The 144,179-nt window shown below is 38.9% G+C and overlaps 2 protein-coding genes across 2 annotated transcripts in view; one reads left to right on the forward strand and one right to left on the reverse strand.

The window, feature by feature from the left end:
* Window positions 1–23,541: 23,541 nt before the first annotated feature.
* coq8b (coenzyme Q8B) lies at window positions 23,542–89,308 on the reverse strand. The gene is made up of 15 exons (XM_028796167.2): window positions 89,179–89,308; window positions 85,553–85,743; window positions 78,589–78,939; window positions 77,134–77,200; window positions 65,271–65,348; window positions 64,925–65,044; window positions 58,884–58,969; window positions 54,829–54,969; window positions 50,168–50,249; window positions 49,221–49,314; window positions 45,740–45,881; window positions 35,931–36,038; window positions 25,978–26,043; window positions 24,411–24,497; window positions 23,542–24,298 (listed from the first exon to the last, which is right to left on the reverse strand). Exons 2-15 carry the CDS (start codon window positions 85,736–85,738, stop codon window positions 24,011–24,013), a joined length of 1,896 nt encoding a protein of 631 aa, XP_028652000.1. The 5' UTR covers window positions 85,739–85,743; window positions 89,179–89,308; the 3' UTR covers window positions 23,542–24,010.
* Window positions 89,309–116,732: 27,424 nt separating this feature from the next.
* Window positions 116,733–144,179, forward strand: part of fbxo46 (F-box protein 46) — a 57,303-nt gene continuing 29,856 nt past the window's right edge. The window contains exon 1 of the mRNA XM_028796171.2: window positions 116,733–117,073. The gene's annotated coding sequence lies outside the window, so the exon portion shown is untranslated. The remainder of the gene's footprint in view (window positions 117,074–144,179) is intronic.

The following is a 144,179-nucleotide window of genomic DNA, read 5'->3' on the forward strand; positions in this document are numbered from 1 at the left end:
GATTGCAATTCAGATTGTGGATCGTGATTTTGTGTTAACAGGATCGTGATATGATTTTTTGGAAAGATCTCCCACCTCTAATTTGACTAATCAAGTTTTCAAATTTCTGTAGGATTCATTAACCCTTTGGTGAGCTACTTGGAAAGGGGTGGTGAGCTACTGGTAGCTCACCAGCGATGTGTTGAAGACCCCTGTTTTATATTATTTGAAACTGGAAAAAGTCTAATTCTCATTTAGAAAATCTGTTCAAAACATTTTCAAACCCTGGCAGGATCTAATTAATAATGTTTTAGAATTTATTTATTTTAAATTGAGGAAGCAGGTTCTCTAGCATCTTTTACTCCATTTATCTTTTTTTCATTTATCTATTTACTTATTTTTTACTAGCTTAAAGTTTTACACTGCTGGCCTAGCTCTCTTTCTCAGGGGTGGGGGTTGATTTGTTTCAAACCTATTTTTGTAAAACTTGAGTTGTGTATGGAATGTTATTTGATTTTAATAAAATCAAAATAAAAAAACAAAAGTATCTAGGAGCAAGAGCAGCTTAGTCATGAAGAGGTAGATGTACCACATAAATTCACAGAGCGGGGGCACCTACCACCGTTCCCAATTGCCTCTTGAAGTAACCTCAGCACAAGAACTGTGAATTGGGAGCTTCAAGAAAGCTGCACACAAGCCCAACATCACTGCACAATGGTAAGTGTTGTGATGTGAAATTTTGCATACAAGTTGATAAATATTTTGTACGTCTTTATTTGTAACTTCGGCAAAGCAATATAAAATATTAGTGTTACATTAGTGAGAAGCATGCATGTTTACACCCCTAGGACTAAATCAGGAAAGTGAATTTTACAACAGGGTTGGGGGAAGTGCCTCAAACCAGTTTGGCGAATATTTCTCTGCAGGACTCCCAGTCAACCCCCACAGGAAAGCCAGGCTGCCTAACTGCCAAGCTTTACCTTAACACCTGGTTTGGAGGGCAGGTGTGAAGGTGTTCTGTTCTCCCATTGGTCTGAAGTATGGCTGTTGGAACTGGCTTGTATCAGAAGTCTTTAAGTACCATGACACCCTATTGGCTGCAGAGGCGTGACCACAGGGGGCTGGGGTGGGCACTGCCCCCCCCAGAGACAAGCCGTGCCCCCTCCTGCGAAATGCTCTGTCCAATGAAAACTCTGGAGAAGAATAACATTTGATTTTCCAAAACTGAGTTGCTTTCCATTTGAATCTGCGGCGTATCCGTCAGTGTCTCCTCCACTAGACAGGCACCATGCTGCTCACAGTTCACTTCGCCGCACATTTTGCAGCACGTTTTGAACCTGTTGACCGCATTCTTTAATTAATACCAACATGGAGCACAGCGCACCCACGTCAGGAACTGGAACTCCAAAAGATGTAGATAAGCCTACACAATCCTCCAGCTCAGCACCTGTGTCGGGTACTCCAAACCTCTGCCTTCAACAAAATATACAGTCCGGTCTGCCCAACTTAAATATGGATAGCCCATCCCAGCCCATTTTAATTAATTATCTCAAGCGCGCATTCGGAAAGACACTCAGATGTTTTAGTGCAAGCTGGTATCAATCTCGACCATGGCTTGAATATTCTGTTGTCCGTGATGGCAGCTTTTGCTTTGCCTGCCACAAATGTAGCGTTTCCAATTCGGGCCGCGAGGACATATTCACTAAACACGACTACACTAACTGGAAAAAAGCTCTAGAAAAAGACGGTGGCGGCTTCCACAAACACACGTCTAGTATCCCGCCCGTCAGAGCCATGTCTGCATCACAGCACTCATCATTGGTGTGTCTTCAGCTGCATGTGAAAGCTCTTTCTCTACTTTGAACCGCATTCTCACTCCACTCCGCCGAACAATGCTGCATTCAAGGAAGAGAAATTTAGTCATTCTGGCACGAGAAAAACATCACAGAAAATCTAGACATGAATGAATTTATTTCAGAATTTGCCAAGAGTAAACGCAGACTGGTCCTGTAGATAACATCCAGGTTAAACACTGGAAGCTGCTGTCCTGCAGCCTCCCATGACTACAATAAGCCACATTTCTGTTCTTGCTCTCATATGTTGTATACATTTGACTTTATTGATATTTACCTTGTAGATGTAATTCTATATTTGTTCACAAAAAATAATAATACAAGCCTCTGTTAATTTTATTGAACAACAGGTTATGATTTATGCCACAATTTTTGCTTTTATATGTTATATAAAAACTATGTTGTTATTATTTGACCCCCCTACAAAAATGTAGATGGATGGATGGATATTTTTTGCCCCTCCAGACAAGACAAATGCCCACCCACACATGATGTTCTGGTCACACCTCTAATTGGCTGTAGGGGTTGGACAGAAAACCTATAAATTTGCTTGTTTTATTCTCTCTCTTACCAAACTGCTGAATGACCATCTCACACACCATGAACTGAAAAGGACAACACAATGAAGAGCACAGCTCGGCAGCCATATTGAGACAGGCATGCGGCCTGTTCTGAAAAAAGCTGACCACAAACGATGCCTTAACTAGAGACATTTTTAAGTAACTAACAAGTCTGTGTGCCGCCTGAAACTACACATCACCATTTATCAGGTTGTATGGTTGCCAATATTCAAATGTACTTTGCATATTGTTATTATTTATGAATACTATCAATAATACATTATTTAAATTGTAACTTAACTCCTGCTTGTCTTTTACTACACCTAATTGCCTGAGGTTATAAATGTAGAAGGGAAGGTGGGGAGAAGTTATATACTATAATACCTTATAAACAGTGGTATGTTTGGGAGATTTGAGGCATTCTGTCAAAGGCTACATATTAATAATACAAAAGGGGAAAGTATAATAAAATAAGACAAAACATAAAGCATCAGGGGCGGCATGGTGGCGCAGTGGTAGCGCTGCTGCCTCGCAGTTAGGAGACCCGGGTTCGCTTCCCAGGTCCTCCCTGCGTGGAGTTTGCATGTTTTCCCCGTGTCTGCGTGGGTTTCCTCCGGGCGCTCCTGTTTCCTCCCACAGTCCAAAGACATGCAGGTTAGGTGGACTGGCGATTCTAACTTGGCCCTAGTGTGTGCTTGGTGTGTGTTTGTGTGTGTGTCCTGTGGTGGGTTGGCACCCTGCCTGGGATTGGTTCCTGCCTTGTGCCCTGTGTTGGCTGGGATTGGCTCCAGCAGACCCCCGTGACCCTGTATTCGGATTCAGCAGGTTGGAAGATGGATGGATGGATAAAGCATCAGCTGGAGTGCGATAAAGTGGTGTAAATGTGTTCTCTGGAGTGATGAGCCATACTTCATTATCTGGCAGTCTGATGTTTGTATCTCTGGTGATGCCAGGAGAATACTACACTACCTCCCAGGCTGCATGTGCCTACTGTAATATATAGTAGAGGAGTGGCTCTCTTGTGCTAGGTCACTTGGCTCCAATGAGGTGTTCTCTTAATGCTACAGCATATAAACACATTTTTGACAATTGGTCACTTCTGGCTTTGTGCAATTTGTGGAAGACCCTTCTTTGACCTCACAATTGCTCCTTTGGCTAAATGGGCAGAAATTCCCACAGACCTACTCCCAGATCCTCCGGGAAACCTTCCCAGACGAGCGGAGACAAAGGAGAAGCCAGCTTCATATTGATTGGGCATAGTTTTGGAGTGGGATGTCAAGCAAGGTCATATGGTTGTGATAGTCAGGAGTCCACAAACTTTTGTCCATATAGTGTAATCCCATTAAATCCAAGCTTTTCCTAGATGGTCTTCCATCCAAGTACTGGCCAGGTCTCAGCAGGCTTAGCTTCAGGTGGATGACATGCTCTTGATGCGTAGGTGGAATGGCTTTTTCCAGGGTTCTGCTTCAAATCCTTGACTTTTGTGCATGACTTGCACTTTCAGGTGATACGACATCACCACCTGCACTTTTAAGCTTCTTGGACTGCAATTGGTTTTTTTGAACATTGTGTTTTAGCTGTTCAGTGATGTAAAATTGCTCTGGTCAACACTCATGCTTGTTCTGTGGAGAACTGGCACCTCCATTGTGGCAAACGGGCACGCCTGCTTGGCTGGAGGACCAGAGTCTGACTTCTGATCCGTGAAGCAGGCTTGTTTGGTAAAAGACAGAAGGCAATATTAGCCAATGCACGTGTATGTCATTTCATATGGGGAAAAAAAAAAAAAATACATTAACGAAAGGCGCTGTCAGTTGAGGATCTCCAGACCACAAAGATCTGAGGCGGTCTGATCATATTTGTCCTGTAATAACAAAATCTTTTATCTAGAATTAATTTTTAATTAGGAAAGGAACGGGAAGTCAGCTTCTCTCTTTTTATCTTTTGATGTCTGCCGTCTCCTAGGCTTCCTCAGTGTTTAAATTAAAGTCAACAGCATTTATTTATAAAGCACATTATTACACAAGTAGGGCAATTCAAAGTGAGGTGTTCGTTAGAATATTTGCTGAGGTATTCGGAAACAAAACCAAAAAGAAATTCAGGAACAGATCATGAAAACGTCACACGAGTATCAGATTCTCCACATTATGGCATAAAGCAGTAAAGTAGAAAGCTGCAGCTATTTTTCCTTCCTTAGCCATTTATTTTCAATACAAATATCTACATAATGTGGTGGTGGTGGCAGCGGCTCTGGAAATTAAAGATCTGCACTGGAATCTGGTAGGCTGCCAGTTCAAATCCCATTAATGACAGAAGGGATCCTACACTGCTGGGTCCTTAAGGAAGGCCCTTAACCTGAAAATTGCTCCGTACAATGGCTGACCCTGTGTTCTGACTGCACAAAAGGTCATGCGAAAAGACACTTTCACCTCGGGGATTAATAAAGTATGGCAAAAATACATTAACAGCAGCAGCATTAGAAAAAGTACACAAGGGCCTATAAAAAGTCTTCACTCTCTTGGACATTCTCCTTTTATTATATTATACAACACAGTGGATTTCATTTGGTTTTTTGACCAACTGTTGAGGACTCTTTAATGTCAAAGTGAAAACAAATCCCTGCACAGTGGTCTAAATTACAAAAATAAAACACAAACTATTGATCACATTAAGGACGAGGGGGAGTCAAGCTAAAGTTAGAAAATGGGATTTATTAGAAAATGGAACAAACCTTCACAAAACTGCTCAAGTCATTTCTCAATGTCATCTTCAGCCTTCTCAATGCACTTGCGCCACCTGCCTGGAAGTGCCAGCAGAATAAAAGGTTTTGTCTTGTCCTTGCCACCACTCGTGCACCGCTTTCTTCACATCATCATCTGTCTTGAATAGACGACCATCCAGATGTCTTTTTAGCATTATAAAAAGGTGGAAATCACACGGTGCCAAATCTGGTGAATAAGGACGATGTGGCAGTACCTCAAACTTCAGTTTTTCCAGACAAGCCTTAGCTGTGTGTGTGCGTCATTGCCTTGCAGCAAAAGGACTTCTTGAGACAGCAGTCCCCACCACATGGAATATCGAATAGCAGGCTTCACACTGGTCTCCAGCAAGTCACAGTAACTTGCACTAGTGACTGACTGTAGTACCCCTTGGCATGTAGTGTTCGACAAGAACTCGGGTGCACGAGTGGTTGTGAGGACAAGACAAAACCTTTTATTCTGCTGAAATCCAGGCAGGTGGCACAAGTGCACTGAGAAGAGGGGAGGCGACTTTGTGAAATGACATTAGTGGTTTTGTGAAGGTTTGTTCCATTTTCTAATAAATTTCATTTTCCAACTTTAGCTCGACTCCCCCTCGTAGTTACCCCATTCAAGTCAGAAGTTAGTAGATGCTCCTTTGGCAGGCATAACAGCTGTCTACCTGTGTGCCCACATCTCTTTCTCTCTATCAGCCCTGCCACTATTCCCCCTTCTTTGCTAAACTGCTCTGTTCTGTAAGGTGTCACAGTGGTTGCGAGTGGACAACCTTTAACAAGTCCAGCCACACATTCTCACTTGGACTGAGATTTTGTCTCCGACTGCCATACCAGGACATTCACAGTGCTGTTGTGAAGCCATTCTCCTATGGCCTTGGCTTTTTGTTTGGACTCATTGTCCTTTTAGGAAAGCAAATCTTCAGACAAGGTGCAGGTTTCTTGCAGACTCCATCAAGCTTTAATCGAGGACTTCTTTGCCACTCTCCCATAAAGCTATGACTGGTGAAGCACTCAAGCAACAGTTGTCATGGATGAGACTGGAGAGACTGCACAGACAAGTGTAGCTTGTGACTCCTTCATATATCTTAGAGGTCTCTAGGTGGCCTCCTTCACTGCTGTTCAACTCTTTGTGGATGGCCTGCTCTTGCAGATTTCAAGATCTGCCATACTCCTTCCATTTCTTCATGACTGATTTAACTGGATATTCAGTGACTTGGTGCATTTAGACTACAATTAGGTGAAACCCCACAGAGCAAATTTCCATTGAACTAGTAACCAGTATGTCTAAGCATTATCCTCTAATGAAGGCTCCTGGTAGGGGTTGAAAGCTCAGGAATAAAAACTACTTTGATACGCGATTAATTTTTTTCTCCCTTTGTGGATCTCCAGCTGCTAATATACAAACCGTATCACAGACCTTCACTTCCATATATTATATAATATCTTAATACATAATTCGCCTGCCTCCTCAGTCACTCACTCATATCTGTCCGAAGCCGAATGCGCAGTCGCCTTCTGCACAGCTGCCCGAAAAATCTTACGAGACCGACATCCAACCCTAACATCGCGGCAGGCGGCGGATTTACGGCCACAAAAATTCAAAGAGAAAGGCGACTTCAATTAAAGCTCTAGAGGCCTGAAAGGCGATTTCGACTACAGCACGAGGCCTAATTACGCATTCTGATTCAATTAAGCATTCATTCAATACACCTATATCAGGTTTGTGGTGCTTATACTTATTACTATTCCAAATTGTACTGGAACATTCATCATTCAATATTATAGTATAGGCCTGGAAAATTCATCAACTAACAGTACAAGCCTGTACAGTAATAAGTAAAGCGGACTACAATCATTACAAAACAACTTCTTCGTTACTTATCATTTGTTCTTTATACACTGCTGACACAAACTCGTGCCCATGTCATCTTACGTTGTCGAAACGGGCTCTTTGTCTAGTATAATATAATATAATAATATATATATATATATATATATATATATATATATATATATACACACATACATACATACATACATGTCTCATGGTTTGACATCTCAGGGCCACCAAATCCAGTTCACAATCAAAATACCTTAATGCAGAAGACAGAGTAAAATAATATAATCAGAACATGGAAATTAAAAAAAAATAAAACCTAAATAGTATTTAATGGAACTGAACTCCACTCCAAGGTTATTATAGTTTTGCCTTTTTATATTAGTTTTTATTTCTATATTTTTTCTGACCTTACTTGGAAATTGTTTAGTTTTAGTTTTCCTTCATCGTGTACTTTTAGTTTTTATTTTACAAAGACATTTCTATTTTTATATATATATATATATATATATATATATATATATATATATATATATATATATATATATATATATATATATATATATATATATATATATATATATATATATAGAGTTTCAGTTTTAGTAATTATAGTATGGTTAAATAGCTACTATGGAGTTTAGTTATTGTGTCACAATGAGACAGAACTGTACACTTAACGGGTTTGGATATAATATGAATTTAATGTAGTGGAAGCTTGATAAACTACACAACGGACTTTACTATTTGGTTTTGTTTTTGTCTGATAAAAATATGTGTAATCAAAACCAGGTACTGAATATGAACAATTTTACACAATTTTATAATTTTTTAAATATTTTCTGTGTCATTTGTGCTGAACAAATCTGCACTGACTGTTGGCACATTTTTTCTTTTCCTTTTATTGCCCAGAATGGGCCAATTTGTAATGAACTTTAGGTGAATTTTAAGGTGTGAGGGTTTTTTACTCTAAAGGTCTACAACACACAACATATCCTGTTCCAATGACAATGTGCTTATAATGAATGCCTTCAATATGTTATTCAAAAATCTCAAACACTGGGCTTTGTTATTTTCTACCAGCCATATTGATCTCGGGCACAAACAATTTATAGACAGAATTTTGCACCTGCAGGCCTGGAAAGATATAAAAAATAAGAAAAGAGATTCTACTGTGTTTTGACAGGCATGACCATGAAAATCATGGGGGTTAAGGAAGAACAAGGCTCTTAGGGTTGAATCAGTGAGCAGACCCCACCTAGCTGTATTGAGGGAAATAAAGAAAAACAGGCATGTAGTGTGAAGGTTAGGGGCATTGAGACTTGAATTGTCCATCATAAGAACAGTAAACCTCTCTCTCTCTCTCTCACACAGGCGGAAGCACGAGCGTAGCAGCGAGCGGAAGCACCGAGCAGAAGCACCGAGCAGCGGCGTCTCCCACAGGCACATAACCCTTCGCAAACACCCGAGCAAGTTCATCGGAAGTAAAGCCGGCAGCTGACTAGAAGAAATAGCCGGCAGTGAGAAACTTGAAGCCGACGGTCTCTGAAGCAGAAAGCACTTAAATAAACTACAGAAAACGGAGAAGATGACATCACCACTAAACGTAAGTTCCATCTGCGCTCTGCCCGTTGAGGGCACGTTTATATGTTGTGTGTCCTGCAGCATGTACAGTTCAGGTTTTCCGGCCGACATTGTAGACAGCTTCACCTGCCAAAAATGTTTAGTTAATTTAGAGTTGGTCGGGAAAATACGCGAATTGGAGGACCGCGTTAGGAATCTGATAGCGATTAGGCAAACCGAAAATTGGATCGACTCGGTTTGTTTAGACAATTCGGCTACTTCTGATTCGGCTTCAGTCTCTCCTGGCCCCACTGTAGTCAGTGCACGGCCAAAGTCAGCAGCAGCAATTCAGCCACAGGGCGAGTGGGTAACAGTAAGACGGGGGTCTAAGAATCCAAAATGTAGTCCCCCGGCACCCAGGTCACCAATTCGGACCCAGAACAGATTCTCAGCACTCCGCAGCGCGCCTGTGGAAACTGAGAATAAGAAAGTGCTCATAATTGGCGATTCCATAGTGCGGAATGTTAGAATTCCAAACTATGTTAAACCAGCAGTTCATGTTAAGTGCCTCGCAGGGGCCAAGATTTCTGGCATAGAGGCCGCATTGGACCGTGTCGCCGACGATGAAGTATCTACCTTATTGCTGCATGTCGGCACTAATGATATTTATTCACAGCAATCTGAGGTATTAAAGAGGAACTTCATCTCTCTTTGCATCAAAGCTAAAAGAAAATGTCGGAATTTAGTTGTATCTGGCCCCTTACCAAGATTATATAGAGGGGATGTGATTTATAGCAGATTGCATTCCCTTCACTGCTGGCTAGAAACCTGGTGTGCAAACAAAAGCATAGCGTTTGTGAACAATTGGGATGATTTTTGGGAAAGGCCTGGATTTTTCAGAAGAGATGGTCTTCATCCTAACTGGAGGGGATCTTATGTATTATCCCAAAATATGGCAGCAAAACTGCCTGGTTGACTGATTAGAGCACCATCCAGGCCGCAGTCATGTGATCTTAAATCACAGGCTGTTGTTTATCCCACCTGTTACTTTCCTGAAGCTGTTATCCATAATCCTTGTCTTGGGGCATCCAGTAAATTTAGTCTTGATACAAACCTTAAATTAATTGATAACCAAAAAATAAGGTGTATAATTAGACCAAGGGATAAAACCAGACCCTCCACCAGGGGCATCTGTAATAGAAATTTACTACAAATTAAAACAAAAAGTATATCACCAATTCAGAAAGAAGCATACAGTTTTAAATGCTGCTTATTGAACATTCGCTCTCTTGGCACTAAAGCTGTTTTGGTAAATGATATTATATTAAGTACAAAATCTGATCTGTGTCTTCTCACCGAAACCTGGCTTAGTAAATGTGACACTGTCTCCCTAGCTGAGGCGTCACCAGATGGCTACTCGTTCCTTCATAAGTCTAGAGATTCAGGTCGAGGAGGGGGCCTTGGAATAATTCATTGTAACAAAATGCAAATCACTTCTAAAAATTTAGGCAACTTTACATCCTTTGAAGCATTCATTTTAAATATTAAAACAGATTCCAACACAATTATAGTGCTAGTCTATAGACCACCAGGGCCGTATTCATTGTTCATGTCTGAATTTAGCAACCTTTTATCTGACTTGGCTATAAATTATGATCACGTAGTACTGATGGGGGATTTTAATGTACACATTGATGTGGAAACTGACACTTTTAGCAAATGTTTTACTTATTTGTTAAATTCAGTAGGATTTTGTCAGAATGTCAAAGGTCCAACTCATAATCATAACCACACATTAGATTTAATTATAACTTACAAAGTTGAAATTCAAAATTTAATTATTACTCCATTAAATGAAGTTATTTCTGATCACTACTTAATTACATTTGATTTGGTCCTGCCCTTGCGAACACACTCCCAGATTAAAACAAAGACAGTGCGGCATCTAGATTGTAATTCTGCTTCAAAATTTATAGATACTTTGAGTAAGTCGAGTGTAATTGTGGAAAACCATTTAGATCAGTTAACATCAAATGTAAACACGGAAAACAATTTAGATGAGCTAACATCACATTATAATGTGACCTTGAGAGATGCTCTGGACACAGTGGCTCCCCTTAAAACAAAAGTGATCAAAGCACATAGAAACTCTCTCTGGTTTAATGAAAACACTCGAGCTCTTAAATTAGAGTGTCGAAAACTGGAACGCAGATGGAGAACAACAAAGCTACAGGTCTTTCAAATTGCATGGACAGAGAGTGTTAATAAATATAAAAAAGCCCTCTTTAAAGCTCGGTCAGAATATTATTCTACATTAATAGATAGCAATAATAAAAATCCTCGGGCACTGTTTAGAACAGTGGCTAAATTAACAAATGGAAATTCAGATCAACAGTGCAAAATACCAACAGACATTAGCAGTACAGACTTTATTAACTTCTTCAATGAGAAAATTAAAAATATAAGATCCCAGATCTCTGCATCACAGTACAAACCAAATACTAGCTTAGCAGACCCTGTCTCACATTGCACTCAGCACTTTAGTAATTTTAATCCTGTAACTGAGCAGGAAGTCTTAAGTTTAATTTCTAAAATGAAGCCCACTACTTGTTCCCTAGATCCAGTGCCAACAAAACTAGTAAAAAGTGCAATGGATGTTCTTGCAGCGCCTATTCTAAACATTATCAATAGTTCATTATTGCATGGCACAGTACCTGATACACTAAAAGTGTCAGTCATTAAACCATTACTTAAAAAGTCAGACCTTGACCCACATATACTAAATAATTATAGGCCTATTTCAAATTTACCGTTTCTCTCTAAAATACTAGAAAAAGTAGTCGCCAGTCAGCTTCAGACACACCTTATGCATTACAATTTATTTGAGAAATTCCAGTCTGGTTTTCGCACTGGTCATAGTACAGAAACGGCACTAACACGGGTTGTAAATGACATTCTGATATCCTCTGATGAAGGAAACTCATCTGTAATTATGTTGTTGGACTTAAGTGCAGCATTTGACACCATCGACCATTCTATTTTACTGCACAGGCTAGAAAATGATGTTGGGCTTACAGGCACCGTGCTCGCTTGGTTTAGTTCTTACTTATCAAATCGATTCCAATATGTACAGAAATGTGCTGACAGTACTCCATCATTATACACAGAAGTTCAATATGGTGTCCCGCAGGGCTCAGTACTGGGACCTTTACTGTTTTCACTGTACATGCTTCCACTGGGATCTATCATTAGGAAACATAATGTTAATTTTCACTCGTATGCAGATGACACCCAGTTATACCTTTCATTTAAATCAAATGAAGTTTCTCCAATGTGGTCTTTAATTAGTTGTGTTAGTGAATTAAAGGAGTGGATGAATAAGAACTACTTGTCTTTAAATACAGATAAAACAGAGATGTTAATTGTTGGAGGGAATGATGCTGATCACAATAATATTTTGTCATCATTTAACTCAATGGGAATCCCAGTCAATTTTACTGAATCAGCCCGCAATCTAGGAGTTATCTTTGACTCTAGCATGTCATTTAAAGCGCATATTACAAAGTTGTCCAAAACATGTTTCTTCCATCTTAAAAATGTTAGGAAATTAAGGCGCTTTTTAAATAAACAGGATTCTGAGAAACTAATTCATGCATTTATCTCTAGTAGGATTGACTACTGCAATGCGGTGTTCACTGGATGTTCAAACTGTTCTTTATACAGCCTCCAGTTAATCCAAAATGCGGCTGCGAGAATTATTACAAGAACAAGAAAATACGAACACATAACTCCAGTTCTTAAATCCTTACACTGGCTCCCGGTTAAGTTCAGGGCAGATTTCAAAATCCTTCTTTTAACATATAAATCATTAAATGGTCGAGGTCCGGCTTACTTGTCTGAACTTATCATGACTTACAAACCAGAGCGCACATTAAGATCTCAAGATGCCGGTCTGCTTATGATTCCAAGGATTAATAAAATAACAGTGGGGGGTCGAGCTTTTAGTTACAGGGCCCCTAAACTGTGGAATGGTCTGCCTGCTACTATAAGAGATGCCCCTTCGGTCTCAGCTTTTAAATCCCGGCTGAAGACTCACTACTTCAGTTTAGCATATCCTGACTAGAGCTGCTGATTAACTGTACAGACTGCATCTCTGTTGTTAGTCATTAGCACTTAAACATAAGTAACATGAGTTATAATTGGATACTAACCCTCACTTATTCTGTTTTTCTTCTCGGTACTCAAATGTGGCACTTGGTGCCACGGCCCACCTGCCAAGTTGTTTTGCCTGCCTAAGGAAAAGTCATCCCAGATGGAGGATCGCAGGAATCGTGGGAGAGAGGGGTCCTTTCATCGGATTGGCTGGCCCAGCACTGTTTCAGCTGTGGAATGGCCAAATGGGGGAGGCAGCTTGAAGGATGAGGTCTCCAGGACTCTATACAAATACAAATCTTATTATGGGATATATCATCTACTGTTAAATTCTGCTCTGTACTTCAAAAATTTATATATATTTTTTTTTTATTTCTTACTATATTGAGAAATTGTTCTGTGTACTGTACTGTATTGTATTGACCCCCTTCTTTTGACACCCACTGCACGCCCAATCTACCTGGAAAGGGGTCTCTCTCTGAACTGCCTTTCCCAAGGTTTCTTCCATTTTTCCCTACTAGGTTTTTTTGGGAGTTTTTCCTTGTCTTCTTAGAGAGTCAAGGCTGGGGGGCTGTCAAGAGGCAGGGCCTGTTAAAGCCCATTGCGGCACTTCCTGTGTGATTTTGGGCTATACAAAAATAAACTGTATTGTATTGTATAAACTGTAAACCCTTAATGAGCAGAGCATGAGCAGGTAACAATAGTATGGACAGGCACAAAATGACAGACAGCATCTGAGATTAAGAACAATATACACATTGAACCTGTTTATCCAGAGCAGGATCACAGGAACCTGTAGCCTACCCCAGCAGGTTTGGATGCAAGGCAGGAAAAATCCCTGGTATCCAATATGTATGATATGGCTGATGTTAAGAACAAAAAGAATATGATATTTCTGATTTGAGAGAGAGAGAGAAACATTGAAAAAAAGGGGGACAGATATTTTAAAGCACAATTCTGCTACTGGATTATTTTCACAATATCAGGTATTTTGAGCTGTGAATCTGAACTAAAAAAAGATACACTAATAATAAATATAGAATAAATACAAAAACACATTAGTATGTTTAGCTTTTCACCACTTGGCAGACTCTCTTCCCCCACCTACCTGTAGTTCAGTAGAGACATTGCCAACTCAAGAATTTTACAAGGTGTGTGTCACTTTGTTGTTAAACAACATTTTTAAGGCAAAAGTGATTGGTCAGCAACAATATGCTGATCTTGTATGATGACCTAATTATTCTCTCGATCAGTGGCGTTTTATTTTTAAAAATCAGGAGTGGTCTCCCCTCGACTTTCTCGTGTACTCAGATATGGGGATGGATATTTGAGGAGTAAACCACAAGACGAGGATTATATTATGTACATTAAAAGAACCATCAACAACAAATCAAATTAATAATATATTGAACAATTATTATAAAAGTTAAATAAATCGGACTCTGCAGCTGCATGAATAAAAAGAGTATGTGTTCAGGAAAAATACCACTTCTGGTTAATGGATTTGGCCCAAAAGTTAACACTGATCTACAGTTTAGTGTAACAACCACATGCCAAATTTCATCCATCTATCTAGTTGCGTTTTTGTGATATTGTGTTTATACACACACACACACACACAGACATAATTCCAAAAATTGGTATTTTCGGACTTGGGGAGTTCTAAAACATTGATTCATCAAAATCTTGAGATCAATTTTTTTCATGATTAGTTTACTTTCTCTATACTTTGTATGCGAAGTGGCAGGTGAATTACTGTCAACAAAAAGCAGGCACCTGAGAAATAAACTGAAACATTACTCACTCCTGATTTTTCTGTCCATATGGTAATGTTTTTCTTGACCAGCACATTCCGATTTCAGGCATTTGAATTACATCTTGACATACAAGTGCAAAGAAAGGCACGTTAATTTGCTTTCTGTTTCACAGGTTTTACATGCATATTCAGCTTGCTCTGTAACCGCAAATGTTGTGTGAACATCCACCCTCTGTCACCAGCCGCCATTCACTGGATAAATACGTGCAGGTGGCTCGTGGTGGATGACTTTCAGTTTTAGAGTTAAAGGTTATAAACTAACAGCAAGAAAATTAATTCAAAAACGAAAATATTAATTTCCTAAACATAATTTTAGTTATTTTATTTCAGTTAGTCTTTCCAGCTACTTTAATAGTTTAGTTTTAGTTTTTCATTTCAGTTTTGTTAATTATTTTATTTCAGTTTACAAAAATGTTTTTTTAATAATAATAGTTTCAGTTTTGATTTTAGTTTTTGTTAACTATAATAACTTTGCTCCACTCGGAGTAGAAAAATGCAGGCTGGTGGTGGGCGGTCCTTCAGTGGTTACATCATGGAGTACCCACCTTCTGAGACTCCACCCACAAAGTACTAGGCATATAATTAAATGCATTCACCTATTACAGATATATTATAGTTAAAATAACTAATATGGCTTTGTCCCCTCCTTCCTCTCCTATTTATGTTATCCACTCTTTCTTGTTTCTGTTGCACACCAGATGAAGGCTTACAGTTGAAATGTGTCTTTAACCTTTTTTCCCTTTCATTGTGAAAATAACCTTTACATTTTGTTTTTCATATGCGCATACTGTTTATGAGTGGAGTGAAATTCTTTCCTGTATTTTCAAGCAGACTCTCACCATGCTGGACTAAAACACAGAACTGAATTTAACTGCATAGAAAAAACAAATCAGCTTACCTTTTTGCTCCTTGTTGATGAATCCCTGTGGAAAAATCCTTAAAACAATTCAATGTAGTTAGCATATATATATACGCATATTGGAAAAGTCTGCTTAAAAAGACCAAAGCCAACACAGATCAAGTGCAGCTTCTTGTCACTTTTAGTAAGATCTTGTACACAGTTATTATTCACTGAAAAGCAAACATCTTCACGTGCTAGGATAAGCTCCTGCTGCCCTCCATGTTTTGGATAAAGGCACATTTTTCCTTAATTTACCCCTCTATTCCAGTTTAAAATTACAAAATCACACAATCCGGACATCATGACTAAAGTGCACATTGCAGACATTCATACATTTTGGTCACACTATGTAGAAATGCACTTCTTAATTTTCACTGATGTCCTCAAGTATGTGATAAACTATTAAGATGAAAGAATTCTGCTGGATCTACTTTATTGATTCCTTTGAAGAATCCCCACAAAGACTTCTCTGCTCGACAATAAACAGGTTTTATTCTCTGAGTCTGTCAGAGTAGGACATGTTCCTCAGTCCCATGATGCCCTTGGTTGTTCTGCTCTGCACAGCTTCAAGTGCTGCTATGTCTTTTTTTTTTTATTTTTTTGTAGTGTGGCAACTAGAATTGCACACAATACTCCAAATGTGGTCTCACTAGTGCGTTAAATAATCTGGGCATTATGTCCCTTGATTTTCTGTGTATGTACTTCTACAGTTTATTTTTACAGATTTTCTAATATAACCTAACATTGTATATGCCTTTTTATTCACTTTGTACATTGTTCAGTTATAAAATGTGTCAACATAAACCCCACAATTCTTTTCAGATGTTACTTCTTGTGCCTCCCATCTTGTACTTATACTCAACACTCCTTTTGCCCACGTGTAGCACTTTTCTACATTCTGTATTTAAAATCCTGCCCAGGAAAAGAAACAAAACACAGATAAGAGAGATCAAGCAGCCGATTATAGGAATGTGATGACCACATCCAGGACCTGATAAGGGGAAGGTAACACTGAAGCCAGTAGGTCATTACCAAAAGTCTCCAACATTGGATATATTTTCGCAGGGCCTCATGTATTTCAGAAAAGACCTTTGAAACAGGACTGTTCTCAGGTGAGCTCCTCTGATTAAATATAAGGACATTTAAGGCAAATGAACTGGATTGTGGCTTTCAGGGCAAGAGGAAAAATTAGGTAGGCACAAATTTAAAGAGACTATTTGTATAATAACTGATGTGATGAATGTTATAATATAAATGAGCTGGCATACTTGGATGTGTGATGTATTTAATGGACCAATCATAGCTGAGTGGGCTTTCAATAATACAAGTTATTTTGAACACTTACATATTCAGATCAGTAAAGTGCACCACACTGCATAAAGATATTTAGGAATTAGTTACAAACAAAAATATTAATCAATACAGACAACAATAGAAAGAAAGCAAAAACCAAATCAATAATATTAACATAATAATGAACAGAAAACAAGAAAAAGAAAAACATACTTAGGGCAGGGATGTAACATAACAGCTGGTCCATCCAAGGACAATTCCTCTGTTGACTATAAAGAAATCCACTTTGACGAATAAGAGGTGCCATTAAGACAACAGGGATTGAAATTCCAGAGCGTTCTATGATCAAGTCTATTAATGATTTAGAAAATGTCAGGGACACCTGCAGACGACATACTGCAGTATAATTTTTAATGGACCACAATACATAAATAATATTTCAAAATGTGGAAAAAGCACATTCTGCAGTAGCTTAGCTGTACATAAATAACTCATAGCATCTCTTGGTTAAGATGCACCATCTTCCTTCATTGGCTTTAATACCCTTTATGAATTATTGATGTCCATATCAATAAAGACACCCGCAGATATATTACACAGATACACCTGCAAGCAGATTATCTTCAAAACAGGAAACCCACACAGCTAGAGGTAGATCTATCAAAGAAAAGAGAGGAGAGAAGAAAGTTGTCGCTATTCCAGGTTTAACAGACTTATTCAAACAAGCTTAGGAGGAGTAGGTAGATGTATTGACAAGGTGCAAACTGCTTAGGCCAAGATTCTCATGAGGGCATTTTAACGGAAATGATCTGAACCCAAGAAAATCCAAGAACAATCTAATAAATGGAGACTGCTATTTTCTATGTGGTGTAATTGCAGGCCCTACTTTTATCAATCAAACTTGATATTTTTCTTCCTCTATGTTCCAAAAAGGCATATGATGGAAAACTAAACTGAGAAATGTCATATTCAGACATCAATCAACATTATGAATTTGTTATTACTTAGCTTATTTATCGGAATACATATTGATTTTTTTCCTTTTGTGTTTAAATGGGATGGAGCAATTAGCCTGCAAGGTTAGTGAGGGGTCTTATTTGGCACAGACTTTCACCTGTGAGGATTTGAAACCAAGGACAACCACTAAAAATGAGCTGTAGCCACTAAGACAATCTTCTTAAGGCCAAGGACAAAGCTTTTGGGATTCATTTTAGCAATATGGAGTTGTTATGCTAAAAATACTAGCAATAGAATTTATCACGAAGACATGAAGTCAAAGGAGCAAAAAAAGGGTCAAACTGGAAAAAGCAAAAATCTTGAGACAAAAATCCAAGTTAAAAAAAGAAATGCACAAGTCAAACGCACAGTGATCAATATTTTTTTAGCAAAAATATGAGCAAACTCAGATAAAAGACGTGACCTTACTGGACAACTTTGATCCCCATGGGGGCCATGACCTCCAAGTGCTACTTTAACAACCAATGAACAAGATGGTGCCAATCGCCATCAAACAAAATGGTGTCGCCAATGGTAAAATTAAAATAATAAAAACAAAAAGTTTCAAATGAAAAAATTAATAACCATAATCTACAACGAACCCAAACCCCCCCCAACAAAGTCCTAGATCCATTAATTTGAGCCAGGGGCGGGGAGAAAAACTAAGTAGTTTAATATAACAGGAGTGGCCTTTTAATTCTAATCTGAATTAGGTCCAATGTGAATAGAAAAAAAACTGGCATGGAAGGAACTGGTTTTAGATAATGGGAAATCCACTGGCAATGGGAGTGCAAGTACATCTCCTCGCCATTTAGGAAAGTCGGACACTTAAGGCCAGAGAGGGTGGGAAAACCTAGATATGCTGTGGCTGCACCCAATGCAACTTTCGTGAGACCTTGAATGAGTTGTGCAAGATCAGCAGACCCAAGTTTTTAAGATGCAGCAAGTTCTCCCTATCCTGAAAGCAGAGACAACATTTTCCTCTTCAACGGTGAGGCCTTGGAAGAGTGGAAGGCCAATACTTCCCCTCTAAGGTAGGCAGCACACTACATTGCACGACTTCAAGATAGAGAACATAGCGCACTTAAGGACTGCAGTTGCTGTATCTTGCTGCTTTGAAGACGTCAGATAACATGACTAGGGAGTATATAGAATGACAACTCACACGACTGTCAGACAGCCTTGCATCAAACTGAAAAAGCAGGTTTCCAAAAAGCACACCTCAAAGACGAAAGTTTAAAAACTACAACAAAAATGAAGAGGAAAATTGTAAAATTTCTGACCCAAAACAAGTTCCTTTATATTTAAAGGTTTCTTAAGTATGATTTAAAATGATAACAAAAAAGAAAGGCAAGGCAATGCAAAAAGGAGAAGAAACCAAATCCCAATCACAACCAAAAGATGGCACCTTAATGCGAATACTGGGTTAAAAACTAAAGAATCTGAACAAGTACAAAAGCATTCTTTCACACTACTTCTCCGAGACTGAGTCACGCAGGCAACCGTCTTAGCAGTGAGGCCCATACGTCCTTTCCCCAGCCACACTTGTCGACTCATCCTGTGGGATTTCAAGGTGTTTCAAGGCCATCTGGGAAGTATAATCATCGCAGCCAGCCCAAGGTGTCCCAACAGCTGGTCGTGCCCCCAAAACCTTGGCAGAGAGGCATTCGGAAGACATCTGGTTCAGATGCCTGAGCACCTCAATCGATGTGGAGGATCAACGGCTCTACTCCTAACTTTTCCTAGATGTCTGTGCTTCACACCCTGTCTCGAAGGGACAGCCCATCAGAGAAAGCTTGTTTCAGCCACCTGGACCCATGATCTTGTCCTTTCAGTCATTACCCAAAGCTCATGACCATAGGTGAGGGTAGGGATGTAGACCAACTCATAAACCGAGGGCTTTTCTTCATGGCTCAGTTCCTTCTTTATCACTATGAATTAGTATAGCCACTGCAAAACTGTGCTCACTGCCCCAATCCGCCTGTTGATCTCTCCATCCCCCTACCCCTTACTCATGAACCCAGAGAGACTTGAGACAGTAAGTCACCTCCTACTCAGACAGAACATTCCATCCTTTTCATATCGCCACTTCATACTCATTCACAAACCATTACTATGTGTGCCAGAGTTCACATCCCAAAAAAGCAAATCATAACGTCACCCTTCCCCTTCCCAGCTGTGCCTTGACAGCTTCTTCATGTAAATCACAAAAAGGTCAGGAGACAAAAGCACAGTCCTAGCACAGTCCCACACTCACTGAGAATGGTGCTGATATTTCTTTGAGTATGTGGATCGCTACCATTATACAGGGAACAAGTAGCTTTTATTACGGGCCCTGGAACTCTGTACTCTTCCAAAAAAACAAAATGAGTACAAAAACAAAGCAAATGAAAAACAAACCACAATTCATACAATTAAGATTGTATTCTTTCATTTTTTGTGCATTTTACCAAAGTGATCATGGTCTTTCAACGAATCCATTTCTGAACTTTATTTTTCTTTACCCAAAGTACTTATTAAAAAGTTTTAAATTTTTTGTGTTATCTTTTTTTTTGTGACATTAGGTGCATAATTTGGTGGATTTGCATGATTCGTTGCCTAAGTATCATTTCCCACAATTCACAATGACGTCATTGACACAACTATTCAAAGATTTGCCTTTTCAGTTCTAATTTATCTGCAATGGGATAAAAGTCTGAACTCGTCATTTTTTTTTTTTTTTTTTTTAATTTTCTGCCTTTATAAGAACTCTTTCTTTCAAAGTTTTGATTTTGCCCTTTTTGTTTTAATCAAAGATATGATTACCTTCTGGTTAACTAACGTTTCGCTTCTCTATCTATGGTTATTGTTCTGCTCCTTTTCAAAAAATTTTTGTCCATCTTAGGCAGAACACTTATTATGGTAAAGCTGAAGAACACACCAAACCTCTGGCTTAGGTACCGCTGGGGCCAGTACACCACACATAATTAAAGGGACTTGCCTCCTTAAAGTCCACATACAGAAGGCTGGGCACATCACGCACAAAACTACATAGAAATAAAACAACAATTAACAAAATACAACGACAAACCAAAATCAAAAACAGAAATAACAAATAAAAAAATAAATAATAATAAATATTTAAACAACAACAAAAAGACATAAACAGAAACAAAACAACAAAAAGAAAAACTTGAGCCAGGGCAGCCCTAAGCCAGTGATTATCAAGTGTAGATTTGGAGGACTTAGTGCTTGCAGGCTATCATCACAAATAATTTCTTTTTAATTAGATTACCATTTTAATTAGGCAAGCTGTTTGTTTTCTTAATTTTACTTAATGAAGTAAATCGCAAATTCATTTTTTATCTTTCTTTTTAATATTGTTCATTTTTAAGATAGCTCTTTATGAAATTATTCACCAATAAGCATACAAGTGAGTAACACCAAAGTACAGTAATCCCCTGCCTATCGCGGAAGTTACATTCCAGACCCATCAGCAATAGGCGAAAATCTGCGATACAGAAACACCATATAAATAAACTTTTTTTTTTTTTTTTTAATAGTTTAAGCCTTAAAACACCCCCCCCCCCACATGCTTTAAACACATGTAAACTTATTAAAACAAACTTTGTAAACACATAAGATATGTGGATGTCGTGCAAAGGATATGAGTAACATCTCTGTATTAAAATAAAAAAAAAAAATCTTGGCAGAAAGACGAGGCGTGATCTTCTCAGAAGACAATTTGACATCCCACGAGAGACATTTTAACGTCACGCAAGACAAGGCACTGAGACAGAAGGACAGCTGCTGTACAGGCTTTTAAATGATTGACGTGCAGAGCGACAAGCAGAACAGGCATCATGGCAGAAGCAGCACAAAGCCAGTAGCTGACCCGTCCACTTCTCCTTAGCGTGCGTTCAGCTCCCCCCCTTCACAACGCGAGCGGGAGAGACGCGAAGTGGCAGGTGCATAGCGCGTCTCCGGGGCGGGGGGTATGGTTGAGCGAAGCGATTGAAACCAGATCATCTTGGAGAGACACTTTGATGACACGCAAGACTAGACATTACAAACTTAGGAAGGAAAACCCATGAGACGATGACTTTTGCACGTCACACCCTTACACACAATTTAAAACAAGTTCACGGACATCTAACCGAGCAGTTGTTGGAATGCTTTTGGCAGACAAATTTCAGGTGCCCCCAGCTCTTAAAACAACAACAAGCAGAACATGCAGCTTGCCAGCAGCAGCTGCAGCAAGCCAGCAGATGATCCGAGCACTTCTTCTTAGCGTGCGTTCAGCCCTCACACCACCCTACCCCCTCTTTAGAACGCTAGTGGCAGAGGCGTGAAGTGGCTTGAGGACAGCTGTACAGGCTTTTAAGTGATTGACGCAAAGCGCGACAAGCACAATATACAGCTGGCCAGCAGCAGCAGCAAGACAGCAGCTGAACCGATCGCATCTCTTTACCGTGTGTTCAGACCCCCCCTTCACAACACGAGCAGCGCTATAAGTCCCACGAGAAAGAGATTTAACCACGCCCGGGGCAGGAAATAAAGGACAAATATTGTTTTTATAAAAGTTTTAAAGTAAAAATGAAAATAATGCATATGTAACAATTCCCATGAAAATAACAATGTCTTTAAATTGTTTATCCGGTAAACCAAACCCGGGGTGGGTGGGCGAGCGAAGCGAGCAAGGGGCGGAGCCCCCTAATAATAATAATAATTAATAAATCTGCGATGTAGCAGGGGCGCAATAGCTGAACCGCGACATAGCAGGGGATCACTGTAGTTGATATTCTTTACCATTGTGCTTTTGGGCACCAGTGTGTGCTCTGCTCAAATTTGAAACTGGTTGGGATGAAAACCCAAAGCCACAGTGGGACCACTGGACTGAAACTGCAGGTCATTGGACTAAGCTATACAACATTAAAATAACCCAAATTACAGCACACATGTCAAATTAAGTATTACACTGTACGTCAGGTAAAATGTCCTCGTTTGGAATATGTACATACATCAAATAAAACTATAGGAGGTTGTGAGCAACTCACACTCAGGTCCCTAAAGAGAGGAGGGAGGCAGAAGGACAAATGAGGTATACTCCCCCTTCTTCCTTCAGGCTGTCCTCAAGATGGGAGTAATCAGTTTTGAATTCAATTTATTTTTGTACAGAGCTCCTCACTGAAAGCAGGCATATAATACTGTGCGAAGTTCTCATGTAAAATGCAAATATAAATTTTGCAAATTACTAATTACATAATGGATATACATCGACAGATTTGATTAAACACACAAGGAAAAAATAATGTCAGACCGACATAAATGGAAACCAACAATACCTTTCCCATTAATTAATTAATGAAGTATAACCAGTTGACAGTGGAGCAGCATCTTGGCAGGCAGTGGAACAGGCTGTGACAATGCTTTGTTGATGCCCTCCTTCTTACCCCAAGATGGACCCGGGCAAGCCAAAGAGCACCCTGCAAGCACCTCAAGAGGTGCCAAGCCACCTGGTTAACCTTGCGTGCATTTCTGCCAGTAAATAGTCAATAAAAGTAACTGGGGGTACAAAAGGCTGCTCATCATCAGTTTCCAGATGACGTCTCTTAAGCCATTTGGTAAACTTTAAATATGTGTGTGCGTGTTGACAGATGAGAACCATTTTTGCTAAGCCATTCTACAAGTCACCACGTGATTTAACCCACCTCACAAAATGAGTCGGTTATAAGTCCAAGTTAAGCTACTTCTAACCCAGGAGGGCAATTTCACATTATATGGTCTTTCATACAATTTTTATGAGGAAGCCACAAGCGATTATAAAATCTGGAAGAAAAGGAAAGACTGTATTGACTCATTTTCTAATTCTAGTTTAAATTTTTTTTTTTTAATTCATTTAAACAAATTATATACAGTATCTCATAAAAACAACCATTATACTGTACATTTATTCTCAAAACAAAGAACAATTTTCAATATAATGCCTTCAAAATGTGTTGATATTTCAAAAGGGAAATCTCTTATTAAACAATTCCGAAAATTTGAAGATCGAAATTCACAAAAAACAACAAATGGATTTCTTCATCTTCTTTCCTAACTGTGCCCTGAACTGAAAACTGTAAAATACTTGTCGCTAAAAATGGCAACATTCCCAGAGAAAGCCCTCTTTCATCTTAAATTGTTAATTTAATGGAATCTCCAAGTTGAATGGCTTGTATCTCAGACAGTGACATATGGCGGGTCAGAATACTTCGAACAAAAGCACCCTGTCTTTATGTGAACTTACAGCCGTTACTACTGGCTGAGCTGATGGTGGTGTGCAGTCCTCACTGTGTGACTACTCCATTGCTATAGTACTTCTCATAAGAAGCCTGAAACATCTCTTTGCAGGGAATGAGTGCTTTAAGCTTGGAGCAAATGAGGAAGGACCCAGCCATTTTGCGATGAAGAGAGTATGTCTCCTCAGGGGGAGGGGTGAGCCTGTGTTTAAGCATGATGGGGATCAAATTATGAATGCGACGGGTTGTGTTCTGTGCACCAAAGTCGAAGGGGTTAAGGGAAGCAAAGGCTTCTCCTAAAATCATTACAGCATCAATATGGGCTTCTTCAAACACCTTTAGAGAGAGAGAAAGAAAAAAAAAACACAATAAAGCTAACAAAATGAGTAGGACAGTACACAGGTTTGTTCAAATAACCTGAATTTTTTTTGGCTAGGCCTTTACCCACCTTTGTCTCGTACCCAGTGAGAAACTTGAGGTCCCGAGATTTCTGTAAAACCTTCGTCCTGTCTCCATTTGATGCAGCCTTAACGACCTGGAAACAACACAAAAGGGTTTGGCAAAATATTCTGTAAAGCAAAGGTCAGCTTCTACTGCTAGTCTAAGGTTATATTTTAGACTTTAACGGAGCTCTCTTATTTCAATTGTAAAAAACGGAATATGTAACAATCAAGTAATGTGGGCCAGATTATGCCTGTGAAAACAAATCGCATTGTCAGCGATACAAAAGTATCCGGTAATTATCAGAAATCCCCACCCATACTCGGGTGAATTTGGAAACATCACATCCATTAAGCAACACAGGCCACTTGAGAGTATAAGGGGACCACTCCGCACAAAGAAACTCTCGGTATTCCAAAGAAACACTTCTTCGTTCTTTGTATTTGTTCCGTTTCGCAGGGTCTGCTTTTCAAGCATGTCACTCTCCACTTACTCTGGCTGAGAGCATCTTCAAGGGTGGTGTTCCCATATCTTTATTTAGATGATAGATTTTGTTCTTTCATGTGGTTATTTCCCTCTTGGCCTAAGGCAGAAGGCCATCTTTGCCACTGTTTGGTAGTTGCTCTGGAACATGTGCCCGTAGTATCAGGGATGGCCTTCACACATTTTTCTCTGTAATTGTGCTACTCTCATGACCCTCCATACCTCTTTATTACTTACGTGGTCAAGCAGTCAGACAAAGAGCCCAGTGGACCACCTACATTTCTATAACATGGGATACTTGTTTGTGTTGTACAGTCACTAGTCTGTTGATTGTCTTGTAGATTTTCACCTTGAGGTATCTTGACATCTTGCTGTCACAGAGAACTCCAGTTACCTGGCACCATTTGAGCCGTTCTGCACTAACCTGTGCTCAATCATCAGGAAAGGTGTCACTGCTGAATAGGAAGAGTGACTTTGTGAGACTTTCTTGAGGTCTTGTCTATCAACTTGTATGGTGCCATTCATCTGCATGCCACATTCCATTGATGTTTAGCAAAAGTTCATTCTCATCTGTGTCTTCCATTGTTGCGGGTAGAATTTGAAGTCCTGGCATGATTCCTTGGCATGCAGATCATCATTAGCATACAGTAGTGTCCAGGGAAGTGGCATTTAGATGTCCATGGTGGCCGTGTCCATGCAGAAAGTAAAGAATAAAGGGGAAATGCTTATCCTCAATGTAACCCAACTTGGATATTGAACTGCAGCAAGATGCCAATGGTTTATTGTGCGATGCTTCTGGAATTGTCAGACAACTTGGACCAGTGCATGCAAGGTTTGAAGAATGTCATAGGATTGATGGGCTTACCAAATATGTTTGTGGGGACCTTACCAAATGTAAAATGCTAATGCAAATAAACACTGAAGTCCATCAATTCCACCCTACTCTCCTACACCATTATTCAGAAACATGTGTAAAGAAACAATGAATTTCAAAGCAAAATGTTCATGCAGACACATACGTCTGTAATATCTGTCCATAATAAATGCATCCACACAAAAAAAAGGGTTTATTGTCTGAAGCAAACTTTTACCTCAATATAATCATCTGTAAAGTCTTTTCTGTACTCCCGACTGGCTCCAAAATCTAGCAGAGCAACCTGCAAAAGCAAAATGAAGTATTTACAATACAAAACTCACCAATTTTCATGTTCATGCTGAAGCCGAACTGAAACTCATCCACACAGCTGCAGGATATGGCAGAAAGCAGGCTGAATGGGATGCTAGCCAGCTTTAGAGATCACATACATATTCACCCAAGGGAAATTCAGAGTAACAGCACATTTGGTAACAAGTTTGTGATCTTTGGGAGAAAACTGAAATTAGTCCAAACTAGAAATTAACCTGATGGCCAAGCCCTGTGACACAAACTCTAGCAGATGTACTACCGGGTGCCACACATCTGATGAAATTCAAATTTCCAAATGACAAGATACTTTAACTGTCTAAGTTTTATCAGCTAACAAGAAAAAAACACGTTTTTTTACACTAAAGAGATTTTATGCATACAATTTAACCTTTACATCATTCTTAAATGTAGAAATAAGGTTTATAAAAATATTTTAAATATATTATTTTGAAGAAGAAACAATGTTTTTAAATGTTGAATGAAGTACTTAAAGCAAACAAAAGAAAAAAAAATTCAAATATGGATGAACCAAGGGAATATTTAACAAAACTCCATTCATAGGGTGATTAATATACTGTATGAGCCTGGATTTTGGTGCTGAATTTTAAACCTGCAGTTAACCAATTCTGATTATCTGAAGAAAAATAATCCCCTATTGTACAGTCGCACACCAAAGATTAATTCAGAGATATCCTACAAAACTGTATCTGACAATAATTAAACAGTAGCAGACAAACAGTACATATAAAAGATGAATTCTCCATGTGGTGTGATGTCATCAGTGGAGTCCCTCGGGGGTCTGTCCTTGGACTGTCACTTTTTGTAACTTAGACTTCAGTATACTTAGTAAACTTGTAGAATTCACGGAAAATACTAAAATTGGAGAAATGGAAGACACTGAAGAGGCAGCATAAATAATTCAAAAATCTTCAGAACTGTGCGAACATTTTGAAAATGAAGTTTTCTACATTAATGTATAAAGTGCTACACATTGGCAAAAGGAACATGCATTGAAGGATTTAGGGGTTTACGTTGACATATCTGGTACCCTGTCCTGGGACTGTTCATGCCTTGTGTCAGATCTAGGGTTCAGGTCCCCTGTAAACCTGCGTAGAATAAAGCAGATATGGAAGATGAATAGATGGTTGGATGGATGTTGACTCATCATTTTCATAATATAAAGCAATGTGCAGAGGCTATTAAAAAGGGCAAATAAAATGTAAGACTGAATCTGGAGTATTGCGTGTAGATCTGGTCACCAAGCTATAAGATAGCCACGGCAGTACTTGAAGCTGTACAGAGGAGAGCAACCAAGTGCATCCCAGGACTTAAGTACATGTGCTACTCAGAAATAAAATAAACCTGTTTAGGCTCAAGCAGAGGAGACCGCTTGGAAACCAAATCCAGGTCTTCAAAATACTTAAAGGCATTACAAAACTAGAACCAGCAGAATTCTTTTAATTTAAGGTTAAACCACATGCTCAAAGACATCAGTGGAAATCAAGAGGGAAGCCAGGAAGCACTTCTTTACGCAAAGAGTTGTTAGAATCTGGAACAAACTTCAAAATCATGTAGGCTGAGAGCCTTTAAAGAAGATGAGATATTGGAACAGCTTAGCTATCAGCTAAGCAAACAAGCTTGACGGACTGAATGGTCTCCTTTCACTTGCCAATTTTTTCCCATTATCACAAAAACAGAGTGAGTAAATACATAAGAAAACTGATGCAGTACATTGCAATTACGATTTGGGTCAGAGAAAATTGTGAACAATAAAAGAATCACCAGGAAATAAAAACCTCTTTCAATGGAAGGGACAAAACAGTAGTTGTTTAAAAGGCAGGGGTCAACAACCAATGAACACACTACAAAAACAGATCACCATAAGCACAGCATATTATCCTAAAATCAGTTGTCCCCCCAAAAAAAAAAAAAGTTGAGCCAGTAACTTTAAAATAATGTGACAGAGATAAGCCTTAAGAACAAAAACTAAAACACAGTAGCAACAGTGTATAGTAATCATGAACAACATGGCCATGGCCATACCAAACACAAATCAGGAGTATGTGCAAAGAAAAAACTAGCAACAAAAACAAACCTGTTATGTAAAACTCTATATTTACAAGTATCTTATTCTTTGTTTATAATTGGTTAATTGTGTTAGGTTTACCTCTCTTCCTTGTTCTTTGTGGCTGGAGCCCCAGGAGGCAGGGCCACTCCCTCGGGATATTTATTCCAGAAGAGGAAAGGCTTAGGAGTAGGAAGCAGCTGGGATGGGAACCAGCACTTCCAAATCCGAGACCATGGTCCTCAGCCTTAAAAGGGTGGAGTGCCCTCTCAGGGTTGGTAGCGAGATCCTGCCCCAAGTGAAGGAGTTCAAGTATCTCGGGATCTTGTTCACAAGTGAGGGAAGAATGGAGCGCAAGATCGACAGGCGGATCGGTGTGGCATCCGCAGTAATGCGGGCTCTGCATCGGTCTGTCGTGGTGAAAAGGGAGTTGAGCACAAGGCGAAGCTCTCAATTTACCAGTCAATCTATGTTCCTATCCTCACCTATGGTCATGAGCTATGGGTAGTGACAGAAAGAACGAGATCGCAAATACAAGCAGCTGAAATAAGTTTCCTCCGCAGGGTGTCTGGGCTTTCCCTTAAAGATAGGGTGAGAAGCTCAGTCATCCGGGAGGGGCTCAGAGTAGAGCCGCTGCTCCTCCGCATCGAGAGGAGTCAGATGAGGTGGCTCGAGCATCTGTTCAGGATTCCTCCTGGACGCCTCCCTGGTGAGGTGTTCCGGGCACGTCTAACTGGGAGGAGGCCCCGAGGAAGATCCAGGACACGCTGGAGGGACTATGTCTCTCGGCTGGCCTGGGAACGCCTTGGGATTCTCCCAGAAGAGCTAGAAGAAGTGGCCGGGGAGAGGGAAGTCTGGGCATCTCTGCTCAAGCTGCTGCACCCGCGACCCGACCTCGGATAAGCGGGAGACAATGGATGGATGGATGGATGGATATTCATTACACAGATTCCCTTAATTCCTCTGGATTAATCATTCCAGTTCAAATATTTAGTTCAAACAGCACCGATTCTTGCTCAGCTCCTGCTTTGCCATTACTATTTTTAATTGGCTTTAATTAGAAGCAGATTAACATTCCATATAATCAAGTCAAACTTAACAAAGCAAAATTCAACCCCCACCCAAGAGAAGGAGATGAGAGCCAACAACCAATGCTAATCTTTAAAAGCAGCAAGAAAAGAAGAGCATTCTATTCCCTGAAATGGAAGCCTATTCTAAAATGTTATTGATTAGATCTGGTTATATTTTCAAAAAGTTTTGCACAGATCCTCTAAGTGAGAATTTGATTTCCCCTCCCACCCCCACCCCCACCCCCACCCCCAATTTCAAATAGTGCAGAACATCAGTTGCCCAGTGACTTGAAAGTGGTGGGGTGGGATTCTTCCACTTGAACAAGATACAGTAAGTCTGTGTGTTAGTAGTGAGGTAAAGGCAGCTACAGTTTGTTTATCCTTCTCCACTTTAAGCCCAACTGGGAGTCCACCACACACAGCTGTTAATGGGTTCGGAGGGATTGTGATATCCAGGCTGTCTGATAGGCATTCAAAGATTTTTGTCCAAAATATTAATTGGGTGCAAGCCCGGAAAATGTGGCCAAGTGAGGCTGGAGCTTGATTGCAACGTTCACATGCTGAATTGTTAAATGAGATAAATGCACTCAATAAAAGGTTTCAGGATGAGAGACTGAATGCTTTGCATATAGGAGTCTAGAGTGTATTCTGTGTAAGGCTGCATTCCACTCCTTTTCTGAAATATTAGGTGACCGATTCTTTTCCAAATGTACCCAGGGATCTTTGAAAGCATCTCTACAATTTATAAAAACATTTTAAATTCCATTCCGATCAGCGAGTCTTCAAGACTGATCAATATTTGCCTTTTACAATTAATATAGTACAGGGCCTGATTCTCAGCTTGCAAGTTTTACCTGTTCTTCTAAATTACAGATGCAGTTTACCAGAATGTGTCATGGTAATATATTAATGTATGTTTTATTTTTGTTTTTGTCTTTCACATTTTTATGTTATCTCTGTCTATTTTGTTTATTATTGGCTAATCGTGTACTGCCTGTAAGTTTAATTATGTACCTTGCTCTTTAGTTGACCCAAGAGGTGAGGCCACCCTGATGTCACCACCCTTGAGCCTTCCCTCTAGCTATTTAATTTGGCTGAGAAGGCTCACAAGCCAAACATCATTCGTTTGGAGTAATTGTATTTTTTGTGTTGTTTTGCCAGTTGATGCCAGTAGGTAGTATTTGGGATATGTCTGAGAGTTTAGGCAAGCCTCTTTTGTGCAGGTTAGTCAAGGCCTTGGTCTGCTTCTTGGCTTATTTTTGTAGGCCTCAAAATTATTTTGCCTTTTTGAATACTCCCCTTTGTGATAAATAACATTCATACACGATTGCACTGGCAATCGGAAGGTTGCCGGTTCGAATCCCGTAAATGCCGAAAGGGACTCTGCTCTGTTGGGTCCTTCAGCAAGGCCCTTAACCTGCAATTGCTGAGCGCTTTGAGTAGTGAGAAAAGCGCTATATAAATGCAAAGAATTATTATTATTTTTACTATATGTGTCCCATAATTTCAAAATGTTTTATTAGATTATCCGACTATTTAAATAACATGTCAGTGCCCAACGGTAAGAAAATGAATGACGTGTGGGCACATCAGACATTTACACAGTTCTAATCACTTTGTCATTACACTATTTCTTTAATGTTTTGCAATTATGTCTTTTAGTATTTACAAAAATCCTGTATCCTACTGTTTTGTCTTGGTAAAGAAATATATTGCTCTACTTTCCCCTTTTGTATTATTAATATGTAGCCTTTGTCAGAATGCCTCAAAATCTCACAGACTTTCTACTGTTTATAAAGGTATTATAGTATATAACGTCTCCCCAAATTCCCTTCTACATGTATAACCTCATGCAATTAGGTGTAGTAAAAGACAAGCAGGAGTTAAGTTACAATTTAAACAATGTATTATTGATAATATTCATAAATAACAACAATATGCAAAGTACATTTCAATATTGGCAACCATACAACCTGATAAATGGTGATGTGCAGTTTCAGGCGGCACACAGACTTGTTTGTTACTTAAAATGTCTCTAGTTAAGGCATCATTTGTGGTCAGCTTTCTTCAGAACAGGCTTCATGCCTGTCTCAATATGGCTGCCGAGCTGTGCTCTCCATTGTGTTGTTCTTTTCAGTTTACATGGTATGCGAGATGCTCTTTCATTAGTTTGGTAAGAGAGAGAGTGTTAGGGAGTGAGCAAATTTATAGGTTTTCTGTCCAACACCTAGAGCCAATAGGATGTCATGATACTTAAAGGCTTCTGATACAAGCCATTTCCAAATAGCCATACTTCAGACCAATGGGGGGAATAGAACACCTTCACACCTGCCCTCAAAACCATATGTTAAGGTAAAGCTTGGCAGTTAGGCAAGTTGGGGTTGACTGAGAAACATTCACCAAACTTGTTTGAGGCACTTCCCCCAAACCCTGCCATAAAATTCAAAAAGACCCATTCCTAAAAGGGGGGGGGGGGTAAACATGAATGCTTCTCACTAATAGGACACTAATATTACATTGCTTTGCCTAAGTTACAAATAAAGACATACAAAATGATTTATCAAGTTGTATGCAAAATTTCACATCACAACAAACACTAGTAAAATCTACACAAAATCTCTTTTATTATACGTTTGTTTGCTTTTTACTACTTTGGTCACTAATCTTGCGGCTTATTTTTTCTACAATACTCAAATCAACAATCACTCATGCTGTAAAAGAGGTTGCATAAAAGAAAAAGTGCTTTAACACATAATTAAATCTATTAAAATCTTTCCTTTAAAGTATGTAAGTACTGGCTTTTAGGTATATATTTTTCTTTTACCATCAATAAATGTTGATGTTGAGCTATACAACCAATCCCAAAACAAAAACATTTAAAGCAATAATTGTAATGCAGAACTCTCACTGGTCTTAACATCTGGATTCCCTGGTGCACAAAAGCACATTCTTCTGCATGAACTCTTCACTATTACCAACTTTCATTTAGTGGCATTTTCAAAGTTACAAACATAAATTTGTGCAGATGATATCAATAACGTAAATCCTTAATCAGTGCGTCAAAGAAATATTCACTGTGAAACACTGCATTGAGAGCTCATTTGATACTGGCACCGACCCTATACAATAGTGGAATAGAGCCTAGATAAACTAGTTAAACAGCATACACACTGAATGTACTGCACATACACTCAGTAAAATAAGTTCAGGAACTGTTTTGAAGAAAACATTCCACACAGTTATTATGCACAGATATTTTGGTAAATCTTTCCAGTACATCTGATGCTGCTACACTAATGATAGAAATGCCCAGAAGGGAACTTGCTGCATTTTGCTTCATAATAAATGAGTCAAAAACTAAACTGAAAATCAGTAAACCCCTTATGAAGATCTTTTAAATAAACACACTAGATTTGCATCTGAAAATAAAAATGTAAAACAGAAATCAGTTCTCTGTCTGGCCTGTGGAGTTCAATTTTTATTCTAGTCTTCCTAAGCAGGCACATGGCATGTGCAGAAAACAGCATTTGCAATATTTATAGTCACCACCTTTTTTTTTTTAATAATATATTCCCTAAAACTTCCATTTTCAGTTATGAAATTGCACCCTGTATTAAAAAAGGTCTGGGAAATATGCTTAGATTTCAAGACGGACTGGTAAAACTTTCCAGTCAATTTAGCCATCTACATATTACCGCCTCCTCTTTCTTTTCCTTGGCTTGGTAATTACTAGTTTCCTCAATGGTATTTGCTGCTCTGCAATAATAAACTGATTCATTTCATGGAAGCTATTTCCTTCAACAAAACTCAATGGGAGCATTTCTTTGCAAAAGTAACATTAGCTAAGTTTGTGTTTCCTCTTTTGGAATTTTTGGAGTTCAACACGTAAAAGTAGGCTCCACAGCTATGTTCCTTTCAGTCAGGATGTAAAAAAAAAATCCCACTGTAAATTAGGTTTGTGCAAATGGGTAACTTTAAAATATCTTGTGAGGAGTGAACAGAGCATTGATTATACAGTGGATTTAGAATGTATTGAGACTCCTTCCATTTCTGCACACTGTTGCTTTTTAAATTTAACTTTAAATGGACAAATGTGCCATTTTTTCCACTCAATAGCCCATAATGACAAAGTAAATACATATTTTAGAAAAGGTTTTCTAATTTATTAAAATCAAAAATGGAAATATCTCCTTCATATAAATATTCATATCCTTAATTCAGTACTTTGTAGAAGCTCCAAGTCTTCTTTGTTAAGTCATTAGAAGTTCTGCACACCTGAATTATATCTCATTCTTCCTGGCAAATCCTCTGAAGCTCCATTAACTTGGATAGGAAGTGTCTGTAATCCGACATTCTTTAGGTCTCTCCACAAATGTTCTAAGTCTGTGCTTTAGAGGGGCCACTCAAAGGACAGTCAGAGACTTTCCACGAAGCCACTCCAGTATTGCCTTGGCTGTATATTTCAGGTCATAGTTATGTTGAATGGTGAAGCGGTCACCATGATCTGAGGTCACATGCACTCTGGAGGTTTACTTCAATGAACTCTCTGTATTTGGCTGCACTCATCCTTCCCTCTGTTCTGAGCAGAAGCAATCCATAGCATGATGCTGCGGCAACCAACACGTTTCACCATAAAGATATTAGGCAGGTGATGAGTATTACCTGCTCTTCCCCAAACATGGTGCTCAAAGATTTAGTTTTTATCTCTCCAACCAGAAATTTTTTTTCCTCATGCCCTCACAATCTCGTAAATGCCATATGGCAAACTTCAAGTGGGAACCAATCTACCATTAACGCCTGACTGATGGGAGTGCTGCTGAGATGGCAGTCCTTCCAGCAGGTTTCCGTCTCGGTAGAGAACTTCTGAAGCTCTGTTAGAGTGACCACTGCATTCTTCATCACTTCTCTGAAAAAGGCCCTGTTTACCCAGTTAGGCCAGATGGCCAACTCTAGGAAGAGTTCCGGTTTCATTTCACTATTACTGAGGACAATGTGCTCCAGAAAACACTCAAAGCTTTAGAAGTGACCTTTTCCCCTTATCCGGATCTATGTCTAACCACACTGTTATCACAGAGGTCTACGTAGAGTTCCTTGAACTCCACTGCTTGGTTTTTGTCCTGAAATGTGTGAATTGTGAAGCCTTAGGAACACAGGTACACATGTACCTATTGAAATGATGTCCAATCAATCCAGTTTGCCACAGGTGGACTCCAATTAAAGTTCTAGACACATCAAGAATAATTAAAGCAAACAGCAGGATGAACCTGACAACAATTTGGAGTACCACAGCAAAATGTCTGAATACTGGAGAGATTTCAGTTTTTGATTTTAAATACATTTGCAAGTCTGTCTGAAAACACATTTTCACTTTGTCATTATAAGTTACTGATTGTAAATTAATGGGCAAAATTTTCAGATTTATTTATCTCTAAATATAAAATGCTAAGGGCTGTCTGTCACGCAAAATCTCACACCCCCCTGGCTCTTGACACTTTATCTTGGTGTCAATCAACAGTTTGTGCCATGACACGTACGACATGACCTATGATTTAAATGCTCGTGATCCAGCCATCACAAATTTGGGCTTTGACTCAGACAGTTGGAGACAGAGCAGCACACATCTATACTGATAGGAAATGCATGACCATGCACATCTACAGCACTTACAGGAGAGTGCCACTGACAGACATAAAACGCACACCTGTGTGTTGCCTGGCCGTTGCCACTTTATCTTGTGCAGTGACATGTGCAACGCGACCCATGATTTGACAAGAAATGCATCACAGTGCACACCACTGACAGAAATGGTAAAGCAGCACACACCGTGCAACTCTGACAAGAAACCTTCAGCAGAACACTCACTCCACACGGCTAACGCAAAAACAACCTCTGAGACAGAATGAAATTACAGTAAACTCGGTGGAGTTTACTACTATGCGTTGCAGGGACTTCCTACAGGAGGGAGTGCAGCCTCCATACCATACAGGGATGCAGCTAGTGAGGATGCTCTCGATTGTGCCCCAGTAGAAAGGCAAACCTCAGAATTAGATTGTAGATATTTGAAAACCCAGAATGGTGAGAAAATAAACCAGAAACATTCAGAAGGCAGGAAATAATTAAAACAAATGCACATTAGAACGATGAAGGTCAGGAAATCCATCTACTTTTTCTACTCTGCTTCCTCTGCCATGCACAATCACATCATTCAGTCAGGTTGTCTACCCTCACAGGAACACAGTCTTCAGCTTAAGTGTCCATTTATCAGGTAAGGAATGTGCTTTTTAGTAGTTTAGGAGTGAGACTGGTTTACTTCTGCACGGCCTGTCAGTGGCAGGTTACTTTCTCTTAATTACTGTGATGTTGGAGAGCCAGGGATTTTAAAAATGGTGACTTATATTGGCTGACAAACCAAAATAGTCTTTCACCCCCCTGGCTTGTCTATGAAGATTAAATGAATATGATAGGGGATTACTTTTTTTGCAATTTAACTTTAAAAAATATAATCTTGTAATGGAGAATTAATTTTTTATATTCAAGGCGAGTTTTACCCAATATAAAATAATTTTCATAAAACTGTTTAAAATCCCTTGTTTACATTTATGCTATTAATGTGTCCAAAATTAAAAGATTTTAAACATTCTGAATAAAAATGAATTCCTGTTATTGATCTCCTAATACTATAATTCCACAACATTTCCACTTTCATGTGGTCCATAAACCAACCTTGTGATGCTCTGAGTCATAAAAGAAGTTGGACCAATTGGGGTCAGTCTGCATGAAGCGAAATTCAAACAATTCCCGAAGGCACAGCTGAAGAATATTGAAGCATATCTAAAAATAAAAATCAAAATAAATTATTGTTGTTGACAGGGCAACATTATGAAATTTTACATCAAAGAAAATATATACAAAAAATGAACTAGATTAAGTGGGCTTGAGCATTTTATGTTATAAATCATGATTCAGTATGCAACCTGTTCAGCTTAGTCATACATCAGTCTGTTCTTCATTTTACACACTGTTCCAAAGAACACAGGGTGTAATAATAAAAAGCATGATTGTGCTTCACTTATTATGCAACTGTTTCTCTTCAAGTAGAAATAAGTCTGACAATAAAATGATAGAAACACAACAAATTCCATACTAATAGAACCACAAATAAAGAACGCTGGCTTCAATATTAAACAAGAAAAATAAATATGATAGCTGCTGCCTCATGGTGCTAGAAAATTGACAATGTGTTGCATGTTGATCAAACAGACAGGCAGGCAGATAAGGAGGAAAGGCACTATATGATAGATAGATAGTGTCACACACGTGCACATGGGAGGCAACTAAAGGGCTTGAGTAAGGGCAGTTCCGAGACATATCGGGAAGTGGCAGAGTGCGCTGACTCTTTTTCTCCCCTGCCTGTAGACCATTCATGGGAGATCCCACCTGGTCCTCTTGACGTCACTTCCGGGACCAAGCCAATGGAAGGAGACCTTGCCGGCTCCAGCCCCTGTGATGTCATGTCCAGGCTCGCACCAATGACCAAAGACCTTCATGAGCCCAATCCCTTTGACTTAACTTCCTGTCTTCTCCTTTAAAAGCCTCCACCTTTTCCCTGTTCCCTCAGTTCTGTGCACATCAGTGCTGTATTAAATTTGTTCGAATTTGCAGCAAGGAAATTAATTACCCGGGTGGCTGCCCCAAACCTTTTCACGACTTTTATGTCTGGTTTTTGTGTAGACAGACAGACAGACAGACAGACAGACAGAGTACTAGAACTTTCACTTCCCCAGTTTTATTTCAGTGTCTCTAACTAATGGTAAATCTAGGCCTTAATAGCCATAACACTGTGCAGCACACATTACTATTATGCTGAGTGAAGGAAAAACTAAAGCAGAAAATACACTCAAGAGTAATATGATACTATAGATGTCTGGAATGGACTAGGCATAATTACTGGACTAAAGTAATCCAGAACTAAAACAAAACTGAGTGCCATTAGGAACAATGCTGTACATCCTCTCTCTGAAACACTAAAACTGAGGAGTTTCAGCCAACAAATTATTCAGAAGTGTGTCAAGAAATACAACTGGGGCTCCTTTACACCAACAGCAATACACCTGCATAATGCTTCACTGTGATTTACACTAAGTCAGAGGTTTCCTTTCTTTTTAAGCCATTTTTTTCTTTTCAATCTCTGGTGTGTGTGGAGATAGATATATACATATACACACACACACACACACACACACACACACACACACACACACAGGCTTGGAATCGGTTGCGGGGTGTGTGAGCGAGTTTCACTCAGTGGGCACCTCAATTGTGGCAGGGGTGGAGCGTTGTGTTGCACCTGCACACAATTGAACAGGCACGATAAAGGAGCCTGTACAGGACAGAGAATGAGAGAGGGGGGAAAAAAGAAACAGTTCTTTCCTTTAACCTTTACTCATTTCTCTGAGAGAAGGACAGGAGCGAGCAAGAGCCAGTATGACAGGAGGAAGCAGACAGATGGGAATGGAGTGTGTAGCTGGCACTCAAGAGGGGCCTGAAGGTTGTTCCTGCTGAGCATCCTGGGAACTGAAACAACCTACTTACTCTGGAGGGACTCACCCACAAGGCTGTGGAATGGCAGTGGGAGTTGAATGGAGTAAGGCTCAGAGACACTCCGTGGAACTCCATGGGATGGGCAGCAGGGGACAAGAGTGGATCAGAAGGTTGTTGGCGCCTGTTGGTTGACATCTCTCCGTGCTGTGAGACCCAAATAGAGCAAGCCGGAGAGACGTCAGTTATAAAGGGATGCACCAGTGCCTGGGAATTATAAAGGACAGCTTCCTGCCTGGGTTTTATCCTCGTTTTAAAGGAATATTTATTTGTGGACTCTTAATTTCCACTGAACACTGAGATTTTTATGGATTATATATTTATTGGATTTGTCATTTGATGCGCAACACATGTTTTGACTGTTTTAAATAAAAGCACAGACATTTTTGCCTCACTCCCTTGGCCGAATGTGTTCTCATTTGCCTGGCTCATCTTGGTTACGACTATCGATGATCCAGAATCAAGATGCTGCCGGGAGGAACAGGTAGCTTGGAGTGACGTGAACTGTCACAAGAACAAATAAAATTTCTATCCATCTAGAAATTACCAGTTCTCTTACTGAATTTAGCCATAAAGAAACTTGCCCTCAAAGTGGTCATTGTCTCTGCTACACAGCCAGTCTCATCCTCCAGTGACTAACTTCTTTACCAGAGTCGAATAAAGTACAACCCTGCAAGTAATAAAAAGTAGTAACTTTTTACTGTATCCCCAATTTTTGAAACAGTGGAATATGCAATCAATTTGGAGAATATAGCCAGGTGCTCTGGTGTCGTTTCTTCATAAAGGAAGTCTGTAAGAACCTTCACAAAAGAAAGGAAGTTGGCATGATTTTTTTTATTAAAATTGAGCATGTCTCATAGAGTTCAGTCCTGGCAGTTCTACAAATCTTTCTGCAATGAGCCAACAGAAATTCATTAAATCTAGCAAATGGCAAAATCGAGTCATCCAGCTGGATTTAATATCTACTTTATTCATGGATGAAGTCTCCACAATCCAATACAGATTGACAATATGACACCCGGGGAACACTACGCTTTAAGAAAAGTAGTAAATAAATGGAAGATCACATGCAGTCAAGATTCTGCTGCTCATTATATCAAGTGAAGGATACAGCACCTTGACTTGATATAAAAAGAACTGAGCCTAGTGACCACTGGGAGAGATATTTGACCACCCAGAGCTTTTTGTAATGCTTTATGTCAAAAGCATTACTTTAACTGTATGCATTTACTGTTTGCTTCTCTCCTTCCTCCAACAAAATAAAAACTGATGTGTGTCTATCCTTTACAGTAAACCTGTCGAAGCAAACACCACCAGTGATTTAACTACCACCACCCCATTCCAGGCCCAATGCAAGTTAAGCTGAAGTTAAAGGCAGACTATTCTACTACCCTGGCTACACTGTTGTACTCTAGCAAGTCTGCCTTTATCAATAGCGCCTGATGACCCCAACTCTCTTGATTCACTGACACAGTGTCTTACTTGTGTTTCTGAATGGATGAGTAGTAATTTTTTCAAACTAAATAAGGAGAAAACAGAAATTTTAGTGATTGGCAAAAATGGATATAATGAGGTTATTAGAAATAAACTTGATGCATTAGGATTAAAAGCCAAGACAGAGGTAAAGAATTTAGGGGTAACTACTGACTCTGACCTGAAATTTAAATCACATATTAATCAGATTACTTGGAAAGCATTTTTTCACTTAATAAATATAGCAAAAATTAGACCTCTTATAACATTGCAAGACGCTGAGAAATTAGTTCATGCTTTTTTTCTGTTGGCTAGATTACCGTAATGCACTCCTCTCAGGACCACCCAAAAAAGACATCAATCGATTGCAACGAGTGCAGAATGCAGCTGCTAGAACCTCAAATAGGAAAAGAAAATCCGAGCACATCTCTCCAGTTTTGATGTCACTACATTGGTTACCTGTGCCCTTTAGAATTGACTTTAAAATACTGCTTATGGTTTACAAAACCTTAAATAATCTGCTCCATCCTATATCTCAGAATGTCTTTCACCTTACACTCCAAATTGTAACCTTAGATCTTCAAATGAGTGTCTGCTTAGAATTCCAAGAGCTAAACTTAAAAGAAGTGGTGAGGCGACCTTCTGCTGTTATGCACCTAAAATCTGGAATAGCTTGCCAATAGGAATTTGCCAGGCTAATACAGTGGAGCACTTTAATGTGTTTTCAGCAGTTTTTTTTACTTTAAAACATGGCATTCTCATAGCTTCATTTTAGTTTAATCCTGATGCTCTGTATATACAATTAATTATCCTTCATGGTGGCTCTGAAATCCGTACTGACCCCTACTTTCTTTTCTGTTCTTTTTCTGTGGTGGTGATCTGCGCCACCACCACCTGATCAAAGCACCGCGATGTCCCTACACTGACAGATTAAAGGCCAGAGGTCCACATGACCGTCATCATCAAGTTCTTCTATGTGAACCCTGAATACCATAAGGACTGATGGAGGTCATTGATGTCAGGTAGAATGCCTAGAGGGGGCTGGGTGGTCATACATTTGGCAAAATGGTGTATTTAACTTCATAAAATATACCTAAGACAACAAATCACGAAAAGGAATTTCTCCATCCAATCCAAATATCTATTTATCAAATTCAGGGGTGCAGGGGATTTAATTTTGTGCTGAGGAATTAAGCTGGTTTAAAAATAACACTTCATTAAAATTTACAATAAAATGAATGTTTCAACACTTGGTAACTATTATATGTACTTTATGTACTTTATATAATAAACCAGCATGTCCTAAAGCTCCAGAGCGCAAACTTGAATTCTTAGCTTGATTTAGCAGCCTTTATTTAAATTCTGGGGCTAAAAGACACACAGATAGAGAGGGGTGGACAGTAAAAGAGAGTGTAATATAAAGGTGAATGTACAGCAGCCAGACTTCAGAACAGTAAGAAGGCAGACATCTGAACATTTCTTTGTAAATAAAACACATCACAATTTAGAGACCATCTGGCCATTCCAGACATCAGTTTGCGTAGGCAGATTGGAATAACGGCACAAATATTGATGCATATATTTAACCTTTAACAAGAACTATGGACAAAGAAATAATGAATGGGGAAGAGGCAGGCTATTTATCATCTTTACCTCGTTTGATGAATAAAAGTTTAAAATCAAGGCAAGTAATAGAAACTACTGTCAACATAACATTTTTACACAGTGAAGAAATTTTGACACCACACTATTCAGCTATACAACAATGAAACATTCACTTTTGTGTACAACGTGGTTTGAAGAAAGCCAGCTTAGGGAAGCGTGAAACATCTATTTTAATATATGCATTTTTAACAGTGCATAGTATCTGTCTACACATATAAACTGTCATGAAAAAGTATTTGTCTCCTTTACAGTTTCCTCTATCACTGCAAATTTTTGAGGCAGAGTGTTTATCAATCTTAGTAAAGAAACCACGAGTTATTTGAGATTCAGAGCTAAACTTCGAATCACACATAAAACATTATTATTATTAAGACTGTTCTTTCAGAACCATCACACCAGCTTGATCTTTTATATCCTTGCAGAGGCCTGAGAAGTGAATGCACTCTTTTGTCTTCAGTTGTCCAAATCATTGTAATGCACTCGTATCAGAATTACCTAAAAAAAAATGTGAACTACCAAAAAAAAAAATCCAAGCTGCAAAGCTAAAATATTAAAAAAAAAAAAAAAAAAAAAAAAAGAACAGAAAAGTGGATATCTTAGTCTCATTTTACTGGCTGCTTGTACCATTTAGTTTTTATAATACATTTTAATGTTATCTAAGGGTCTAAACAATCCACCACCTTGTACTTTGGAATGGTTGTCCCTCTACATTACTAAACTGTAATCTTAGATGCTCCAACACTGGTTTGTTCAGCATTCAGAGAGTGAATCAAAAAATAACTGACGATGCATTGAAAATTAGCAATACTTTACAAAAAAAAAAAAAAAAAATACCAAAAATCCACCAATTTAGTCTTTTCTTACTTTCCTAAGAAGTTACTAGAATCACTAGCATTCCGTCATGGCAGGAGAAGGGAAATGACCTTCTTTATTTGCTGTTTTATAGACCAGTCACTAATAAATTACCTTAATATGTTTTCTCACCCACCCAAACCCCAGCACTTCATAGTGGCACTATGTACCACTGCCCCTGGGCCAAAGGATGGAGCCACCTGCAACACTGGAATGAGGAAGAATGTTCCATAAGAATATCTTCAAAATGGTGAACTATTTACCTATTGCTGAATGTCCAGAGTGGGCTGGAATAATCTTTTGACATTGGAACCCATTTAGGTTTATTTTTACCAGCATCCAGCCAACTAGAGTGTTCCACTTTCCTCTCTTACTTGGTTACCTGACCACAGTACTTGTTACTAAGCTAGATGTTCTGTTTTCTTCTCTCCTTTTTATATGAATTTTTTTTAAATACCTGTTCTTTATTTGTATATTTTGTTTTTTGCAAATCTGTTTAGCTATTACTATTGCAGAGCACTTTCAGCTACATCCATGTATGAAAATGTGCTATATGCTATAGAAATATTGGATTGTTGTTCTACTAAAATCTAGTATTACATAAAGGGGTACCTGTGTGAATTCCTGACAGAATCTACTGAAATATCGGCAAACAGAAAATACTTGGAAAAGTAGTAAATCATATGTGCAGTTCTGAACTACTCCAAGGGTAAAGAGGAATTTCATTCATTGAAAGTTACAAAGGATACTAAAATACATCCAAAGAACTTCTCTTGCCTTAGCAAATGACACTATTCAGCACTCCACAAACAGAAAGACGCTGAATAAATACAGGATTTGATGGAGAGCAGCAAGGTGGAAATCATCACTAGCAAATGCTAACACCACGGTTTGAATTCGATTGACCAGCAGACCAAGAAGATGGCAGTTGTGGTAGAAGACTAAGCTCTGTGTGTTGCTGGAGTTTTGGGAGGCTAAAAAATACTGCCATTTGTGCTGCTTCAAAAAGGTTCCAGCAAACCATTTCACTTGATAAAAAGCTACACGAGACCTTGACCAAGCTACATGGAATGGGATTATTAACAACAGATGAAAATGGCATCTTGAGAAACCATTAAACCCAGCTGAAGTATTCTCCTAGAGGAGACAGTAACAAGAATTTTAAAAGACAGGATCTATCACTATTGCCAGGGTCAACACAAAGTCTCAGCATCTCAAAAGTGGCAAAGTTGTGGAGGTGAATGAAAGAAATGAAAATCCTACTGTTACCAGTGAGTCTATCTTAGTTAACATGCCTCTGTCATGAGAGAAGGAAACCATACTCCAAGACTCACAGTTTGGGGGTTTGTCCACTGGTTTAAGAAATGGGTACAGAAACGCTTATTTCTAGGTGAATTTTAAATGTTCTTATAAGTAAAATATACATTTTTTTTTTACTGTAAAGATAATCTATTTTTATTGGCAGTTATAGCTGTGATTGGCGATTGTAAATTTAAATCATTCATTAATTAATTGTAAAACTACAGATTAGTATTCACCATGTAAGCTAGATGACGTTCCTTCTTCTGCCAGGACAATAATTGTGTTCGTTCTGTTAAAATCATTTGCAGTATTTCTGCATTCATGCTATACAAAAACAACCCCAAATCAGAAAAAGTTGGGACAGTGTGGAAAATGTGGATAAAAAAAAAAAAAAGCAAGTTATAAATTCTCCTCAAATTTTATTTCATTGCAGACAGTATGAACACAAAATAATTCATGTTTTTTTTTGTCAACATCATTTGATTTGTAAATAAATATCCATTCTTGCCATTCAGGCTTGCAACACATTTCAAAAAAAGTTGGGACAGTACAGCATTTACCACTTTGTACAGTTCCCCTGTCTTTTAACAACACTTAAAAGATGTTTAGGCATTGAAGAAATCAAGTGACTAAGTGTTGCAGGTGTTAGTTTGTCCCACTCTTCCTGCAAACAACGTTTTAGGTGCGCAACAGTACAGGGTCTTTGTTGACGTATTTTTCGTTTCAAAATGCGCCAAACACTCTCTATAGGAGACAAATCAGGGCTGCAGGCAGGCCAGTCAAGCATCCGCACCCTCTTCTTACGCAGCCATGCCTTTGTTATGCGCGCAGTATGTGGTTTGGCATTGTCTTGCTGAAATAAGCATGGGCGTCCCTGGAAAAGACGTCGTCTTGAAGGCAGCATTTGTTCCTCCAAAACTGAGATATACTTCTCAGCATTGATGGTGCCATCGCAGAAGTGCAAGTTACCTTTGCCGAAGGCACTGACACAACCCCATACCATGACAGACCCTGGCTTTTGGACTTGTATCTGGTAACAGTCTGCATGGTCCTTTACCTCTTTGGTCCGCAGCACACGGCATCCATTTCTTCCAAAAGAGATGTAAAAAACCGATTTGTCTGACCACAATACACGTTTCCACTGCACAATGGACCATCCCAGATGCCTCCGAGCCCAGAGAAGTCGACGGCGCTTCTGGACACTATTTATGTAGGGCTTCCTTTTGGTACAGTACAGTTTTAGCTGGCATTTCCTAATGTAACTACGTACTGTAGTGCTTGAGAGTGACTTCCTGAAGTAGTCCTGAGCCCACGCAGTTATATCATTTATTGATGAATGACGGTTTTTAATGCAGTGCCGTCTGAGGGCTCGGAGATCACGGCCATTCTGTTTAGGCTTGTGCCCTTGGCCTTTGCGCACGGTAATTTCTCCAGATTCCCTGATTCTGTTCACTATGTTATGCACTGTAGAGGGAGAAATGCCCAAATCTCTTCCTATCTGTCTTTGAGAAACGTTTTTCTTCATCATTTCAAAGATTTTTGCCCGCACTTGGTGGCAAACTGGCGATCCTCTGCCCATCTTTGCTCCTAAAGGAGTAGGCCTTTCCTCGATGCTGCTTTTATACCGAATCATGATTGCAATCAACTGTTAACATCACCAGTTTCAAATCACATCATTATTTAGTTATTAAACCTCATTACTACCCCTTAATTGCCCCCATCCCAACTTTTTTTGGAATGTGTTGCAAGCCTGAATGGCAAGAATGGATATTTATTTACAAATCAAATGATGTTGACAAAAAAAAAAACATGAATTATTTTGTGTTCATACTGTCTGCAATGAAATAAAATTTGAGAATTTATAACTTGCTTTTTTCTTTTTTTATTCACATTTTCCACACTGTCCCAACTTTTTCTGATTTGGGATTGTACAACACAGTATTTTAATTAAACAGGTTGCCATGAATAAAACCTAAATAATCGCTTAGAAATGTTTAGTAAGTTGTACACTTTCTGTATATGTAGACAGCTGTATAACGTGCAAGGATTGTGGTTTACTAAAGTTGACAGCATAAACAGTCCACAATTCAGTAATTATGATGAGCCACACCTGAGCGGTTCACAGCTAACTATTCAGCAAAAGGTAATTAAAAATCAGGCACAAGTGTGACCTTTACATACAACTCTTTGACAGACTGACATCCTCGGCCATATTGGACATGTAGTAAAAATACATTTTCTAGTGCAAGTCATGTAACTCTAAATGCAAAATCAACTATGCTACTCTTCATGTACAAGTGAGTTGTATTTTTCATCTGGTGAACCTCCCTGTTATCTCCTCTAGCCTAAATCTAAAGCAACATGTACCAACTAACAATCAGAAAACCACAGCAGCTTAATGAAACTTAAATGTATAAAAAAAATAAATTAAAAAAAATAATAATAAACTATCAAAATTGCCTTCTCCTGGATATACTTTATTAATAATACTTATTTTTCCTTACCTGGAAGAAAACTTTGAAAGGCATGCAGAGCACAGAATGAGATATACTGTAGGGTTAAAACTGCTCCTTTTAACATTAACATGGTCTTAATATCTGTAGTGGCTTTGCCCAGGTTTATTAGTCTTAACTCATTCATACCTCATTACGGGTCTCTTGGTCCAAATTCACACAGAGATCAAGGGGTACACCTTGCACCAGCTCCATTGTCAGGATACGCTGGGTAGTTAAATCATCTATAACCTCAGGTACATAGAAGAAAGAGTCATCCTTTAAAAGCTCCCTGCCGATAAAAAGACTGGTTGTTTAAAATTGGAAATCTTTGTTTCATTAGATCACACTAACACAGTTGCACTGTAAATGGAAATTTGTAAAGAAGTTATTTACTACTTTAAAACAATATCAAAACAAGTGTTAACTTATTATACTACTGCATTAAAATGTAACAAACAATTAGCCAAACCAAAAGGTACAAATGCATCTGCAGGAAGAGTCAAAATGCAAGGGATAAGAGAGAGAAAGAGAGAGGACAATATACAACTAGTCATAAGCAAACCTGCAAAATGATCTTTTACCACAAAACTCGGCAGACCCTGTGTAATCACTACTCTGTCAGACACATTCCAGTAAACTGTACAGATTCATGTCGCTTACAGGTGAAATTAAAAATCATCTCCTAAATCAAGTGTATAAAAAAAAAACAAAAAAAACTTTGAATATCTAATTTGCATTGGATTCTTTATGAACTCAAACTGCGAAAAACTATCTGGCTCACCATGGGACGAGAAACTGGCAAACTGTTACATGTTGGTCCTCGCCAACTTGTGTTTGGCATGTGTACAATCTACTTCTTGTTTTTTGCATTCTTTCTATAAATAATCACCTACACTTGCCAACCCTTTAAAAAAAAAGCTGGAGCAAGATTACAAGATTCAACTTTTAGTCTGTTAGATTCAAAGGTGTTATAGTCTACAGCCAACACAAGAGGTGTGACTCAGTTGAGAGTAAACAAATAAAGAAAGCTAGAAAACAAACAAGGGGGAATCATCAAAGATGGAATAAAACATCATGGACACCAATATCCTCTGCAAAGCAGCGCTGTGGGCCATAAACTGTATATACTGTACAAGAGGAAGACCGAGATGTATCAGGAGATGCTCTGTTCTCTATTTATTGTAAACATGGCAGACTCAAGGACATTGGATTCCGAAAATGAAACAAACAAGCAGTCTGTCTACCACATGGTCAGAAGGAATAGTTAAGGAAACAAAGGACTTGGCCAATATCGTTTCAGAGACCTGCTAAACTGGGGTCAAATTATAAAACTTGCTGTTTTGTCTTGGTAGAGTATTATATTACTCTACTTTCCTCTTTTGTATTATTAATATGCAGCCTCTGTCAGAACGCCTGAAATCTCACAGACTTATCACAGTTTATAAGGTTTTACAGTATATAACTTCTCCCCACCTTCCCTCCTACATCTATAACCTCAGGCAATTAGGTGTAGTAAAAGACAAGCAGGAGTTAAGTTACAATTTAAACAATGTATTATTGATAATATTCATAAATAACAATATGCAAAGTACATTTGAATATTGGCAACCATGCAACCTGATAAATGCTGATGTGTAGTTTCAGGCGGCACATAGACTTGTTAGTTACTTAAAAATGTCTCTAGTTAAGGCATCATTTGTGGTCAACTTTCTTCAGAACAGGCCGCATGCCTGTCTCAATATGGCTGCCGAGCTGTGCTCTTCATTGTGTTGAGCTTTTCAGTTCATGTATCAGTTTGGTGAGACAGAGAGTGTGAGATAAAGCAAGCAAATTTATGGGTTTTCTGTCCAACCCCTACAGCCAATAGGGTGTCATGGTACTTAAAGGCTTTTGGTACAAGCCAATTCCAAACAGCCATGCTTCAGACCAATGGGGCAAAGAACATCTTAACACCTGCCATCCCCCAAAACCATATGTTAAGGTAAAGCTTGGCAGTTAGGCAGCCTGGCTTTGTGTGGGAGTTGAGAGACTTCAGAGAAACATTTACCAAACTTGTTTCAGGCACTTTCCCCCAAATCCTGCAGTAAAATTCAAAGAGACTCAGTCCTGGTGGGAGGAAGGGGTTCTTAAACCATCAAACCATTGCTGTTATTATCAATAATGTAACACTAATATTACATTGCTTTGCCTAAGTTACAAATAAAGACATACAAAATATGTATCAAGTTATATGCAAAATCTCACATCACAACACTTGCTTATGCACAAAAAAAACGGCTTGAAATGTGCATGTGCAGCTTTATGCACCAATTTCAAGATTTACAAAAGAAAACCTGAGAAAGCTAGCTTATATTTCTGGTAAATGTGATACATCCGTATACAACATTTAAGGGAAACTGGGAAATGACAACACCCTTGATCAAGAAGGGAAATGAAGGCAAACCAGCTATATGACTACTTGTGTATAATAATACAAATCACCAAACTGTTATTACAATGTGCACTCACCTAACAAACACATTATACCTCAAAAGTGATGACTGATGTATAGACTCAATTTTATTTCCCTTATAAGAGGACCAATGTTGTGTATTTAGAATTGGTAACACAAACTGACAAATTGCAAAGGTTAGAAACCAAAGCACAGTAAAAACACAAGTGTGACTCACTCTGCATATAGAAAGCTATACATACTTTGCCCCATAGCCTTTGTACAGCCTAATGGTTTAACACAATATGGCTGGTTTGGTACTGCAGGAAGACTAGGCAAATGGTCATACACATACAAAGGGAACAAGTTTTCTGGGACTGGTCTTGATTTTGTTCTTGCCTATGATGATTACTTGCTTATGGGCCAATTTAGACTTTCAGTAGAAATTCTCTTAGAACTATAGTATGTGCTGAGATGGCACTGGCATTAGAAAGGCAGACTGCCTGTTACTGGACTGCACCTCTACTTATCCAGGTGTTAACAATGGTTGTATTTCTGGCGACAAACACATACCAGAACTGGCCGACAGATCAGAAACATCTCAGCCAAGCTTCAACTACATTATGCTACACTGTGTTAGATGCCGCTAACTGACTGACGAGGCGTCACATTCATTTTTCGTATGTTTTAATTGTGCATACCTACATTAAAAGGAAATCAGCAGCAGTGTACATTTTTCCTAATGTAAACGTGACAATTGACTTCACTCACATTGTAATGAAAGCACCTTGTAAGAATAATGCTGCTGCTGTTAACCATAAGCAATTACATTCCATTAATGCACAAGTCATCTATGATGCTAAGGTGAGACTGGCAAATGTTGAGGCTCAGTGGCCTGTAACACATTCCAATCTGCTTCATATATCAAAGTCCAGTGAGGCCAAGATGACAACATAAACACAAGTATACTCCTCGAGTGCTTTGGGGGAGAGAGGAGAGAAAAAAAAAATTGGTAAATGAAAGTCATAAACAAAGCATGGCAACGTAAACCTTTACAACACCTACTACAGGACATTCAAGAAAATGCAATGTAAAAACATCCCCAGAAATAAAAACAAAAAACATTTGTAGCAACTCTCATTGTGACTGAAACATCTTTACAAGAACAAAACCATGAAGATCGACTGAAACGCTCACCTGAATTTCTTAGCACACACAGCCTCTCTCTTGTAATCACATTCCCACTCAAGCTCTCTTTGAAGAACCTCTATGCTGTTGTCTGCAAATAAGCCTGGGAGGAGGAGGAGGAGGAGGAAGAAAAAAAAACAGAAAAGAACATATTTCATGGGGATTATCTTCTCTTGCCTGGCAAAATAAACCCACCCACTTATCATTTCATACACCTACTTTGCCCCACTTGGCACTGTGGCAAAAGTTAAGACTGGGCTAATACATCAGTCAATTTTAATATTAATAAATATTAAACCGAGCCTTGTGGTGTTTGCTGTTAAAATGAAATACAAAAGATATAAGTAGAGATTGCTGGAGGGAATCAGTGGGGACACTTGGAAACCAATAGATTTTCTAGATTGTAACATTTTTTTCAGAGGCTCATTTCCAGCCATGTGGCCTTAGTGATATTCACTGGGACAACACAATGGTGCAGTGGTTAGTTCTGCTACCTTAACTTCAAGACACTGAGTTTGAATATTAACCTCATAAAATGTCCAAGTGGAGTTTCTCCTTATGTCTAGATGTTTTTTTGTTTTTTTGTTTTTTTTCAGCCACAAACAACCATACATATTAAATTTAATTGCTAACTCCAAATTGGCCCAACATAGGGGAGTATGATTGAATATGTTTAAGTGTGCCAAGTCATTAATTTCCCATCCAGGGGAGAAGCTAGAACAGATTCTTGTAACCCACATCTCTGTACTGGATGAAGCAGGCTCAACAAATGATTGGAGGATTTTTCCTGAGCAGCTCTGCACTGGACAAACTATGCAGAGCTCTGAAACAGCTACACTGAACTCCACGAAGACTGAACAAATTCAAACCAGGACCCCAAGAGCTTTGACTAATTTCTGTGTAGGAGACACAGATATATAAACTCTATTTTATAATAAAAAAAAGCTTTTGCCTACCTTCTGGAAGCAATACACTCATCTTCAGAACGGAGAGCAAGTTGTTAAGGTCACTGCGGATACTCTGAGCAATTCCTGGATACTAGTAACAGAACACAAAACAGATCGGTTAGAGACACACCATGTACTTCTCTCTGTCTCATTATTATAACTCCCTACTGGCAGGTGCCACTTATAATCTTATATCACAGATCCGGTTCATTCAAAAAACTCTGCTGCAAGAATCCTTCCACAAACCAGCCACAGTGAGCACATAATCACCCATCCTGCTACCCCACTAAGGTCCACGGATTCTGGCAATCTTGTTGTGCACCACACTAACCTGCACTCCATGGGTGACAGGGCCATTTGCTGTACAGCACCCAGACTTTGGAATGACCTCCTAATCAGATTCATTCTTTTAAAGAACTACTTAAAAATCCTCTGTTCAGGAAGGCTTTTAACTTAACCTAACATTCTGACTCTTCTTTCAGTTTACCCCTCTGTCCAGATACTCAGAATAACTTGTGTATATGTGTTACAGTACATCACAAATGATGTTTTTTGTTCAGGCATTTCTTTTAGTACTTTAGATTTTATTCTGGTTTACTTTTTCTTTTACTCTATTTAAATGCTTTGTATATCCTGTATGTATCTGTATAGTGTGCAGAAAATATTTGTATCCAATGTTACATACACCTTGCTGTTCTTTCCAAGACTCTGAAGCACCTTGAGCATGGGAAAGACAATATAAAAATATTACTATGCACCCCAAAAAATAAGGATATTACAGTAGTTCAGCCATTGTGATTTACTTCAAATATGTATGCCCCTGTTAGCCAAGTTGACTATTATGGTTGTGTACACAGTTAAAGCTCCATATCCTGTCATCCCAAAAAGATTTTTGTTCATTTTTGAGCCAAACAAGGAAAATGTAGGCAAACATATGCTTCAATATTGACATGGGTAACGGCAATCTCATGAATTTTTTCAGAACATGCAATTGAAACATTGATTTCTTTGAGAAGCAGGATGACTATCCAAAATAAAACCCAATTATAATTTTAAAAACTGTCCATGACGATCTACAAATTAAACTTCTGACCCGTTGATCTTTGAGTCGGACCTGCAAATTTTTTCCCAGAAAGTCTTGCAACTTATTGTAAAGTCTGTTAAGTACAGATTGTCAAGGGGACAAAAAGTCAGTACTGGTGGATACTCAACACGTTAGAATAATAACTTTCAAATTAGTGTCATTAATCACTGTTGAAACACATTGTTAAAATCTTATTCACAAGAACTAGTATGCTGGTCATAGCAAAACAATATGACGTTTTCAAGACATGGCTCATCCTCATTCACGTGGAGGTGGTTTGGTTTTGAAATAACTGATGATTACGGACATAGTTTGACATCTTTTATGTAATCGTTTACCATTAAAGACAGCTTGATAGCTAACTTGTTTCACCATTTGCAAAATGAAATTGATATAGTACGGAGCCCCGTGGTGTCAGCCAAAAAAAAAAATTCAGTTTGAATGAATTATTAATCCGTTGGGGTGTGGGTGGTCCTCGATTCCAAAGCACATTTTTTAAAAAAAAAAAACAGTGATGTCCATCCACTTGAGTGATGGTAAACACAAGAAGTACATTTCTACAACTTGGGGATACTTGCAAAAATGTGCCTGTGCATCCGTGCCTCAATCAGCCTTTCTGAGAGGAAATGATGCAACATGTAACCAGATGCTATGGACAGACTGGTGATTCTGTCACACAGCTTGAAGTTTCCTCAGTAGAATTTTACAATTGTTTTATTTTTTTCTGATATTTTTGTGCAATATTGGACAGAACTTTAGTAATTTGTTTGAAAATGTTATAGAATATTTGGTTTTTTTGTATCTTTGTGCAGAATATGACAGAACTTGTTTATAAATGCTATAGTTTCTTTTTTCTTGCGCAATGTTTGGCAGAACTTTGGTTTTTACATTATAGTACTCTGTTAGATTTTTGCTCTTGCTTGTATGTGGCACAATTTACCTTACAGCAGAGCAGTTTATGTTTATATACACTGTAACATTCATTTCCTATATTTCAATTATAATTACTATTTTATTCCCCTTGAATTCACATCTTGTTTACATTAAGGGCAAGTGTCAGTTTAAAATGCCTTCATTATACTGTAATAGTTTTGCTGGTCTCACTGTAATTTTTTTGTGTTAATCCTGTAGGCCACTTTGAAATGGTTTACTCATACTTGTACTGTTTGATCTTGGTAATAATTTGGTGATTGATGTTTTTATGTTACTTCAGTTTTAAGTAAATGAATAAGACCCATTTTCCTTATTGGTAATTTACACTAATCTCATTAGTAAGCTACAATTAATATCCTAATAACAAGACCAAGACAGATCAATAAGACTTTTACAAACACATTTTTAAAGGATGCAAAATATCATCCAATTCTTATCATCAAAGTCCCAGAAAATATTAGGATATCCTTGTTTTGCCAATATTGAACACTCTTATGGATGCCCATACACTTTATGGTTTCCTAGGACTTCATACTGAACAGACCTAAATTACTTTAAGCAGGTTTGTTATATCTTATCTCTTTTTACAGACAGAGGGATTGTAAGTAATAATAGTTGGGACACTTGTAGGAACGGTTTGCATAAACTTTCAAGGGTCAATTAATTTTCAATCCTGCAGAAAAGCTTGCTAATCCATTATTTCTTCTCTGAAAATGGCCGTTTTGTATAACTAAAATTTTGTATAACTAAAAATGACATTATTTTTCACTTTTTTTTTTGGTAATCTAAACTTTAACATCATCTGGCAGTTTCCTGCTTACTTTCGAACCATTTCAGGTTTTTCATAAGACTTGAAATGTGTAACTTTTAATAAAAACTGTAAAAATGGGGCTGTTCCAAACCTTTTGACCAGTTTTGCATGCATATTATATTTAGTTTCCTGACAATAACACATTTTCAATCATATACATAAATATGGGCCACCCTGTATGTATGTACATACATATATTTAATCTGGAAACTGTGCCAGTACAGGAGTTGGCGCTGCCTCAGCTCCAGGGTTTACATGTTAAAGGGCACTACAATTTGGAAAAACTTGGAAAAAAGGCTGGCATATTTCAAGGTGGTGTTTGTGTTGAAATACCTGGTTAACTCAGCCTGTATAACCGAGTTAAATACATTCAGAAATGTGCCCAATTATGGCTCAGCACCTCATCAAAAGTTAATGTCAACATGGTTCTCAATGCTGGGTAGAAGGGCCATTGGAGATCAGCTTCCTCACTCTGAGGGTGTCAGATTTGCGATTAAGAAGCTTGGCCCAGTAAAGTGTCAGTCGTTGAAGGGGTTTTCCCAAATATATGAATTTTCATGATATTACAATAGGATGACTTAAAAGTAGATTTATTTTCGCGCCCATAAAATCCGTTGCTGAGCAAATGGATCTATTGAAGAAGAGGAAAATGAGCGTCAGAAAAATACCAAAACACACAGAGATAAGAGAGCAAGTCTTACTGCGGATGAACGAAAATCACTGCGTCAGCAACAAGCTAAAATAAAGAGAGGCAGGATAAGAAATCTTCAAACAGACACAACACATCAATCAACAGCCACAGAGGAGAGGATAAATGAAATATTAATTATAGTTACTGTATTGTCATATACGTTTCTATTTAATTTTTTTTTACTTTAGGCTTCTTGCAAAAATATTAAGCTCCCTTGCCATTTAATATAGACTGTTCCTACTAATGTTTATGCACTACTGTTCTAGTGCCCGTTATTGTAACGGGCTTAATGACTAGTAATATAATAAAACACTAAGCTCTGGGTGTCCAGTCCCTTTGAGCAATTTGACAGGTCAGTTTGGTTTTGGTGACACAATGAAAGAGGAAGTGCAAGTGTGAGATGCACGAGAAGGAGTAAAGTTGTATGAGGCATGCTAAGAAAGCTATGTTCCAAGATGGCAAGTATAGAACCGGACAGGAGATGACGATTGTGCCTCAAAAATAATAAAATTTGAGAAGCTTTACAAGAACACGTTTAAGAGAAAGAGCGCCAGTTAAGAGACATTCACACATGTAAATACAGAGGAATGGCACCAAAAGGTACACACGAAGCAAAAGATTCCAAATATTTTAAAAATTATTTTATGACCTCTTTTGACAGGTACCGTGGCAAGTTTCAAATATAATGGTAATATTTTTCACTCAGCTTCCCAACTACATTGACTTGTATTTTAAGAATATCTTGCAAACCTACAAATGTGTGGACCTATTCACAATCTGTTAAGAGACAACGCCCTACAGCAAGCAAAATCCGAAAAAGACAAAAGGGCTCATACTGGAACGACAGTATCATCTATAATGCAATATACATAAATAATATTATAAAATGCTATAAAAGAAATGGATACAGAGAAAGCAGAATTGCATGTGGAGTCATGAGCTTTACTCTAAAGATTGAACTCTGAAAAATGAGAACAGCCCTAATATACATTGAGAAAAGTGCATCAAGCAAGCTTAATCCTTTTACCTAAGAGCATGTCCTACTATTACACGCTTAGATAACTATACCTCTTGCATAAAAATGTTGGGTATACATGTATAAAGGAGTGGTCAACAGGCCACACTGTCAATTTCTGCTCCACTTTTCTCACCTGGATCTTTATGGCAACCTCCTGCCCATTGTGGAGCACTCCCAGGTGGACTTGCCCTATGGAGGCTGCTGCAAAGGGTTTCTCCTCAAAAAAGGCAAGTTTCTCTCTCCAATTAGGTCCAAGTTCTTCAGACAACACACCCTGAATCAAAGTTGGAGGAGAATCACAATAGATATGAAACAGGGTATATATCTGGAACAATGTGTTAATTGCTTTTAAAATGAATTATTCATCAAGTAGAAGAAAATCTCTCTAGTTCTCTTTCAGACAGATTTCATTTTCCCCAGTCTATTAAGAAGCTGTCCCCAGCTTTCAAGAGCTTGACTGTTTTGTAAGTGTTTGCTTTGCTAAGTACGTTTCTCTCGTTCATTTTTAGGAGCCAGCTTTGTTGTGCTGCTGATTAGTCAAGTTGATCTTTCAATACATTCTTTAGTAATCATTGCTTACTGGAAAACACGATTATTAATTATATGGCATTTACTATCTATTCTATGAAAAATAATTTGAGTATACTGCATTTGCATGAAAACAAGAGATTTGCTTAAATAGTTGAAACAGCAAAACCTTGAGATAATGCAATAATACGTATCATAATTTCTTACCGCACCACATACTCCAAAATAATAATGTATCACAGTCTTACTCTGATAATGTTTGCTCTTACACTAATCATTCCATAGTACAAACAAAGAAACTCCTCCATACCCAGTGAAAAACATTTAAAAAGCACATCTATTCTGATCCTGAAGAGGGCAGCATAAACCTGTAATAAATACTCATCATAACTCCCTTTTGCAGGCAAATTTCAGTTTTGCATTTTAGGCAACACATGTTTAAAACCTGAACAACATGTTCAACATGGAAATATTCTCAAAAAAGGCCAGCTGCTTCTGTTTCCTCACTTTTAATCACAACAAGCTCATTATACTCTAATTTTTGGAATACAGTAATCCCTCCTCCATCGCGGGGGTTGCGTTCCAGAGCCACCCGCGAAATAAGAAAATCCGCGAAGTAGAAACCATATGTTTATATGGTTATTTTTATATTGTCATGCTTGGGTCACAGATTTGCGCAGAAACACAGGAGGTTGTAGAGAGACAGGAACGTTATTCAAACACTGCAAACAAACATTTGTCAATTTTTCAAAAGTTTAAACTGTGCTCCATGACAAGACAGAGATGACAGTTCCGTCTCACAATTAAAAGAATGCATACATATCTTCCTCTTCAAAGGAGTGCGCATCAGAAGCAGAGACTGTCAGAAAGATAGAGAGGAAAGCAAACAAATCAATAGGGCTGTTTGGCTTTTAAGTATGCGAAGCACCGCGGCACAAAGCTGTTGAAGGCGGCAGCTCACACCCCCTCCGTCAGGAGCAGACAAAGAGAGAGAGAGACAGAGAAAAACAAACATCAAAAATCAATACGTGCCCTTCAAGCTTTTAAGTATGCGAAGCACCATGCAGCATGTCGCTTCAGGAAGCAGCTGCACAGAAGGTAGCAACGTGAAGATAATCTTTTAGCATTTTTAGACTAGCGTCCCTATCGTCTAGGTGTGCGAACAGCCCCCCTGCTCAATCCCCCTACATCAGGATCAGAGAAAGTCAGCGCAAGAGAGAGAGAGAAAAGTAAGTTGGGTAGCTTCTCAGCCATCTGCCAATAGCGTCCCTTGTATGAAATCAACTGGGCAAACCAACTGAGGAAGCATGTACCAGAAATTAAAAGACCCATTGTCCACAGAAATCCGCAAACCAGCAAAAAATCTGCGATATATATTTAAATATGCTTACATATAAAATCCGCGATAGAGTGAAGCCGCGAAAGGCGAAGCGCGATATAGCGAGGGATTACTGTACCTGGTATAGATGTTATGGATTTATGAGGCAACTATAGATACTTCACGGTTTGCATCCACACTTCCCTGCATTTCCCTACTATAAAGACACAATCCATTGAGCCTATAGGCTGCACCCCTAGCCAACTTTCCAGACTATCTCAGCTTAACAGGCAAGAAAAGACTCAGAGAATCACTGCAAACACAATGCAGCAGAGCTTGACTGCTTCAGCACAAGGACACAAAATGCACATGCCGGACAACTCTGTGTGATTCTTCAGCACCTACTTATGTTTTCTGTACACCTGTAGAGGATACCACATTGGTAAAAATGCATTCTGCACAGTTCCAATCACAAGCAAAGAATCATTCAGGGTGACACTCTCATTCTAAAGCTGCCCTTCTGGAGACAGCACAGGTGGGATGTGAATGCGGACTGCTGCATTCAATCAATTCTGCCATCTGTAATGTGTTGCTTTAGAGAGTGGGAGCATCACCCTCCAGTGATTTCTCATCGAACTCTGTCTCCCTTTCCACTGTAGACCAGCTAAAGATCCCACACACTAACCACTCTTCCGATCTTCAGGAGTTTGACAACACTTCCTCATCTGGACATCTAGAAACCGCCTTCCATTGACATCAATTCCTCTTCCGGCGATCTACAACCCACCTTTCAAGGACATCATTTCTTTTTCCAGTCATCAGGATTCCACTTAATCCTGCTTCTTCTGTCAGTTTTATATTTTTTTCGGCTATTGTGTGGCGCTCCCGATATCTATGCAAAAGGACGAAGGTCCAAATCTTTAGAGTCCTGGTGCTTCCTGTCTTGCTATATGGTTGCGAGACATGGACGCTATCCAGTGACCTGAGATGAAGATTGGACTCCTTTGGTACGGTGTCTCTCCGGAAAATCCTTGGGTACTGTTGGTTTGACTTTGTGTCGAATGAGCTGTTGCTCATGGAGTCCCGAATGAGGCACATTACCTGTATTGTGAGGGATTGGCAGTTACGGCACTACGGCCAAGTGGTGCATTTCCCAGAGGGTGATCCAGCTCGTAAGATCCTCATTGTTGGAGACCCGAGTGCCTGGACCAGGCCAAGGGGTCGCCCATGTAACACCTGGCTGCATCAGATAGAGGGTCATTTCTGGAGGGTGGGACTGGACCACGCGTCTGCCTGGGGGGTTGCCAACCGGGATCCTGAGTTGTTTCATTGTGTAGAGGGTGCGGCAATGCACTGTACCAGTGCATGCTCCCCAACCTGACTTGACTATTTAACCTATACAAAACCAAAATTTTAAGTAGAACTTCAATTTATGTTACTTACAGAAGTTCCCAGAAGATATATATGCTTAGTCTGTGCAGCTGGGAATGCAGGTAAGAAAAGAAAAAATGCAGAGGATTTTTTAAATGTGGCACATACATAACCTCCTGCAAGTGAATATTGCCCTGGAGATGATTCATTACAATGGGAAAGAAGGTGGAGGTGTTGCAGTCTTACAAATGTCTGGAGAGTGCACCTAGATATTAGACTATATTGGGAGAACAACATACGTACTGGAGAAAAAATGCCACAGCAGGCAATTTCAAAGAAGCCCAGGTCCTCAGAGACCACTGTTTTGTTATATGATCTGGTCTGATGGCGGATTTTAATAAATTGGATCAGCCTTGTAATACAGATGGTCTGCTGAACCAAGGCTGCAATTCTTTCCAATAATGGTTGTTCTACAGCAGATTTATCCTTAGGTTCATTCCACCACTGTGGGTTAAGAGGCATTACTAAGGCTCTTTTCTCTTTCTCTCACAGCCATCACACTATATAATGCCCTCTTTCATCGTGCCCATGCTGAATCACGCAAGCCAATGATAAAAGACGCATTGACATAAACAGAATTTTACTTTAGGGGCAGAATAGTTGACATGTTTACTGAGGATGCTGCATAGTTCTAGGTCTTAAACTTTTATAATAGTTTGCATTTTGTAAACATAGAACATGAAGTCATAGAGGATTATGTTACTATTGGAGCAAGTGAATTTCCCGTGGAGGATCAATATTAACTAGCTCTGTGTATGGCTATCTTTTTCAAAGATAAACCCCTGGATAAAATGTTTGTCATAGTCATTTTGTCCATATAAACATACCACAAGGCTCTGTGACCAAGAAAGGGTACCAGAGGAATAATCAGGAGCACAGTGAAGCCATCCAAACTGATTTTTAATACTTACGGTCATTTGCCAAGTTGGCATGAAATCAGCACTCTGTCGTACTCTCTCAAAGATCTTCTGCAACTGAGGATTAATGAAGCTGTTATCTGGAAATTATAAATAAATTGGAGAAGATAAAACATTGATACTAAAATTCAAAAGCCATTTTATTCCACACACAAATGAAAACATCAAGTTTAATACTACACTCTGAAAAAAATCTGTGATTCAGTATTCAATCTACAATGATCCCCCGCCTATCGCGTAAGTTATGTTCCAGACCCATCAGTGATAGGTGAAAATCCGCAATATGGAACGACCATATAAATAAACTTTTTTTTTTTTTTTTTTTTTTTTTTTTTTAACAGTTTAAGCCTTAAAATACCCCTCCCACACACTTTAAAACACATGTAAACTTATTAAAACACACTTTGTAAACACATATGATATGTGGATGTCAGGCTAAGGATATGAGTAACATCTCTCTATTATAAAACATTTTAATGTCACGCAAGACAAGGCAGTGAGACAGACGGACAGCGGCTGTACAGGCCTTTAAATGATGGACATGCAGAGCGACAAGCAGGACAGGCATCTTGGCAGAAGCAGCACAAAGCCAGTAGCTGATCCATCCACTTCGGCTTAGCGTGCCTTCCACCCCCCTTCACAACGCGAGCAGGAGAGATGCGAAGTGGCAGGAGCATAGCGTGCATTGGGGGGGATGGGGCGGGGGTTTGTTGAGTGAATCTCGGATAGACACTTTGACAACAAGCAAGACTAGACATTATAACCTTAGGAAGCAAAACCAGTGAGACGGTGACTTTTGCACGTCATGCCCTACTTACAATTTAAAACAAGTTCACTGACATCTAACGTAGCAGTTGTTGGAATGCTTTTGGCAGACAAACTTCAGGTGCTGCCAGCTCTTAAAACAACGACAAGCAGAACACGCAGCTTGCCAGCAGCAAGACACCAGCTGAACCGATTGCATCTCTATAGCATGCGTTCAGACCCCCCCTTCACAACGCAAGCAGTGTTATAAGTCTCACGAGAAAGAGATGTAACCACGCCCAGGGAAGGAAATAAAGGACAAATATTGTTTTTACAAAAGTTTTAAAGTAAAAATGAAAATAATGTATATGTAACAATTCCCATGAAAATAATCTCTTTTAATTGTTTATCCAGTAAACCAAACCCAGGGGTGGCGAGCAAAATGAGCAGTAATAATATTAATATCTCCGCGATGTAGCGGGGGCGCGATAGCTGAACCACGATATAGCGGGGGAATCACTGTACATCCAAACAAAAAGAACCTTACGATCACAAAGGTGTCATTCAAAACATCATGTAAAAAAGTTTCTGCAATGGTCTGGAATGTTTTCTATAAGATTACAGTAATGAGTTCTTGCCACACTAAAACATACTTGTAAAGAATATTTGATTTTTCCAAATGGAGTTTATATAGACAGCTGTATCATTTTCCCCACTGAGTTAGTGATTGTAGGTCAGATAAGGATAAGGACTCTTCTAATTGATCAAATTAGGTTTTTGTGCAAGTTGTATGATATAGTATATTACAACTGATTTTCCATAGTCCACTTTTATCATATTTGGTATTCGTCTAGTCTAAATATTGCTGTTAAGGTGTAAGGAATGATTTTAATCATTCTGCATGAGACAAGCTTGGTGCATAATGAACTAGAATATACTTTATACAAGGCTGAATTTCATTCCTTCCCAGAGGATGATAAAAAGGCAAGATCCTTACAATCTTTTACCATATTGTGGGGATGCTGTCTGAATTATTATCCATACTAACCACTACCCCTCAGTAATAAATCCACCTGAAAGATGAAGTTGGGAAAGTTGGTTTTAAACAAAGTGTCTAATTCAAATATAGAAGAATGCTATATTTAAAGTGAAAATTACCCTAACATATCCTTTAAGACCCTCTCTGTTCTCACAATGAACTCGCTACTCAACTTTAAAACCCATCTTCCACATCATTAAAAACACCATGACCAGTCATCCAGCAATTAAAAGAACTTCAAAATTTAATGTGAGCATGTTTTCTCCACTAAATTACTTACTAAAAAATTTTGTTGCTTACATTTTGAAATGTAGGAATTATAATTATATCAATGCATAACTCACAATGTACTCAACTTATCAGAAAGTAATAAACTTGTTGAGCTGCAATATGTGTCATTTCTTATATGTAGTCAAACACATGTTGTTTCTGCTGCCTCCAACAAGTATAAAAGATGATAGCTAAAACATTAAAAATCTACTTCTTGACAGCACAAGTCTGCCTTTATAAACCATTTACATTTAAACACCAAAAAAAAAAAAAAATTGTAACGGAATGTTGGCACTTGATGTTCTCTTAATAGTACAGTAATCCCTCACTATATCGCGCTTCGCCTTTCGCGGCTTCACTCCATCGCGGATTTTATATGTAAGTATATTTAAATATATATCACAGATTTTTTGCTGGTTCGCGGATTTCTGCGGACAATGGGTCTTTTAATTTCTGGTACATGCTTCCTCGGTTGGTTTGCCCAGTTGATTTCATACAAGGGACGCTATTGGCAGATGGCTGAGAAGCTACCCAGCTTACTTTTCTCTCTCTCTTGTGCTGACTTTCTCTGATCCTGACGTAGGGGGATTGAGCAGGGGGGCTGTTTGCACACCTAGACGATACGGACGCTCGTCTAAAAATGCTGAAAGATTATCTTCACGTTGCTATCTTTTGTGCAGCTGCTTCCTGAAACGACATGCTGCACGGTGCTTCGCATACTTAAAAGCTCAAAGGGCACGTATTGATTTTTGATTGAAAAACAAACTCTCTCTCTCTCTCTCCCTGCTCCTGACGGAGGGGGTGTGAGCTGCCGCCTTCAACAGCTTTGTGCCGCGGTGCTTCGCATACTTAAAAGCCAAACAGCCCTATTGATTTGTTTGCTTTTCTCTATCTCTGTGACAGTCACTGCTCCTGACACACACTCCTTTGAAGAGGAAGATATGTTTGCATTCTTTTAATTGTGAGACAGAACTGTCATCTCTGTCTTGTCATGGAGCAGTTTAAACTTTTGAAAAAGAGACAAATGTTTGTTTGCAGTGTTTGAATAACGTTCCTGTCTCTCTACAACCTCCTGGGTTTCTGCGCAAATCTGTGACCAAGCATGACAATATAAAAATAACCATATAAACATATGGTTTCTACTTCGCGGATTTTCTTATTTCGCGGGTGGCTCTGGAATGCAACCCCCGCGATGGAGGAGGGATTACTGTATAGTTAATCAATGAGATTTGAGGACCATTTTAGACAACACAAATTACTGAATTTGTGCCCATCCTATTTATTAAGATTATTTTCCTTGTGATTTATCATCATTCAACCATCTGCTTATCCATCCCTTTTTACCATTCATTTTTGCCAATGCCAGGTAACAGACAGTGTGGTCTTACCCCAATAAAAACAGTAGGAGCCAAACCTGTATTGCAAGATGCTAAGAACATGCTTCTCTTATCAACAGACCCACACCTTCTGGGGTGAGAAACACTGAAGAGGTTCTTGCCTGTCCAGAAAAACTCAGCCTAGCTCTCTACTCTATGGTCTCTGTCATTCTACACCTTGTTTGAATGCACCTTCACTTAACTTACGTTTTTTTTTCTGCATCACTTTTCTAAAATATTGCTCTAGTTTATTTTAAGTCCCCTTGTGACTGCTGCCAACTGCAACATAAAGTCCTTAGACAGCAAAGAAAATTTAAAAAATTAAACAAATAAAAGAAATACAGTCATGTGCTAACTTATGGATATTTTTTGGAACTGGCCAATTGGCTGTATGTCGGTCACAAAGTGTACAGGTCATTGCAGTCGACGCTCTGGGGGTCTGGTACAGGTCACCGGTATGAAAACTTTAACTGCTGGTACAAAGTAGCACAAACTGATATTTGAGATTTGGCTGCCCTTTTTTAGCGTGATGCTCAGCACTTTTGAACTGTCGCTCATCTGTTATCATGCTACTTACTCCCTCTCCTGGAAGTGCAGCACAGATGTGCTATTGAAACCACACAGGGGAACTGCTTATCATTCATGTGTATGTGCTTTGCAGTGTTCGTTACATCATAGGGAAAACTCATCATTCACTTGTTGGTGCTCTGCAGCGATCGATCAATGTTGCACAGTGTGAAACTCCTGTAGTGTAGTGGGACAGAAGAATTTGGTAATAAATGGAAAGTACCAGCTCATTTTACTACTCTCACCCATTCATCAGTTTTACAAAAAATAAATAAATAAAAATAAAGGGAACATTGGCCGTAAGTGCAAATGGCCTTAACTCGAACAGCTGCAAATCTGCGCATGACTGTATAATGTTCCTATCTCTCCATTATAAAAAAAAAAAAAAAAAAATCTTTGGGAGGGAGAATAGAGAGACAAGACGTGATCTTCTCGGAAGATATTGTGAAGTCCCGCGAGAGACACTTGCTCCCAGCTCTTAAAACGATGACAAGCGACAAGCAAAACACGCAGCTCGCCAGCAGATGATCCGACCACTTCTCCTTGAGCGAGTTCAGCCACCCTAATCCTCCCCCCCTTCACAATGCGAGCTGCAGAGACATGAAGAAGCAAAAGGACAGCTGCTGTACAGGCTTTAAAATGATCAACAGGCAGCGCGACAGCAGCAGAAAGACAGCAGATGATCCGACAGCATCTCCTTAGCATGCGTTCACCTGTCCCCCCCATTCACAACGCGGGCAGACTTATACGTCCTGCGAGAAAGATTTAACCACGCCCGGGGCTGGAAATAAAGGACAAGTATTTTTACAACGTCACGCAAGACAAGGCAGCGAGACATCATTTAAAACAAGTCCATAGACATCTCTAACCTAGCAGTTGTTGGATTGCTTTTGGCAGACACGCTTCATGGGCTCCCAGCTCATAAAACAACGACAAGCGAAACACGCAGCTCACCAGCAGCAGAAAGCCAGCAGATCCGACCACTTCTTAGTGTGCATTCAGCCACCCTAATACCCCCCCCCCCTCTCCCATCACAGAGACACGAAGTGGCAAAAGGACAGCTGCTGTATAGGATTTGAAATGATCGGGCAGCGAGACAAGCAGAACAGGCAGCTCGCCAGGCGCAGAAAGACAGCAGATGATCCGATGGCATCTCCTTAGCGTGCATTTACAACACGAGCAGCGTTATACGTCCAGCGAGAAAGATGTAACCACACCCCGGGCCGGAAATAAAGGACAGGTATTGTTTTTACAAAGGTTTTAAAGTGAAAGTGAAAATAATGCATATGTAACAATTCCCATGAAAATAACAATCTCTTTAAATGGTATATCCGGTAAACCAAATCCAGGGGTGGGCGAGCGAAGCAAGCAGGGGGCAGAGCCCCCTAGTAAATAATTAAATTAAGGATCAACAGATTGTTCTCTCCAAGTCCCCAGATCATTTAAGTTATTAACAAATATCAGCCTATACTGAATGACGAGCAGATGTTTTAACAGGTTTTGAAAAAATGATTATGCTGCTACAAAGGGCAGCACTTGGAGCACTATGAAAATTGAATTAGAAGTTAGAAAGTGACTAAAGAAGGCAGCCTATATTCATTTAATTACTTTCAAAAGGTGCTTATTCCACTTCTTGGTTCTTGAAGCTAAAACCTAATCAGGCTACATTGAGCACATGGGAGGAAGCAACTGAAGTGGCTGATTTTTTTTTATTTTTTTTTTTTATAAATAGATACAGTAAACTGTATTTGCAATAATAAAAGATTATAAAGAAGTAAATGTTTTCACAATTTGTTTTGCTCATTTCCAACTGGATTCTTTAGTTCCATTGTACAAGTACCTTTTAGTTCCATTGAATAAGTACCTTTTTTCTTTTGTTGTTACAATAAATATATATTTTTTGTTTTCCTCCAAAAAGATACTAATAAACAAATTGACAGCAACACTTGTCTGATACCCACACACTATAAACTGCATGTTTTCAAGTGTCTGGCTTCCACTGTACTTGGAAGGCTTTAAAATATAATATCAAATCATACCTTGTATACTAAGCATCTGTCCAAGTTTCAAAGCAGCTCCGCGAACCTTGCAAAGTGTGTCCACAATCTTCTCAGCATTGGCTTCAGACAAGATGGGTGAATCAAGCAAGGCACTGCGCTCTGACAACAGAAAGTTTACTGTGAAGAGCTGATATGTAAAAGACACAAACGAGCAGGGCTGTTCTTTGACCACTGATCAAAACACAAACAGCTGAAAAAGTAGATTAGAAAATACTAGTAATAATAATAATAGTAGGGTGAATGACCATTCATATCTTTCCAGATATATAAATTACATTTTAGTAGCCAAACCAAAAATAGCACCACACACCTTCTCAGTTCATACCTCCTAATTTCTGCTCTCCATTCAGAGACTTTTTCACCATTTCTGCAACGGACCCAAGTCCTAAACTCACTGCCAAACCTATTAAGACAGAACAAAAGAGAGCGGGAGAGAGACAAAACCATAAGTTGTATTTGTATGTTTTTGACTTCTATAATGTCTTTCACTCTGTATGTTTATTATTCAACACAGTAAATGTTTATTTTATACACTACATTGAATGATGAGCACTTCTTCAAAGCAATTTATATTCACAGTATAAACCAAAGTAGAAGACGTCATTTATACAATTAGATTGAAGGCTGTTTATGTATTGTACTCCCGATTAATATCTGAAATAACTGGGATCTGAACCTGTAATCTGGTGAATTCATGTCCTATTTCTTTAGCCACAAGGCTAAACTGCTGGCATAAACTGTGAATACTTACTTAGCAAATCACATTTTTTTAACCATACACAAGCCTAGCAAATTATAAAAGGTGAATCATTCTAAAATGCTTATCAGGTTCAGTTAATGAATAATGAATACAGTGGAAGCTTGGTTTGCGAGTAACTTGGTTTACGAGTGTTTTGCAAGACGAGCAAAAATTTTTAATAAATTTTCACCTGATAAACAAGCGAGGTCTTGCAGTACGAGTAGTTTGTCTGCTGAGCGTCATGTGATCACAACTGAGCTAATGGTTCTTCTCTCTCTCTCACTGCGGGATTGGGGGCAATCGTCTCCTATTCTCCGTCTGAGTTGGCGTGCCTCACTCATATTGTCAACATCCGTATAAGCGTATAGTGTTTACTACAGCATTAGCATTGTGACTGGGTGTGCACGCGCGCTTGTGTGTGTGTGTGTGTGTGTGTGTGCATATGTGGTGTGTGTACTTGTGTGTGTGTGTGTGTGTGTGTGTGTGTGCTTTGACATGCGAGTCCCCGTCTTGCGCCCTAAAACACGAAGCTGAGTCTCAGTACTTTAGCAACACAAGCTTTATTCAGCTTGAAACAGCAACAGCGCGATTATTTATACACAGACACAGCAGTCAGGCAGGGCCCTGCACATTTATAATGTTCCTTGTATCATCCATTGACAGCAGGCGCTTATAGCATGTCCGCGATCTTTTCGGATTCGCTTTTACGGAGAACTGCTACAGCACTGGGAGACTGCGATTGCTTTGGGATGCTCTTCCGTGTGTCGTCCCGTTGGGTGGAATCCCACAAGAGTTTAGAAACTCACTCACACCAGCCATGATTCTTTTCAAAGGTAAAGTGCAAGTTAATTTGTTTTATGTATTTTTACTTTATATTTTGTATTAATCATTTTTATATGAATAGTTTTGGGTTGTGGAACAAATCATCTGAGTTTCCATTATTTCTTATGGGGAAATTCACTTTGATATTAGTGCTTTGGACTACGAGCACATTTCCGGAACGAATTATGGTCGCAAACCGAGGTTCCACTGTATATTGAAAGACTCACTGCATTAGTTAAAAAAAAAAAAAAAAAAAAAAAAAAAAAAAACACAGAGCGGCCATTTTACTTTTATATTCCTGGAATCTTTGCAGAACTTTCTTATTCTTGAGGTATAAAACAGTATCTGGCTATAAAGGACTTTGATCAGATGGGTATACAGTGATCCCTCGCTATATCGCGCTTCGCCTTTCGCAGCTTCACTCCATCGCGGATTTTATATGTAAGCATATTTAAATATATATCGCAGATTTTTTGCTGGTTCGCGGATTTCTGCGGACAATGGGTCTTTAAATTTCTGGTACATGCTTCCTCAATTGGTTTGCCCAGTTCATTTCATACAAGGGACGCTATTGGCAGATGGCTGAGAAGCTAGATTGCTTACTTTTCTCTGTCTCTCTTGCGCTGACTTTCTCTGATCCTGACGTATGGGGATTGAGCAAGGGGGCTGTTCGCATCCCTAGACGATACAGACGCTCGTCTAAAAATGCTGAAAGATTATCTTCACGTTGCTATCTTTTGTGCAGCTGTTTCCTGAAACGACATGCTGTACGGTGCTTCGCATACTTAAAAGCTCGAAGGGCACGTATTGATTTTTGACTGAAAAACAAACTCTGTCTCTCTCTCCATCTCTCTCTCTTCTCCTGACGGAGGGGGTGTGAGCTGCCGCCTTCAACAGCTTTGTGCCGCGGTGCTTCGCATACTTAAAAGCCAAACAGCCCTATTGATTTGTTTGCTAGAGATTGTTTTCTCTATCTATGTGACATTCTGTGCTCCTGACACGCACTCCTTTGAAGAGGAAGATATGTTTGCATTCTTTTAATTGTGAGACAGAACTGTCATCTCTGTCTTGTCATGGAGCACAGTTTAAACTTTTGAAAAAGAGACAAATGTTTGTTTGCAGTGTTTGAGTAACGTTACTGTCTCTCTACAACCTCCTGTGTTTCTGCGCAAATCTGTGACCCACGCATGACAATATAAAAATAACCATATAAACATATGGTTTCTACTTCGCGGATTTTCTTATTTCGCGGGTGGCTCTGGAACGCAACCCCCGCGATGGAGGAGGGATTACTGTACTGCTGTCATGAAACAATGCACTGGAATAGGTCTGGTGTTCACATAACCTGTGCCATCTGTAACACGAACTAAAAGAAAGCAATGGAAACACAAATCGCTATACATCATTACCACCAGTACGTATTCCTGGTATTTGACAGGATAACTCCATGGATTGCTACCACAACTTGTTTTTTTCTGTGACAGGAGTGGAAACCTGCTGGTTCAGCATCAACCGCAGAAGGTCCATGATAAGGCAGAAACAGCGGCCTCTCTAAGATTATACTGTTAGGCGACTGACTATTACATTGCATAGTGTACATCAGCCTTCATGTGCCCTTTTTATGAAGTCTGCTATGGACTGCAGGACTACCTTAGGCCAGTGACAAATTCCTGATATGCCTGTGACACCCAAGCAGAGTTGCTCTTTACCAATATACATAAGCCAGCATATTTGGTCCAAATTAATACACCTTGTTTAAAGCATTTTAAATCTTTTGTATATCCACTCTTATAACAATCTGCACACAAATGAGCAGTTCTTTAGCGAGTGTCACTATATCACTTAAGGACAAGTCAATTGTGTGGGATTAATAAATATAGAAAAAATGTACACTCTGTATATTATAAAACACTTCTAAGAGAATTTACCGTCAAAAGATGCTTCACTATAGAATCAAAACTATACAGCCTTAAAATGTACAAATTGAGCAGGACCTAAAAAATATTTATATACAGTATATAAAACTATAATTTTATCATGTGGTCAACAAATAAAATTAAAAGTTACAAAACCCAGATATCTGCAAATAATTAAGTTCCAAACTAAGCATGTATATTTTCATTTCAATTTAGCCTTTAACTACAACAAAGGATACATAGCAAAAGTAAGAGAAAAAGTTACAATACAGGATAAATTGTTAAATATTAAACATGTATAAACAAGACTTGTGTGTGTGTGTGTTTTAGTATGGAGCAGTCTACTCATGCTCAGCCACAACCACCAGAAGGTGCATGCGTGTACCTTTACATTTTTTCATTACTTGCTACGAAAGACCTGTGTGCAGCAAACACCACCATGCAACGATGTTGTGCTAATGACACAGATGAAGAGACAATGCCGAAACGGACTCATATGCCAGTGATGTGGCTAAGATATGGGATTGCTAGTGTCTTCTTACAAAAGCCAGTGAGGCAGTAAGCACAGGTGGGACCCTGTCCTCTGCACTGGGTAATTCTTAAAAGAGTGTGCCGACACCTCTCCAAGTTCAAGAATATAGTAAAATTGCTAGGGAGTCTTTGGGTTGTTTTTGTCCCAATGTCCACATGCAGCTTGAGTGGTATAATTTTTAAACCAGGGAAAAGAAGTGGCTGTTAAAACTTATGACAAGGCAACAGATATTAAAAACCTAGAATAAGGTAGTGGATCTTCAGTGCAGTTGCGAGTATCAATGCACACATCAGAGGAAGGAGCCACAGAGGCAAAGGAGCATTTGCTAACAGCTGCATGAATGGATTTTGGACCAATAAAAGTTGATTTATGATTTAAACATCAAGTGTCATGCAATCTTTGCCCACTTCAGTGACGCAGCACTGTGACAGCTGGCAGCCAATATAAAAAATAAATAAATAAATAAATAAAAAAAACACACTTTAAACTGCATGTAGTTGTAGAAATGCACAATGTTTATTCAAAAATTGCACAGAGCAATTGTGGTCTTGTGGATCTTCTCAGGATGGACAATTTTGAAACACTATTAAATCAAAATATGGAAAAAAAAATTATTAATGTTTGAAGAAAAAAAACTGTCAATTTTTTATACCTGAATGTATTACAGAGTGAACAAACACCTTTTCTCTTTCTTGCAGTATTTATGTGTGTATATTACGCACGTCTGCTTACCAACTTTCTGGACCCATTCTGCCAAGGTCAGAAACAATCCAGTGCAAGTCCATCGGAAGAGAGAGAAGAATATTTAGAACTAAGTACATTAAGAATTTTCTTGCCTGAAGAAATTAGAGTCCAAAAGTAAAGCTGCTGCAAATCAACAAACTGCTCTTTCAAAAAGTCTATCTACTTTCTGCCAATTTTTGAAAGTCCTCCTTTTATAAAGACACTTCTTTAGCGTCTGCAATGAAGATTGATGGGTTTTCCATCATTGACATTTAAAAAAAAAAAAAAAAAAAAAAAAAATGGACATCTGTCGTTTGTTTGGCAGGTTGGTATTTATGTGGCCAGTGGCTGATAATGTGGAAAACTCTTTCCTTGCTGGCTCTTTCTGTCTAACTTTTTAGTTTTGGCAAGGTGGTAGGCTACAGCCATCTCTCATCGGCTGCTCAGAATATACAGAAGTGGCTCCTTCCCTCGATATCTCCCTCACAGGACAGGTGCTTGCCTGTGGCTCGTCTTTTATGATCCTGTCTAAAATAGCTATATTTGTTAAAAATCTAAACAATACATACATATATATATACATATATACATACATACATACATCCATCCATCCATTTGCCAACCCGCTGAATCCGAACACAGGCTCACGGGGGTCTGCTGGAGCCAATCCCAGCCAACACAGGGCACAAGGCAGGGAACCAATCCTGGGCAGGGTGCCAACCCACCTCAGGACACACACACACAAACACACCCACACACCAAGCACACACTAGGGCCAATTTAGAATCACCAATCCACCTAACCTGCATGTCTTTGGACTGTGGGAGGAAACCGGAGCGCCCGGAGGAAACCCACGCAGACATGGGGAGAACATGCAAACTCCACGCAGGGAGGACCCGGGAAGCGAACCCAGGTCCCCAGATCTCCCAACTGCGAGGCAGCAGCGCTACCCACTGCGCCACCGTGCCGCCTCATACATACATACATACATATACATTTTATATACACATATATACATACAGGGCATCCGGAAAGTATTCACAGCGCATCACTTTTTCCACATTTCATTATGTTACAGCCTTATTCCAAAATGGATTAAATTCATTTTTTTCCTCAGAATTCTACACACAACACCCCATAATGACAACATAAAAAAAAGTTTACTTGAGGTTTTTGCAAATTTATTAAAAATAAAAAAATTGAGAACGCACATGTACATAAGTATTCACAGCCTTTGCCGTGAACCTCGAAATTGAGCTCAGGTGCATCCTGTTTCTCCTGATCATCCTTGAGATGTTTCTGCAGCTTCACTGGAGTCCACCTGTGGTAAATTCAATTGATTGGACATGATTTGGAAAGGCACACACCTGTCTATATAAGGTCCCACAGTTGACAGTTCATGTCAGAGCACAAAACAAGCATGAAGTCAAAGGAATTGTCTGTAGACCTCTGAGACAGGATTGTCTCGAGGCACAAATCTGGGGAAGGTTACAGAAAAATTTCTGCTGCTTTGAAGGTCCCAATGAGCACAGTGGCCTCCATCATCCATAAGTGGAGGAAGTTCGAAACCACCAGGACTCTTCCTAGAGCTGGCCGGCCATCTAAACTGAGCGATCGGGGGAGAAGGGCCTTAGTCAGGGAGGTGACCAAGAAACCAATGATCACTCTGTCAGAGCTCCAGAGGTCCTCTGTGGAGAGAGGAGAACCTTCCAGAAGGACAACCATCTCTGCAGCAATCCACCAATCGGGCCTGTATGGTAGTGTGGCCAGACGGAAGCCACTCCTTAGCAAAAGGCATATGGCAGCCCGCCTGGAGTTTGCCAAAGGGCACCTGAAGGACTCTCAGACCATGAGAAAGAAAATTCTCTGGTCTGATGAGACAAAGATTGAAGTCTTTGGTGTGAATGCCAGGTGTCACGTTTGGAGGAAACCAGGCACCGCTTATCACCAAGCCAATACCATCCCTACAGTGAAGCATGGTGGTGGCAGCATCATGCTGTGGGGATGTTTTTCAGTGGCAGGAACTGGGAGACTAGTCAGGATAAAGGGAAAGATGACTGCAGCAATGTACAGAGACATCCTGGATGAAAACCTGCTCCAGAGCGCTCGACCTCAGACTGGGACAACGGTTCATCTTTCAGCAGGACAACGACCCTAAGCACACAGCCAAGATATCAAAGGAGTGGCTTCAGGACAACTCTGTAAATGTCCTTGAGTGGCCCAGCCAGAGCCCAGACTTGAATCCGATTGAACATCTCTGGAGAGATCTTAAAATGGCTGTGCACGGACGCTTCTCATCCAACCTGATGGAGCTTGAGAGGTGCTGCAAAGAGGAATGGGCGAAACTGGCCAAGGATAGGTGTGCCAAGCTTGTGGCATCATATTCAACAAGACTTGAGGCTGTAATTGCTGCCAAAAAGGTGCATCGACAAAGAATTGAGCAAAGGCTGTGAATACTTATGTACATGTGATTTCTCAGTTTTTTTATTTTTAATAAAATTTGCAAAAACCTCAAGTAAACCTTTTTCACGTTGTCATTATGGGGTGTCTTGTGTAGAATTCTGAGGAAAAAAATGAATTTAATCCATTTTGGAATAAGGCTGTAACATAACAAAATGTGGAAAAAATGATACGCTGTGAATACTTTTCGGATGCCCTGTAAATATTATATTATATATATATATATATATATATATATATATATATATATATATATACACACACACACACACACACACACATATACACACACACACACATACATAAGCAAGGATTTTCAACCAAGTAATTAATCGTTTTCCACATTTTGTGCCATCATTGAACTGTTCTTTCTTTGCTATACAGTGGTACTTTGAGATACGAGTGCCCCAACATACAAGTTTTTTGAGATACGAGCCGTCACTAGGCCAATTTTTTGCCTTGAGTGATGAACCAAAATTTGAGATACGAGCCATCAAACAGCTTGTCGCTGCATATTCCGAGGAACTGACGACAAAGGAGCGGACGGAACTACAGACGCAGCAACATATGGAGGTTCTGCAGGAGATTAGTATCGCAGAGGAGCCAGAGGCGGAGGAGCTTATCTCTTCAAGTAAGAGGAAGGAAGTGTTGGGAAAAAGTTTCGGACTTTATTGAAAAGAAATACCCTGAAAAAGTTGCAACTGGTCGTGCAGCGGCACAATTTAATGATACTTGCCTAACTCATTTTAGAAACATTCTGAAGGGGAGGAAGAAACAAAGCTCCTTGGACAGGTTCCTATTGAAATGCCTTGCGAATGAAAGTGACGAAAGCGTGGCAAAAAAGTAAAACAAATAGTGAAGAAGAAAATTAAGTTAAGTAAAAGTGAAGTGAAAGAAAAAATAATACAAGAAGCTAATCGGCTCTGCCAACACATGTTTATTTCTTTAGATTCTCTTAAGTATTAGGTTTTATTTTTTTGTATTCAATATTTGTTCATTATAAATACATTTTTCTTATGTTGAAAACATTTAACAAAAAATTGGGGTGGTTTTTTGGGGGCTGGCACGAATTAATCTCATTTCAATTAATTTCAATGGGGAAAATTGATTTGACATACGAGCATTTTGACTTAATTCATTCCGTGACCGAGCTTGTATCTCAAGGTACCACTGTACATCTAAAGATCTATGCACTTCTGAATTCTGCATGTGTGTGACAAGGTAAAAGACATGATGGTAAAGTACTGTACCATATGACATTATGACTGGGCTCTTCCTTATGTGACTGCAGACACATCAATCATGAATCAGCACTTAAAAGGACAGCATCAGAAAATCTCTACAGTATAAAAGCATTACACATATTCAGTGTTGGAGTGAACCTGTCACAATTCTATACCAAGTTATATACTGGTGTTATTTTGAAAGCCAGTGAAAATGAGTCAGCACCGACATAAACTGCAGAAACATGACCAGTTCTTTAGCAGGTATCACTTAAAGACAAGTCAGTTGTGTGGGATTGACAAGTAAAGAAACCATCAACATTTGACATTTACATTTCAAAAAAAAATTATTATAGGGGTGTACCAAATTATCCTACATTGGAAATAGCAAAAATGGCACATTCAAAATTTGGCCAAATGAGTAAAAACAAGGAATGTGCAAGTTATGGATATTGCTTTCAAACAAGCACCTCCTGTTCTACAGGGAGTGAGCAATACATAACACTGCATTGCATTGTGGGGTGTGGACACCATCTTTAGAGGACTGCATTGGTTTGTTAACATTGAGGAATACGGGTCAAGAAACCACAATTCTTTTATGAAAACAAGAGGAAATGGACAAAGGAGGGCAGAAGGAGAAAGCACAACCTCCACATCAACAATGGCTGCAAGATAAGAACATTAACCAAAACCACATTGTGTTGTCCAATGTTGAATTGATTTTTATATTGTGTACTTCTTTTTACAATGAATGTCCTATACAAATTTACAAATACAGTATAGCGAATGGTAAGAATATGATGTACTACAAATGTAGTATGAGGTAACAAAAAGAAAACATCACAACATACACACAAGTAAATGTATCTATAGCTCCTTTTTTATGTCAGTTATAAAACCAGTAACCAATAAAGTGTTATAGTTGCCACCAGTGATGAAAAGCTTAAAACATCCTAAAAGTGTATTAGTAGAAGAAAATATGTTGCAGATGCAACATTGACCTACATAAACTGCACAAAATAGTGTTAAAATGTTTTATATACAACTTTGGGATAAATTAAAAAGTTTACGGCCATAGACAATGGATGACCCTTTGACAGGAGTGTGAATCAGATGCCTGTTGATATTGCTGCTTTTGATTCCAGTGACTGCTTTTTCCATTCTAGGAATATTGATAACTTATACCAACAGTTTCGAGAAGCTACAGTACTCTCTTGCTCATCACCAGTGATGGTGAGTGAATAAAACACAAGGTATTAGAAGAGGTTTTAATTGAATGTATAATTAAACAGAAGTGGTTACTGCCCCAAGCATAATCACTCAATTAAGGAATTATACTTGCATGCAACCGCTCCCCATATTTATTTCTTAAAGCATGATCCTTATGCTTTCAAAAGGGTCCAAAAGTAGTGGCTCATTGGATACATATCCATAACCAATTTAATTTTGGGGGGGTGGGTCTAATGCCCCCCCCCCCCCCCCCACTACCTCAAGAGAGCTGGACTTTGTATACACATTCTTGTGTTGGATATAAAAGCATAAAATATTATCAGTTACCTTAAAGTCAATTTTTGCTTTTCACATGCCATATAGTTTAAACATTAACAACATGCAGTAAAACCAAATAACTATGCTTTAACTGTGAAAAACATTTAACAACGAAATGGAATTCATAAAAATATGATACCACCCAGTTTCAACTGCATTTCTGCTGTTGGTTATCCTGCACTTTTACAACAGCTTTGTTAAGTAAACATTCCCTGTCAGTATGCCCAAAAAGCCTGTGATTCAGCCAAACCTGTATACAGTAACTCATTCACGTCATCAGTCTGAAAATAAAAGTTATATGAGGCCTTAACTTTAACAGTGACTTGTGTTGCACTCCTGATCCCTGGATAGGATGATGAAGTAAATATGTCATCACCTGACAAACCCAGAATCACACATTCCTTGTATTCCACCAAAACGTGATTAGCATTTGTCAGAACAAATCTACATTTTCATCTCTTCATGTTAAGATAATGTGAAGCTTGCAAGAGATTACCAGAATTAGGGAGAGAGAAAAGAAAAACCACATGAACCATCACGAGCATGACAAAACCTTGCCTGCCTTGCATGGGAGTAGATCCTAATTGTATTTTGAGTGCACTGAATGTCAGTTTTAAGAGGGAATCAAAGTTATAAAGAGACATGGTATGATCATGAGGAAATGAAAGGCAGCCAGACAAACTACTCCAGTCCAAATGATAACAACAGATGGACTTCAACTACAATCCGTTGTTTCTTTGGTTAACCAGTTCTGCTTGTATATGTCACTGTTCACTGAATTTCAGTATGTTTTCATTTATGATTAGACCCTCATTGATTGACCTATAGTGTCTATAGCATTATAAATCTTTTTTATTGTTGTTGTTTAAACACAAAACTCTAGAATACAGAGTTCTCCATCTCTGCTACACATTAAAATTCATTCTTTGCACTGTATTTTGATATTTATGAAATGTCAATAGTTTACTTAAGTGATAGCTGGGTACTGCCTGATGGATATTCCAGGATTTTAAAAAACACTAGAATTACCAATGCCTACGAAAATACTTGTAAATCCGGCCCACCTTAAATCCCTTTGCACCTCTCTGTCAGCATCTTCTGTCTTGTAAATGTGTTGAACAAGACAAGCAGCCTGCTGTACCATCCCCCCACCGCCGCAGAAAGGGCAAGAAGTTCTCCCAGCTGAAGTCTTGATTATCTGGGAGTGAAGTGCTGGAGTTTTAGAAGGGAAATAATACAGTAGATCGTTATTTGGAACACATGCATTTCATGTGTGTTCCGTGTCTACAACAATCTATGTAAACACATTGTTAAAACAAACATTTTTCATGTTTTAGTAATAACTAACAAAATGTCGACATGAACCAGCTGCAAATGAAATGTATGTTTTTATTGTATAATAATATTAACATTAAGAGTAGCTCACTACTCAAAACGGTAAATTTGCGAAACACCCAGGATCGATCCTGCAGCATCTTGATTACAAGTCAGCAGTTCTTACCACTGCACCATGGAAACTGTTGTATTATGCTTGCACTTTTTGTGAAAGTGTTTATTTGATATTTGGACTTCAGCCTTCACACATTACACCATTCATGTTGACATTTTGTTAGTTATTACTAAAACATGAAAAACGTTTGTTTTAACAATGTGTTTACATAGATTGCTGTAGACACGGAACACACATGAAATGCATGTGTTCCAAATAACGATCTATTATTTCCACTCTAAAACTCCAGTACTTCACTCCAAGATACTCAAGACTTGAGCTGGGAGAACTTCTTGCCCTTTCTGCGGCGGTGGGGGGATGGTACAGCAGGCTGCTTGTAGCTTGTCTTGATCGACACATTTACAAGACAAAAGATGCTGACTGAGAGGTGCGAAGGGATTTAAGGTGAGCCGGATTTACGATTTTTTTTCATAGGCTTTGGTAATTCTAGTGTTAAGGCTGTTACTGTTAGTATTCATAGATTTTGTATTCTATTATAGAAAAAGGCACAATATTGTTCACTTTCATAAATTTTCAATGGTATTGGTATCGAAAACAAAAATTCAGGCATTGCGACAGCCCTACTGCAATTTATCCAGCTGAAAAACAGATATTAATTTTAGATGTTTACCCAGCTCACATTGAGCTTAGACTCTACCTTCCTTAAAGTTTGTTCTTTTTCTCCTAAAAACATTTAGTTAATGATACAGGCCAAACTATAGAAGATCTTCCTTACCTCCAAAATTTGCCAACCTACTGATGCGAGAAGAGGGAACTTTCCTTTCTCGTGAGCGTTCACTTAGCTAAAATAGAAAACACGGCAATTAAATTTTCACCCTCCTACAAATACAAATTAAATTACAATTATAAGTAGTGACTGTCATGATCTCTCTTTTAATTTCATGATCAGAAATTAATCAAGGGTAAAGAATTACACTTACTGTATGTAAAAAGCTACAAAACCAATTAATGATCTTTGTTCTTGACTGGCAGGAACATTTGGAGGCATAAAGCAACTGCTAAATGATCTCTCTCATGAAAGCCAAGACAGTTCACATTCTCGATTCATGGCAAACAAGTTAAATCACAAATGTAAGAATTATATTTGAGACAAATAAATGAATATTTGGCAAATGAATGCAGTCACAAATATATAATTACAATAAGATTAGGGAAGGAAAAAAAGAAAAAAACATAGTGCTGATCATATGATTTCTTAAGGCCTTGTCACATTAAACGATTTTTCCATCATTATCATTTACACAGTCTTATATAAATATAATTGTTACATAATCTCGTCACCACTAATTGTTTAGTCCAAGATTCCCAGCAACTCTGAGGCGTGCCCCAAACAGGTCTGACAGTATCTCAAGTTGTAGGGGCAGCTTGTGAATGTGCAAGAGCTGTGAAGCATTGAGCACTCACCCAGAAGTACAATGTATATAATGCATCCACAAGGAATAAGGAAACTGGGAGTTTTGGACCCCGCAACCAAAAAAGTGGCTCATCTGTGATAAGTCTAAAGCAAAACAGATTGAAAAACACTAAGGTGGTTGGTTACGGTGGGAAGGCAGAAATTGCAACTGAATCCGCCACACATGGGAAGCATTCACATAGCAACAGTTATATCAGGCAGTATGTAGCGGTACGTCACTAAGAAAAGGGATAAATTACATTTTGGACATGTGAAATTGTGCTAAACAGGATTACAGGGTTGCCTAATTTGTCCTGCAATTACTTGTCATGTAATCGGACCCTCACTGACAAGTTCAGCAGTTACGGCTGTTAAGTTGACATCCCTCCAATCAGAAGTTGTGTATGAAAGTTGTGATGAAAACTTTAGTTATCTTTTACAGTATTAAGACATCTTGCCAACACACACAAGCATCCATAATGTTCCCTTTCATTTTTTAACATGTCCTCCTCCGCGAAAGTGTTACTTAGACAGCTCATGGCCTAAGCTTTCCCTCTTTAATGGATCATGTGCATAAACAAGATAAAAGATTCCCTCAAAAATCATGGTATGCTGCCCCAGACACCAGATCAATCTGCCAAATTCAACAGCAAAGTGCAAATAGAAGTAGTGCACTAAAAGACTTAAAATTTCAATAATTTTTAGGGGAGGTGCAGTGCAGCTGGGGGAGAACCATTAAAGAGTGCAGAACTAATTGCACCATTAACTATAACCCACCTTTTGCCGAGCAGGCTTCTTCTGGCTATCCTGACACTGCTTCAGTCTGGTTTCTCTTGCTTCCTTGATCTCTTCTGCAGTCAGGCCACTAAAACTCGACTCGTGATGGTAGGACCTCACTTGTCCTGCTCCTGTCCCATTGGGTCCTGCTGAATTTTTCCTTACTGTAAACTGATGGGCTTTACTCTGGAAAGTATGACCCTGGTTAGGTAAAGAGACGGACTCCTCTTGCTCTCTTGTGGTCTCAGACTCTGAAGAACTTGAAGACATTTCTGACGAAACCCCCCATTTCATGACCTCTTCATCCTGTATTGGGATGTCTTCTGCAAACTCCATTTCCTGGGCCTGGGACTTTCAAGAAGAAGAAAAGAACTTTTACCGTAATATTAGAAAATATTTGTTGAATAACAGTATAACAGGCTGTTTTTATTTCTAAACTCTGTTAATGTACTTCAGCTCTCATTGATTACAAACTCAAGAATCTACTGGACACACAGCAAAAAGCCACAACATTAAAACCACCTGCCTAACATTGTGTAGGTCCCCCTTTGTTTCAACAAAACAATTGTGACCCATCAAGGCATGGAAGACATAAGACCTCTGAAGGGGTCCAGTGGTATCTGGCACCAAGACATTAGCAGCACATCTTTTAAGTCCTCTAAGTTGCCTGTTGAGGCTCCCATGGATTGGACTTGTATTTCTAGCACAATCCACAGATACTTGATCAAAATGAGATCTGGAGAATTTGGAGGCCACGTCAACACCTTCAATTCTTTGTCATGTTCCTCAAATCACCCATAACAATTTTTGCAGTGTCTACTGAAAGAGCCCACAGGGAACACTAAAGCCATGAAGAGATTTATGTGGTCTGCAACAATGTTAAGGTAGATGTTATGTGTCAAAGTAACAGCCACATGAATGCCAGGACCCAAAGCTTCCCAGCAGAACAATGCCAAGAGTACCAAACTGATGCCGCCAACCTGCCTTCTTCCCATGGTGCATCCTGCTTCTATTCCTTCCCAAGATAAATAATATGCAACCATCCATACACATCAGACCATGCAATCATCTTCCATTGGTCCAGTTCTGATGCTGACATGCCCATTTGCAAGTGCTTTCAGCAGTAGAAAGGAGTCAGTGTGGGTACTCTTAGGGCTCATTTATACTTCACACTCAGAACACTCCAGACGTTCTGAGCGTTCATTTGATGCGTCCTCTGAGCAGGTCCTCAGAAATTAACACGACGCGTGCATGAGTTGCTGTACCAGCAAAAAGTCGGGGGCGCAGTGTGCTAAAAGTTGGAACATGACATCAGAGTCTCGGTTTACTATCTACATGTGACAAAAAGCTGCTTTGCGGATCCTACGAGATCGGTGTGTACGCTTCGATATTTGATAAATGGTTCGATGTGGTGAAGCAAAATGGCGACACACAAATGTATTCGTGGTCCTTTTATATTCAAGCGTCGCATATTCCCGATCGTAATGACACGATACGTTTTAAAATTCTCACATACCGTCTTCTGTGCTATCTTTTTTTCTAGGGCTTCCTCTGCTCCTGACAGCAGCGAATCGCCAGCAATAGATCACCACATTGAGCACATTAAAATGTATGATATTCCAACTCTCTGCACATTTAGAATCCTTAGATTTATACTTGATATCACTTTCATGATGAAAAGCATTAAAGTATGTATGTTACATGTTACAGATAAAATCGGTAATTTCGTTTAAATAATGAATACTGTTAATAATTACACACATGGGGTGACACAGTGGCAGAGCGTTAGCACTGCTGTCTTGCAGGGAGTCACGTCGCTGATATTTCCTGTCTGGAGTTTACATGTTTTCCTGCTGGGTTTCCTCAGTGTGCTCCAGTTTCCTTCCAAAGATATGCAGATTTGGGGATTTGGTGCCGCTAAAATGACGCTAGTGTATGTGTGTGCTTGTATTCACCTTGCCATGAGCCGAGGCATCTTCCAGGGATTGTTTCTCACTCGTGCCCAATGCTTGCTGGAATGGACACATCCCTGGATTTAATCAATAAACATCCTTTTCAGAGATATTGCGGTAAGGTGTCATCAGAATTTAATGGGTGTTCTAGGCAATTCACAACACAAAAGCCAAACATGTTCTCACTGTGATAATATCTCACAGTGCCACCTGGCGGATTCTTCCAAATTTACATAATGTACGCGCGGAAGTATAAACACTTCAACACTTGCGTAGCAGGAGCGTCCACTGCAGCATGCGTCGCGTGAAGTATAACTCCGGCCTTAGTGGTTTACAGCTATGCAGCCTCATCGACTGCAAGCTGCAATGCCCTATGTACACCTACACATCTCTTACATGGCCAGCATTAAGTTTTTCAGCGTCTTGTGCTACGGTAGCTCTTCTGTGGGATCTGACCAGATGGGCTAGGCCTTTGCTCCTCACACGCATCAATCAGCCTTGGGCGTCCATGACCCTGTCGCTGGTTCATCGAGAGTCCTTCCTTGGACCACATTTGGTAGGTACTAACCACTACATACAGGTAAACACCCCACAAGACCCGCCATTTTCAAGATGCTCTGACCCAGTTGTCTAGCCATCACAATTTGGCCCATGTCAAAGTTGCTCAGATCCTAACTGTTGCTCACTTTTCCAGCTTCTAGCACATCACTTTCAAGAACTGGCTGTTCACTTGCTGCCTAATATATCCCACCCCTTGACAGGTGCCACTGTGACAAAATCATTAATGGTATTCACTTTACCTGTCTGTGGTTTCACTGTTGGGGTTGACTGGTCAATAAGCACATTCACTATAGAAAGCATAAATTTAAAAAAAAAAAAAAAAAAACCAAAGACAAACGTGGGGATTGGGATCCAATGGTTAAATGAAACCAACAATTACTAGAATGACATTTTTTACATGTGAAATAAAACATTTAAAGTAACCTCTGATATAATAACTACATTGTCCTATCTTCTAATGAAGAGTTAAACTGAAAAATAATTATATAACTATACACTAACAATCAGAAGCTACCAAGAATTTAAAGTTATGGTCCAAAGTACTATTATGCCTTAAACAATTCCTGTTAACAGTTTATGTTAGAGTTCCCAGTGTATTCTGTTTTCATGCAATTTTCTTAAGAATATAATCCTTAACAGGAGAATTAGGTAACATACACTTTTTTCCTTCTAGTGCTTATTCAAGGTCAAAATAATTTTTTGGATGGCATATACTGTATTTGTGCATCAAAAATGAACTAAACAGTGCATTAGTATATTCTCATATTTTGTTTTCACACCTCACTTAGACTACAGATTAATTTTGGTTATCTGTTAATGATGAACATTTTGTTTATCCTAAGATTCTACTTCTACTTTATTAGGAGTGTGCTATCTGTAGACAGGGCAACATCTGTATGTAATAACAATTAAGCCATCCGATTTCCAAAGGTTAATTACTGTTTACTAAGACTAAACACATGAAAATACAAGACAGGAGGATTGTTTAAACATTCAAATCACACAGGCATTTATAAATGTGAGCAAAAACTTGCTTAACATTCCCATCCATATTTTCAGCTGTAGTAAGCCCCGTCTTTAGATGTTATCGTATCTGCTGCATAACTATGCATTTTTGCTACCATGTTGTACCTTTCATGAAGGGACAAAGAACAGTGTCTGCATTTGTTAGATTTTGCAGGCCAGCTAGCGCTTTTTAATCTTTCCAAACCAAAAATGACTTCTGCCTAAAAACAAAGGACCACTTTCTTCTATTGTTTTCAGGATGCATTCTACATACAGCACATTACATTCTCAGAGATAGTAGGGAAACAACAGTTATCGGAACGGTCATAGCTACCATCTTTTGTTTTTAACCATCAAAAAAAAAAAAAAAAAAAAAAAAAAAAGGGTCTTCCAATGTATCTGAAAAGTTACTTTCAAGTTTTTTTTGGGGGTCAAAATGCGAACTGTAATTATGATTCACTTGTAATGGACACTGAAGCAGTAGTGGAATGGCCTTCCTAGTCCTTTCCTCTTTTTTCAATCCATAACAAAGTATATGTTCATTCCTGCCTTTTTTACATTGTGGTATACGACTAACTTTTGTCATTCTTGCCCTTACTGCACTAGTTGTTTGAAGACTAATATTGTTTCTCTTACTTGTTTACAAGGATTAATGCTTGAATTTGCTACACTGCATGCCAATGAGTGAGACAATGGTTACAGCAGTGTAGCACCCCTAAAAACTCCTATTAAAATCAACACTCAATTAAGATAAGTAAAAACAAAGGAACAGTATTTTCTTAATTGTTTTTGATTAAGTAGATCAAGGATGGTCCCAAGATCCAAAATACCCTGTAGTCCACTGGGCTTTGTCAGCCTATAGTTTGGCTGTCAGGAACTAAAAAATGGTAGACCCTGCCAGGACATAAACTATTAACAAAGGACACAATGCCTATGCATATTTTACATGATACTGTATCTGTTAAGTTAGCATCAGAACTAATATGTGTGGCACGTGGCTGGGGGTGGTACCCAGCCGGGACGCCCAGAAGGACAGAAGGAGGGCTCATGCCTCCTCCAGACCACCAGGGGGCGTCCATATGCCTGGAGGACTTGGGACCCCGGCACTTCCGCCACACCAGGAAGTGCTGGGGGGGAAGAAGAAAATGAGACACCCGGAGTGCTTCCAGAAAGACAGCCGGCACTTCCACCACACAGGGGCGTGTCAGGGGAAGATTGCCGGGAACCACCTGGAGCACATCCGGGTGATTATAAAAGGGGCCGCCTCCCTTCATTCAGGGCTGGAGTCGGGTGGAAGAGGACGAGGTCTCAGAGTCAGAGTCAGAGTCAGAGTCAGAGTCAGAGTCAGAGTCAGAGTCAGAGAAGGAGGCGGCCTGAAGGTATTGTGGACTGGCCTGGACTATTGGGGTGATTGGTGCTGTAGCACTGGGTTGTGCATATTTGGACTGAGTGCATTGTGTAAATAAACGTGTGTTGGGACCTTAAAATGAAGTCTGTCTGTCTGTGTCCGGGCTATGTCCGACATATGACTTAACTACTTTTTCTCAACGTCTTTTGAAATGGTTCCAAATTATTGCCTCATTAGTAATTCAGGAAATGCTACAACAGCTAGTGCACAAGAATTTGGCAAAAATAACCAACAAAGTAAAAAAAAAAAATGCTACAGGGAGCTGGATTGTGTGGTGTTGCACATTTATATGCTGGTCAACGTAAATAATAACACTTCAAAAAATATAAGACACAGGCCTTCACATCTTACAGTGCATTGCATATATACAGGACATAGTGCTATTGCAATATACTGTAGTATACAGAAGATATATGGGCAATTCATTTGTACATTATTTATTAAACCTTGGTGACCCTGTCTCTTAGAAGCTACATAGCTGGAAGCAAAAATAACAGTATTGTGATACTATGAAATATTATGCATGAGCTACTACCTGTCCTATCCTGAATAGGTTTGTCAAAAGCATTTCTTTGAAAAGGAATCTGAAGTAAACATACTATCTGAAGTTGATGTAGGCTCTATCGGGCAGTGTTTGCAAGGTGAATGCTTTATTTGATCTCTGTGACAGGTTTTCCTCTGGACTGAGAAATTCCAGCTAATATAATTTAGACATCCGGTCAAGATACATCCTGGGGACCTCCCACTAGTGATTTACATGACATGGCTCATTGGGAGGAATAACCAAGTGCAGACCCAGGAAATGCTGTAGGAATTATATATCACATTTGATAGGTGAACTAGTACAAGGATGTTGTACAATGTTAGCCATTATGGATGTAGTGAGAAGTCAAGTAAAATGACACCTTTTATTGGCTAACTAAAAAGATTACAATATGCAAGCTTTCGAGGCAACTCAAGCCCCTTCTTCAAGCCAGATGTAACAGAGAGACTGGAATTCCCTGTGTTTATATAGACACAAGGACAAATAACACTGGAAAACCTTCAAGTGAGACATCTTAGAAGTAAAAAATTAATAGACCTCTTCAGGCTAAGATTTGCTTAGTAAGAGAGGAGAACAATGTACAGTATAGGCAAGATCTTTGGATAAGATAACTGTCCAACAACGTCTTTTGAACTTTCCGAGGAGTTTTTTAATAAAACGTGGGTCTGTAGACAGGCTGCCTGTGTCAGTCCGAGAGATGCAAACAACCCTCATATCTGGCCATAAAACTCTTGTCTCTATTTAAACCAAGTTGTAATGTGTTAAATTTTAGCATGAGTTTAACTTTCCATTCTTTTCTCTCTTGCTGTGTTCTGAAGTTGCCCATAAGCACTGTGACTTTAAAGTCCCTCTCACAGTGTCCATGGCTGTTGAAGTGGACTGCTACAGGAACATCTGTGTTGCCATGTTTGATGTGGAACCTGTGTAAATTCATTCAATTGTTCAACTACACAATTGCTGTAATCTTGCCAGTGTAGAAAGTGAAGTCTGTGTCCTACTCTGCTCTCCTGGTTTCTTACATAACCAATACAAAGAAAAGTAATGCAAGTGGACTGTTCTGCCATTCATGCAAATATCATTTTGTATGCTTGTCCCATGGGATTTCATCACTATGCAATATCAGTAAGATGCAGTCTTGGCCAAGAAAGCTACATCTAAATGGACCGCAGTATAGCCTCTGGTTTTAAAGAGTCTATGATATCTAGATGCAGCTGTGTCATACAATGGTTTAAACAAAGTAGCCTGGCCAGCCCTTTATAGATGATGGTCAACAACCTTCTCATGCCGAGATCATAGTGAATTTTCTTCAATACAAATATACTGCATGTAAATGTATCTTTCTTACTGCTGTCTAGGGGCACACTTACAGAGAACATTTTGTTAAAATTGTAAACTCTGACTAAGAATCAGGGCATAGAACTCAACAGAAATCTGTAACTGGGAAAAAAAAAAAAAAAGAAATGAATATTAAAAATATGTTGTTTTTTTTTGTACCTGGTATCTTCTCTCCACTAGCATGGTGCTGAGACAGTTTTCTGCCTGTTGTTGAACAACTTTAAGTCCAGTGGCCAGTGTGGAGTTGCATGCCATCAGTCTGAACTGCTCCCCTTGAATCTGGGCAAAAGCCTTTCCAACAAGGCTAGCCCCTCGCAACACTTGAACCAGCTCTGCTAGCATCATGGCACCTATACAGCGTTAAGAGAAAAAAATTGAAAAAAGGCTGAAAGGAAAAAAAAAAAAAGTTTCCCAGGAGTTCTTTTGTCAGAACAATTGTACCTTTTGACATTTAATTCACACTTCCTCCAGTTGTAAATTGGTAATGCTGGTAATACAAAGAATAAGCCAAGAAACAGATGCTTTCATTGAATCATACAGTATATTCAGGACTTTCTTGACAAACAGCATGATCTAGCTTATGTAAACTCTTTTTAACTTAAATAATTAGTAAAGAGGCGGAGAAGTAGAAGGATAGAATATGACAGAACATCCAGAGTTACATAGTGGAAGCAGAACCTCTGGACATTTTGAAAATGAGACTTGCCCTGAGGTATAATTCAAACCCAGAGGAGAGCTGAACAGCTAGCTTGGGCCATCTGGCAAGTTACCAATGCTGAATGGTGGCATAATATTTAGCACAGCCCCATCCAGTGTCCTGGGATCAAATACAGCACCTAGTCATTGTCCATGTGTACTCTGCATTTTCTCGCTGTGTCCCAAAAACCAAAAAAACTAAAAACATTACGTAAACTACTTATTCCAAAATGGCCACGTATGGCACCCTATCCAGAGCTGGTACTGCTTTTACTGGCCCTGGCTCTCCAGCAACTGTCAAATGGATTAAGCAGGTTTGAGAATGTTGCATATTCTGCAGGAGGTGGCACTCGGTTAAGTAAATAAAATGTGAAATGGTTTCTATACATATACTGTAAAAGGCAAAGCCCTCACTGACTCATCAGTAATTCTCCCACTTTCCATATAGGTGGGAAGCTGAAATTTCGCGTGCTCATTCCTTGCAGAGTACTTACAAAAGTTAGGTATGTTTCATGTCTTATTGCAACACCCAAGGGGGGGAAAAAAAACACGGGTGTGCCCCTAAACTGTATATATAGTTAGTGGAAACGCGTCCTCACTATTTCTGCGACTTCCAATATACGTAGGAAGCCCAAATTTCCCATGCTCATCCTTTACACTGTACTTACTGTACAAACGTTAAGTATGTTTCATTTTGTGCCGTGCCCCATAACGAACTTTAGAAAATAACGTCTTCTTTTTGGTGGTTCTCACCATTATGCCATAATGAACTTTCGGATCTGACCTCGGTTTCATTCCTTATTTCCGTTAACAGACGATTTATTTCACGGCAGTGACGCACGAGGGCCACCCCCGGTCCCCCTTCCTTTTTCAGCACGGTGGCTGTCCGCGCACCTACCACGTGGTTGACTCCCTGCGTATATATATATTAACGCCATCCTGCGCTCATGTGCCTTCTTACTCGCTTCCTTACTTTCCTCAGCTGTTCATCACTGCTCCCTTCTTCTTTACTCCACCACTTCAAGCCTGTTATTGTTCAACTTGCTTCACATCTTCCTGCTGGGGACTCCTGCCTTTTCGTTTACTCCACCGCTTCAAGGCTGACATTGTTGGGTTTCCTTACTTCCTCACATCTCCCTCCTCGTGACTGTTGCCTTTTCTTTTACTCCACCGCTTCAAAGCCGTCTTTGACTTGACACATGATTGCTTCTCACATGGCCAACTGTACGTTGCATGCTCAAAAGTAAGCTCAGCAGACAGCTTGGTCATTTTACAGCCCGAGGGCAGAACTGCAAACGTCGTTTATAAAGAGATCCTTACATCCTAAAAATGTGCATTTCTCATGCACAACATTTACAGTCATAAATTAAACTTTTTACGATCAACACCATTTATATAGCACACTTTCATACAAACAATGTAGCTCAAAGTGCTTTACACGATGAAGAAAGAGGAAAAAGAAAATAAATAATTAAAATTAGGGAACACTAATTAACATAGAATAAAAGTAAGGTCTGCTGGCCAGGGAGGACAGAAAAAAAAAAAAAAAAACCCACTACAGACGGCTGGAGAAAAAAATAAAATCTGCAGGGGTTCCGAGGCCACGAGACCACCCAGCCCCCTCAAGGCATTCTACCCAACATAAATGACCTCAATCAGTCCTCATTGTATTCAGATAATCAAATTCACTCTCAATACTGAAATAAGTCTACGACAATTACATTGACAATCATGTTACATTATTTTTAAAAATGTTTCCTTTTCTTTTTCATAACTTCTTTAACACACTACTTCTTCGTATTTTGTTAACTATATAAAACTGAGGTCTACAACCAACTTTAGATCCTTGTAAATACCTCAACACCTATAATTCAAACACATAATGAATGTCAGCACTGATGGATGTACCGTATGTTCATTTTGAGATTTGAATTAGTTCCCAAATAATCCACATGGATTTCAAGGATTTCTAGGGTACCTTGAGCAAAATCCCTGCAGACACAAGGGAATACATGCAGGCTTCAACTATGCTATATTTTAACAAAATTATTGAAGCCATCACTCACTACTCAAGATAGGAGAACAAATACATACTGTAAAAAAATTTTTAAAAAAGTAAAAGTGGACAAGTATTCCTATGCCAAGTGAAGTATGGGAGAACAAGATGCCAAATTTTAAAATCTGATTAAAAAGCAGGACACAGCCCAATGCTAAAAGCTTGTAAATTTGTGAGTTTATTACAAATGCCAAACGGAACAAGATTTTGTATTATGCGTTACTGCATTTAGCAATAATAATTATAAATTATTTCATTTTTACTTTGCATCTAGAACCGTCAAGTAGCGTTGGGCTTTGAAAACACGTTGAAAGAAAAAGGTAAGACCTATACTTGAGGATTTCAGCGCTTGTACAACATAAAAGATTGCACTTAACAAGAATCCGAAAAATTCAGCAAGACGGATTTTGCTTTTCAAAACTCGATTATAACCAAATTGCTGGACCTGAAACTCTAGCCGAGAGTTCAGTTTCTCCTGTGATCGAAGTGCCAATAAGCAAATTACTGCAGAAGTGCTTTACAAGGGAAGGAGGTCTATTCCTATAGGACCGCAATGTAAAGCATCGGTTTCGGGAACGTGTATACTGCATCTGCACTATATAAATTATCGTCGTGAATGGGTAGGCACGTACATCTTATTTATTTAGCAGACTCAACTCAAAAAATCCAAAATCAGAGCCAGAATACATGGGAGAGGTAAAGAGTGCAAGTAACCAAACTATCAACATCTTTTAAAAAGTACTAATCCCGGCTAATAATACGCAAACGCTCAGAACCGAAATAAAAATCACTTAACTACTTCTAAAAAGCTGTTTATATTGTTTTCTTTAAAACGCAATTCTTAGCTCATATAAACTATATACAGAAAACATACACACATTTTAATGCCATAACAGCCTTGTATCCGTGAAAACGTCACGCACGCATAATGAACGGACAAAAACTCATCACACAAACTAAAGGTATTAAAAAGCTGGCATACAGAAATTAAAAACACACAGTCTAGTGATGCCACACAAACACACACACATACCGCAGCGTCCAGAAACCCAGTGTCAAAAAATGATGCCAGCACGCATCGCATAGCGCGTCCTTCGCGCAATCTGTTCTCAGCACATCCCTACCGCCGCCATTTCTTGACCTAGCTGTCAGTTTTCAAGCGCACCAATGAAGACGCAAGAACTTTTCCAAAAAGGCGGGATTTTAAGGTCAAAAACTTCAACTGGTCCAATCACTGAACAGAAACAAACTTTTTTTTTTTAAATGAAGCCATACTAATTGCGGATATTCTGAAGTAGCCATTGCACTTGAGGGCACGGTGAAAGCCAATGAAAGAAGGAGTGGGCGTGGTCTTAAAAAGGCAGTTTACAGCACGGGTGTCCTGGAAGGCCGCAGTGGCTGCATGTTTTCATTCTAACCTTCTTCTTAATTAATTTGCTGCTAATTAACTTCTTTTGCCTTAATTTTAATTAACTTGACTCAGGCCCCTTAGTTGTTTCTTTTTGCTTATTTAGCAGCCAAACAGTAACGAGACACAAAATGAGCTGCCACATGACCAACTCACCTGTGCCATGACACAATATCTGAAAATAAAGAAAGGTGAAGGTCTTGATAAGGTTGATCTCTCAAGTCACCAAAACAATTTGACAGTGTTCATAGAAAAAACAGATAATATTTTTAGGAATGTCTACAGTGGCAGAATGAGAAGAGCAGTACATCCTGGAATTAAATAACGGGTTTAATTAACAGCAAGAATTGGCTTCTTTTTAAGTAATTGGTTGGAGTGAAAGTGGTTGGAGTCTGAAGCTCCAATTTTGCTGGTCATCTGTTGGCTTGTGTCATGTGTCATTTCTGTTTGACTGCCATTTAATGAAGAAAAGGATCTATTGAGAGGAGTGAATCCTTAAAAACAGGGATATTCAAATGAAGAGAAAAGGAGTTAATTATCAGTGAAAACTGATCACTGATTAGGAAAAGGGTTAGAATGAAAACCTGTAGCCACTGCGGCCCCCCAGGCCTGGAGTTCGACACCCCTGGTTTAAAGCAAAGTGGTACATTTCCTCATAAAACGAGATGCTTGAATTAAAAAGAAAATTAACGTAAGGTAAAACTAATATACCGTTAATAGTTATCCCTGATCATCCTTGAGATGTTTCTGCAGCTTAATTGGAGTCCACCTGTGATAAATTCAGTTGATTGGACATGATTTGGAAAGGCACACACCTGTCTATATAAGGTCCCACAGTTCACAGTTCATGTCAGAGCACAAACCAAGCATGAAGTCAAAGGAATTGTTTGTAGACCTCTGAGACAGGATTGTCTCGAGACACAAATCTGGGGAAGGTTCCAGAAAAATTTCTGCTGCTTTGAAGGTCCCAATGAGCACAGTGGCCTCCATCATCCGTAAGTGGAAGAAGTTCGAAACCACCAGGACTCTTCCTAGAGCTGGCCGGCCATCTAAACTGAGTGATTGGGGGAGAAGGGCCTCAGTCAGGGAGGTGACCAAGAACCCGATGGTCACTCTGTCAGAGCTCCAGAGGTCCTCTGTGGAGAGAGGAGAATCTTCCAGAAGGACAACCATCTCTGCAGCAATCCACCAATCAGGCCTGTATGGTAGAGTGGCCAGACGGAAGCCACTCCTTAGTAAAAGGCACATGGCAGCCCACCTGGAGTTTGCCAAAAGGCACCTGAAGGACTCTCAGACCATGAGAAAGAAAATTCTCTGGTCTGAGGAGACAAGCTTGAACTCTTTGGTGTGAATGCCAGGCGTCACGTTTGGAGGAAACCTGGCATCATCCCTACAGTGAAGCATGGTGGTGGCAGCACCATGCTGTGGGGATGTTTTTCAGCGGCAGGAACTGGGAGACTAGTCAGTATAAAGGGAAAGATGACTGCAGCAATGTACAGAGACATCCTGGATGAAAACCTGCTCCAGAGCGCTCTTGACCTCAGACTGGGGTGACGGTTCATCTTTCAGCAGGACAACGACCCTAAGCACACAGCCATGATATCAAAGGAGTGGTTTCAGGACAACTCTATGAATGTGAGTGGCCCAGACTTGAATCTGATTGAACATCTCTGGAGAGATCTTAAAATGGCTGTGCTCCGACGCTTCCCATCCAACCTGATGGAGCTTGAGAGGTGCTGCAAAGAGGAATGGGCGAAACTGGCCAAGGATAGGTGTGCCAAGCTTGTGGCATCATATTCAACAAGACTTGAGGCTGTAATTGCTGCCAAAGGTGCATCGACAAACCGTTGAGCAAAGGCTGTGAATACTTATGTACATGGGATTTCTCAGTTTATTTATTTTTAATAAATTTGCAAAAATCTCAAGTAAACTTTTTTCACATTGTCATTATGGGGTGTTGTGTGCAGAATTCTGAGGAAAAAAATGAATTTAATCCATTTTGGAATAAGGCTGTAACATAACAAAATGTGGAAAAAGTGATGCACTGTGAATACTTTACAGATGCACTGTATATACAATTGGCAACCATGGTAAATACCTCATACCTATTGTGGCAGGTAGGGTACTGAGAATTATTGTGAGCATAGGAAATGATAAAAAGTGAGAAAATCTTAAAAGTGAGAAAGTTGACATGAAGTGGGGAAGGATCACAAGGGGCAAAACAAAGTCAAAGTCAAAAAATTCTGAAGAGAGTGACTGAAACCTAACAATAGGGCCTATTTAAATATAAAGCTCTAGCAGTAAAAAGCAAAGGCATTTTTTAATCCACCGATGGATAACAGATAATGCAAGTGTTGCCATATTTATAGCATCACATCTGACAATTGCGGTCACATGATCAATACAGAATGTGTCAAGTAAGAAAATCAAGATGTAAGTAAAATTAACTTTTCAAAAACAAGAAAAACTGCACTAAATGCTAGAAACTGCACAAACAGAAACACCAAAATAACACAAAAATATAAGTATAAAAGAGTGAATACCCCGCACACACCACATTAGTGTGTGTGCTGTCTAAGAATGAGAGCTTTGGCACAAGCCTGGTATTGTTTGCTAGCTAAACCACTGGCAGAGCTGATCATAAAGTCATGAATGGCATCCTTGAAAGGAAACCACATTTATGCAGAACTGTTGAGAGTGGCAAGATTTTTTTAGAAAAATTCCTCCAGCGTAGAAGATAATTTTTCATAGAAAGTATTCTGGAACAAAGAGGAATTGAATTTCAAGAGATCGGCGTATGAGGAGCTCACTGAATAGTAAGTAATACTGACAGAGAACACGTAAGATAGGAATAGGAAACAGTGATAATGGAAAGCATACTGAACTAAGAAAACTACCAAACAGGCGATGATCATGTATTCCGCCTTATTCTCAGCAGGTAAAGGGCACTACCATTTTCATATTCAAACCAGTGTCCGAGCTTTTGCCAGGTCAAGACTAGGTAGTGCAACACAGCAAAAAGCAACAAAAAATCAGAACTATTTGCCATGTTAGAGTTTGCCACAATTAATTTGAAAAGAAAAGAAAGTACATTTTATGCCAGGAATGCTTCAAGCACAAGACATTTCACCATTCACAGTGTGTCTTGAACTTCATTCATCTCCAAAACATGAGGGCTGCCATTTATGGCTGAAGGTGATAAATTTGAAAAAGTCACCATAGAAGCCATACTGTTCATGTATTCTTTTTATTTTTCAGGACAGAGGATCATGCGTACCAAGAAAAGTGGCCTGTCCATAATATCTTTCTTATAAAGACATACAGGATCCCAGTGCAAAAAAAATATAAAGGTACAGTATGTTGCTTTGGGTCGGTCGAGGGAAAGACAGGACTTGAAAGAAATGTTTAGATGCCAACTACCCCATTTACTTACAAAGGGAAAAGAACTGAAAATAACATGCGGCTGATGGTGTAAAGGTTTGACAAAACAAAGTTTAGCCGTTGGCTTCAAAATGATAAGCTCTGGAGAGCGGTCCAGTCACAGGGTTGGAGCTCTGTAATGCAGTTAACTCATTTCCTGAATGAGACGCCACCTTTCGGGAGCACCTCGCTTTTATAGCTCCTGGACTCAAAGGGGCATGGGCAACTGAGCTCAGTGGGTGTCTTCTCTGAGCTGTGGCTGATGAGAGGGACAAGGCTTAGCGATCGCAACTCCTGCTGTCCCAAAGTGGTAGTGCTTACCTGAGAAGAGCCTGGAAGGTGTCCCTCGGACGTGTATGTGTGACAATGTAGAGAAAAGTTGTGGCAGTTTTTTGCCAGCCTTATGCTGTCGAACAATAACCTGGTAGTACAAATGATTAGCACGGTCAAAGAAGTACCAAAGAAGTCAGTTGTTGCTTGCCTCAATGACTACGGCCCCATACCACTCAATCCTAATATGATAAAGCATTTTGAAAAATTGGTCGAGTCCTACAAAACACCTCCATACTGGATCCCCTCCAATTTGCTTATCATGAAATCAAACAAATCACCAGGACCAGATAATATTTACCCTCGAGTTCTTAAGTAGGCTAGAGAGTACATATATAAACCCTTGACACATATTTTTAGGAAGACACTGCACACTGGAGAGATTCTGAAGGACTGGAAAATGTCAAATATCATCCCATGATATAAAAAGGGTGACAGGGCAGATCCAAGCAACTATAGGCCAGTAAGCTTAACATGCATCACGGGAAAATTAATGGAAGGAATTATTAAGGATAAGATTGAGCAGCACCTGGCAAGAACAGGAGTTATTAGGAACAGTCAGCATGGGTTCAGAAGAGGGAGGTCGTGTTTTACTAACATGCTGGAATTCTATGAGGAGGCAACAAAAGGATACAATCAAAGTGGAGCTTATGATATTATTTATCTTGACTTGAAAGCATTTGATGAGGTGCCACATGAGAGGTTGGGCATCAAATTAAAAGAAGTGGGAGTTTAGGGTGATGTTTTTAGATGGGTGCAGAACTGGCTCAGACACAGGAAGCAGAGGGTGATGGTGTGAGGAACGTCATCAGAATTGGCTGATGTTAAGAGTGGTGTCCAGCAGGGGTCAGTGCTAGAGCTGCTGTTATTTTTAATATATAGAAATGATTTGGATAAGTAACAAGCTGGTTAAGTTTGCAGATGATACCAAGATAGATGGATTAGCAGATAATTTGGAATCCGTTATATCATTACAGAAGGACTTGGACAGCATATAGGCTTGGGCAAATTTGTGGCAGATTAAGTTTAATGTTAGTAAATGTAAAGTGTTACACATAGGAAGTAAAAATGTGAGGTTTAAATACACAATGGTCAAGAGTACACCTTATGAGAAGGATTTAGGAGTCGTAGTGGACTCTAAGCTATCGACTTCCCAATAGTGTTCAGAAGACATTAAGAAGGCTAACGGAATGTCAGGTTATATAGCGCCTTGATGTGTGGAGTAAAAGTCACAGGAGGTTCTGCTGAAGCTTTATAACACACTGGTGAGGCCTCATCTGGAGTACTGGGTGCAGTTTTGGTCTCCAGGCTACAAAAAGGACATAGCAGCACTAGAAAAAGTCCAGAGAAGAGCGACGAGAGCTGATTCAGGGCTACAGGGGATGAGTTAGGAGGAAAGATTAAAAGAGTTGAGCCTTTACAGTTTAAGCAAAAGAAGATTAAGAGGTGACCTCAGTGAAGTGTTTAAAATTATTAAGGGAATTAGTCCAGTGGATCGAGACTGTGACTTTAAAATGAGTTCATTAAGAACACGGGGACACAGTTGGAAACTTGTTAAGCTCTAAATTAAGCTCTAAATGTAAATTTTGCACAAACATTAGGAAGTTTTTCTTTACACAAAGAATGATGGACAATAAGCTGACAGGTAGTGTGGTAGACAGTAGGACTTTAGGGACTTTCAAAACTCGACTTGATGTTGTTTCTGGAAGAAATAAGTGGATAGGACTGGCGAGCTTTGTTGGGCTGAATGGCCTGTTTTTGTCTAGAGTGTTCTAATATTCTAATGTTCTATTCTGACCAAACTTGGAGAGTCGAGACATGTACATGCAGATTCTAAGCCTAAACGTCAGCTCCACATTCAATATAATTCTCATTCATATGGCAAGCCAAATTAACATTTAGAGATATCTCAAAATGAATTTTATGATATCTGGAAATGCATTTTAGATATCTCAAATTGAATTATAGATATCTAAAAATACATCTATTTTAAGATATCTAAAAAGAATTGTATGATATCTCAAACAGATTTCAAGATATCTTGAAGTGATATGCTGTGCATTTTCAGATATCTGAAATGCATTTCAAGATATCTTAAATGCAATTTGAGATATCTTGAAATATGTTCATGTGCATTTTGAGATATCTCAAATACATTTCAAGATATCTTAAAATACATCTGCAGGCATTTTGAGATATCTGAAATACATTTTCAGATATCTTAAAATAGCTTTCTGCGTATTTCAAGATATCTCAAATACATTTTCAGATATCTTAAAATAACTTCCTGTGTATTTCAAGATATCTCAAATACATTTTCAGATATCTTAAAATCACTTCCTGTAAAATTTCTTATACTTTCAATGGAACTTCCTGCCTATTTTAAGATATCTTGAAATGCATTTAAGATATCTCGAAATGCACAGGAAGTGATTTTGAGATATCATGGAATGTATTTGAGATATCTTGAAATGTGCAGGAAGTTATTTTAAGATATCTTGAAATGTATTTGAGATATCTTGAAATGTGCAGGAAGTCATTTTAAGATATCTTGAAATGTATTTGAGATATCTTGAAATGTGCAGGAAGTCATTTTAAGATATCTGAAAATGCATTTCAGATATCTCAAAATGAATTTGGGATATCTTAAAATGAGAAGGAAGTTATTTTAAGATATCTCGAAATATAATTTAGATATCTTAAAAAGCATTTAAGATATCTTGAAATTCATTGTTGTTTCAGATATCTGAAATACATTTTTAGATATCTAAAATTAATTTCATGATATCTTAAAATGGGTCTCTGCTCTATTTCAGATATCTAACAATGTATTTCAAGATTATGGCAAGCCAAATTAACATTTAGAGATATCTCAAAATGTATTGCAGATATCTTAAAATGTAAAGGAAAGTATTTTAAGATATCTCAAGGCGAGTTTCAGATATCTTAAAAAATAAAATAACATTTTAAGATATCCGAAATTCATTTTGAGATATCTCTAAATGTTAATTTGGCTTGCCATACATTCAGCACCTCAGGGACAAGTTTCCTGCACTGGGCCTCGAAACTCCCCTCCGCAATGGACATTAAACTTCCAGATAGGCAGACACCGGTGCATTATTGTAGAATGAGTGAAACACGCCACATTTATTACTGTCCCTGTTGTGACATCATGTGTTGTCTCATCTGTTGACAATGTGGTAGTAGCACCACACCATTACTAAGAACAAATGACCATGTTTGCTAAGAAAAACATAAAGCAGTGACGATAGGCATTCAAAGCAAAAATCAAAAAATGGAAGTGTGAAACTGTCATAAACAAACTGAAATATTATGACAATAATAAAACAAAGTTCTAAACGCCTGACAATTAACCTAGGAGGTTGCTCAATGTACAAATCATGACAAGAATTTGTAATCTATGAAAAGATTAGGGTGTTGTCATGAGTATGTTTATCTTTCCATGTAAAGATTCGAGATACAGTAGATATGGCAGAAATATAAGGGCAACCTGAAAAGAATAGTCAGGTGGATAAAAAGGGTCAAAACACAAGAAACCAGGGATTGGCAAATTAGGTCACTAGACAAGACTAAGCTCAAAGTCAGTAAAGAAACCACTGGTCAAAACCTGAACACATTCCTTTGAATTTATTTGTCTAAGAGACTGGATTTCCTCTTGCTAGGAACTGTCTTTATTAGAAATAAATTTTAGATTCCTAACAATCAGCTCAACCTTAAATGAGATGGACACCCTAACATCATAGGTCACACAGTGATAAGCCATGTCCTGGTTCAATATAAAAAATAAAGTTGTGGTGAAAAGGCTTATCACAAATGTATGAATAATCATAAAGTTATAAATTACTTAAAGTTACTTACCTGTTGTTTTAGCGCTGCTGTAAGTGAGAATACAATAGCAAGGCACAAAGTCACACCACTGTTCAGTGTCTCCTCATGCGTTACTCCACTGATTTGGATTGCTGCTTGTCAGGGGGCTTCTCCGGGCTTGAACCGGCACGACGCAGAAGCACATGTCTGAAGCAGCTATGTGATTTCTAATCACACCTTAGAAATGAAGCAGCCCCATAGCAAAGCGCATGTCTGAAACTGCTGTGGGAACAAAAGAACAGAGTGCTGATTTTAGAAGGTTGCCAGATGAAAATACACATGTAGAGAAAGAGCAAGAAAAGCCTGAGTGAAAGTAGGTGAAAGTTCACCATGTAACTGTACCTGTAAGGTGAAGAAGCAGCTAGCGTGGTGGGGTTATGATTGCACGTACAGGGAGGTGGAGGTTTGATGGAGCGAAACTGCACGTGATCAGAAGAGGATGTAGGGTGCGTGGCTCAAAGTTGTTTGCTACTGGGGGACCCCAGAAGACATTAATGAGGATTGGCTAGACAAAACTGAAGTCCAGGCCACCAGGCGTCATTTTTGACCAGTCTTCTGGTTAGAGAGAATTTCTGTACCGCTGAGTTGGTAGAGCAGAGAGAAGAGTGTTTAAGTTTGTATATATTGTATTACAATACAAAAATTCCAATGTGTTTTTGCAGAGCCCAAAATCACACAAGGAGTGCCACAATGGGCTTTAACAGGCCCTGTCTTTTGACAGCCCCCCAGCCTTGACTCTCTAAGAAGACAAGAAAAAACTCCCAAAAAAAAACTTGTAGGGAAAAAATGGAAAAAATCTTGGGAAAGGCAGTTCAAAAAGAGACCCCTTTCCAGGTAGGTTGGGCGTGAATTGGGTGTCAAACAAAGGAGTAAATACAATACAATACACAGAACAGAATACAAGTAATCCTCAATACATTATAATAGTAATATTACAAGTACAGAACAAAATGCAAGAGTAGATGATATCATATAATATGATTCAGATTCAGTGAGGACAGTTGACTTGTGATTTTGATTATGTATTGCTCAAAAAATGTAAAGGAACCCTTTTTAATCCGAGGTATAGCATCAAATCAATGAAACTTCTGGGCTATTGATCTGGTCAGTTCAGTAGCAGAGGGGCTTCTTCATCAGTTTCAGCTGCTTTGGTGCACTAGAGGGGCAACAATGAGACGACCTCCAAAACAGGAATGAATGGTTTAACAGGTGGAGGGAGGCTGCTGACATTTTTCCCTCCTCATCTGTTTTTTCCCTGTTTTGCATGTGTCTACGGTCAGTGTCACTACTGGTATCATGAGGCCATACCTGGACCCTACAGAGGTGGTACAGGTAGTCCAACATCAATACGTGCCATTGCCAGAAAGTTTGTGTGTCTCCCAGCACAGTCTCATTGGCATGGAGGAGATTCCAGAGAGACAGGCAGTTACTCAAGGAGAGCTGAACTGGGCCCCTCGTAGAGGGTCCTTAACCCATCAGCAGGATCAACCAGTACCTGCTCCTTTGGGCAAGGAGGAACAGGATGAGCACTGCCAGAGCCTACAAAATGACCTCCAGCAGGCCACTGGTGTGAATGTCTCTGACCTGTGCTCACTGCCTACCCGGCACCATGGAGCTTGATTGGCATTTGCCATAGACCACCAGAATTGGCAGGTCCACCACTGGCGCCCTGTGCGTTTCACAGATGAGAGCAGGTTCACCCTGAGCACATGTGACAGACGTGAAAGGGTCTGGAGAAGCCGTGGAGAACGTTATGCTGCCTGTAACATCGTTCAGCATGATCAGTTTGGTGGTGGGTCAGTGATGGTCTATCTGGGGAGGCATATCCATGGAGGGACACACAGACTTCTACAGGCTAGACAACAGAACCTTGACTGCCATTAGGTATTAGGATGAAATCTTTGGACCCATTGTCAGACCCTATGCTGGTGCAGTGGCTCCTGGGTTCCTCCTGGTGCACGACAATGCCTGGCCTCATGTGACGAGAGTATGCAGGCAGTTTCTGAAGGATGAAGGAATTGATACCATTGACTGGCCCCCACGCTCACCTCAATCCAATAGAACACCTCTGGGTGGGACATTATGTGGGACATTATGTTTTGCTCCATCTGATGCCTCAGACTGTTCAGGATCTCAGTGATGCCCTGGTCTAGATCTGGGAGGAGATTCCCAAAGACACCATCCATTGTCTCATTAGGAGCATGCCCATACATGGTCAGGCATGCATACAAGCACGTGGGGGCCATACAAACTACTGAGTACGATTTGGAGTTGCTACAATGAAATTTCAGCAAAATGGACTCGCCTGCCTGCCACATCATTTTTTCCCTTTGATTTTCGGGATGTCTTTGAATTCAGTCCTCTGTAGGTTGATCATCTTCATTTCCATCAAACGATGTGTGGTTTTCAAAGTGTTCCTTTATTTTTTTGAGCAGTTTATTTTTGGGTGAAAGTAATCTATGGTTATGGGTACTGATTTTTTCATTACTGTCTTTGTGCATAATTTCTCACTTTATTTTTGATTATTTTTCTGTCCGTCCTTCATGGACTGTCTGTGGAAGAAGGAGGAAGAAAAGGCTTTTTGTTTATCTTTTTCTTGGATTGTCTCATCACGTTTTGAATTGGAGTCACTCTAACTATTGTATATCGCACCTGCACCTATTTTTCTTGTTTTTGATAGTGTTCTTGTATTGAACTGTATACTGTATACAGTATATGTTTGCAAGACATAATTGTAAATCGTTATTGTCACATCTGGAATAAACCAGAATTCTGTTTTTTTTTTTTTTTGAATGGTCATTGTGTCTCAATTCTCCCATCTTCTGATCATTCGGTTATGGCTTCAGGTTCCCAGAGTCTGAAACTGTGCAACAGTGCCATTGCATTGGGCACCACAAACACTGTATGCAATCCACATATCCTAGCAGCATGCATTATCATAGAAATCATTTCACAAAATAGTGGCCATAGTGACATCTCTAATTATTTACCTTATATAGGAAAAATAAACAAAATGAAAATAAAATGCTACACCTTTTTGATTCCTGACACACCAACAGTAACTTAGTCTATGTTCTGAAGTGCTATTGTGAGAACATGATGTTACTGGTTAGACATCAAGTGAACAAACCTTTAAAGCATGACCTTAACTAAGACCTTCCCACAAAAGTGCTGTCTCCCTTAATAGAGAAAGATTTTCCCCTTTAATGTATCGTCTCTATTTGAAATGAATGTGGGTTGTAAGTGCCCAAGAGGATAGACAGGCATCCTGGCCGGGATGGAAGGTCATTTCTTGTCCAGACTGGAGGCCAGGATGGAAGGACAGAGAAGCTGGCCAGCTTGAAACATCTTCATGCCCAGCTGGAGAAATAGAATAGCTGGACCAGCAGAAGCCTGAAGCTGGGAGTAGTTCCATCCCCTATATGGCAGGTGGCAGTGGTTCTCTTGTGGGCACCTACAGGGATGCTTGGAAGTTGGGACTCCAGACGTGCAACCCTGTCGGGGTCCCTGGATGCTGGAAAGAGGGGGAGGACCTCCCTGTTTTCCAAATGACCTGGAAGTTCTTCCTAGATGACATGCTGTGGCAATGGAAGCATTCCCGGGTCTGGCTTGAAAAGAAGCCTGCCACCTGCCATCATGGAGTCACAGTCTGGAGGCAGCGGGCTAACACTCTAGGAGGATGGAAGGAGGAAGAAATTGGTTGATTTATTTGTATTGTGGCTGATCTTTGGATGGGTGATTATTGGACAGGTGCTTTCGTGTAATAAATGTTTTTTATTTAAACCCAAAAGGGTGTTGGGCATTACCGTGTCTGAGGTTTGGGGCTCAGTGACACCCCCTAGTGGTTACATGGTTTAAGGTCCTAGTAGGAAGTCTTTTTAATTTTGGACTGTTTTCATCTGTTTGTAGTTGTTCATATGCGATACCTGACATTGGAGCACTTGATTCCTTTCTGTCCACTGTTGGAGTATACACTCGTGGTCCTATGCATTAGTGATGAACTGGCACAGAGCTAACCAATTGCTCTGCTAGGATCCTGACAGATCCAGATTGCTGAAGTTAACTCTGCATATAATCATGACAATACTTTCAATGAATTCCATCATGACATTCAGGTTACCAGGATTCAGCTAGATAAAGAACTAAACTGAAGTGTTCGGCCCAGTTTTCCTCAGTTTGTGTCAGATCTTCAATGGCAGATGTTCAAAAAGATGCCATTGGTCAGCTCCTGGGGTGAAGATTCTTTTCATTGAACCACCAAATTATGCATATTGTGGCTGTCAGGAGGCATTTGTATTTCTTAAGCTTTTTTAATGCACAATTCATTCTGTTGTACTTTTTCCAGGGGTTCTGTCTGGTGTTCTCAGTACTTGTTAGCAGAAGGTTTATGTTCATGGCGTTGTGAACCCAATTGAGATGAGCTGACGACCAACCAAATTTCTTTTACCCCTTTGAGGCGATGTGTACTTTGATGGCATTTACATTTCTGAGTACAGAATAAACATAAAAACATAAGAAAATTTACACCTGTACTGGCCATTCAACCCAACCTAGCTTGTTAATATCTGTGTGAAGGTCACAAGAATACAATTATAATAAAAGTCATTTTGTGCAAAAGAGTAGTTTACTTTGCATTTGCTGTTGAGTTTAATATCTTTTGGTCAAGCTAAGTGCACATGTAAACAGAATTGCATGATGATCTGCACAACACTCTCCCCTCTCTATATCATACAGGTTATTAGAACATCTTCTAGATATAATAATTCTTTGCATTTATATAGCGCTTTTCTCACTACTCAAAGCACTCAGCAATTGGAGGTTAAGGGGCTTGCTCAAGGGCCCAACAGAGCAGAGTCCCTATTGGCATTTACGGGATTCGAACCAGCAACCTTCCGATTGCCAGTGCAGATCCCTAACTTCAGGGGTCATTTACTTAAGACGTTATTCTTATTTTGTTTAAGTAGTGATTTGTCTTTGTTTTTTTCATTTCCTTTCTGTCATCTTGTAACAGCCGACCCCTTTTACCCAGCCGGCAGCTACACCTCCAAGACCAGTGGCCTGGATAATTAACTGAGAAATAATCTTACTATCAAGCTGTACTTCTTACCAATTAAACTTTTCCCCCACAATCGACGGTGAAAAATATGAGCACACAAAAACAGGATGTAAAATTTAAACGGATTAAATGTATTAAGTAAGATAAGACATACAAAAAATAGAAACATATATAAATATCAATATCCCTTCACCCCAGCAATAACAAGACACCACCAAATATATATATACAACAAAAACCCTCCCTTGTCCCTGTAACAAATAAACACACAACACGAATAACAACAATGAATGATAAACTGAAAATGAATGAGAACGTGAGTCCGGTAATAAAGAAACTGTCCTGAAAGCGGATGACTGAATTAGTGAAATTGCGATGTTTGATTCTCCCCGGAAAAAATGGAACAGCCTCACCGTGAATCCTCGTGTGTGTGGTGGATGATTAAGTCCTACCCCGGGGTCTCTCGTGGTGAGGTCCTTGAAATAAATCCGGCTGATGGAAAAACAAACTGGATGGATATGCGCGATGTGGACAATAACTGGAACAGTTGGCTCGTGGTCGTGATGGTGAAACAAAATCTCCTTCTCTCCTTCCCTTTCCTTCTCCTCCTGATGGCTTAAATAATCCTGTGACGGCTGTGATTGATTGATTGTAAATAGGTGTTTTCCAGGTTTGCGGCTGTGGTCTCCTTCCATCATCCGTCCCCCTTTTCGGGGACGGCATTAACTGATGCACATAAACAGTAAACGGGACAATGAAACAAGACGCACTCAGTACTGACATTTAACACTTATGTGGCCCCGCTACAATCTTTAAACCATAAAACTATCAAAGTGGAAGGAGAGGTTGAGGTTAGGAGCACACGCTGATACAGTGCATTGCCGCACCCACCACATGACAAATCAACTCAGGATCCCCAGATTAGGACCCGAGTGCCAGCCATGCGATGGGTGACACCTTAGCACCACAGTAGTACAGATGGAATGGAACAGTGTGAGGTTTTTTATGATGACTAGAGTGCCAATTCTGCCACCAACCCCCAGGTTTTTCCCTGCATGTTGGAGGGCCTACCTGCAGGGCTGGATGCAGATTAATGTCATACCCAGGACGAAGCAATTGCAGGTTAAGGGCCTTGCTCAGGGGCCCAACAGTGTAGAGTCACTTCGGACGTCTATGGGATTTGAACCAGCAACCTTCTGATTACCAGTGCAGATCCCTACCTCAGAGCCACCACTCCGGTGGAAGAAAATCTATATTTGAAATTTAGCAAAAATTAAAATCTGCAGGAGGCTCTCAAGTGTGTTCGTATTTTAAATCACTCACCTACAGTATAATTGTCATTTGGAGGCCCAAATAACTTCACTATAGGAATTCTATCATGTCTGTACAAACTGATGTATTCATGTCTAACATCTGTGGAAGGAGAATGAAGTTTCAGCAGATTAGTAAAAGATTTAACACTAATACTGAGCTGTTGGGCCTCTGGTTACAAAACAGGCTGCACTCAGAGGTGAGGAAGGCTTCATCTACACTTAGAGTGTAAGTACAGAGGCAGTCAGAAACTCAATAATTTGTTATCTTTCTGACTGAACAACATCCCAAAGTAGGAAATAAGGAGATGTTTAACTCAGAAAATCAATTATCCATTTTGCCTTTGGCAATGTCAGTAATTAACCAAATAATTTGGTAAGGCTCCTACTTTCTCTGTTGTAGAAGGTGGGTTTTCTGCCATTAGACTGTCAAGGTAACTGAAGCCCACTCATTTTAAGAAACACAATAATACAATTTTTTGATAAACACAAGGAATACAGAAATATGATAACTGATAAATGCATATGTACAGTATGTTAACATATAAGATAGGATGCAGACAGACGAGACAGACAAACATATAACTTAGTGAAACTGGCTGTTTACTTGCTTTGTAGAGTTCTACTTTATTTTGGCACAGGTAAATGGTCTTATGATACCAAGACTTTAAAGATGGCTCCCGATGTTGTGTGGAGTTATGGCTTTGTTGCTCCTTTAGGTTCAAGTGGAGGATCCTTCTGACATTGGAGTGCATTCTTTCTCTATACTGCATGATCCTTTGTTTGTGGTGTGCTTTGCTTTCATAATTTAGGCCCTTTGTTGTGACATCTGCAACTTCATAAGGAAAAGTAGTACACGTTCTGGCACAAGGGATTAGATGCTGAAACTCCCTTCATGAAGTAACACCTACCTTTCAGTCTTTTGAATTCACTGGAATAGTGCATGGCTTGGCAGGCTGGATGTCAGCTTTCTGGCTCACAAAGAGAAGAGATTGTCAGAGCTTCCATCTCCCCAAAGAGAGTGGCTCATCCGCTTTTTAGTTTCAGAGAGAAGTTTCAGAGATTTTCAGTTATTGTGGAGAGTGCACACAGGAGTGACCCTGAATCCCTAGAGTGTCCTCCGACTACTCCAGAGAATCTCAGGAGTGTGTGACAAGAATAGATGCAGCTAGATTTAAAATTTCTCATTGTTTGTGATTGGATGAAAGACATTTCCAGTTACAAAGTCGGGGTCTTCTCATAGGTGAGTTTTTCTGTCCATCTGAGTTGTCATTTCTTGAATTATAGGTCTTTGTTCTTACATTCCTTCTGGCCTGAAAGAGTTTGCACGAGGACCTCTGGAAAGATTTCAGTTCAACTCTGATTTATACTTTTGTTATCAGATGAAGTCCAGGCAGATCCTGGAACAAGCTGTATTTCAGTCGCTTAGCTTGGAATGTAAATGTTTTTAAGGCGTAGCTGAATATCTGATAAATTTGCTGCCTTAACAGGCCTGGTATACCACTAAAGCCTAGTAGAATGGGCAATGCTCACTCTGTCCTACTCCATTGTCCTTGATCATCTTTAATTTTGTAACTCTTTGCACTATGTTCACAGTCATTTTGCGTACTTTTAACCTCTTGAAACAAATAGCTGCTAAAGGCCATATCACATTGGAGGACTTTTCCAGCAATTTTCAATTGTACGTGTAGCCTTCTTTTACATAACTTTAGCAAGTTTGGGGCATGCGTAGTCGGACATATCCAACAGCTCAGCTCAACTAATCACGACTCTCCACAACAAAATCAAACAGGTTTTGATTAAATATTTAGTCATAGTGGTGGGCCCTGTGTGCATGAGAGCTGACATCTAGAAGGCAGTGACAAGGCATAAGAAACTTACCTCTTGTTTTAGTAAGGAAAAAATGGCTGACATTGCATCCAAATTTACCTTACCTGATAACTCATTGTACAGCACAGGCTCTGTCAGGCAGCATGCTATTGCCTGTCAAATAAGGGGGTGAGCGTCATCACACAGTCACTAAAGATGACATGGTAAGTGATTTTAAGTTATGTAATATGGCATGGTCTGGCAACAAAATCAGCAGCTTCAGTTGGAACGTCTGACATACCCAACGAAAAGAAGTTGCATAAAGTGACATCAGCTTAAAACACAGTAAGACAGCATAACAACAAAAAAAATTAGAGCAAGAGATTTCACAACAACAGTGGAAAACAGGATTAAGATATTGGCTCTTTAGCTGCGTCCAGGTAGTTTGGTTCTGAGAAAGGGTCCAAAGACTAGACAGATGCCTTGATGAATTACAACAAAACAGCACTCTGATGTTAACGCTTTGTGACAGACTGACACTAGGTAAGCAAGGCAGGTTTTCTGTTCTTTTTATCATCTTTCTTAAATACAACATAACAAAAAATCACAAATTCACCTTATTAAATTTCAGCATGCAAGGAGGTAAAGCTTACATGTTTTGATCAGTGGTGTTAGTTTTTCTTGCATTACTGTTGCAGTTATTGTTGTTTTTATTTGAAGAAATCATTGTTTTAGAACATCCTGAGTTACTTTATTTCACAACTGAAGTTTTGAACATTGTGGTTTTTGTTGTTATAATTTTTATTTCAGGCGTCTTGTTTAAGGGTGCCACCATGTTGTTGATACAAATGGCATCAGATGCTAACCGCAACCCCCCTAGGCTGGCAGGGTTGTGATGGAAATCATGTTACACATTTGGATTAACTAGATAAAACCACAATGGCAAGAGAAAGAGGCATGAAGATGGAAAAACAAAATAGAAATAATCCCTAATTAGGCTTAGTTTTGAAATTCAGACTTTGAGGCTTCTTCATATAGAATTTTGGTAAAAATTTCAACTCGGTGTAACAGACCAAGGCCAGCCAAATAGCTGTTCTTTTGTCTTGCACCTTAAGGAAAAAGTGTTTATTCCATGTCACTCAATCCATTTACAGTGATCAGTTATAATTTTTGGTCAGAGGCATATCATCTGCACTTCAGAGCAGGTAATCCACCTGAAGTTAAGCTTGTTTGGACCCAGCCACAACTTGGATGGGTGACCATCTAGGAAAAGCTTGAATTCCTGCTAGGGGTGCTTACTCTATGGTCTATGTGTGGATCCCAATGCTCAAGTGCAGTGATGGGGTCACTATGCTGTCAAAAATAAAATGGTGCCAATCTTTAGATGAGACATTAAAGTGAGGATCTTTCTCTCTGTGGTCATGAAAGATCCCTGGAATTTGTTTGAAAAGAGTAGGGTGTTTCCCAATGTCCCAGTGTTTTGTCTTGGTAGAGAAATATATTGCTCTACGTTCCCTTTTTGTATCATTAATATGTAGCCTTTGTCAGAATGCCTCAAATCTCACAGACTTACCACAGCTTATAAGGTATTGTACCATATAACTTCTCCCCACCTTCCCTTCTACATTTATAACCTCATGCAATTAGGTGTAGTAAAAGACAAGCAGGAGTTAAGTTACAATTTAAATAATGTACTATTGATAAAATTCATAAATAAAAACAATATGCAAAGTACATTGAATATTGGCAACAATACAACCTGATAAATGGTGATGTGTAGTTTCAGGCGGCACACAGACTTATTAGTTACTTAAAATATCTCTAGTTAAGGCATCATTTGTGGTCCGCTTTCTTCAGAACAGGCCGCATGCCTGTCTCAATATGGCTGCCGAGCTGTGCTCTTCATTGTTGTCTTTTTCATTTCATGGTGTGTGAGATGGTCGTTCATCAGTTTGGTAAGAGAGAGAGAGTGAGGTAAAGCAAGCAAATTTATAGGTTTTCTGTCCAATAGGATGTCATGGTACTTAAAGGCTTCTGATACAAGCCAGTTCCAAACTGCCATACTTCAGACCAATGGTGGAATAGAACACCTTCACACCTGCCCTCCAAACCATATGTTAAGGTAAAACTTGGCAGTTAGGCAGCCTGGCTTTCCCGTGGGGTTGACTGAGAAACATTCACCAAACTTGTTTGAGGCACTTCCCCCAAACCCTGTCGTAAAATTCAAAAAGACTCAGTCCTAAAAGGGGGGTAAACATGAATGCTTCTCACTAATATAACACTAATATTACATTGCTTTGCCTGAGTTACAAATAAAGACATACAAAATATTTATCAACTTGTATGCAAAATTTCACATCACAACAGCCAGCTAAGTTGCCCACCACTCCTTGATCATTCTTTTTCCTAATCATCCCCTGTCCCTTATTGGCTGACTAACTATCACATTCCTTCACCGCCTAATAGCTAATGCGTAGTGAGCATTGCATCATGCAGGTGGATGCTACACATTGGTGGTGGCTGAGATGGTCCCACACTGTCTATATAAAGCACTTTGAGTAGGTTAGAAAATTTCTATATAAATATATATAAATTATGAATCAATTACTTAGAATCATCAGTTACCCTAATCTGTATAATTTTGGGATGGGAGAAAGAAAACAAAGTATTGGCAGGAGACCCCCCACATGAATACAAAGAGAATGGTTAACTACCACACGCTGTCCAGGCAGAATTGAAAAATAGAACCCTGAAGCTGTGAGACAGCTGGGTTAACTACTTTGCCACCACTGAAATGTTTTTTTTTTATTGTATTCATTTAAACATTCAACAACTATGAATAAGGCCAAATTTAGAATTTTTGCTTACTAATCTTTAAAAGTGTCCATCCATCCATCCATTTTCCCTAACCCCCTAATCCAAGGACAGGGTCACGGGGCAGCTGGAGCCTATTCCAGCAGTCATTGGGTGAAAGGCAGGAACAAGACCTGGAAAGGGTGCCAGACCTTCACAGGGCAAACACACTCATCCACTTAGCATCAGGGTTAATTTAGCAACACCAGTTCAAGTAACCTGCATGTCTTTGGACTGTGGAAGGAATCTGGACGACAGTCTTTAAAAATACACAATACTAATAGAATTCACGCAGTACTAAGTAAAAATGTTAATGAATTATGTAGAAAACTGCCATGTTTATTGAGTTATTTGCTTTTTGAGGTAAAACAACTGTGGTACATTTGAACAAAGAGTAGCAGGTAAATGTCTTAAACATCCATCCATCCATCCATCCATTTTCCAACCCGCTGTATTCTAACACAGGGTCACAGGAGTCTGCTGGAGCCAATCCCAGCCAACACAGGGTGCAAGGCAGGAACCAATCCCAGGCAGGGCGCCAACCCACCACTGGACACACACATACCATGCACACACTAGGGCCAATTTAGAATCGCCAGTCCACCTAACCTGCATGTCTTTGGACTGTGGGAGGAATCCGGAGCACTCGGAGGAATCAGTGCAGACATGGGGAGAACATGCAAACTCCACACTGGGAGGACCCGGGAAGCGAACCCAAGTCTCCTTACTGCGAGGTAGCAATGCTACCACTGTGCCATCATGCCGCCCATGTCTTAAACATTTTCTCACAATTAAATCCCCTGACAATCTGACTGCTCTTTTCCAGTTCCACTTATTTGTCACCATACCACTTTCTCACTTCCTTTGATGAACTTTCTGTCTCATATCCCCTCCCATTTATTCAAGTGAAGCTTCTAGCCATCTTTTCAACTCAAACTCTAACAAAAATAAAGAGAGAGAACCCTGTCCCCTTTCTGGTTTCTCAATGCCTATTGAGAACCCCATATCTGTCACCTCATCCATTACTCACATTCTCTGGCAATGGTCAGCTCTCTCACCTTGGGACTCCCATTGCTACTAGAAAACATTCTGAAAGTTCTTCACTGCAGTCTCCCACATACTCCTATTAACCTCTGCTGAATCTATGGTCACTGATTTCCCACAGATTTTCATGCTGATGACACCATAATAGTTGGACTAATTTCAGATGGGGAGAAAGTGGCCTACAAAAATGAGGTGGAACATTTGGCTGAGTGGTGTGGAGACCACAACTTGGTACTAAACACCACCAAAACAAAGGAGACCATTATAGACTTCAGAAGGACTAAGTCCATCTTCTCATATACATTTATAGAGAAGTAGTGGAATGTGTGCAGAGCATCAGGTTTCTTGGAGATTACATAAGAAAACAGCTGACACGGTCCCTTAACACGCCTGATGTGGTGAAAAAGACCCAAAAGAGAATGTACTTCCTTAGGAAACTGAAACAGGCCCAACTTCCTCAACAACTAGTGGACTTCTACCACAACAACATTGACAGTATCTTCACCCAATGTGTTACCATGTTGTACACCATGTGGAAAAAACTCCATAATGTGGTGAAGGCAACTCAGTGAATCATTGGGACAGGACTCCTGCATCTGGTCAGTGTAATGGACTAGGAGGTTAAGTTCCAAAATGTTCCAAAAACACTTAAAAAATGCCCACTAGAAAGGAAATTCCTTCAAAAACCTTGACTAGACATGAAAAGGGCCTTGTAGAATCAAAGATTTCTTCTTCACAAAAAATGTTCTCTGATAACAATGAAGCTCTGTGGAGAACAAAGGCAATTGGATTTGACCAAAATAATAAGGTAGTCCAACACAATCAATAGTCCCAATTATAAAATCCTAAGAATAGTCAAAATAAAAAGAAAAATGTCAAAAATTAGTATTCAAAAAAGTGCACTCAAAATGATTTTAACCCTACCTTGGGCTGTTATTTATACGAGCCATACACACAATTCAGCCCCCAAAGGTTGAAAATGCAACTTTACCCCATGGTAACTGATGACTTTTTCAATATACACTAGATCAGTGAACAGTAGATCTTCATGCAAGCAGTGCCTACAGATAAAGGTGACAAACTTGAATAAAAATTACCTTTTCAATCATTTATTCAACAAAAATATATACAAGCTGGCCTAGGCTGCAGCCTAGGGGCCCCACGTGTGCAGGGGCCTGGGATTGGCCAAACTATTTTTAATTATTTTTTTAATTTACTAAAAGAAAACCGCCTCCCTGATGCCCATTGACCAATAAGAAAACATTTTAAATTTATACCGCTGATTGGGTAGATGTGACCTGGTTAAAGTTAATTACCACAGAGTTCATACCACACCACTGTGTTATTCTGGGTAACTGGACAGCATAACGGCAAAATGCCCGAAAGAAAATATGATAGCGGAGCACAAAAACGAAAAGCACAATGACTGAAAGAACAGTGTAACCAAGAACTGCTAAAGAAATTGATATTTTAAGGCTGTCGAATCTTCATCCAGTCAGCAACAAAATGCTGATCCACAGGATAGAGGCTCTGAAAGGCTTTTCAGACACTAGATGGTCGGCACACGCACTAGCAATAAAAGCACTGCATCAGAACTATGCCAGTCACTGCAAAAGTTAGCTGATGACCCAAACCAAACCCTTACTGCTCAGGATGAAGCCAGGACACTCTATGCGAAGATTTCCTTTTTGTGTAACATGTGGCACCACACACATACTGCAAAGCTTTTACAAGACTAGCACTGCTCTGCAGGCAGTTGATTTGGATTTATGTAACGTTGTTGATCTCATTAGCTCATTGAGGAATTATCTAGCTGTCCTGCAAGATGATTTTGACAACTTTGAGAGTGGTGCAAAGAACATGTCACCAACTGTGTTCCAACACTACAAAATGGAAACAAAGAGGCACAGAAAAAGGAAAAAACAAGCAGATGAATCCACTGAATCTGACTGTGAGCAATCAGGCCGAGACAAATTCAAAACAACAGTTTTTATCGCCGTCATAGACCAACTCGTTGCTGAACTGGATAGGAGGTATCAGTCATACAAAGACACTAAGCAGATATTTGGATTATTAAACAATATTCCCTCCATCTCTGTAGAAGATCTTTGAACTGGAGCGGCATATCTTCAGAAGAAATATGCTGGTGATCTGGAGGAAGAGTTTGTCGACGAAATTGGACAATTCAGAGAATTTATTATAGAAAACAAGGACGTCTCAGCAAGGTCACTGCTGCAACTTATATGAGGAAGAAATTTATGGTCCGTTTTTCCAAATGTTGATATAGCACTCCGGATATTTATGACTTTGCCTGTAACGAATGCTAGCGTGGAGCGTTCATTTTCAAAAATGGGACTAGTTAAAAAGAGACTGAGATCCACAATGGGCCGAAACAGACCGAATCACCTGTCTCTGATGTCCACTGAAAATGATATTTTGCGCAAACTGGATTTTACCAGCCTCATCAAAGACTTCTCTTTCAGGAAAACAAGGAAGAAAATCTTCTAAAGGTAGGAAAATGTGTATATTTGCCGTGTGATTGTGATGCTGTTATGTTATTACTTTGTGATGTTCGAATCCCATAAATGCCAATAGGGCTCTGCTCTGTTGGGGCCTTGAGCAAGGCCCTTAACCTGTGAGAAAAGTGCTATATAAATACAAAGAATTATTATTACTATTATTATTACTGTGTTACCAGTGGCGCAGTGGGTAGCGCTGCTGCCTCGCAGTTAGGAGACCCGGGTTCGCTTCCCGGGTCTCCCTGCGTGGAGTTTGCATGTTCTCCCCGTGTCTGCGTGGGTTTCCTCTGGGTACTCCGGTTTCCTCCCACAGTCCAAAGACATGCAGGTTAGGTGCATTGGAGATTCTAAATTGTCCCTAGTGTGTGTGGGTGTGTGTGTGTGCACACCCTGCCCGGGGTTTGTTTCCTGCCTTGCGCCCTGTGTTGGCTGGGATTGGCTCCAGCAGACCCCTGTGACCATGTAGTTAGGATATAGCGAGTTGGATAACGGATGGATATTGTGTTACTGTATTGTATTTTTATGGGTCTTGTTTTATTTGATATGTGTGATTTTGCCTCAGTAATATAGTGTGGCCTGTATACTACTGCCATTATTGCACCTGTTGGTTTAGAAAGCTAAAAGCGGTTATTAACTTGCAAGATCCACTGTAATGCCTTTTATCTGTGGAGTTGCTATTTACAGTAAAGGTTGTCAAGGTATTTCTGCGGATGTTTGTTTATGCTAGTCCAACCCGAGTGGGTGCATTTCCAGCATGCTATTACACGTGGTATTAAATAACTTTTTTTCTGGTAAAGCATTATTAGTAAGTGGGCCTGTCTATATCCTCTGCAACAGGGGGCGCACACAAAGAGTAGCCTAGGGACCCATGACCACCTTAATCCGCCTCTGGTTGGTACAGTTTTAAGGAACTGTTATTAAACACATCCTCATTTTCACTCTAACAGCCTGGTATGTAATGGATCTGCTCACTCAAAACATCAACTGCAGGGTGTTATTCGGTGAGCAGAAAAAATTGTAGACCTTTACCTGGACTCTGTTAATGTCCTGTACACATCATGGGTCAGGATATCTGCTGGAACTACAAACAAAGACTACACTAACCCCAGGCAACCATCTTTTTCAGTTATTACCATCAAGGAAAAGTTAACGGTCAATAAAGGCAAGAACTACTGGACATTGGTACAGTTTCTGTCCTACTGCAGTTATTATGGTTAAACAGGCTCTGATTTTTTAATCCTTCCTGATTTTTAAACTGCTCCATTCAATATAAATTGTTTATTTTAAAAAAGACTTACTAAATATATTATTAGGCAGGAGTGAATTTCTACTACTATATCTTTTTACAACTCCAAATCAGAAAAAAGTTATTTTTAAATGTACTTTGACTTTTATTAATTGTAGACAGCATGAACCCAAGATATTTCTGATTTTGTCTGGTCAACTTCATATCATTTGTTAATATACATCCATTCCTGGATTTCAGGACTGCAACACATTCCAAAAAAGTTGGGATAGTAAAGCATTCAGCACTTTGTAATGTCGCTATTACTTCTCACAACACTTAAAAAATGTTTTGGCACTGAGGATACCAAGTGATGAAGCGCTTCAAGGGTTATTTTGTCTCATTCTTCCTGCAAACACATCTTAAGGTGTGCAAAAGTACAGAGTCATCGTTGTTGCATTTTTCGTTTCAAAACTCTCCACACATTTTTTGTTGGAGACCGCTGAGCATTTCAAGCAGGCCAGTCCAGGACCCAGACCCTCTTCTTCCACAGCCATGCCTTTATAATGTGTGCAGAATGTGGTTTTGCATTGTCTTGTTGAAAAATGCATAGACTTCCCTAGACTTCCCTGGAAAAGATGTTGTGAGGGATGGCCGGCCGAATATTCCGGTCCACACCTCCAGGCTGCTAGATGGAGTCCTCCCAGCAGCATGGAAGGTCCCCAAATTCCAGCAGGGCATTATGGACGGTGTAGTTTTTATAAACAACCCTGCTGGATACCATGGGGGCCACCAGGAGCCGCTGTAGGGAGGCATACAGAGTGCTACGTGCCCTAAAACCCGGAAGTGCGTCATAATCACATGACCGGAAGGAACGACGTGCTTCCGGGTTGAAGAAAAGGACTTTTAATCTGACTCAGAAGTGATAAGGAATCATGGACTGTAGGATTGGAACCACTTCCGGGTCAGGGAATATAAAAGGACGATGGGAAATCCCAGAAGTTGAGCTGAGCTGGGTGGAAGGGTGGCAACGCGTCTGGGAGAGGAGGATTGGTTATTGATTTATTATTGTATTGAGTATTGATTATATGAGTAGTGTGGAGTGGAGGGTGCTTTGTGCACATTATTATTACAAAATAAATAATAATTGTAATTTTACCCAGTGTTTGGAGTGGTACCTGAGGGTTCAAGGGAGCTCAAGCGCCCCCTACTGCTACAATGTCATCTTGAAGGAAACACATGTTTCTCAAAACTCTCAATGTACTTGTCTGTATTAATGTTGCCATCACAGAAGTATAAATGACCTTTGCCAATGGCACTGACACAACCCCATTCCATGACAGACCCTGGCTTTTGGACATGTTGCTGATAACAGTCTGGATGGTCCTTTTTGTGTTTGGTCCAGAGCACATGGTGTCCATTTCTTCCAAAAAAGATCTCGAATATTAATTGTCTGACCAAAATACACATTTGCACTGTGTGATGGTCCATCTCGGATGTCACCGAGCCCAGAGAAATCAATGCCGCTTCTGGACGTGGTTAACATAAGGCATCTTTTATGCACAGTAAAGTTTGAAAAGGCATTTGTGAATATAACTCCATATTGTAGTGCAGGGGTAGGCAATCTCGGTCCTGGAGTGCCACAGTATGTGCAGGTTTTTGTTCCAACCCAGTTCCTTAACGAGAACTCAATTATTGCTGATGAAGCACATATTGCTTAAGTGACATTTTAATGCTTCATTTTAGTGGTCTCGCTTGTTAAGGTTCTCCAACCTTAATTGCTTATTTCAATCTTAAACTGCTGCATTCAGTGTTTTAATTTCTCCTTATTAGCAATAAGATGTAAAAGACAAAGCAGCCAGCAGTTCTCCAGCTAGCTTTTTTCCAATTACATCTGTGTGTGTTCATCATGCATGGTTTGATTTAATAAAACACTTAATAGAAAAATGTGACAGACTGAAAATGATCTGTTTTAGGCTTCAAATCATTTGGATGATATCCTTGGAAAGGAAAAAAATCTACGATATAAAAGCCTTACATTGCACAGACTAACAAGCCATAAAATTAAATAAGGTCTGAGATTGGCAATGATTGGTTTCTAATTAAGCAATTGGGTTGAATGAAAACCTGTAGCCACTGCGGCTCACCAGGACCGACATTGCCTACCCCTGTTTTACATCTTATTGCTAATAAGGAGCAATTAAAACACTGAATGCAGCAGTTTAAGATTGAAATAAGCAATTAAGGTTGGAGAACCTTAACAAGCGAGACCACTAAAATGAAGCATTAAAATGTCACTTAAGCAATATGTGCTTCATCAGCAATAATTGAGTTCTCGTTAAGGAACTGGGTTGGAACAAAAACCTGCACATACTGTGGCACTCCAGGACCGAGATTGCCTACCCCTGTTGTAGTGCATCCCTTGCCCATGTGATTATATCTGCGATTGATGAATGATGCAGTGCCATCTGAGGGATTAGAGATCATTGGTGTTCATCTTAGGCGTGTGCCCTTGCTCTTTTATGCACAGAAATTCCTCCAGATTCCTTGAATCATTTAATGATGTTAAGTACTGTAGAGGGAGAAATACACAAATCCCTTCCAATGTCTCTTTGATGTATATTCTTTTTAAACATTTCAATAATTTTCTCACCCATTTGTTGACAAACTGGAGATCCTCTGCACATCTTTGCTCCTCAAAGACTCAAACTTGCGTGGATACTGCTGTTGTATCAAGTCATGATTACAGTCACCTGTTGACATCACCTGTTTGAAATCACATCATTATGTAATTATTTTAGCTCATTACTGGCTCAAATTTGTGCCTGTCCCAACTTTTATGGAATGAGTTGCCGGCCAGAAATGCAGGAATGGAAGTTGGTCAGACAAAACATGAAGAATCTTGGGTTCATACTGTCTGCAATGAAATACAGTAAAAGTCAAAGTACATTTAAGAATCACAGTGTTTTTTATTTCATACTGTTCCAACTTTTTCTGATTTGGGGTTGTATATATCTGTGTTTTATGCTAGATATGTTTTTTTCAATATTACTGTATATCATGTTGTGACGGTATCATGCAGAGCATATTGTGTTGTTTAATTTTATGTACCTTATTGTGTGTATGGATGTAACACTAAGTTCATAATGCTTTCCTGTTCAAATACACTCAGAAAGTCAACAATTTTCATAGAATGTACTTACTTTTTCACATTTAAATTTGAGATATTTTCTTTTGATGTTTTGCTGCTTTTATGAGAGATGACATAACACATTTCGTTGTACTTAAGTATGAAGACAATAAAGATTTCTTATTTTTTTCTGCCAACTGTAAATTACCCCACCTTTTATTTTCACTTTACTTCTTAAACCTCCTAACTCTCCTCTCTTCTTTCAAAGACCAAACTACCTTGTAAGACACGTACATATTTGTGTAAACACACACACAAGCACACAAGCGCGTGCGCGCGCATACACTCACACTCACACTCACACACTCTCTCTCTCTCTCTCACTCTCTCTCTCTCTCTCTCTCTCTCTCTCTCTCTCTCTCTCTCTCTCACCTTTCCATCAAATAGTGAGACCTCCCACGAGCGTTTGCATTACCTTGACTCCTCCCGCCTCATCCTCCAGGTTGGGTCTTCGCTGCAAGCCTTATATGGGTATGTCGCTGACTCTTCCCCACCATTGGCCCACAGCCACATTGCAACGCCAATCAGAAAAGGTTACGCCCCCTGATTAGCAGGCAGAGTGCAAGCTCGTGCTGATATTGTCGGGGGGCGGGGTAGCTTGGAGAAATACCCAGCTTAAAAATAATAATAATAGTAATAATAAACAACACAGCGCGAGTACAGCTGCTTGACGGAGTTCGACGTAAAGATATTGTAATCGACGCTGGCCTCACTTTTGTCCTCCCCTTATAACTGGGTTCCTTATGCCATCGAATAGGCTGTAGGCCTCAGCCAGCTGTTGGACTGAATCTTGGCGCCCGAGTAAAGAGTGCAAATTGCGGCTTTGGGTATCTACCTGGAGTCGCAGCTCATGTTCACGCACATTCGAACTGGAAGGTGAGATTAACAACTGTTTCTTAATTTTGTCCTTTCTCTCCCTGTGTTAGTAAAAAGTAAATGAACAACTATTTAATAGTGCCTTTTGTGGACTGTTTACCTATTGTCGTGCATTCCACTCGCGTTGTGGTGCTGTAATCTGACAGCAACAGGAAGCTTTCCTTGAAATACATAGTAAGGCCACATATGTGTAGATTGCAATGATTTAGTAACAAAAGCCACGTCTTAACTTTAGGAGAGCTGCAAGGGCCGAGAGGTGATTTACTATCGTATTCCTGATGTCGCGATTGTTATCCGTCAGTTTATTTTTTTTTTTGTGGAGCTGTTAACAAGACGCAACGTGACAATGCGCTTTATCGCGTCAACCTGTAAAATACGGTACCACGGTTGCAAAATTATGAATAAAATAAATCTGTAGTGCAAACAGAAAGTAAATGTGTAAGTATGCAGTATTCACAGAAAAGCAAGGGAGAGCGTGATGAAGAGAGACATTAAGAGAATCAAGTGTAATGCGCTATATAAAAAAAAATAACAGGTAAGGCTGCTGTACAGAAAACCCCTGCAGACACAATTTTAGAACGTTAATGTACAAAATAACGTTTGGAAAAGCAATTGAAAAGGTTTTGTACATTTTTAATGTTTATTACACAAATGTTAATCTTGTAGGTTACAAGTTTGTGTTTCTCAGAAGAAATACATCCGTCATAATAATGTTGACAATAACAGTCATTTATGTTTTTTAAACTGTTTAATTCTTAAAAATCCTTTTAATTGTTGATATTTTAATTCCATATTTGAATTGCTGACTGGTACTTAACAAGGTTTAGATTTTGCAGTATGAGGTATTGATCTTCCTGCATCCAAAGGTGACCTGAAAGAAAACTGCAGCATCGTGACATTTATGCTTTCCATTTTTGAGAGAGAATTTTCCTAATGTGAAATGAGACGCCCTTTGGCTTCAATCCACAGCAGCCTACCTCTTGTAGTGACCCTTTAGTTTCAAAATACAAGTGAAGACAATGGGCTCTGTAACACTGGAAAATCAGTAATCTGAAAATGTGTGCAATCTGCTCTGTCTCCCTCTCAATTAGTCTTCGTGGTGCTTTGGGCTAAGAAATCATGTTATCTGCCTGTGATTTTTAATTTTAATTATATTCAACTGTTGTATTGCGGTACTTGTTTCCTTTTAAAGTAAACTTTCTCTTCCCACTCATCTGCTGTATTTCAAAAATAGTCATCTTCAAGCATTTAATGTTTTAGTTTATAATTAACTAGATTAGCAGCTCTTCTTGAATAGGTCACAGAGATGAAATATGAGCTCTGCACTTTTGTGTAAAGGTATACAGGCACGCTTTTAATCTTGTAGTTGACTATCCAATTGCACTTTGTTCCTTTGTTTCACCTGCCTTGTATTTTTGATCATAGAGTTTAGAGATTAAAATATAAAATGCCTGTCAATTCTCTATTCATTAAAAGTCGTAATTGACTATATATTGCAAATTCAGACAATTAATGTCCAAGCGAAGAAGCTTTTTCTGTTATTTGCAGGAGGTTGCATTGTGAATGACACAGTGGTGCAGTTGTTTGTATGGTTATCTTACAGCTCCAGCAACCTGGAAATAAAGTGAAGCCCAGTCACCATCTGTCATGGGTTTGCATGGAGTTTTATCTGGGAATACCTCCCTCTTTCCCCTCATTCCCGAAGACCTATGTTAGGGTAATTGGAGCTTCTAAATTAGTTTAGTATGAGTGAGTGGCCCCCTTTACACCTTTTACTTTTATGATTGTATAGCACTGGACCACATTAGAAACCAAGTGTAAATGTTCTTGTGTTAAAATCACTTGGACCACTTTTCAGAGGGTAATCCATAAATGGATGGCACCACATTTAACACAAGTGTGCAAGGAAAAAGTATTTTCTATCCACATACAATTTTGTTTGAATTTTACTTGGGAGAAATAACATCTGATTTTTCTATGTGGAGACAGTGCAAATAGTGGAGATGTGTTCTGAAGCCTGGTCTGAATGTAACTTGTGTAAATTGTGTCCAAATTCATGATGTGTGTAAATGCCAAGTACCATTGAGTGGTGAGTTCATAAGTTTGGTCTTGACTGACCTACGTCCCTGTCCTTATTTGGATTCTGCATTGTGCTCACAGGCCTATGTTAGAATGAATGGCTTCCTTGACTTGTAGATTTATTTTAGAAATTAAATCCATTTGCTTAACCTGTGTCATCTTCCCCGACACGTCTAAGTTGCGTATTTCTGTGAAATGACGACAAAATATATGTTACTGGCAATGTGTGAAAAGCAGATATTGAAATAGATGTTTTTTGGCAAAGTATAAAATATCTTACTTTAATATGCTACAGTATATGCTTTCTCTAGACATTGTACAGTATATAATACCTAGGCATTATACAGAATGACTTGCTTGCTTGCCTTCTGGCATTGCGTAGAATGTCTAGGAAATGTTTGGAATTTTAATCGTTTCATACTTTGACGTCCCATTTTCGACTACTTGTAGATTTCTACATACAGTGATCCCTCGCTATATTGCGCTTCGCCTTTCGCGGCTTCACTCCATCGCGGATTTTATATGTAAGCATATTTAAATATATATCGTGGATTTTTTGCTGGTTCGCGGATTTCTGCAGACAATGGGTCTTTTAATTTCTGGTACATGCTTCCTCAGTTGGTTTGCCCAGTTGATTTCATACAAGGGACGCTATTGGCAGATGGCTGAGAAGCTAGATTGCTTACTTTTCTCTCTCTCTCTCTTGCGCTGACTTTCTCTGATCCTGACGTATGGGGATTGAGCAGGGGGGCTGTTCGCACACCTAGACGATACGGACGCTCGTCTAAAAATGCTGAAAGATTATCTTCACGTTGCTATCTTTTGTGCAGCTGCTTCCTGAAACGACATGCTGCATGGTGCTTCGCATACTTAAAAGCTCGAAGGGCACGTATTGATTTTTGACTGAAAAACAAACTCTGTCTCTCTCTCTCTCTCTCCCTCTCCCTGCTCCTGACGGAGGGGGTGTGAGCTGCCACCTTCAACAGCTTTCAACAGCTTTGTGCCGCGGTGCTTCGCATACTTAAAAGCCAAACAGCCCTATTGATTTGTTTGCTAGAGATTGTTTTCTCTATCTATGTGACATTCTGTGCTCCTGACACCCACTCCTTTGAAGAGGAAGATATGTTTCCATTCTTTTAATTGTGAGACAGAACTGTCATCTCTGTCTTGTCATGGAGCACAGTTTAAACTTTTGAAAAAGAGACAAATGTTTGATTGCAGTGTTTGAATAACGTTCCTGTCTCTCTACAACCTCCTGTGTTTCTGCGCAAATCTGTGACCCAAGCATGACAATATAAAAATAACCATATAAACATGGTTTCTACTTCGCGGATTTTCTTATTTCGTGGGTGGCTCTGGAACGCAACCCCCGCGATGGAGGAGGGATTACTGTAATGCCTAATTTCACACATTAATGGTAAGATATATACATGTCTCAGTTCATTGAGTTAGCTTTTAGATAACTTCAATAAATATCTAACATTTTCATTTGATTCTGTGTTTGCATTTTACATTGTTCATATTTTAAAATGGAAATCTTACTTATTTAAAAAAAAAAAAAAAAATCTATATATATAATAAAAATATAAAAAAAAAATTCTTCTGTGCCCCCTACTTGTAATTGACACTTCCCTTTTTCCAAAAACCAGGTTTTCTAGGTACTTCAAGTTTATGTGAGAATTTGTTTTTGCCACATTGTGGTCTTTTCTGTCACATTTGTTGTCTGTAACAGTATTTGTTAACCATTTGCAGTGTGTGTAATGTATGCCAGCCCTGTCTTTCTATTGTTCATTTTTAAAATCTTGTACTGTCTGACCAGCATATGTTTTTGAAAGGTGCGATCTTCTAGAATGAACATTAAAATAAAACTAAAATTGTATCAATTGTATCAATCAATTGATCTGTAACTAGTGTGTTCTACTAGATTCACAGCGGAATACAATTCATGGTTTTATTAATTGTAACTTTACTCTTTCTTGGAAAATACTTGCATTTTATAAAATTTAAGGCGGGTGTAACTCATTTTTTAAAACTGTTTTTAATTATTACAAGTGATGCATCTGAGAAAACTGCAGTTAAGTTAATAACCTCATAACACGTGGGAATAGCTTGTGGATCATTTGAATGTTTTCCATTCGACTGCTATTGATTATATGGCTCTTTAGTCATACATGTAACCACTCCCTATACACTTCTGGAATATTTGTTTACTATCAGTTTTTTTCACTAACATAAACCAGTTCTGGCTCAATGGTGTTGCATTTATTGTGAGCTTTGCTCTGTCCATTGAACATTTGTAAGTTTAGGCACCAAGTTAACACTTACTTGAATAAAATCGGTTTCCATATTTTTTTTGAATGAATTTTTTCAGTAAATAAGCACTTAGTTTAAATTGGAATGTAGGGAAGGAATATGTCTGCATCCAGTCCTATTCTTGGAATGCCCTCATGAATTTTGATGGTGATTATGATTTGAACTTTTTTGCTGATAGGTGTTCTAATTCACTGGTTACATTTTGAGCATCATCCAAGGGTGCTTGGGTTTTACAACAGTGGTATCTGGCAATAAAAGTGAATTCTACATATATAAAAATATAACGCACAATGAGGTTTTACAGTATATTTTATAAATATTTCACTGCACTATATAAGTGTTAGACAGAAAATTTAAATGGGATTGAATGCATTCCAACTTCATAAACTGAAATTTGTTATAGAAAACAAATATTAAATAAAAAAACTGTAAAAGCCAAACGCATTCTTTCAGGAACCTGTTAGTCAACCAGTGCTGATGAAGACATAAATTGGTAGTAAGTTCAGGTGTCTCTTCATACATTTTTTTGTTTCATAATGTCTCAGCCTTGATTTGCTTACGGTAAGTTACTGTACAGTTTGCCTTCTGTGTTGACATTTGCTTTTTTATTAATCCTTACAATCCAAAAAAACTTGATAATAAATCAGTTGGTATCTTTGTCTCTTACATCTTGTTGCAATGCTTCACATCATTGTTCTTCATGGTTGTTTGTTTTTAGGATGTTAAGTTTTGGACTTTAGCCATTCTAAAACCCTGGTCTCTTTCCTTTTCTGCCATTATTGTTTAAGGTTTGCTAGTGAGTGCAGGATCATTATTCTGTTGCAGATGGCCTCACACTTCCTCCACAACACTCTGTTGGTATAAATAGGAGTTAAAGAATAACTTTGGTATTTTCAGTAATAAAAGTCAGTATTTTTTTTCACAGACATGGTGTATATTAATCTGCCACATGAACTTGTATTCTAAAGTGAAGTATGTTTATAAATTTTTGAAAATAACTGCTCTTGTGCTTTGTCATGGAGGTTAAGTGTACATGAGTCTCATTATAAAGAAAATCTTTAAAACTTGCTGAGTAATCCCACTTTAAAGTACCAAAGGTTTCAGTTTATGAAAACATGCCCTCTGCGTTTCTGAGGCATGCTTGTGACAACAAAAATAAACTGAAAATAATACATTTTATCAGAGATTCTTGGTTTGTATTTTCTCAAGGTAATGAAATGTGCCTTGCTTGTTTAACTTGTTGCAACAGCCATTGTGGGTGGGTGGTGTTATGACAACCCAAATTCAAACCCAGAATATTGTATTTTGTTACTCTAGCCAACAAAGTGTGATGCATGGCACGTGGCAGCATAGTGAAAAAAGCTTTTCATTGTACTCTTGTACATGCAACAATAAATATTAACCGATTATGCTGCATTGTGTTTTTGATTAAAGCTTTAGATTTTTGAAAGAGCCAAGTCTCCTGCTTGTACCACTTTCAGTAGCATGTCATTTACATGCATGATTTAAAAAAAAAAAAAAAAAACAAAAAAAACTGAAAGGCAGAGCATGAGATTGATTGGTTTGTGGTGCTTCAACCTACTCCGAGTCTTGTTAGTCTTGCTTTTTTCTTTATGCATGATGAATTCCTCGTATACCTCTAGATGTGGAAATTAAAGAATTTAGAACGTTTTTGAGCAAGTAAATCTAACACTTTTCTGCTACCAATCATTAATCGCACTAGATCTTTTTTTCAAGTAAAAATATACACATTTACTAGATTTATACAGGATGTGTTTTTCCTTCAGTATATCAACTAGACATTCGTAATTCATAAAACTTGAGGTGTTTTCATAAATACAGATTACCATTTTAATTCTGTAGTACTTGTTTCTTACTAAAGTGTTGTGATGGGTGGCCGGCCAAATATTCCGGCCCACACCTCCAGGCTGCCAGATGGAGCCCTCTCAGCAGCATGGAGGTTCCCCGAATTCCAGCAGGGCCTTATGGACCTTATAGTTTTTATAAACAGCCCTGCTGGATACCATAGGGACCACCAGGAGCCGCTGTAGGGGAGTGCTACGTGCCCTATAACCTGGACGTACGTCCTGGTCACATGAACAGTAGAAATGACATGCTTCCGGGTTGAAGAAAAGGCGCTTTTATCCGACCCGGAAGTGTTCACGGTCACATGGACAGAGAGAGGAATGCTTCCGGGTCACGGACTATATAAAGGACTGAGAGAGACCAGAACACTGAGCTGAGCTGGGAGGAAGGGTGGCTAAGTGTCTGGGAGAGGAGGATTGTGTATTAATAGTATTGAACAGTTATTGTATGAGTAGTGTGGAGTGGAGGGAGCTTAGTGCACTGTATTATAATAAAAAGTATTATACTTTTACCTGGTGTTTGGCGTGGTACCTGAGGGTTCAAGAGGTCGATAGCGGCCTGTACTGCTACAGTGTGTAAAGTATGACACACAGAAACAAGTAATAAACACGGTATTAATCTTTAAAAAAGCCACAAATGTATGAAATGTTCAAAAGGGTTTTTTTTCATATTATTAAGAAGACACAAGACTAACATGCTTAACAGGTTTATAAGTTAAAGACACATTTTGCTGTTAAGCTAACAAGCCTATTGTTTACTAATCAACAATTTCAAATTTCTTATCTTTTTTCCAATTAAAAATGTAAGCTCCTGTGCTTAAAACAAGCTATGTGTCCATTTTAATTTAACAGACAAAATAAAGAGGCCTATATTCATTAAAGTAGTTTTTCTTGCTGTTTGTCTGATTGCACAGGACAGCTTCTCAGATTCCTTTTTCTCAGTTTATTATTCCACTTTCTTTAACGTAAAGGCTAAGCTCTTTGGTAAAACGAGCCTTGACTTGCTACTCTTTGTTTACACTGCAGGAAGTTTGGTGGCAATTAAAAAAGGTGTGAGCTGTTTCACCTACCATAATACCTTGTGTAAAGGATCACAACTAAATTACCTTAAAGCTTAGAAAAGCAGGATCACACTCCTTTGTTGCCTTAAATCTTCTTTTAGACCTTTTTATGCTTCTGCTTAAAACACCTGTTATTTTGTTTGGGTACCCTAGTAGCCAAATTTATTATTGCCTTCCACTGGAAAACTCCTGAATGCGTTACTGTTGACAACTGACAGTCCTCCTTCTATAACTTAATACATTTGGAGTTGTCCACAGTGCGGGTTAATGGTGCTTCCAGAAATGTAATTGAAGCTTGGTCTGCTGTTCGTCACTTTTGTAAATCTTGGCCTGTAAAGCCTTGACTTTGTCTTTCTGTGATAAAATTCTTTAGCTCGTTTTTTTTTTTTTTTTTTTTTTTTTTTTTAATCTTACCCCTTTGGTGGGAGAGGAAGGGTTAGGTTCCTTTGTTTTGAATGTTTGTTTATTGTTATCCTGTCATTTTTGTCTATTATTATGTACAGTAATGAAAAGTGGATCATCAAAAAAGAAACTGGGGCTGAAAAGATCAGTTTTTGTAATTGGCCATTTTACAAATCACCGTTCAAGTCTTTTTTTTTTTTTTTAGTGAAAATAAGGCAATTTAGTCTGGTGGCTGATCGATCAGAGCATCCCTACCTTTTAGTGTCCATTCAGTTCTTGCAACTCGATAGCATGCTACATGCGTGCACTCCCTTATTGAAGCACATGAGGTTGCAGGCAGTCTGCAAAGTAATGAAATTGGCTTTCATATGGTGAAAGAATTTAGGTAATTGTGTGACTTTTTTTCAGTTATCCACAAAACAGAGATAGTAATACACAATATTGACATTCAGTAATGCCAATAACCGTACTTGGCCTATGATTTTTCTAAAGTGAATCCATACCCCTGGTGCAGTGGTGGAAGACAAACTGGGAAGGTGGCAAAGTGAAATGCACAGCTGGTCACCTTTTTTTGCCTCCTTAAAATGTTTTACAATATGTGTGTAATCTCAAGATGTGGATTAATACTATTAACCTTTATGGATTGAAAAATTGTTGAATACGTTTACAGCTTTTCTTGGTAATAGGTGCCTGGTACCCTTCACCTCCATTGCAAAACACAAGAACTGGCTAGTTATTTTTTTCATTTATAAAATATGCTTATTTTTTTAGAACATAATTTAATGTGACAGACTAATACATACCATGATTGTGAGAAAATAACTGACTTGAAAAATACCAGGCCTATCCTTTACTGGAGGAGGTGGTGATTGATTTCAAGATCTAGGGCCTATAGCTACAAAATCACCTGAAATTCTCACTCCTCCACCACCATGTCTCATATTAGTGTCTTGTGTTAATATGTTGTTTACTTTTTGTGAAGCATAACATTGTGCATAGTGACAATTTCATTTCATTTTCATTTAGCTAGATGATATTGTTTTAGAAGTCTTGTGGCTTGTTGTTAAGATACAACTTTGGAAACCTAACAGTGTTGCCATTTTCTTTTTAGAGGGTGAGTACTTTCATCTGTCTCATCCTTAACATAGACCTATGTTTTTCAATTTTCTTCTAATGGTAAATTCTACTACAGTTCATTAGCTTGTTGATAGAGGCCAGTAGATACTTTGTAGCTTGTGGGCTCTTGCAGTTTTGTAGAGAATTGTGTGATCATATCTTTGGGTGAGTTTGCAATGGGTGTGCCCACTCCTAGTAACATTTACAACTGTTTTGAATACTTAAAAGTTGTAAGTAGTCAGTCTCATTCTAGAATGATGGATTTAGGATTATTTGTCTTTATAGCCCTTCTCTGAGTGACAAGCAGTAACATTTCCTTCTCTGGGATTACTGCGTATGTCTTTTTTTTGTTCTACTTTAAATTGGTGTGGCAGCATTTCCAGATTGATAAGTAGTTAAAGAATACATTTGGTATTTTTTATGTCAAAATTGTAAAGTATTATTATTAAATATTTATGTAGCACTTTTCACTACTCAATGTGCTTTGCAAATTCCACACAGACATATTGCTGTTGGTATAAAGAAGCCTTAGTCATATTTCTTCACATGCTTCTGCTGAATAATTTATTGGCTGAAAGTGTGTTTTGAAAGCTAATGTGTAGCATTGTTCATAATGGTATTCAGTTTTGCTTTCCTTTCTTTCATTTGCCACTATGACATATAAATGCACAAAAGTCAAAGTTCTGAATTAGAATGGGAAACAAACAGGAAAGAATAGAAGGAAGATATGAACATGTAACACAATTTGAGTAAACTTACTTGCAGAAATACCAACAAATGTAGATGCTACAGTCACCCAAGACAATAAAGATCAATGAATAGGGTAATACCGGATTTAATTATTTGTTTTTGGAAAAGACTTGAGGAAAAGTTAAGGTTGTCTGATCTTTTGGCTTCTGCATAAATAGTATGCTAGCTGGACGTTTGCTGTTTCTTTGAAATTTTGTCTGATTTGTGGATTAACTAATAACTCATCAACCTCTCTCTCTCTCTCTCGTATATATTGCGGCATAATTTTCAAGAAACCCTTTCCCTTTCTTATTGGTAAATTCAGACGCATTTGTATCTCACATGCTAACAAGAATGCTAGCTGCAACTCCCATTCTTAAACTTTGCCCAGTTACTAACAAACTCTTCTCACATTGTGAAATACCCAGTTCAAAGAAGAATTGTAATGAAAAACGTGATGGTGCTTTCTTGAATGATTGAGTATAAACACTTGAACTATGGGAATTCAGGTAAATATTAATTAGCTGTTTAGCCTCACAGAAAGAAACTTTTCTTTATATAAATAGATGCCAGTAAAGAAGAAAGATAATTTCAAACCGTCTGTAGGACCCCTTTCTTTGAAACTCTCAGATTTATAACCTAGTGAGATGATAGCTATATACAGTTAGGTCCATAGATATTTGGACAGAGACAGCTTTTTTCTAATTTTGGTTCTGTACATTACCACAATGAATTTTAAATGAAACAAGGTGCAGACTTTCAGCTTTGATTCAGTGGGGTGAACAAAATGATTGCATAAAAATGTGAGGCAACTAAAGCATTTTTTAACACAATCCCTTCATTTCAGGGGCTCAAAAGTAATTGGACAAATTAAATAACTGGAAATAAAATGTTCATTTCTAATACTTGGTTGAAAACCCTTTGCTGGCAATGACAGCCTGAAGTCTTGAACTCCTGGACATCACCAGATGCTGGGTTTCCTCCTTTTTAATGCTCTGCCAGGCCTTTACTGCAGCGGCTTTCAGTTGCTGTTTGTTTGTGGGCCTTTCTGTCCTAAGTTTAGTCTTCAACAAGTGAAATGCATGCTCAATTGGGTTAACTTGACTTGGCCATTCAAGAATTTTCCACTTCTTTGCTTTAATAAACTCCTGGGTTGCTTTGGCTGTATGTTTTGGGTCATTGTCCATCTGCATCATGAAACGCCTCCCAATCAGTTTGACTGCATTTAGCAGACAGTATGTCTCTGAACACCTCAGAATTCATTCGGCTACTTTTGTCGTGTGTCACATCATCAATAAACACTAGTATCCCAGTGCCACTGGCAGCCATGCATGCCCAAGCCATCACACTGCCTCCACCGTGTTTTACAGATGTGGTATGCTTTGGATAATGAGCTGTTCCACGCCTTCTTCATACTTTTTTTCTTGCCATCATTCTGGTAGAGGTTGATCTTGGTTTCATCTGTCCAAAGAATGTTTTTCTAGAACTGTGCTGGCTTTTTTAGATGTTCTTTAGCAAAGTCCAATCTAGCCTGTCTATTCTTGAGGCTTATGAGTGGCTTGCACCTTGCAGTGCACCCTCTGTATTTACTTTTATGCAGTCTCCTCTTTATGGTAGACTTGGATATCGATATGCCTACCCCCTGGAGAGTGTTGTTCACTTGGTTGGCTGTTGTGAAGGGGTTTCTTTTCACCATGGAAATGATTCTGCGATCATCCACCACTGTTGTCTTCCGTGGACGTCCAGGTCTTTTTGCGTTGCTGAGTTCACCAGTGCTTGCTTTCTTTCTCAGGATGTACCAAACTGCAGATTTTGCCACACGTAATATTGTAGAAATTTCTCGGATGGGTTTTTTCTGTTTTCGCAGCTTAACGATGGCTTCTTTCACCTGCATGGAGAGCTCCTTTGACCGCATGTTGTCTGTTCACAGCAAAATCTTCCACATGCAAGCACCACATGTCAAATCAACTCCAGGCCTTTTATCTGCTTAATTGATAATGACATAACGATGGACTTGCCCACACCTGCCCATGAAATAGCCTTTGAGTCAATTGTCCAATTACTTTTGAGCCCCTGAAATGAAGGATATTGTGTTCAAAAAAAATGCTTTAGTTGCCTCACATTTTTATGCAATCGTTTTGTTCACCCCACTGAATTAAAGCTGAAAGTCTGCACTTCAACTGCATTGGAGTTGTTTCATTTAAAATTCATTGTGTGGGTTGGTTTCGTCCGTTTATAGGAGATGGACGTCTGAAGCAGAGCTCCGCTAGCAGCGGCTTTATTTTCCCACGTATTTCATATTATTTAGAGGTATCCTGTATTTAACCCGACCAAGGAACTTCCACTACAATATGCAAGCATGAGTAACAAGAAGAAAAGTCAGAAAGAACCGGAAAAGAAACTTAAAGCTGCATTGAAGTCCGGACAGACTTCCGGCCTGAGTGCAAGTGTAAGGTATGGCATCACGGAAACTGACCTGGAACAGGCAGAAGAGTGCGCAGAATTCCTGGGGCCCCGCTCCATTGTATCGTCTCCAGTCGAGAGTGAAAATGGGAGCGAAGGCGCAAGTGATACAGGTCGCGAGGGATCGCCGATTTCTGAGGATCATTCGAGACTAGAAAGGGCTCTGCAGGACGTGCTCTCATCTACTCATCGCGAGCCTGTAACAGGAGCTGCATTTTCACTTGCGGAGCACGAAAGCAGAAGCGAACTGTCCAAACTGAAAGAGATGATCGCTACACAGATAGCTACACAGAAAGAGATGAACACTACACTGGCCACTGCCATGGTTACGGCCATGAATGAGCTTAAGAAAGATAACACAAATGATCTTAAGAAGGTGGCCACTGAGCTCAAGAAGGATAACAAAGATAAGGAAACGCGTCTATTTGAACGTTTCGACGTGAACTTTAAAGGCATGTTGGAGAAATTAGTGGAACACATTGAAGAAACTAACTCCAAACTGAAAAGGCTTGATGATCATATTAATGACGTTTCAGATCAGCTGGAAGACGTTAAGCAGGGACTCACGGCTCGAGTGGAAACAGCGGAACAAATGGCATCTAACGCCGATGAAAAAGCCACAGCTGCGAACTCGGAATACAAAAAACTTGGAGACAGACTTGCAGCCCTGGAGGATGGGTGCAGAAGAAATAATATAAGAATTGAGGGTATACCTGAGAAACGAGAAAGCTCAAGCCCAGTGAAATTTGCAGTAGAATTACTGTCTAAAATAATTGGAGATGACTTTAAACTCGACAATGAGATAGCCACGGCTTATCGCACAAAGATACCAAGCGCCTTTAAATCTAGGTCTTTTATTGTCCGCTTCGAACGACTAAGATGTAAGCTTGATGTGATGGCACTTCTCAGACACAAGCAAGAGATTATATTCGAAAATAATCTTATTCGTATTTTTCCCGACTTCTCACCATCAACAGCTGCAAAACGCAGATCCTACAACGACATTAAAAGGATGCTACGGGAAGCCGATATCAAATACAGCCTCTTGTATCCTGCCAAACTGAAAGTGGAAGTTCAAGATGGACATTATATTTTCTTCAGCAAAGAAGAAGCTGAAAAAGAATTAAAGAAGCTGTTTCCGACACTTTTTTGAAAGTTAATTAAAATTAAAGAGCCGTATTCTATCAAGGCATGGGAAAGACCTATGATCTGATCGCTGGATCCATGTTTAAAGAGACTGGTATTATAATTATACATCTCTTATTTTCTTTTTTTTTTTTTTTGTTTTTATCTGGACTTTATATGTTATATGTTTATGTTTTAATCAGAGTTATAGAGTTATAGACGTGAGTGTGAAAATGTGGAAGTGATTAAAGTAGGATTCGTTTTATTTATTTATTTATTTTTCTTTTTTTTTATTATTTATTTATTTATTTATTTATTTTTATTTTACTATACCTTAAAGTAGACTGTTTAACTTCATACCCTTGGTTTAATGCTTGTTCTACTATTTATACAATTACCATTATACTATTACAGTATGAATTACCAGGTTTATCCTAGACTAGTTTTTAAAATCACTCCCAGGGTTGTTTTTTTTTTTTTTTTTTTTTTTTTTTTTTTTTTTTTTTTTTAATCTTAATATCTTAACTTAAAAGCGCTGAAGATTATTTCAAGCTTAAATATTGTTAATGAGAACATTTTCGGCAGATAGTATTAAGGATTTAACTGTAAAAGATATCTCTGTTTTAATTCTGTAAGGCCGCTGCAGGGTGGGGTTTGTTTTGTTTTGGACGTGCTCTGTCTCTTCGTATGTCAGAGGACTGGAACATCGCGAAGTGGGGTCTAGCCTCATGTGGGGAGGCAAAATGGGGGGGTGGGGGGATAAAGGGGGGAGAGAAGGAGAGCAGGTTATATCTAATCTATTCTTATAATCCTTATAATTATAAATATCAATGCAGCAACAGGCTAACATGCAACAACTCCTGGGGAATCTTGAAACTAAGATTAAAACTGCCATATTACCAATTAAAACTATAAAATGACATTAAAAAATCAGAATCAATGTCTCCATGATGGGACAGTTAACTTTGTGAGCTGGAATGTTAAAGGCCTGAATCACGAATTAAAGAGAAAGAAAGTATGCTCTCACCTAACAGGCTGAAACGCTAAAATAGTATTTTTTCAGGAGACCCACTTACTAACCAAGGATCAGTTCAGATTACAAAAAGACTGGACTGGCCAAATGTTCCATTCTAGCTTTATAAAGAAAACTAGAGGGGTGGGAATTCTTATACATAGAACAGTTCCATTTGTAGCATCAGAGGTAGTGTCGGACCCTGAAGGGAGATATGTGATGGTCATGGGCAACTTATATAACAGTAAAATGATTTTGATAAATGTTTATGCACCCAATGTTGATGATAAGGAATTCATGCAAAATCTATTTGCATCCATTCCCAATGTGAACACTCATAAAATTATAATGGCTGGGGACTTTAATTGTGTTTTAAATCCACTCTTAGATAGGACTCCTGTGACAGGGGGGACGACATCTAATACTGCAAAGATAATTACACAGTTTTTAAATGATCACAACTTATCAGACCCCTGGAGGTTTCTTAACCCAAACTCAAGAACATATTCGTTCTACTCACCAGTGCATTATAGCTACTCAAGAATTGATTATTTTTTTATAGATAATAATTTCCTGCCTACAATTAAATCATGCAAATATGACACAATTGTTATCTCTGACCATGCCCCTCTAGTCTTGGAGCTAAAATCAATAAGCCCCTCGTACTCACCTCGCAGATGGCGTCTTAACCCTCTTTTATTGGCAGACGAGAACTGCACAGAATTTATATCCAAACAAATCAGCTTCTTCCTAGAGACAAACACGTCTACAGAGGTTTCTGCAGGAACACTCTGGGAAACTCTAAAGGCCTTCTTAAGAGGCCAGATTATTTCATATCTTTCCCATAGAAATAAATTAGAAACCAAGAAAGTGTCAGAGCTAAGAAATGAAATTACTAGAATAGATGAAGAACAAGCCAGGCGTCCAAGTGAAGCTCTTCACAGGAAAAGGCAGGCCCTGCATATAGAACTTAACATCTTAACAACTAAAGAAACTGAACAACTTATTTATAAGTCTAGACAGCATTACTATGAACACGGAGAAAAAGCTAATAAGCTTTTAGCTCAACAAATTCATAAACAAGAAGTTCACAATGCAATACCAGTAATCACCAACAAGAATGGAGAAGAAATCATCGACCATAATAAAATAATGCACACATTTAGAGATTACTATAAGTCTTTATATTCCACTGAGCCCAAAGAAGACAACACACAATCTAATGCATTTCTGGATAATTCACAAATACCACAAATAGATGCTTTAAGTGCTGAGGAACTAGATAAACCTCTAACGCTAACAGAATTACTAGACGCTATAAAGTCACTACAAAGCGGGAAATCATCAGGCCCTGATGGTTACCCCGTAGAGTTTTATAAGAAATTCTCCACTCAGCTAGCTCCACTCTTATTGGTAACATTTACAGAAGCTAAAGACCACCAAATACTACCTCAAACATTTCGACAAGCATTAATCACCGTCTTTCCTAAACAAAATAAGGACTTGTTACAATGTGCATCATATAGACCAATTTCACTCCTGAATAATGATGTTAAGATACTCTCAAAAATCCTAGCTAGAAGGATGGAGAAAGTGCTGCCCTCGGTAATATCACAAGATCAAACTGGATTTATTAAAGGCCGACATCTATCTTCAAATCTCCGGCGCTTGTTTAATGTTATATATTCACCAGCAAAATCAAACACCCCAGAGATATTACTATCATTAGACGCAGAAAAGGCATTTGACATGATCGAATGGAATTACCTTTTCACTGCATTGGAGAAATTTGGGTTTGGCCTGAATATTTGTGCTTGGATTAAACTACTGTATACCAGTCCAGAAGCTTCAGTTTGTATTAATAAAATTTGCTCAGACTACTTTAAACTAGAACGTGGTACCAGACAAGGATGTCCCTGTCGCCACTGTTGTTTGCAATCGCTATTGAACCACTGGCGGTTCACTGCCGAAATTCTCATCAGATAAAGGGGATTGTCAGAGAAGGACTGGAACAGAAAATTTCTCTATATGCAGATGATATGGTCTTATATATATCGGACCCAGAAAACACTGTCCCTGCTGTTTTAACAGCACTAACAGAATTTCAAAAGATATCTGGTCTTAGAATTAATCTGAATAAAAGTACAGTAATCCCTCCTCCATCGCGGGGGTTGCGTTCCAGAGCCACCCGCGAAATAGGAAAATCCGCGAAGTAGAAACCATATGTTTATATGGTTATTTTTAGAATGTCATGCTTGGGTCACAGATTTGCGCAGAAACACAGGAGGTTGTAGAGAGACAGGAACGTTATTCAAACACTGCAAACAAACATTTGTCTCTTTTTCAAAAGTTTAAACTGTGCTCCATGACAAGACAGAGATGACAGTTCTTTCTCACAATTAAAAGAATGCAAACATATCTTCCTTTTCAAAGGAGTGCAAAGCAAGCAGTCAAAAAAAAAAATCAATAGGGCTTTTTGGCTTTTAAGTATGCGAAGCACCGCCGGTACAAAGCTGTTGAAGGCGGCAGCTCACACCCCCTCTGTCAGGAGCAGAGAGAGAGTTAGAGAGAGATAGAGAGAGAGATAAAAAATCAATACGTGCCCTTTGAGCTTTTAAGTATGCGAAGCTCCGTGCAGCACGTCCTTCAGGAAGCAGCTGCACACAGCCCCCCTGCTCACACCCCCCTACTCAGCGCAAGAGAGAGAGAGAGAGAAAGTAAGTTGGGTAGCTTCTCAGCCATCTGCCAATAGCGTCCCTTGTATGAAATCAACTGGGCAAACCAACTGAGGAAGCATGTACCAGAAATTAAAAGACCCATTGTCCGCAGAAACCCGCGAAGCAGCGAAAAATCCGCGATATATATTTAAATATGCTTACATATAAAATCCGCGATGGAGTGAAGCCGCGAAAGGCGAAGCGCGATATAGCGAGGGATCACTGTATACTCTTTCCAGTGAACTCACAAGCATATAATATTAAATTAGACACCCTACCTTTTACCGTAGCAGATCAGTTTAAATACCTAGGGGTAAATATCACAAGTAAACATAAAGCTCTTTATCAACAAAATTTTGGCGTCTGTATGGAAAAAATTAAGCAAGACTTGCATAGATGGTCAACCCTTCATCTCACTCTAGCCGGAAGAATTAACATTGTTAAGATGAATATCCTTCCTAAACTTCTCTTTTTATTTCAAAACATTTCAATATATATCAATAAATCGTTTTTTAAACAGTTAGATTCAATAATAACCTCATTCATTTGGAACTCAAAACACCCACGTATCCGAAGAGCGACCCTACAAAGACCCCATGCAGAAGGTGGCATGGCTTTACCTAATTTTCAGTTTTATTACTGGGCAGCAAACATACAAGCCATAAAAACCTGGACACAAATAAATGCACATACACAGGCTTGGTCTGCAATAGAAGTAAAATCCTGTAGTACTTCTTTATATTCCCTGCTCTGCTCTCCAATAAATGAAAGTTATCGCAAATATACTAATAACCCAATTGTGCTTTACTCACTCAGAATATGGAACCAAATTAGGAAGCATTTTAAGATGGAAAATCTTTTATCAGTGGCACCTCTGCAAGGGAACCACCTCTTTCAACCTTCGCAAGTATATCCAGTTTTTAATACCTGGAAAAGTTTTGGGATTAAAATGCTCAGAGATCTTTATATAGACAACATATTTACATCTTTTGAACAATTACGTTCAAAATTTAACCTCCCAGCTACACATTTCTTTTACTATCTTCAAATTAGAAATTTTGTTAAACAGAAATTGCCCGATTTCCCCCACCTTGCACCCTCCACAATGCTGGAAAAAATACTGCTCAATTCTGAGGAAACAAACACTTTTTCCGCAATATATAAAATCTTATTAGAGTCCCTATCTTTCAAAGATCCAAGAGGACATTGGGAAGAAGATCTCTTAATCAATATATCAGAAAAGGAGTGGAAGGTAGCAAAGCAGAGAATTCACTCGAGTTCTATATGCGCAAAGCATAGAATTATTCAACTAAAAATTATATATCGAGCTCATCTGTCTCGCTTAAAACTGTCCAAAATGTTTCCAGGCCAAGATCCAACCTGCGAGCGCTGCAACCAAGCTCCTGCCTCACTGGGTCACATGTTCTGGGCCTGCACCAAACTAACATCATTTTGGACAAAAATTTTTAAGTGCCTCTCAGACAGCCTTAGTATCACAATCCCTCCTAACCCACTAACAGCTGTGTTTGGTGTCCTTCCAGATGGACTTGAATTGGAGAAGGACAAACAAACGGTGATTGCATTCACTACACTCTTGGCACGCAGACTTATTTTGTTAAATTGGAAGAATCCTAATTCTCCTCTTATAAGTCAGTGGGAAACTGATGTTTTATATTATTTGAAATTGGAAAAAATCAAATTTTCAGTTAGAGGATCTGTACAAAATTTTTTCAAAACTTGGCAGGATTTAATCAATATTATTTTAGAATAAGAGAATTAACTATTATTGCATTTAACTCCCTTCTCCATCTCTTATTTATATAGATATTTACTTCTCCCCTTCTTTTGTCTAATGTTGCCTTATTAAAAAGCTTAAAGAAATTTTCCTTTAGCTAAGCTCTCCTTCTCAGGGGTGGGGTTTGATTTGTTTTCAAATTTGTTGGGTTATAAATTGATCTGTTTGTATGGAATGATTACAATGAAAATTAATAAAATAAAAATATTAAAAAAAAAAAAAAAAAAAAATTCATTGTGGTAATGTACAGAACCAAAATTAGAAAAATGTTGTCGCTGTCCAAATATTTATGGACCTAACTGTAATTACACAGCATTGTTGCTGGTTTTAGTTTAAAATTTTCATGAAAAATACCATTTCCTTGGTATTTATTTCATTAATAGAATTTATTTTTTTATTTTTTGGATATTTCAAATTCTTACAACTTTTTACCATTTTCATTGCAATTTATGCAAACAGACTGCTTTTTTGTGTCGCCATCCCCTATCTGATATAGCTCCATGTACCACTTTTATTCCGGACGTGCCTCAACCATAGCCTATCTACTATTTAAAAAAAAAAAAAAAAAAAAAATCCTGAGACAAGACTTTTTTCAAGTCCTGCGAGATGAGACTTTGACCATGAGATTTTTTCAAGTCACGCCCTCCTCCCAACCATATTCAACCATGCTCACGGTACTGTTATCAACAAAAAATGAGTACACAGGCAATTCTAGCACAGATAAATGATAAAGTCAAACGAATTAACGACAAAAATGACGATTGGTTACACGGCAAATTTGTTAAATGTGTATCAGTAAATTATGCTGAAACAGTTGGTGGTGATTGTGCGGAAGATGAAAACATCAATTTACAATATCCCAAAGAATATCTACAACCGTTAATATTGTCCGGTCTTCCACCGCTTGAATTACTGTAGAAAGAAGGATGTGTCCAAGAAAGGTCATGTACTTCTTCTGCGGATAACATTACATTTACATTTACCCTAAGTTCTTGTCTATAAGCCGGACTCATGTATTAGCCGGAGACCAAAAATCATACGAATTTTTAAAATAAAATCGTATCATAGATAAGCCGGACTCATGGATAAGCCGAACGTACTATAACCTATAACTAATAGAAGGGAGGGAGGTCAGTGGTCTCACTCGCGCCCATTTCATTTCTTTAAGGGGGGAGAGAGTGTGAGATATTGCTGTCTCTCTCACTCCCCGCATGGTGCGGTTGGAGCGGCCGGAGCGCGTTCTTTCTGCTCTGGGCGTCGCCGAGTCAACACGAGCGCGTAGCGGTCATTTAAATTGTGATTTTATATGTAAGCATATTTAAATATATATCGCGGATTTCTGCGGACAATGGGTCTTTTAATTTCTGGTACATGCTTCCTCAGTTGGTTTGCCCAGTTGATTTCATACAAGGGACGCTATTGGCAGATGGCTGAGAAGCTAGATTGCTTACTTTTCTGTCTCTCTTGCGCTGACTATCTGTGATCCTGACGTATGGGGATTGAGCAGGGGGGCTGTTTGCACACCTAGACGATACAGACGCTCGTCTAAAAATGCTGAAAGATTATCTTCACGTTGCTATCTTTTGTAAAGCTGATTCCTGAAAAGACATGCTGCACAGTGCTTCGCATACTTAAAAGCTCGAAGGGCACGTATTGATTTTTGACTGAAAAACAAACTCTGTCTCTCTCTCTCTTTGTCTGCTCCTGACGGAGGGGGTGTGAGCTGCCGCCTTCAACAGCTTTGTACCGGCGGTGCTTCGCATACTTAAAAGCCAAACAGACATATTGATTTGTTTGCTTCACTGCTTTGAAGAGGAAGATATGTTTGCATTCTTTTAATTGTGAGACGGAACTGTCATCTCTGTCTTGTCATGGAGCACAGTTTAAACTTTTGAAAAAGAGACAAATGTTTGTTTGCAGTGTTTGAATAACGTTCCTGTCTCTCTACAACCTCCTGTGTTTCTGCGCAAATCTGTGACCCAAGCATGACAATATAAAAATAACCATATAAACATAAGAATATCCGCGAAGTAGAAACCATATTTCGCGGGTGGCTCTGGAACGCAACCCCCGCGATGGATGTATAAGCCGGATTTATGTATAAGCCGATATTCTATTTTTTCATTTTCACAACTTTTTTCCTTAGATAAGCCGCGGCTTATTGACAAGAACTTAGGGTACATCATTTAGCAGACGCTCTTATCCAGAGCGACTTACAACAGTGTTAGTTTTTTCGCATACCCCTTGGGGTCAGAGCGCAGGGTCAGCCATTGTACAGCGCCCCTGGAGCAATTACAGGTTAAGGGCCTTGCTCAAGGGCCCAGCAGAGTAGGATCTCTTTTTGGCAGTGACGGGGATTCGAACCGGCAACCTTCGGGATACCAGCGCAGATCCTTAGCCTCAGAGCCACCACTCAAAGGAGATCTTGATATGCCATTTGTATTAAAACGTTTACAGTTTCCCATTAGAATAGCTTTTGTAAAGACAATTAACAAATCTCAGAGCCAAACATTCGAAAAAGTCGTTTTTATTTAAAAGAGAGAAACAAACAAAATTCAGTCACGGGCATTTATATACATTGCATTGTAACAAAAAGTCAAAATTCAATGTGATATTGCTGAAAATTTTATTTGAAAAATAGTTTTTACTGAAGTTTTACAGTAAAAGTGTAAGTTTAAAAGTATTTGCATGTTAATTTCAAAGCCAAACAAACAAAATCTTATTACGCAACCAATAACTCTAACGCAACTAATTTACTTTCATATTATTACGTTTTACTATTTTTTAATATGGTTAATTACTCGCTGTAATGTAAAATAGTTAGTTCTATTAAATGTAACAATTCCCATGAAAATAACAATCTGTTTAAATTGTACATCTGCATCCCCATACGCAAGTGGCAGAACTGCAAAGTGGCTTGTAAATAGCGCAGGCCTGGGGGTTGGCGAATGAAGCGAGCAGGAGGCTAAGCCCCCTAGTTTACTAATATTTAAATGTAAGACAGATGTTGAAGGCTTCCTCTCCTTGCTACTGCATTGTCTGCCGAATACTCCCAACTTTACTGTCAGTTGTTGGACACCTGTAGAGTGTTTCTTAAACATGTATGCAGTTTTACCTGTAAGATTAACTAAAAGAGATGTTTGTGCAGTTTGAAACCTGTAGCAGTCTGAGGTATGTACAAAAATCTTAGAAACCTTGCGGTCATTTCCAGATCACTTGATGTCAGAGGTCAATTATTTTGACACTTAACATTCACCTTTTCTGTTATTGAGTTATGATCCATTAGTGTAAAAATAAATAAAAGATCAATTGTGGTATTTTTTTTTTATATTACAAACAAATAATAATTACAATGTGTATATATTTGAGATGATGTGCATAAGTGTGCGTACTGGTGTGACTATGCAAAGGTTTAAACACTCTGATCAAATGGCTTCTTTTCACTTAGAGATTCATTCAAACACTCCATAATGTTTACAAAATGCAAACTTGTAAATGAAGTCTTTCAGAAACATTTTCTTAATTCAGTTACTATATATTGTTTGAATTGAACAGAATTTTGAAATGCAAACGAAACGTTTTCTTTTTTGCTTTTTTTGTTAGCCACCACATGAGTACTCTGCTTTTCTTTAATGTTATCTTTATAATTCTGCCTTCGAACAAATGTTTTTCTCTTGTCTGGGTCATGATAGGAATTATTAGGTCATTCGGTTTAATTCCACTGATGTATTTTAATATAGGCTACGTATGACTCAGTGTAGCTACATTTTGTTTTAATGTAAGTGCTGTTACCCCCCTTCTCTTCATTTATCTGCCAGTTTCATTTTCTTTACCATAATGAGTGCTTTAAGTGCTGTTATTTAGAAGTTGCAGCAATTAGTCCATGAAGAGGGTGACATGTTGTTAATAATACTCAAGCAGCATTTCTTGGTTTTGTTCCAGAGACGCTGATGTGCACAGCAGCAGATTTTTTTTTTTGTTGCGTGGCACAGCTTTGTTCAGTAGTTGCATACAGAAATGACTTGTAAATGCCCATGTTAAGAAAGCTGAATGGTACCAAAAGGATCCAAGGTATTTTTTTTTATTTTTCTCTCTAAACAGGCTTTAAACAGTACATTTTAATTGCCAGATACTATGAAGACTTGTATAGGATTTCTTGAATTCTGATCCTTAATAGCAAAAAGTCTTTTCTAAAGATTATAAACCAGACACTGACAAGTCAAAAAAAATCTTTTGTATTATAACTCTATTACACAGAAAAATAAATGAAAAATATTTAATTGGTTAATGTTTGCCATTCTGTACAAAAAGAGTAATTTCTTTTCCCCTGCGATGGGCCATGTTGAATACTACAATATGTGATTTATACAAGACTTCTGTGCATGCTGTAATATTTTCTAGATGCATTCTTATTCTGCTGATTAAATCCTACACATGCAACTAAATAACACAGTAAATTAGTTTAAAGGCAGATAAATCCAAGGTGAACCACCTTCTCTGTGGCTGAGAATCCAGTGTCCATGTACTGCCTGTATAGAGTTTTCATATTCTTTGTTGGCATGGGTTTTTCTTTCAATGAGAATGTTAAGCATGCCAGAAATATAAATAATACCAGAGGTCGTAAGAGATCCCTTTTGTTTTAATTTTTTCCTTTTAAGTAAAGTGTTCACAGATTAAAACAAGGGATATTTTAAATCTAATGAATAGAGCCAAGTATAGTCTTTATGTGGATAGTGGATGTATGTCAGTGTGTGTGTGTGTGTGTGTGTATGTATATATATATATATATATATATATATATATATATATATATATATATATATATATATATATATATATATATATATATATATATATATATATACACTAGCAAAATACCCGCGCTTCGCAGCGGAGAAGTAGTGTGTTAAAGAGGTTATGTAAACATATATATGCACATCCACATATATATACATACACATATCAACATATATATACACATACACACATACATACACACACACACACATATATACATATATACATATACACAGTGCGTTGCAACACGGGCTGTGATTGTTACATGGGAGGGAGACGACAAATCACAGCTTCCCGCTTTCTAATCGGGCCTGTGATTGGTGCTTTGACTGATGCCCATATCCCACAGTATCTCCCCTTAGGAGAGGCGTTAGGCAAGTGTAATTGAATAGCGGTGCTGCAAATTTAGCTTTACACCTGTTTTTAAGGCTTATTGACTGAAAGGGGCTTTCATGAAAAAAGTTAGGGCTTTGCTACAGTATACACCCTCCACAAATTAAGGAAGTAAAAATAAAGGTATATATTTTTGTTTTATTTAAACCTTTTAAGTTCGTATGCGGGCGGCATGGTGGCGCAGTGAAAGGTGCCAGTTAGGAGACCCAGGTTCGCTTCCCTGCGTGGAGTTTGAATGTTCTCCCCGTGTCTGTCTGGGTTTCCTCCGGGTACTCCGGTTTCCTCCCACAGTCCAAAGACATGCAGGTTAGGTGCATTGGCGATTCTAAATTGTCCCTGGTGTGTGGGTGTGTGCACCCTGCGGTGGGCTGGCACCTTGCCCGGGGTTTGTTTCCTGCCTTGTGCCCTGTGTTGGCAGGGATTGGCTCCTGTATTTAGGATATAGCGGGTTGGATAATGGATGGATGGACATTTGTATGCATAGCACCATTTGCCCGTTTTCGTTTTTTTTCTTTCTTCAGTAATATTTCAGCAAACCCGGAGCTTGTCAGTTCAAATCCTGGTACTGACACCACTGTGTGACCCTGAGGAAGTCACTTCACCTGCCTGTGCTGCAAAACACAAAAGTAATGCAACAAATTGTACCTCAGATATTGCAAGTTGCTGGAATAAAGGCATAAGTCAAATAGATAAATATGTATTATACACATAGGAACTGTTCATTTATTTTCAGTTAAGTCATCTGCAGCAAACATTTATAAATGAGGGTTTCTCCTTTTTCTTCATTGAGGTTTTCTCTTGGAGAGCTTTTTTCATTTCATTGAAAATTAAAGCAGCAGCTGTCAAAATATGTAGCTTTCTTATTAATTTTTCAACATTGTGTAAAATAACTTTATAAAGTAACATAAAAGGTTTAAATACTGGTTATCCTTTTACACTAAAATATTACTAAAGAGATACAAAAAAAGTAAAATGCATATGTTGTTTTTCTTTAAGGAGATTAAATATTACTGAAGAAAGAAAAAAAAAAAAAAAAAAACTAAAACAGCCAAATGGGGCTATGCATACGAACTTAAAAGGTTTAAATAAAACAGAAATATATACCTTTATTTTTACTTCCTTAACTTGTGGAGGGTGTATCCTGTAGCAAAGCCCTAACTTTTTTCGTGAAAGCCCGTTTCAGTCAATAAGTCTTAAAAACAGGTGTAAAGATATTGACAATAAGCTACGGAAACCCACCAAGACATGGAATCGTTTAAATCAAGGCGCTGCGCTACCTTCTTCCAGATCGGCCCCAAGGCGTTCATATTTTTCCAAAGCAGTTCTGGTCTCCATCGGCATCTGTAGCTGAGTCAAAAAACACCATCCCATACTATTAGTTAACGATTAACACATTTCTATATGTATTGTAAGCATACAATACAACTGTACCAACATTTTTGTGCGTTTAACGGCTGAAATCCAACGTGGTTTGTGCCCTTCAGAATGAAAACAGTTTGCATTTACCCTTTTAATAAAAGGCGAGCTTTTAAGCCTGAGAAATCACCCCGTAAATGCACACGTTTAATTGCACATGTGTTAATATATATGCTTACACAGTATTAAAAGACACTCAACAATTAACGTCATTTACCTTCGTTCCCGCGTTTGAGTCGTGCTGTAAATTCTTACTGTGAAATATAATTGACAAATAATTTGGTGAATGAACTTGTGAAGAAGGTGGAGCTGGAGTATTACGTCACTTCATTAATGAAAATACCGTGATGTCCGGAAGGGCGGGGGGAGTGTGGGGGTTGACGGAGAATGTTTTCTTCAGCGCTCTTTGGGACTCTTCCTTGTTTTCAGTTCACGTGATTACGTAGGAGGCGTGATGACGCGATACGCGACTCCGCCTCCTCCATTACAGTATATGGACAAAAAAGAGGTTCCAGTTATGACCGTTAAGCTTTGAATTTCGAAATGAAACCTGCCTAACTTTTGTAAGTAAGCTGTAAGGAATGAGCCTGCCAAATTTCAGCCTTCCACCGACATGGGAAGTTGGAGAATTAGTGATGAGTGAGTGAGTGAGGGCTTTGCCTTTTATTAGTATAGAAGATATATATATATATATATATATATATATATATACTAGCAAAATACCCGCGCTTCGCAGCGGAGAAGTAGTGTGTTAAAGAGGTTATGTAAACATAAACATACATAAACATATATATATATATATATATATATATATATATATATATATATATATATATATATATATATATATATATATATATATATATACATACATATACACATCCACATATATATATATACATATATCAACATATATATATACACATACAGACACATATATACATATACATATTTGTATATCTACATATATATACACATATATACATATACATACATATCTATCTACATACATACACATCTATCTATCTATCTATCTATCTATCTATCTATATATATACACATACATACATATCTATCTCTCTCTCTATATATATATATATATATATATATATATATATATATAGCTGATTACCCAGTGGATTCGCTCACTGAGTGCAAGAGAAAAAAATAAAATGTATGTATAAAATAAGTTTAATTGCCAAATTTATTTTTCCACAAATAAAGGGCACTTACAATAACATAGAAATCAATATAAACCACATTAACATCATTATCATATGAGAATATGAAGTAATATATAAGAAGCACATTGCATATAAATATAAATTATTAAACAATAAAATGTTCTTCTATAATACGCTACCGTGGCTATTCGTTTGTCTGTCCAGGATTTTAAATCACCTGTAGCTCGCAAACCGTTTCATCTATTGACTTGAAATTTGGTACACATATACTACGTCACGTCTACTATTCGCTTTCCCACACATATGAACAAATATATATATACACATAAATATACACACACATACACATATATACATATACATACATAGTGCGTTGCAACACGGGCTGCGATTGTTACATGGGAGGGAGAGGACAAATCACAGCTTCCCGCTTTCTAATCGGGCTTGTGATTGCTGCTTTGACGGATGCCCAGATCCCACAGTATTTCCCCTTAGGAGAGGCGTTAGGCAAGTGTAATTGAATAGCGGTGCTGCAAGTTATTGCTCTTTTTATCTTTATTTTATTTTATTGTAGAGTCAACTCACAGCTGCGCGCACCAGTGCATGCGTGGCGGATGCGTACGGCTGACGTTTTCATTG

Source organism: Erpetoichthys calabaricus, chromosome 1 (assembly GCF_900747795.2).
Source record: "Erpetoichthys calabaricus chromosome 1, fErpCal1.3, whole genome shotgun sequence".
Classification (NCBI taxonomy): Eukaryota; Metazoa; Chordata; class Cladistia; order Polypteriformes; family Polypteridae; genus Erpetoichthys; species Erpetoichthys calabaricus.

Bases quoted from the DNA above. Each gene is read 5' to 3' on its own strand.
- coq8b (XM_028796167.2), bottom strand. From the start codon at position 85,738: ATGATGCTAGCAGAGCTGGTTCAAGTGTTGCGAGGGGCTAGCCTTGTT. The intron at 26,044-35,930 runs GTTGGTTTATGG...TTGCTTTTGCAG, and splicing joins ATGACTCAGAGCATCACAAG to GTTGCTCTGCTAGATTTTGG. The intron at 24,299-24,410 runs GTGGGTAAAGGC...CTCTCTCTAAAG, and splicing joins TCACTGGGTACGAGACAAAG to GTGTTTGAAGAAGCCCATAT.